This window comes from Alosa sapidissima, chromosome 5 (genome assembly GCF_018492685.1).
Source record: "Alosa sapidissima isolate fAloSap1 chromosome 5, fAloSap1.pri, whole genome shotgun sequence".
Classification (NCBI taxonomy): Eukaryota; Metazoa; Chordata; class Actinopteri; order Clupeiformes; family Clupeidae; genus Alosa; species Alosa sapidissima.
The window spans coordinates 30,140,844-30,261,254 of record NC_055961.1 but is presented as its reverse complement, the minus strand read 5'-3'; the positions used below and the strand labels follow the sequence as shown (position 1 = coordinate 30,261,254).

Genomic DNA, 120,411 nt, shown 5'->3' with positions numbered 1-120,411 from the left:
AATCAGACTCATTCACACATATGGGAGATTGAGAGAATGCATGTTTACTTAACTTCTGCTGCCCCCCTTTTATGTTGACAGTGAATACTCTGCTCAAGGAGTGTGGGGTTATCTCTAGAGATACCTCTTTTACTCTCAATGGCAGCTGTCCAGGTGGTATAGAAACTACTGAATGGCGAAGGCCTTTGAGATGGCATTTGTAATTGGTTCATCCTGGTATTTGAATGTACAATGCAATAGGAGAAAGCAACATTTGGATGGTGTAGTCTAATTAGAAATAAAGCAGAACTGAACAACATACCCCCCACAGGTTGTCATGAAAAAAATATACATTCCACATGGCATTTATGGTAATGATTTGATAAACAATTGGACAAGGCAAGGAGTTGTTTAGTGTGCTTGGTTTCACTTGTTTCAGAAGTACATACATTTGTGGCCTATGCAAGGTTCAAGGTCATCTTTATTGTCCTCCATGAGAGCAAATATTCTTAGAAATAAGACATCACACACAGGCAGGCATTCATTTGAACTAATACATATACATGTCTGAGACAGCTAATGAAATGTGAATAGGATGTGTCTGCGAGACTGAATTTCCTGCTTGCCTTCACCAACTATTTTACATGCAACAGAAACTAGTCTCAAAGGAAGTGGATTCGTCCCCCTCCTATCACTCTACCATTCAATCTTTTTTTTTGCCTTTTCCTTTTTGATTGTGAAATGTTAGTGTCCTGAGGACACTGCTGGGCGTTATTGTGTGTATGCTTCGTGAGGAGTGTGTGAGGGAGTAAGGTGAGATGAGAGTCATGTATATGAAAGGCCAGCAGTTGAGGAGCCAGGGGATGCAGAGGCCAGTTCTTCCTGTTGGATCCAACAACCCCCCCCACCCCACACACACACACACACATACACACACTCAAGTTCACACTCACTCTTGCAAACACACACACACATTAAACTTAAGGAAATTAAAAAAAAAAATGCAGGACAAATCAGGTAACTATAGGAAAACCAGTGTTAAGATGCACAGATAAACAAGCCATTTGGGGTTCAAAGACTGATCCATTTTAGGTGGTGCCCATTTTGTTAGGTGAAACACCCCCAACAACTCAATATACATTCAGACCACTGTGTATTGGATGTTTAGAGGCCAGACAGTCGAATACAGTCATCAAAGCTCTCGGCTTTGAGATGCGCAAGACTTGTACTGGCAAAGGTGATACTGCAGTCAATGGCCTTTCCTACTGATCCCACATTATCAAACAGGTTAAACTACTAAGCTAATGCCTTTTAACGTTTCAAATGTGTAAGAAATGTAGGGGACTGACTACAGTATCAGCGACTTCATGGGGATTTTTTCTGTTGGTTTAAGTTATTTTCTACCTGAAACTGAAAGCTTTGGTGAAGGCAATCATTACATTTTTCATATTCCAGTCTCATCCTCCTCTTTGATAGCTTGTTGACAAATAGTTTTGAAACCTCAGAGAAAGTGGGTAGACAGTGTTAGTTTTTGTGATGTACTCGCATACAAAATAAAAATGTAAATAATTTTAAAGAATGTACTTAAACTGTTACGTTAAATTCAATCTAAAATCATGGATTACACAATTGACCTTGTGCCAGCTATAGGTTCACCGTACTATATTTGACAGTGAAATCTTTCAACGTTCTAAAGGTTTGAAAGCAGGTGACATTACATTGTTGCTCTTCATTATGTCGAACTGGCAGACAGACGAATAGTCAAAAATCTGCATTCAGATTTAACAAACGCCACTAAAGGCATAGCTGCAGTTGTCCACTTAGAGGCGCTGTTGCTATTCACTTATGAATAACTACACGAAACAGTCAAAAAGCACACTCGATATAAAATCACTAACAAATGCAGATGGTCTCTAACTGCATGGTATTCTAACCTCAGAGATACAAAGGGAATTGTATAACACAACATTCTTCAACTACGTAGCAAAAGCTATGCATACACAACCGAGATTACAGAAACTTTGAGAGTGAGGAAGAAACTATTTAATATTATAAAAAATCAGATCCATTTACAAAACCAACCAAACAGAATTCTATTTATATACATATTTACACCCACAATACAGTTTACAAATGTACATTATTTTCAGCAAAACAGGATAACAAATATACCATATTTACCTACAATATCACTCAAACACATTCAAAATATTACTATGTAAGAAGATTCAATAGAAAAATAGCAGAGATTAAGAGGCCTACAAGGAAGTAGGCATTTAGACTGACGCCATACTGAATCAATGTTCATGTTCACATTCAAAGCTCCTAAACAATGCTTTCAAATTAATGTTCTGACCTTCCCTTAATTGAGGCAAAGGTTAATACAGCGTCAAGCAAATATACTTCTTACAATGACTCCTCATAGATTCTTCTTTCGCCAGAATCATCTGGGAGGTTTCTACATCTGATAACAGCTCCTCACAAAAGAAATGAAAAAAAAAGTCCATGTGAAATCATCAATAGGGTAATAGGCCAGAGAGACTGCAAGTGTTACCTGTGTCTTCCCCAAAACAGGGAACATGTCTCTTTATCAAACATCTCATATCGCTCCGTTAAACCACCCACTGTGATTCCATGTCGTCTGTGATTTCCCTTCCAGATGTGAACTGACATCAGTATACACAACTGGACCCTTTTTGGCATGTACAGCCTTGCGGAAGTTAGTGTGGATGTTGACTAGTAGTTAATCTGATTGATGTGGGACCTCTTTGCAATATTCATTCAAGAGTAGTTACAATGTTGGGTTATATGACTGTGTTGAGTTACATGACCACTTCTTTGAATATACAGCATTGTCTTCAGGTACATAGGTACATGGCTTAGTGGTTGGTTATATGGCAGAGTATGTGGCTATATGGTTGCATTTCGAGCTAAAATGTTGTAATATGAACTACAGGGCCATAGGCATGGTTACATGCTAACTTCACAGAGGCTTTATCAATTCTTGTTGACCAGTGTCCATGATCATCTTGTTTACTGGTGTCCATCATCATTCTCAGAGATAGCTTATGAGTCTACATGAGCAAACTATTTGTAGACAATTTGTAGACTTATAGAATCCTACATGTGTATCTCAATTTACACCATTTCCTTTTTTTTTATATCTTCTGGTGTCTCCAATGCAACTGTTACATGACATACTGTTGCCTTATCTGGCGAGCTATTGCATGCATGCGTCTCGATTACGTCAGTTGGCACCAGCACTTTATGATTACTGTCAAGGATTCCCAAAGAGTTCGTCATGGTGCCCTAGGAGTATGGAATCCCTCCTTGCTTCCAGGGCGTGGATTAGTCTGGGTGTGCGGCAGATGGGGTGAGGGGAGAGGAGGTGCTGGCCCAGGGTCTGAGGGTGGAGGTGAGAGAGGGGAAATGGCAGAAGGAGGTGGATGGGGGTGTCTTTTACTTTGTCTCGATACCGAGTAGTGATAAACTGACTTTTTCGGTTTCCTAGGATCATCCCCTACAGGCAGAGACGAAGGTTTGGGAGTCTGGATAAAGGGGTGCGGTTTTGCGGTCGGAAAAGGTGTGTGTGTGGGTGGAAATGGTGGGTGCCCTTCATTAAATTTAAGCGTGCCCGCCAGATGGAGCCTCCCCCAGGCGGATGCTGCCCAGGAAGGTGGTGTGGTTGGTCATGCTGATTGAGGTGTCCTCGTACACCATGCGGATGGAGATCTTCTGGCGGGCGCGGAGCAGGCACACCCCGGCCGTGTAGCACGTGTTGAACTTGCGCTGGCCCGTCTCGATGCTGCGAGTGCAGCGCAGGAACGGCGTCTTATCCACCATCACCTCGTAACTCGCGATGTCTGTGAAGTTCAGGTAATATACCTGGCAGGGCACGCATACACACACACACACACACAGACCAGAAATAAACATTGAAGAAAGAGTTCTGAAGACCTTAAACAACAATATTGCATTAGCTGATACTAAAGTGCATGCATATGGTATTGGGAACATAACAGCAACTATCATTAGTAATCTCTTAAAATTACTAACATTACTTATACTTCTAAAATATAAGCTTTTAGACTCCCCTTGACTTAAAAAGTGCAAAATAAATACTGAAATCCCCTGGCCGTGTATTAGTGCGCACACTGGTCCTAACGCAATGTCCCACACAGGAACCCAATTGAAACAGCCACAGACTTTAGGCTGCAGCTGTGAAAACTTCTCACCTTAGTCGAACTAATCCCACATATCAGAGACGACATACATTTGTGGTTTGCAGACACAGATGTGGCCATATTTTATGTTTGGAGGGAGATGAGTGGGGGGAGGGGGTGTCTTAAGATCAAAGCTATGTTCATATAGTCTGTCAAAATACTATGCCTTTTCCAGACACTTGTTTGGTTTCTTTAAGGTCACAACTTGTCAATGACTGCAATATAAGATTCTGAATCGAATGCATCAAACAGCTCTGATCCCACTATGACCAACTCCAAATGTTTGCTGTCTGTTGAGGTTGGGATGGAATGCTAAACTGATGTCCCTTTAGGAGAAGAAGGTGCATAATTCCACTGTACAACTGGAGATGGTTCTGGTATTGAAAAACACGGCTGGGTTCATTTGAACAAGTAATAAGCCCTCATCCTTTATTCTTATGTCAAATGAAGGGTTCACTGACAAATCTACAACCACTGTCTCTGTTTAGATATACAAGTATACAGCCTACTAATTTATTCCCGACGTGAAAAAAAATAAATAGTTGTGCTACATGCCAGTTGAGGGAACAGATCCACACTACCAATTTGTCACTGCATCATTTCTGTGTAAGCCAAGGGGGAGTCCAGTGACATGCAGGGCAGGCGGGAGTAGGAGTTAGGTCAAGGACCGTACTCACTTCTACCTGACTATAGATGAAGTAGGTGCCATCCACCAGCACCTCCAGTTCGCCCGAGTGAGAGTGCATCTTAAACACCTTGTGATGCATGGAGATCATTTTCCAGTTTCTGAGTACGCCTTCTGAAAGATCTCAGTGTGAGAAAAATGCAGTCACTCAACATCCGTAATAAGAATTAAGACACACAGACACACACATACATACACACAAACAAACATAAATTCACACGCACGCCCGCCTGCCCGTGTGTACATACACACACACACACACACACACACACACACACACACACACACACACACACACACTTCCGTGGTCTCTCCCATGATTTAAAACACTGTCTGGCTGTCATTGACATGTCATTAACTTGAAACTTAACCATACTACACAATCACAAAACACACAATAACTTGGCCAACTGGGAAACATTTTAAATAACGCTGTTGGGTAACACTGTCAGCAGGACCCAGCGGAGTGGAAAAAACACGAAAGCAGAGAAGGCCTTGCATTTGTACAGAACATCTAAAAAGCCTTTGATACTAAATCAACTCAAGTGTTCAGATAAAGGTTTTTGTTCTCCCAATGTTGCTCATCAGTGTTACCCAAAGAGTTCCCCTGTGTGTCATAAGCAAAAGAGAGAAGTTGCTGCGTAATTGAAGAGGTTTCTAAAAGTTAACTCTTACCTTCCTTCACCTGTATCGTGGTCTCTTGCCCCTGAAGATGAACCACGGCTGGCTGTGGGGCACAAAGCAAATAAAGATCTTTAAGAGACCACCACCTAGTGGCCACTGTTGGAACTTTGTGATACAAATGAACATAGGTAAAAGCATGCAAAGGTACTAGAACAGACAAAAAAAAACTTTCATTTGTTCACACTAACATTCTCTCACAGCTTATTGTAACATAACTTTTCGGCAAGTTCATGAATTTACCAAGTCAAATATACCTGAAAGTCTTTCTGCCGGCCCTTGTCATTTCCCCCTGGAGGCAAACAACATGAGGTACAATAAGATACGTGCAACAGTCAGTTATACATTTACCCTGTTCATTAGTACAGGAGATGGTAAGGAGTAATATTCACCACTTCTGTAAGAGGAGGATGTGGAGTTTGTGGAGTCAGTGGCGAGCTTGGAGCGTGATCGTTTCGTACCTGACGAACCTTGGGGCCCGGGCGGACCCTGTGGCCCTGGGGGGCCGGCCGGCCCTGGGGGACCCGGTGGTCCAGAGGGTCCCATGGCATTGGTGCCGGGGATGCCTGGTATGCCAGGGATACCCGGGGGCCCTTGAGGCCCAGGAGGGCCTGGTGGACCAGGGGCACCTGGAGGCCCTTTCTTGCCTATCGGGGGATGACAACGGAAACAGGTTACACGGTGGTAGAACCCAAGAAAAAAAACCAAGAAGTTTTGAGATAGCTGTAAATTCATTTCTTGTGATCTTAAACTCAAACAAAATAAACCGACAAAATGCTGCACAAATCTGGGTTAAATGTACAATGTATATGCCTTCCTAAACACACACAAACTGTCTGTACAAATGTGGTACAATGCTGTTTCTGAAGCTAAATATGGTGTCTTTTTATAAACCGACAAAATGCTGCACAAATCTGGGTTAAATGTATAATGTATGCCTTCCTAAACACACACAAACTGTCTGTACAAATGTGGTACAATGTTGTTTCTTAAGCTAAATATGGTGTCTTTTTATGGGCTGTGGGAGCTGTACCTTTTTTCTTTCTTTTTCCATTGCCACCATTTGGATCTGAGAAGAGAGAAGGAGAATATCAGTGTTTCAAAAGTTAGCTTCAATTTCATGACCTATAAAACCACCACACTGTTGTACGGACACCCCTGAGTGTCAGGATCTAGCCTTATGTGCTATGTGCATGTCTGTGCCTGGAAATAAATTTAGATAGGCTGAAGTTTGTGATGGCATCACTCCAACGCTTGAGGATGATTAACGATAACATCTTACAACACAAGGCCAGCGTGTTGTTTTTTTATGCCTTAGAGATAAATAAACAGATTTTCATCAGTGGGTCTGTTTAATGAGGAAAGCTGGCTGAAATCTGGTCCACGTTAGAGGAGGAACGACGCATACCCTTTCTCTTTCTCTCTCTCTGAAGAGAAAAGAGGAGGTAGTGGTGGGCCTGTAGTCTGGGAGTAATTAGCATTTAGAGACTGTGGAATTTTACTGAATTAAAATAAAAATGGTCTCACAAGGTAGGTTTCACTAATGCACAGACACACAGGAACTCGAGGAAAGCCACAGCCTCTGTGGCAGGAGGGAGAGAGAGAGAGCAAGAGCGAGGGGAAACCTGGAAAGATTTCACAGATATTAATTTGCCAGGTATTTTAATATTCTGTGCCAAGCACATGTTGAGCCCTTAAAAAGTTGAAGGGCCGTAGGGGGAGAGGAAGAAGAATTGTTCTGAAGGAGACTCAAATGAAACATTTCCCAGAATGCTCTGGGACTTTTTCTCTGAAATCAGGATCCAGAAATGTGGCACTTAGTGCGAGCAGTAAAGTCCGGTTCCTCTGGTGGTTTTGTGGCTCAGTCTTGAAGCATTTTAGCATCAAAAAAAGATGTTTGATCACTGTAACTCCATGGAGCCACCTTCCAGAAACATCCACTCCCATCCAATATTATCTGGCAGCACTAAAAACGTTTATTGTGTATGTCTTTAAAGTAAATCAATTGTTACCATGATTATGTCTTATTAGTTACTTAATTGTTAACTCTGAAACAACAAAACATGTCTACACCGCAATGCAATATGACAGATGCACAAGCACAAAGAAAATGGAGCCACCTTGGCAACAGGATGTCCTACAGGATTCCTACTGTGTATTGAATTTTGCTTTGTGTTTTACCACAAATAGTTTTTACTAGACGCACACACTCACTTTCAGTCAGCAAACAATATCAAGTTGAAACTTGTAAGAAATATTTTGAAATCTAAAAGTTTGCCTGTTCTCAAATCTTAGAGCCATTGAGACCTCCCTAATATAATTTTTTTCCTTACAGGTATACTGCTCATGACGATGTTAGTTGACATTAGTGTCAAACTAATTTAATGAGCTCATATTGACAGATCTGTGTGCCCTAAAATTAGTAGAATCAACAAGGAGAGGGAATGTGGTATGTCTGATTACAAAAATAATAATATAACACAGCCATAATAAATCACAGTACTTTTACTTGATTTTACTTGACTTACTAGATAATGAAGTACATTTGAAGGCAAGTCATTTTGTTCTTTAAAGGTACAGTTAGCGATCACACGCTTGTCATTGTCACATTAAGCAATCATCTCCTCACAATCTGCTAGCTGCCCATTCCGTGAGTACACTGTCAAAAAACCTGGTAGGCAGCCCAGGCTCCAAAAACTGGAAACAAACAAAGTGGGGGCAGCCTTTCCCCCAAACTAAAACAAAACCCTGTGTGGAGTTTCTCTGAGAATACTGGAGGGAGGGGTGAGCTACCTCTCTGGCATGTTTTGTTTGGTCATTGGTTAAAATATAATGTATGTTGTTTTGGACAAAAGCGTCTGCTACTCATTTTAAATATAAACGTAAACATAAATAAACACAACTTCCTGCGCAATTCCAGACTGCGCCTTTAACACAAGTGGAAATTTAGATGTTTTACAGGAGTAATATTTCCCCAAGAATGTCTCTGCTTTTACTCAAGGAGAGGATTTGTGTACTTTGCTCACCACTGCATGCACGCGTTTGCTGCACCACAACATGCACGCGTCTGCGTCAGCTCGACATGACTAATGATGAGTATTGGTTTTATTACTACGTTTGAAGATGACACACAATATAAATGACATATAAGCAGACCCTTCTCTGGGTACCAGAAAGGTAAACGATTTTAAAAGACTCTAAACAGTGGTGCTGAACCAAAAGAGGGCTGTTCCATGGAGGGTTTACCACAGACCTACAGTACGAGTCAATGAAACGAGCATCTTACCCACACCATGAGCTTGTTTAAACTGGATGGTGAGTTGTTCCCCCCCCCATAAGACATCATTTTGCTTTTCTTAATTCAAGTTGTTTCTGTGCGTCGCATATGCGCGCTTCTCACGCAATATCTCTTTTTCTCAAAACACCAGAGATCAAAAGTAAGACGAACAATTTGCTAAAGACGCTCCCTTCAAATTCTGTATTCGTTCCAGATGCCTTTAGTTTGCCGCACGTTCAGTACATTCTTTGATGTGAAAGTAAACACGGATTGCATGGCGTCCAGTCGATCGACACAGAGCAGGATGCACTGTGCACCAGTGGACAGGCAGGAGACAGGATGAGAGAGGCCAAGAGGAAAGGAAATAAAAGAACTGTGTCCAGCTATTGGCCTTCTTGCTTGCTGCCTCTCACATACTAATCATGTTGCTTTCGGTAGTCCCTCAGGTACCGTTCATTATCACCGAGGACCAAGAACACACACACACACACACACTTTCTGCTACAGTTAATGGTTTTAAAAGATCAACAAACCAAGATTGCTATTGAGGAAGCAAACCCGGAAAAATGTTTATCTGCTTGCATGACAGAACAAGTCAGGTAGCTAGCCATCTGCTTCCTCTGATGCCATCAGTTTGCGGTGCCAAGAACAATCAGACTGTAAGATTTAACCCTTTGAGGAGTGAGTTGTTCTGCAAGTCATTCGAAAATGATGTTGAACGGATCTAAAAAATGTGCTTCAAAAATTAGCTCATTATCACATCATCAAAAGGAACCTTCACTTCAATTTCAATTTTCAATTTATTGTGCTTATAGAGCGCCAAACCATTACACATGTATCATGGCGCTTTACAGAATGAGCGCCAAAACATTACACATGTATCATGGCGCTTTACAGAATGAGCGCCAAAACATTACACATGTATCATGGCGCTTTACAGAATGTAGGTAGAGAGAGAAAAAAGGAAAGAAAGGAAGAAAAGAAAAGAAAGAGAGAGGCCCATGGCTAACAGGGGCGAGGAAAAACTCCCTAGAATTGGAGATATATATAGGAAGAAACCTCGAGCAGATCCACGACTCAAGGGCCTGACCCATCTGCCTAGGGTCAGTACAGGACAGTAAGGTCTGTATACATGACAAATGCATATGATAGTCAGGTGTAGAGAATAAGACATGGTGTTAAAAGCACTTGAGCTGAAAGTTACAAGAGGTGGGATGATTACGTATCCGGTATGATAATTCATTAATCCTGATTTAGTGACAGAAAGTTCAAATAGTCCAGCGTTGGAATTGTCCAGGGGAAGGGAGTTGTCAAGGGGCATGTGGTGGGTCAGCAGACGGGCCAGGAATCCGGGCAGAGTTGTCATAGGCAGGTGATGGGTCGCTAGGCTGTACGGGCCAGGAATCCAGATAGGGGGACACTTGCCAACAGCATCATCATATATTTGTTATCATATTCCATAATCAACAGAGAATTCACAGAAGTTCCCTGCTTTGTTTGCGTGTAAAGGTACACGGTGTTTCTGGTTTCTATTGAAGTCTTGACTGATGGGGGTAAACACTTGTCCAACTCAGTTACCATGACATACACAATGTGTCTCACAGAGTGAGATTTATGTGTGGGAATGGCTTCAGCCCCAGCTTCCCTTTGGTTTGCTTACTGTCCACAAAATCAGGACCATATCTGCCCGGAGGGCAAAGACCCTGGCCCCGCAGGAATGCCACTCCTCAACCACGCTTAGTTCCTGCTCAATGTTGCAGAACCGCACGCTCAGTAACTCTGTACTTTGACTGTAGCAGCAAGTGTAAAGGGGTTGCTGAGGTTTGATAACATGGCACTATTCAGGAACATATGCGGTTGGTTGATGGAACTATGATTGGCTTGAGTTCCAGTTTCCAGGAACTAGAGCATATACAGCATGAGCCTCAAAGCCACATCAGTGCTGGCTATATGGACAATGGGACAATATAACCAATGGATACTATGGCCTGGCTTTAAACTAACCAGTTTGACAAGATAGTTCAGTGAGCAGAAGAGATTTTGTATCATATGCAAGGTAGTATTTACTACTACACTAATGTTTTGTTTTGTATGCAAGTCACTTTGGGCAAAAGCTTCAACTAAAGGATAGATAGATAGATAGTATCTATCTATCTATCTACATGCATCCGCGTGCGTACAAATATTCCCTGAATGGTATAGCTGCATGTATACGCACACTCACACATACGCTGCACTGACAGATTATTACTCATGCATGCAAACATTCCCTGAATGGCATAACTGTTTGTGCATACGCACAAAGAAACACACACACACACACACACACACACACACACTTAGTGCACTGACAGATTATTTACTCATGCGTGCAAACATTCCTTGAACGATATAGCTGTCCAATTCTTCATATGCACACACTCACACACAGACACAACAAACACACACTTAGTGCACTGGCAGCCCATTACTCAGCTGTTTGTGCTAGCAGGTGTCGCCACTTAAAACATGACCTCAGCTTAAGTCTCCCTTCACTTTAATGAGCAATAAATACTCATCAGCGAGGACATGGACACAAACAACAAAGTCTGTCCTGTCCCCTCTTCTTCTCCATCTCCCCCCAAACCTCACTCACTCACTCCATCTATGTGTGTTTGTGTGTGTGTGTGTGTGTATATGTATACACACACAAATAGGCCTATACACGTACACACTTACGAAGTCCTTAGTGCCTCAACCCCCTTGAGATTTCACTTCACAGAAGAGTCCCCCCCCCCCCATTGACTCTGTAAACAGATTGTGACTTGGGGGGAAAAAATAGAAGTGGTAAAACGCTTTAATGAATGGAACAAATTAGCATCAAAGAGGGCCAGCATTAGAACCACATTTTCACAACACGTACTGCAAAAACACATCTGCCATGGGACGCAGAGCCAAGCAAAAGGCATACTTAAGGCAAAGTGCAGCAACATAAAAGAGAGCTGATTATTTTAGAAAGGGGTGCTGTGCCAGCTCAGGGTGAGCCATAGGACGAGGGCATGTGGATGTTGGTGTGTGTGTGTGTGTGTGTGTGTGTGTGTGTGTGTGTGTGTGTGTGTATGTGTGTGTGTTTGGGGTTCTCTCTCTCTCTCTCTCTCTCTCTCTCTCTCTCTGTGTATGGTTGTCTGTGTGTGTGTGTGTGTGTGTCTACTGGGCCCCTCCTTCCCTCTTTCTCACTGCTGATGTTGGAGAGATAGCCATGAACAACACCAGTGAGCACTGTTATCTGTGTCACTATAGATGAAATCAGTGTGTCTGAAGAATTGGTTCGGAGAATATCCAAACCACTCTGAAGCTTCCAGCCACATCCTCGTACAAAACTTCATGATGCATGTGAAATCAAAACTGTTCTAACTAGCTCACTCAAACACTTATGTACTGATGTTATGCAAAAGTAAGCTAACAATTCCCCTTGGCCCAGTAATATTTATTGCCTTTGTGATTACCCTTGGCCCAGCAATATTTATTGTCTTTGTGATGCACTGTGAGTCATTTAACCCTTACGTCACTTTGTCTCAATCACATGCACACCCTAATTCACATCATCACAGAGTCATTATAGAATCATTTCTCAACAACTTGAAATACAATGGACCTCACAAGTATCTACGGCTTCAGTAAAACCATTATTTTACAGCCAGATAGCACACAGAAGTACATGTTTACTACCACACTCAGATTTAGACAAGAGGACAAGGGGCCTAAAATGCAAGAGGAAATACATTAACCCCCGAGGATTAAAATCATCGTAAATTTGACATAAATTGGGGGTGCTGAGGCACAACTGGTAACCGCGCGCGCCCATACCACATTCGGGTCCAAGTGTCCATGGGGACTGGGTTCGAGTCTCTCTCTCCCACTCACTTCCTGTCACTCTCTCCACTATCCTGTCAGATTAAAAGCATACAATATATACAGTATACTAAATTAGTAAATTATCAGATTGATGTTAAAGGAATGTGTGTGTGTGTGTGTGTGTGTGTTTACATTGTGTATGTGGGTTTGTGAGAGAACAAGAGGGAGAAACATTCTGTAAATCACATTTCACAAGGAGTATTCCTGTAGCCTGGAGATTCCAGACCCTGGTAATCTAGAAAGATTAAGGGTCTGGCCACGAATAATGTAATGGCCTAACTCGAGGGGCGGCACCAAGCATGCATTTGAAAATCTCACTGCACGCAATTGGATAAGACTATACGACCAATGTTTACTGACTGATTCCGGACTTCGACGCAATTGGATAACACTACGACTGTCATCTGTTTAGCTCGCCTTTGGCCCCCCAATATCAGATACACCGATGTGATTGGCTCCTGGCGATACAAGTGGCAAAAGTAACGTGCATCATTACTCATTGCCAGAGTGTCTCGCAAAGACAATTCAAATGGATTTTCCAGGGTAGTATTCCTGCACATCTACGGAACATTAATAAGAGCTCAACAACAGTGGGCAATTACCACAGCAGAATGCTAAACATGAGCTGGGGCTATCCATCAGTGCGTCTGAATGAGACAGGAGTGATGGGATCAAAGCTGGGCTTTATAATAAAAGAAGAGGCTGCAGACGCCTGGCCTGGCCTGATATATCTGTCCTGCTTTGATTTAAGAACTCCTCAATCTCTATTCTGTTACAATGAGCCTGTTAAATGTTAGGAGTCTGGGAAACACCTGTGTGTGTGTGTGTGTGTGTGTGTGTGTGTGTGTGTGTGTGTGTGCATGTGCGCACGCAATTTTCTGATCATTTGTGTGTGTATATATATCTGTTGTACAGTTGAACTAGACATCTTTTATGATCCCTGTTTACAATTATGGGTTTGAAACTTTTTTGGAATAGAAATGAACGCATGAGAAGCCGTAAATTCAGTTCAGATAAAACAGAATCTTAGCACTCAGCTGACTGACGGACACTTTCAACTGGAGGTTCTTGACGCAAGTCTCCAGTCTGCGCTCATTCTGCCCCTCCAGTCCTCTCCTCTCTCACATCTAGGCCTTGGGGGCTTTAAGACCGCCCTGTGATGACTTAACTGCATCTGTTTCAACAAACACGCTAATGACACAATTGTATACAAAAACACAGAGATGGAGTACGCATTAGCGCATAGGCTAACAGTAAACAGTAGAGCTTCGTACACACAGCCAACGGCTGGCTCGTCACCCATTGCCTCAGAAGTTGTAATTATTTTGACTTTGAAGTGTGATGTCTCACGTTGCCAATGGTTATTTCACCTGTAGTCAATGGTGGTTACTCATTGCTAATGCTTTCCTGTCTGGATACGGCTTAATCATGGGTGCCCTATCTGCACAGCCACTGACAGAGGACTGGGGTCAGCCACAGACAGCGCAGAGAGCATCGCTGCATATGCACCATCACTCAACCAACCAGTTTTGAGCAGACTTAGCTCTCAGACTTAGCCCTCTTTTTTAAGATTCCAATGGCCCAGGCATTCCAAATACCAATAACACGACTGATTTTCTTAGCCTGACTCATTCCAGCCCTACAAATACAGAACGGACCTTTGGAACACTTTGGAACAGGAACACTTTGGAACACTTGGCCTCCAGCAGAGTTGAAAGGCTATACCACTACCACCGCAAGACATTTTTGCCTTCATGTCTTTAAATTGTCCATGCAAGGCTCTTTCTAGAGGCCATCACAGGACATCTTGTCTTTATACAATAAAACACTTGCTATCTCCCCCATTGTGGAAATGCCCCATTCCATCAGTCCCACTGCGTCCCAAACAGAATGATGTAGATGCAGTCTTAAATGGTGCATAGATGAACTTCGGCTCATCCTGACCGGGGCAATTTGGGTGAAAAGGACGGTGAACCTACCCATTCAAAACACACTTGTTGTCCCTTTTCAACAACAGAGTTAAGGATGTTTGTAATGGTTCATTGGCCCATGGTAATGTTATAAAATTTTGTTTACGATGTCCTTTTCCAGTTGTAGGTTTATACAAAATGACATCCAAGATTCAAAGAGAAACAGACAACTTGGAACCATGAAAAGAATGAGGTCCTAAAAGGGACAACTTATCACAATTTTAACTTTATGCAGATGTCCAAAATATATATTAAAAATTATTCGTGCAAATGTACAACCCCAAATCAGAAAAAGTCGGGACGTTGTGTAAAGATAGATAGATAGATACTTTATTGATCCCCAGGGGAAATTCAAGAAATTAAAGTGCAAATAAACACAGAATGATATAATATACAAGTCTCGTAAACCCATATTTAGCAGCAAAAAGGACATAGACAACATATCAAATGTTGAAAATGAAAAAATTTGAAAGTGATGCCAGCCACATGTTCTTAAAAAAAGTTGGGACAGGAGTATGTTTACCACTGTGCTGCTTCACCTCTTCAAAATTCTGTAAATGTTTAGGAACTGAGGAGACCAGTAGCTAGAGTTTTGAGAATGACATTTTATCCCATTCCTGCCCGATACAGGATTTCATTTGCTCAACAGTATGGGGTATTCTTAATCATGTTTTTCATTCCATGATGCACCTAATTTGACAGGTCTGGACTGCAGACAGGCCATTTTAGCACCTGGACTCTTCCTCTATGGATAATGTAAAATATTTGCAGAATTCATGGCATTGTTTTCCTGAAATATTCAAGGTCTTTCCTTGAAAAGACATTGCCTGGATGGCAGTATATGTTGCTCCAAAACTGTGTACATCATTCAGAATTCCACAGTCATAGATGTTGGGTTTCGAACTGAGCACTAAAATAAGCTGCATGTTGAATACTTTGATAGGCCCTCTCCTCTTTAGTCCAGATGAGTCCATGATTTCCAAAAAGAATTGCAAATTTTGATTGGTCTACCACAGGACCTTTTTCCACTTTACCTCAGTCCGTTTTAAACAAGATCAGGCCCAGATAAGACTGTGGTATTTCTGTAGCATTACAGAACTAGCATTTCTGAATTGAGCATCAAACTGTGCTAATAGACAATGGTTCAGATCAGAAGTTTCCCTGAGCCCACAAAAACAGGTCTGGTTTTAATGCAGTGCCATCTGAGGTCCAAAACACCACAGCCCTCCAATATTGTTTTTCAGCTCTATCCCTTGTTTGCAAATATGTCTCTGGGTTCTCTAAATATGTTAGAGATAATATGTTAATAATATGTACTAAAGATACATATAGAACTCCCCAAATTCTCCATAATTTCATGTTAAGAAGTATTAAAATTGCATTGTTTCATCATTTGTCCACACAGGTTTACACAGAGTGATGAATACCCCTACATCTTTACTTCTAAGAGACTGCCTCTTTGGGATGCTCTTTTTCATACCCAATCATGTTGCCAGTTTCCTTAATTTGTTGTGAAATATTCCTCCTTTTGTTTTCTTTTCCAGCATTTTGTTGCCCCAGTCATAACTCTTTTTGAAACATGTTGCTATCAAATTCAAAATAAACATACATTTTCCATGAAATAGTCAAATTTGTCATTTTCAACATCTGATATGTTGCCTGTGTCCTTTTTGCAGCTAAATATGAGTTTATGAGATTTGAGGATTATTACATTTTGTTTTTATTCGCATTTTACACAATGTCCCAACTTTTTCTGATTTGTATAACATTCTTAACAAAGTTATACAACAATATCATTAAATTATATTTCCGGCAGTTATTATATAATCAGCTTGGTATCAAAGTTTATAATGGCACAATGACACAAATGCCCCACACCCCATCATCAGAGAGGAACCTAGGTTTAAGAGATCTAGAATAATTATAACTTTTTGTTTCAGGGGGTGAAACAAAAATAGCTTAATAAAACACCTTCAAATATAACAACTAATGCAACAAAGTAATATTCAGCAACTGTTTCAATATTACTTAAATTCCAAGGTATGATCTCATAGTTCTAATCTCCATTCTGTATAAGGACCCAGCTCCAAGGGCCCATTTTAGTGTTGTGTTGTAGAATTGTATTGTTCCTAAGTCAGGCACATCAAAGATCCTTGATTACTAGCAAGATAGAGCAACGTAATTCGTTACTATGGGAGCAAAACGGGACAGTTCCGGTCTGCATAAGTGGGAGTGTCACCTTATGTCACTATAATAAAATAATATAATAATAACATTTATTTATATAGCACTTTTCAAGCACAAAGCACAAAGTGCTCTACAGACAAACAAACAAACAAAACAAAGCAAAAAACAAAACAATAGTAATGATAACAACAATAATAATAATAATAGTAATAATAATAATAATAAAAATGATAAAATAGTAAACTACCAAACTACAAACACAAACTTAACTAAATATATATAAAAAAGAAAATAGAAAAGGTATACAGTATAGTACCCAAGACAAAATAAACAAACAGAAATGATAATAATGATAATAAATTAGCAGAGACATGAGTGGAATCATTCACTATTTAAGGAAAGCAATTTTATATAAGTGGGTCTTTAGACTAGATTTGAAAACAGCCACAGATGCTGCAGATTTGATATTATAAGGGAGGCTATTACAAAGCTTGGGTGCTCTAACTGCAAATGATCGGTTACCCCTAGTTGACAGTTTACTTTCTGGAACAACTAAAAGTCCCAGGCTGGAGGATCTGAGGGGCCGAGCTGGACAGTAGGGGGTTAATAAATCTGTTAAATAGTCAGGTGCCAAACCATGTAATGCTTTATAGGTAATAAGGAGGATTTTAAAATCAAATTCAAATCCTAAATTTAGACTTTGTCAAAAGTCTGGCTGCTGAATTCTGAACAGTTTGTAAACGAGAGATGGAATGACGATTTAAACAGGTGAATAAGGCGTTGCAGTAATCAAGTCTAGATGAGACAAATGCATGTATAATTCTCTCTGTGTCCTTTAAAGAAAGCATTGATCTGATTTTGGAAATGTTTCTCAGTTGATAATGACAGGACTGCACAAGGAGTTTTACATGTTGGTCAAATTTTAAATCTGTATCAAATAAAACCCCTAAGTTTCTAGAAGTACTGTAGTCTTGTTATTTGAGGCTAAATTTCCAAGAAAAGTCTTAGCATGATTATAGACTTTGTCAGGGCCAATGAAAAGGACTTCTGTTTTGTCAGAGTTAAGCTGTAGGAAATTCTGAGACATCCAGTCTTTTACATCAGCTATGCAATCCTGCAGTACAGTTAGCTTGTTAAGCATGCTTGGTTTGACTGAGAGGTACAGCTGTGTGTCATCAGCATAGCAGTGAAATGATATGTTATGGTGGCGAATTATGTGGCCTAGAGGTAACATATACAGGGAAAACAATATTGGTCCTAAAATTGAACCTTGGGGAACACCACAAGTAATAGCTGAGGTAGAGGAAGTAAAATTACCTATTGAAACAAAAAATGTCCTGTTGGATAAATAGGATATGAACCAGTCCAAAGCAAGACCCGTTATGCCAACCCATTCTCTTAGTCTTCTAATTAAAATAGCATGATCAATGGTATCAAAAGCAGCGGTGAGATCCAGCAACACCAAAACAGAGTGCTCACCAGAATCAGCTGCCATTAGTAGATCATTGGTTACCCTGATAAGAGCAGTTTCAGTGCTATGCATAGGACGAAAACCAGACTGAAATTTCTCCAGGATGCTATTGCCCTTTAACACTTCAGAAAGTTGCATCAAGACCACCTTTTCCAGAATTTTGGAGATAAAGGGCAATTTAGAGATTGGACAAAAGTTTTTTAGAATGGAAGGATCAAGGCCAGGTTTTTTTAGGAGGGGCTGGACACTGGCTGTCTTGAAAAGGTCAAGGACACACCCTGAGGAAAGATAATTATTTAAGATTGATAGCCTAGGGCCTATAGCACTAAACACTTTTTTGAGAAGAGTGGCTGGTAAAATGTCTAAAGGACTAGATGAAGGATTCATTGCTGCAACAATGTCAGTGAGAGTCTGTATAGAGATAGGTCTAAAATAGCTCAGGTTATTAGGGCAAGAAGGGGGGCATGGAACATTAGCAAGAGACATCGGAGATGGGATATTTGATCTAATATTAGCAATCTTATCAATAAAAAATTATAAAAACTTTTCACACTCATCAGCAGAGGATGCCAATACAGTGGCGGGAGTAGGATTCAGGAGGCGATCAATAGTATTGAACAGGAATCTAGAATTGTTTCGATTGTTAGCAATAAGGTTTGAAAAATACACTAAATAAACTTTCTCTCTTAACAAGCAATAAGAGCAGATAAACATAATTGTGTTCACAGTATTATTGTCTATAATTATGTATGATACCAATTAATCGTTTTTAGGACATGGAATGAATAATTTAATTAGTCTGTGAACCGAGCTAGCTAGCTAGCTAACGCTAGCTTTAAACGCTATACAAGTGAATGGGAGTAGCTATGGCAATACAGCTATGCGCTAACAAGTGACTAGTAGTTGAAGGACTTTGCTTAAACTTAATATACTGACTAATGTCAGTAATGTTATTCAGCTAGTTGTCATTTCAAAAAAATTACACTTCTCCGTTTAAAATGTTACCTTAGCTAAGAGGCTAGCTAGCATGCTAACAACCAGACAGTAACTGGCAGCAGCATGGTCTGATATTAAGTTATTTTATTACAAATCCGAACACTAAAAAAATACACTATTAGGCTTGAAATGATTACAAACACTTACAGAGTATGACACAATTTTCCAAATAACCCTCAACAAATCCAGAAAGACATAATGACCAATTTATTGGTAAAATTCCACAAGTCTCCATTGACATTAGTGCAGCAAGGGCTTACTCTGGTCTGCATAAAGGGGGATTTCCCCCCCCTCCCCCTTGCAATAATCGAACGCGGAAGTTGTCGAACGTTTGCGGCTCTCGCTCCACTTTAACCCTCTCTGGGCACATGTCCAGTGGTGTAATTATGTAGGCCCCTATGCTTTTCCCTTTCATGTTGCTAGGGAAACAGGCATTGCAGCCAAAGTAGGCTAACTGCTACAAAATTATGTCTGCAAGATTGGCTGTCAAGCTGAGCTAATGTTAAGTTGAAATATGAGGACATGAAACTCCATCAAAAACTAAAATACAGGCCTACCTCTCTCAAACACACACATGCACAGATGATGCATACGAGCAATAGAGAGAGAGAGAGAGAGAAAGAAAGAAAGAAAGAAAGAGAAAGGCACAAAGAGTTGCACAATTAGACATACAAACTGAGCTTTTTTGAAATGCTCAGAGCGATTATAATGTAAGTTCTGTAAATCAGTGGAACCAAATTCTTAGTTATTAGTAATGGTTCCAATTATCCTTCGCTTTTAAGGCTTGTTTGTTGTGGGTTCATCTTTTCATGCCAATCACATATTTTCTCTTTCCCTCTTTTTTGCGCAAATGTCCGGATATATGCTTCACAATGGTTTTGGGCATGTTAAGGATGCGGAGGCCAAACAGCCATCTTGTTGGCAGCCACACGCTTGGCATCTTTCTCTGCCAAGTCTGCCAAGATTTCCTGGCATTCATCAACCTCTGACAAATACACTGGCACACCTCGGTTCCCTCCTCTACGGTGGGTGTACAGAGAGACAGAGAGAAGGGGGGGGTAGAGAGAGGGGAAGAGAGAGAAAGAGAGGGGGGGAGAGAGAGACAGAGGGAGAGGGAGAAAGAGGGAGAGAGAGAACACAACAAAGAGGAGTAGAACATAAGCATGTGTAAACACTGTAAACAGATTTCTTCTTTTAAAGGAGGGGTTCACATTGTCATTCAATTAAGCCGCTGCAACATGCCCTCAGCTGTCATATGTACATAAATTCTTCTTCTACCCATTTCTATCCATCAAAAACAAAAAAAGCGATGAGCTGACTAAATGATTAGTCAACTCTGCCGTTTGTCTGTGGCTTACCCTCACCTAGCCAGGCATGAATCTGGGCACATCATCCCAAGCGTCTCCCTGAATCACTGTTTTGATTGGCAAGCCAACAAGCATCTGCTGCCTCCCACCCACAGCACCAGAGAGGAAAGGGGATCCTGCACAAATCAAATCACCGGCAGCGAAACGGGACACTCACGAGAGCCTCGCGCCACCTGCTCGTCACCACTCATCTGACTGCTTCTTGGACCGCGCCAGTGGGCAGGAATGCCTCTTGTGTAACACGAGAGCAAGCGGGACGAAGAGGTGTGCTAAGACTATGGGACATATGAGCATATAAAATATGTATACACACCTGGGGGGGGGGGGGGGCACTGGGGGTTCTTGACATTCCCTGACACTCAGTATAATGACAGAAGCCAAACATCTGACTGCTGCAGTTCTCATATACCCACATCTCAGCCTGTTCACAGGGGCCGGCATTCTCCATCTCCACAACAAACGGGCCCGCATTCTCCACCACCACCACTACCACCACCACTGACGGCAGATACCACTGGATTCTGCTTTGTGTATGTCACAGCCGCAGACATATGCACACGAGAGATATGGGCTCAAGAGGCCATCAACATTCTACTCCACCCCCACCCCATCGCTCTGTCTTCTGAAAAATATGCAATGTTGACCACATGCGACAAATTCATGCAATTCTTCTCTGTGTTGTCAGACTTTGTTAACACCTTTAAATCCTGCCACATCCTCCAACCCCCACCGCTCCCCCGTACACACACACACACACACACAGACACACACACACACACAAAGTCGGACCCAGTAGAGGAAAAACAAATGACAGTTTAAGCAACATCTGACGACACACATTCAACATTTCTCCCTTACGGCGCTGTTTACAGTCATGTTCCGTGGGAGGCCTGAGCGCTACATTAAACATTTCATTTTGACTGATGATGTGGGAAGAGGCTTAGAGTCTCCGAGGCTGTGGGATACCTTGGTCTTTTTTGCCGTTCTGGCTTCTCTTGATGCGATGGACGACACTCTCGGCGGTGAGATGAGAATCCCTCAGGCTGCTCCGCCGATGGACACTCCCGCTCTGGAGGGACAATGACATATGAGAGGGGGGGGGGGGGCGGGGTTTGGACAGACAGTTAGCCTCCAATTCACATTTATTTAGGCAATATACAGACAATGACTTAGGCTGATCTGACGGCGATTTTTTTTTTCGCCCTGCAGCTTAGGCTGGAGACCAGTGCATCTATTTCTGCTGCTTCCGTTACATTTTTGCCGGGACCAATCACAAGCTGGCTTATCCACCTGGCGCGCTATTGGCAGGTTTAAAACAATAAACAGGCTAAAGCGCCCGTACCATGAACGGGTCCAAGTGCCTACAGGGACCCAGGTTCGAATCTGACCTGCGGTCATGTCTCGATCCCCCCCCCCCCCCATCTCTCTCTCCCACTTACTTCCTGTCTATCTTCACTATCCTGTCGGAATAAAGGCAAAGAGCCCAAAAAATATACTTAAAAAAAAAACGATGACGATAGCGGGAGAGCCTCGCTCTGCAAGCCTCACCCGGTTCGTTGGTCAGATTGGTGAATGATTATCCAATTGCGTACAGAGTCATTTGAACTATGCCCGTTGATCATGCCTCTTGTGCAGTAGAAAATACATACCGGACTCCCCAGACCAATGTTCAGTCTTAAAAGATTGAGCTTGGTCTGGTGAAAGCCAGACTAGACAATAACGACAAACACGGACAAAAAAAGGTAAAGTTAAAGGTCGCCGATATTTAGCAGAAGCTTTTAACCGAAGCAACACAGACATGGACAAGGTTGGGGAATGAAACCCTGACCCATCGATGGTCAGCTGCCGGCGAGGCTGCCACTGGTCCACCACTAATCCCACGTACTGGTTGTTTCTGGACACAAAGAGCGGGTATGGCCAGTGTTGGCAAAGCCACTCCAAAGTAATACATTAGAAATTACTTCTTGCGTCATAGAGATATCAGTTGGATTACTTCACCCACTCCAAGAAGGCTGTGTTCCTAGCTAAGCCATTACAATTAGGAAGTGAAAAGCAAATGGACCTGGCATCTCTTTACTGCCACATGTTGCTGTGTCCTTTTTTGTCTTTTCAAGAGTGTTTTGATTTCTGTGATGTGTTACACAATCAGCTCAAGGTTCCTGAGCAATAAGGACAAACAGACAATGATCACATCACATCACAATGACTTGAAATGTTAAGTAACTCTTTACATACACAGAGGAAAGTGCAGTTACTTCAGCCAGCATGTTCAAAAATGTGTGTGTGAATAAGAGATGGACTGTTTCTATGAGCAACAGGAAATTAGGTCTGGGAGTGGGAGTGTGTGTGTGTGTGTGTGTGTGTGTGTGTGTGTGTGTGTGTGTGTGTGTGTGTGTGTGTGTGTGTGTGCTAATACATGCCCGTGTGTGTGTATGAGCGTATCTGTGTGAGTTCCAGGGAGCCCCACTGATTTACAGCACCTAAGCATTCCTATGGGATGATCTTCCACTTCCACTACACATTACTTTCTCTGTCTATTCCTTCATCCCTCTCTCTCTCTCTCTCTCTCTCTCTTTCTCTCTCTCTCACACACACACATCAAATTATCATGGGACAAGAGCGTTTTTAGGATAAACACAGTGTGACCGTGTGAATGAGTAATTCCCAAGGCCACTTCACAGCACAAACACAGGTGGCCAGCAGGATAGAGAGCCGTGGGATTGTCCAACTCCATGGACCCTGACCCTCTCTCTCTCTCTCTCTCTCTCTTGATCAAATTGACCTAATGGCTTCTCCCCCGTCCAGAGCCAAACCCCCCCTCTGTTATCATGCATGGGCTGGGCTGACGGAGGGACGCACTGCCCTGCCAGTAACAGTGCTGAACTCCCTGATCCAGTTCAGCGCTTTATTCTCGTGCCTGCTGCTAATGTTAGCCAGGTGCTGAAGAATGCTCTGAGCCAGGTTTGCGTGCGCTCACACACACACACACACACACACACACACACACACACACACACACACACACACACACACACACACACACACACAAAATATACTCAGGCTGGTTAACTTCCAGCTGAGCCGACAGACTTGTACATGTTCCACCTTTATGATGAGTAAGCATGTCTGCAACATTAACCTTTTAACACAGTCTACTGAGACAGGGATTGGGGGGGCTGCATCAGAGAGTGAGCATGTGTGTGAGAGAGAAAGCATGTCCAAGCTTATAACAATTAAGGGAGCACTGCTAGCCAGAACAAACTGTCCACTCATTTTCATTCCGAAACTCCCTCACTCATTCTTAGAACGATGGGGCCCATGATGCTTGTGGACTTGTGACCTCAGCCATTCAACCCCTTAAACTCACGAGACGGCTTCCCATAACCCCTCTTCCCTTCTCCGCCCCCCCCCCCCTCTGATAACCTCAGTCTTGTCCAGCAGCGTCCGCCTGTGGCCCCGGGTACAGTGAACCACTGGCCCTCGGCCCTGCTGCCAGACCCCCCTTATGCCCCCCACCCCAACCCGGCAGCAGCCCAGGCAAGGAAGCTTGACTCAGACCGCCCCCCCCCCCCCCCCCCCACCACTACCACCACCACCTCCATCACACATCCCACAAGAGGTGTACACTCACAGCCCCCCTCTAGGAGCGGAATGATCCTTAATGACTTCAATGCTCGTGGAATGAAGCCACTCATGATCTTCTTAAAACAAAACCACACAAAAAAACACAAAAAAAACGACCGAAAAGAAACGATCCAACGTGGTAATGGCTTCGTTTTTCGCTCCCCCCAGCTTTCAGCCACTTGTAAAGAACACCTCAGACACCCGCTTTCAGAGGACTTGGCCTGGACCACTGTACATCATGTTCAACACGATTCATTAAAAAAAGGAGGAAAAAGAGAGAGAGAGAGAGAGAGAGGGAGGGAGAGCGAAAGGAATTCATCCCATATCTTAAGTCCTTAGCCTACATCGGCTTGTCAAGGTGTAGGGTGTCACACTTAGTGGATTAGGGGATGAAATTGGGAGAGTTTGACAGGAGCTTGTGTTCGCTGCACAGGTGTAGTTTTTCAGAGGGGGAAAAGCTAAACTAACAAATCTTTCCCCCTTAGATAAACTGTCTAAGGAGCGCCGTGATTTATGACAAGTGTCAAGGGATTGGCTTTCATATCCCTGTTGAGAGGGAACAAAGCTCAGGAGCACGCGCCCCTGTGTATGTGTGTGTGTGTGTGTGTGTGTGTTTGGCGAGCTTGTAAATGTCTTGAGAATGGAACGCTCTTTTAAGTCGGCCCATCAGTCAGAGTGGCCCACAGGGCAAACACGAGTGTTGTACATCAACAACAAGCCGTTTATAATTCAGTCCCATGGAAGAGACTCAACCCCCTCACAGCCCCTGTCCAAAAAACACATGCACACATTTACAAACATTCAGAGGAATGCTGAAAGTGGCCACAAAGCACGGATTAGGTTGCTGAGGTTTCGGGTTTAGACAGGTACGGGCGCAAAACCTGATCCAGCGGGCAAGAGCGGATGGCAAGGCCAGGTGGGAACGTGATCAGAGGTGAGGAAGGTGTCAGGGTAGGAACAGTGTCAACCAATTGAACACTTCCATAAGTTATTTCCACAAACAAATAAGATTAATGCAGCTTCTGATGAATGTTAGTGAAGAAGCAGAGAAAAAAAGTGTTTGATTTTTCAGTGGATGTGTGTGCATGAAGACTCTCACTTTCCAAAAATATGCACACAACACTCAGGTCATGTGTAAAGTTCTACACATGTCAAATATGCACATACAAGCATGCTTGAATTCCCAATTGACATTTAGCATTGTACAGTATATTGTGTATTAATATGAGAATGTGAGTACTTAAAAACAGCCTTTATGAGACTTCAGTGAAAACTCTGAAAAGCAGAGGATGAAAGGACAAAGAGACCTGGTGGATGATGGAGAAGGTAGAAGTAGGGGTGGAAGAGGAGGTGGTGGAGGAGGAGACTAAGATGGGAGTTGGTTTGACTGGGGTACTGACCTGCCAAATGCTAACCTAATGCCACACTGTCCTGAAAAGGCTCAGAGACGAGCTGTCTAGACTCTGCAACATGACCCTAGCGTGGGACTCACTGGGCGTGAAGGCCCGCTGTACTGTGAGGTTCACATTCCACCCTTTATCCCCACCGAGTGACTATACCTGCTGGAGAAGATGAGATTGGAGCTATACACACACACACACACACACAAACACAATCACCTTACACAAACACCTTACATAAACAAACACAAAGATTTACCACACACATAGACACAACGCACAAAGATGGAATCAACTGTAATTAAAGACTATAAAAGCGGTAATGTGCTGTTAAAAAGATACAAAAGATTTATGTAACTTAGGTCACAACCACTATAGCGTGGTATGTGCTGGTATTGGCAATTGCAAGCCTGACTTTGCAATTGCCAATACCAGCACCTTTGTGTGTACTTGTGTGTCTGCTTGGCGTGGGTGAGTCACTTGCTCCGACTTGTGTATCTGATAGGATGCCTGTGTTGAGTGACAAAGCACACGCATAGGCCTCCACTTCAAACCAATTTGATATGACCCATGAGAAGCCCCCCCTCCCACACACACACACCCCCCCAAAAAAACTACAGAACTACATGGACCAGCCAAAGAAATGCCGGCATTTCCGAAGTCCCCGACCAGATGCATTACACAGAAATAGTGCTTTTCTAGGAACCAGATTCCTTTCAAACCCGAAGCTTCACTGACCTCCTCACAATTCTAAGGCTTTCTTCAGCCATTCTGAGGACAAATACATCTATAATAATATAATAATAATACGTTTATTTTATACAGCGCCTTTCTCAGCAAAGACAAGCTATGTGTATAGAGCTGTGTGTTAGGTGTGTGGAGGAGAAGTGATCATTAAACAAAAAGGTCTTGAGATGTGCTTTGAAGAAAGGAAGAGAAGGACAGGCACGAAGAGGTTGGGGGAGGGAGTTCCAGTTTGGGGGCCAAGGCACTGAAGGACCTGCCACCCAGGGTGGAGAGTCTGGAGCGGGGGATAACTAAGAGGTTTTGGTCAGAGGATCTGAGTGAGACTAAGAGATCTTACTATAGACTTATCCATATGGAAAGCCGAAGTAGGCTACAACATCTAGCACACTGAAAGTGAAACACACACACACATGTATGCACGCTTGCCCACACCTATTCTCCTGAGCTGCATTATCGCTGCTGGCATTGTTAAATATTGTAATGCCACTCATGCAGCGACTTGTTGTGCATTTTTGGCAGGGCCCTGGAGTGCTATCACTTTTGGGAATGCTTTTGGGAAAGCAGATCTGTCGCTCCAGGCTACCGTTTTATTGATTTATTTTCAATGGGATCTGCGAGTGCGTGCCACGCCAGCAACGGGCCTCACCGTTGGCAGCTATCAGGTTCAGCTCATCTGGTGCCCGCTCGCTCGCTCGCCCACCTGCCGCGTGTCACCTTCGCTGCCGCCGCCGTTCATCTATTAAACATGGAAACCAAAGCCAGTAGGGGGTGGCTCGCCAACTCCTGGCAGCGACCGAAGCAGGACCCCCACCACCTCAAGGCTCTAAACTTACTGCAGTTGGATGCACATCACAAACATGCCAGCCCTGACGCAGGTGTGCTGTGAAAAGCGCTGAAACTCTGCACGGCAGACTACTGGGCACGGCCAGCCGCTCCTGAAGAGCCCGCCCGCCCGCCCGCCCACCCCCTGAAAGCACGCGGCACAAAGGGATTCCGTGCCACACCTGACTCGCGTTGCGATAACATCTACAAGCTGTAAATTCATTTAAGAGCACAAAACCTGAGGTGTATTCTGTCTGAGGAAGAAGAACAGAACAGATCTTTCTCTAATAATGACTGTTGAAAGCACAGAAGTTAAAGATGAAGGAGGAGGGATGAAGTGCAAACGACTGAGAGAGTGCAGGAGACAAATGGAGAGAGGACAGAGAGAGAGTGCGGAAGACACAGAACAGAAGTGTGTGTATGCAGTTGAGAGTCCGCAGTAGTCTCTATAGCCACAGTATTTATTTGAACATGTCTCTCAAACGTAAGCGCATGTGTTGGACATGTTTGCCTACAGAGAAAGCAATCGGCAGGAACTAACTGCAGGAAGTAATCATCTTCTGTCCAACACTAAAGCACCCACATTGTTTCAGAAGATTTCAAACAGGGAGTAACTCAACAAATAAACAGCCACACTACTGTTTACAGATTCCATTGCTCTGTGTAGACTATAGATACTGTTTATATGAAACTATGGAAACGCTCTTCCAGGAAGGAGGGGTAGATGGGGAGAAGACCTCCAAAAGAGGCCCACTACACTCCTTTGAGTTGCCCTTACAAGAAAACCAACCTCTACAAGGTGTAATGTGCAGTGCTGATTTCTAAAGATAAAAGTGTTTTCTAGGCCTGCCAGAGTGGTTTGATTCTGAAAGAACACAGAAACAGTAGTGGCTGCCCAGTGTCTCTGTGTGTTGAGAGTTTTGGTTTCAGATGATTTTCATGCATTCTTTTACATTTTTTATTGTCAGGAACAACTAAAATGGAATGATGTCTGAAATGGAATGCACAAATGTTGAATATTTTTCACTTTGTATTCAGAATTAAATAACTGTTGCAAGTCTAGCATTGTTTCAAGCCCTCACACCATGGTCCAACTGGCAACATCAAGAGCTCAAACCAGAATCCCACAGACTAGCCATTGCATTGCAGGACCAGCCATAACATCTGACGGGACCTCACCTCAAGCTGTTTGGATTTCATTAGAGTGAGTGAGCATCCCTCTGATTGAACCGCCTGATGACAGAGCAGTCAAGACAGAGCTGGAGAGCATCCACATCACATAAATAAAAGGTCCATTCAGCAGACTTGGCTCCTAATCCGTCAACATCTTGACCATCTGAGCTGCGCAAATCATAATAATGAAGCTTTTTTTTTGCTTTGGTCGAGCCCTTATTGTCAGTGACACGCTTGTCTGATCGCCTCCCAGAAGAGCTTCTCGGAGCCGGACGGGGGGATGGACCAGGCGACGGGTGCCATTGGCTCCGAGGAGATGCTTAGCACAGGGACAGTGGAACAGGCCACACGAGAGACAGACGTCTTAAAAAGGGCCAACGAGAGCCAATAAGTGCCTCATCTTCCTTCAACACCTCAGTGGGCAGACGATAAATCGGCAATAGCGTCTCCATTTTTTGAAAGACAAGGGCACAGACAGCGTGAGTGAAAGAAAAGCAGGCAACTGCTGGTACAGTTGAGCTGGTCCCAACACAAGCACAGAGTCCACTCCACTCCACATCCACTTCCAATGACAAGGCAAATGACAGTATAATATTCTCCTCATTTATAATAACTGACTGAAGCTTTCTGGGACACCTTTCAAACTTCACTTCCATTGATGAGATTTAAAACAAATTAAAAATTACTACAGGCCTGGAATTGTTTTGCTAAACACAAGCCTTAAAAAAATTGTTTATGTAGCAAAGGGTGTGTCCAGCTCCTCTGATGCTGGTTCCCCAGCACGCTTAGGCACGGGCAAAGAGTCCATCAGCACTCGAGCTGACACGGATCGCCAATTTTACAGTAAGTGAGTCCAGAGAAGAAACGATAGGCGGAGACTCCCTTCAGGGAGGTTAAGAATACTCACATGAAAAAAATGTGCTGCAAACAACTTGACAGAAGCATGGTCCAGAGCATTTTGAAGGCCTGTAGCCTTGAACCATTATCGGGTGCCATGTATAATGAGTCAACCAAAGAGACTTTAACGATTTTAGTCATGGGAGCTGTGATGCTAGTGGCAGGATCCCCAGCACATAGAGCCCACAGGGACCTGGGTGAGATTGACCTCCACTGATTCCCTGATTCTACTCCCATCCATCTCTCCCACTCATTTCCTGTCAATATATACTGTCCTATCTGAATAATAGGCAAAAAGCCCATTATTCATAGAAATATTTACAGCAGAGGTGGAAAAGTCTGGCTTTAGAAAGTAAAAGTGCTACCATGTATGTATTCCATCTATCCACTCCAATCAGCTGATTCTAATTAGCACAACTCTTCAGCCAGGTAGATCAGCTAATAAATACATGGGCAGAGCCGAATATATGATACTCTCTGAAGCTGGGCTTTTCCACTTCTGGTTTACAGCCATGAAGAGATTAGACTGACCATTAGTGGGAAAGAAATTATGCTGCAAAAAGGGAGTTTGTAACTAACTCAATTTGAAGTAAATTGAGTAAATATTTTAGGATAAACCAGCTCTGGCTTTAGCATTCCTGATGGGCCTGAAGTCACCTCTCAGATTCACATACATGGCCCAGAGGAGGCTTTTAAACCTGGAGTCTTACTCTAAGTGTTCCGAGAACATGTCACACCATCTGTGTGCTTGTAAACCTATCTCAGGTCAGGGCCACGGAGATCCATTAGAGATATGAAAAACTGAGGACAACAACGAGGGAATTACGAGACAAAACTCCAGTCAAGGCCAGTGATGTCAGCGCCTCGGAGGAGCTCTCTGGTTTCCGTGGAAATCTGATTATTTTGCTGCTTGTTTTGGCTAAAGAGCAAAAAACGGGACCGAAATTAAATGTTCCCTGGCAAGTGGAATATTTTAATAACACAGAGAATGGGGACATACTCCCTCATCTTTGAAAAATCTAATTTTGTATCATTTCCACACCGACCCTGAACCACAGACATTTCACAAGCACTTCTTTTGCCATCTCACCAATGCCTGAATTTAGAAGTATTCAGAATTGAGCTGCTCCACGTTAATTACTCATAGGCGTACATCCATTAAATTATCGGTCATTTACCTTCTTAACTAACTAACCATCGAGACAGTCCCCTGGAGCAACTTCCGCTGTTCCATCTGAAAGCCCAGATCTCTAACCACTAGACCACCACCACCTCATCTCCATTTGTTAATACTAGGTTTAAATCTCCTCTGAGGTTTGAGGTCACACAAGCACTGCACATGTGAGCGCACATGAATTCACATACAACTGACAGGAAGAGCCACCAATGACATTCACCAAGATCTTGTGCGGGAGGCCATTTTAACATTCAACACCGGTTCAGTGTTGAAGTGATCAATGGCTTGGGGAATCCGCAGCATCAGGTGCACTGCTCTTTAGTTGATGTGGTTGGAAGAGAATGACCACTCTATAAAAGGACAGCATTGTGGTTGGAGAGAATCCAGTAGGTGGTCTGATACTGGCACATCCCCTCATTCTAGGCGTCACCTAGCAACTGGATGTTCCAGCAAGAAGAAACCAAAGTGCCATTCAGCTGTAATAAGAGTGGCCTAATGGAAAGAAGGCCAAGGGATGCCATGACCACAACAATCATCAGATTGTAATCCCATTAAAGAAAGTCCACTGGGAGATCAGTGAGGGCAGGAATCCCCATGTTATAGGTTGCATGCTCTCTTGAGTTGGTGTATCAGTATTGATGGTGAATGTATTGATTGATGATTCTGTTGAAATTAGGCCATGTCAAGTGAGCAGGAGAACATCTACACATTACAAGAGGACTAAAAATACAAACAATGCACCAAGCAACAGCTAGATGTGTGTTTTCTGTCGTTACATCTCCTGCTTTTATGCATCAGTGCTCATTAAAAACACAGAACTGTGACACACTCCTCGACCACCAATCAACAGTCCAGTGGGGATAGACACAACAGAAACCCAGACACTATACAGTGTGTCAGAGGCTAAACAGAGGCTGAAAGAGCAAAGATGAAGACGTATACTGTGGGTGAGAAATCAGACGAGCACAGGGATGCGCAGCCCACCAAAAGCCAGCGGCCACAGGCCTCGTTTGGGACCAGACGCTGCCTGTTCTCACCTCATAAGCCTGAGAGTTTCCCCTCACAGCGGCCGGTACGACACAACGCCTCCATCGGCCACTGAAGCCCAGATGCGGCTGCGGTCTGCTGCTCCGAAACAGCTGGGGCACAGCTGGTGCGCCGAGCACCGGACCGCCAGACACGCACACACACACACATGCACGCACAGACACATAGACACACACACATGCATAGACACTCACACATGCACACACACACACACACACACACTGGCCTTCTAACTCACACACTGCCGATTGTGTGATAAACCTTGGCCAACCCACACTGATGTTAAGCGGGGATTTTTAGCAGCTGTGGGTCCTCATCCAGACTTCAGCTTAATTAAGGGTTTCCCACAAAATGTTTCAATCCCTGGCCTAACCACAGGCTTACCAGTGAGTGCAAGACTATATTTGACCCCTGCAACGACACTGAATTTCGAGCAGAAACACGTCATCTGTGGGATTTTCAAGCTGAACATAAGTGGCTTCAAAAAAACGATCAAACCTGGCCAAAGAAAAACTGCCCACATATAGCCTTTCTGTTATGTATACATGCACGTTAGTGCCCTTAATTTTTACACTTGCATGAATCTAGACATAGACCCCATTGAGTGGGCAGATCCACCTAAAGATCCTAATCAGTGTTGTTTAACATAACCAACTGTGCCCAATCACAGGCCACAGCTAAACAAATACAGCTGCTTTCAAGCCTGCATTAACACTATTACCATCTGGGCTATGTACCATCTCCACCCTCAAACCCACATAGCGCATGCACACACACACACACAAACAAACAAACAAACAAACAAACAGAAAAGCAACTATAAGACACATACATACAAAGAAAAGCAATCATAAGGGTGTATGGGTGTGGGTGTGTGTCTATGTGCTTGTGTGTGCATGCGCATGTGCATGTGCGTGCAAGTGTATAGATGTCATTTCCATCTAGTAAGAGCTTTAGGTTCTACACGAGCAGAGAGAGGACCATAATCATTTTATGATGCTTTGAGGGCCCAGCATAATAAGAGTTTGTTTTCAGGGAAGCCCCACATGTCTGATGTCCCGAGAAGCAACATGGAAGAGTAAAAAAAAAACACTTGACGATTGATTGAGGGGAAAAATTGATGACAAAAGTGAACGGAATGGGCTTCAGATCAGTCAGGTTCCTCCCCATCCTACCCGGTCCAAAATAATGGCCAATAAACACATCTCTGTCTTCGAGACAGAGCATGTGTTTGATCAAAGACACTTCGTTCTAATCAGCGGAGACTGGAACAACGTCAGATCCAGGAGTGCCGTAATCAGTTCTGAGTGGGAGATGTCAGGGAGAAGCTGGCAGTGAACGCAGATAAACAGCCTGGCGTCCGCCTCAGCAGAGCACTGTAACTCTGGACGGCAAATGTGGGTACAGCATGGTCTTTCAGTCAGACAGACAGATGGTGGATGAAGATGTTGGACTTGACAGGTAAAAACTATGGCCCACTCAAGTGACCCACTTTAAACTTACTGCCCATACCCAGGGCAGAAGTAGGAAAACCCATGACACCCATCAGCAGATATGAAGGAGACCAGGGTCTCATGCACACACATGTTGTAAGGAGTCAAACATGTGTCCGTTCCCTTACAAATCCCGAAGCAGGATGGGCATCCGGGAGGAACTGGTCAATCAGTCATAATGAGATCATCCTTATCAGCCAGCGGTATGAAGTTAAGATATGATGTAGTTGAACTATTCACACCATTTGGCAGCAAGTCGTTTTATCCAATGTCATGCAAATGACTGTAATTATATAAGCACATCGTTGAAGGTAGAATTGGTAGAATTTGTCAGAGGGCGTTCTCAACCCTACTTACACCTCACACTTGCTGACATTAATTTTGGAGAGGAGTGGAGTGTGGTCCCTGCACATATGCGCTCAATTTCTCATTGACCAGAATATACAGGGAAAAGGTGCTCTATGAGTTCTAAGCAAAGCTTTGTACATGTGGCCACAGGTATATAGATGTATTGAAACATTGTTTCCTCAGATAATATGGAGAGTTTTATGTGTAATTCAGCATTTGAAAGCATGTGAACATATAAAGTACTTGGCAAAAATTATTGATAAGGTCACATTCTGAATTCTGGCCAGTTAAAACTTGGCTTTAGGAGTCAACTTTTATTATCATTGCTAGTTGCATAGCTGAAAAGCAACAACCTGTAAACAAGTGGTCAAAAACTATCAGCTACGAAAACAGAAAACACCCCAGTCTCATTGCTGTGGTAAACATCATCTGTGAGCATGTGAGCGTGTAGCTTGTTGGCCTTGAGTTTTTCTCTGTTTACATTCAACGGGACAGTTACATTTCATAAACACAATTTTGTGTTCTGCCCTGGTGGTGCCACATCGAAGGGTGAAAAACGAGATGTTTTCTTTTCGGGATTGAGAAATTACACAGGACCTGATGAGAAGCATGTGGGCCACGCTGAGGCAGAACAGCTGTGTAAACGCTAAAACCAACATCATTAGTTTTATAGAAGAGTATAAAAGAGGCACTGCTTCAGCCATACATACTGTAGGCAGATCGATAACAACAAGACGGTTAGCATTCGCAATTAGTGGAAAAACTTGTGAGCACAATCCAGCAGTCTGTCAATGCGGCATCATCCTCACGCAACAACTGTGCAAGACTACACTAGGAATGATAACAAGTCTGGGTAACAATTAGTAGAAGAGGTGCCCCCCCACCCCTCACAACCAAACCTGTTTGGCAGTCGAAACAGATCTAGACGCATTAAAAGCCTCTTTCGTAATTTCTATTTGGAGAGCTCTGGCTTGATGAGGTTTTCACAGTCAATTGGAACTATTCAGCAGATGATTTGAATTGTCGTCCGTCAGGGCTGCGTGTTGATGACAGGGCTATCTTCACTGTTATGCTTTCTGCTGAGGGAGAGAGGGAGGCGGTGAATGTGAGAGTTCCTGACAGGCGGCGAACGTGTGAGGCGGTGGCTTGACATCCCTCTCAGAAAACAATCCAGACATCTCCAAATATGCATCCAAAATATTTGCTCGCACAACTCGCGGCTGTAAAAATTGAGATGAATGGAAAGACAGAGGTGAGGGTGTGTGTGTGTGTGTGTGTGTGTGTGTGTGTGTGTGTGTGTGTGTGTGTGTGCCTGTGCTTGTGTGTGTGCCTATGCGTGTGGTGTGAGTAGGCCCTACTTGCCAGGTGTACACGACAGCACAACATCAAACACAAAAACAGCTTTTTTTTTTAAAGATGATGAAGATGAAATGATCTGGATGATTAAGTCCTCTCATGTCTCGCCATTTGTTCTCTCTCACCATCCCTTCCTCTGTCTATCCTCCTCTTTCCTCCTCCATCCTCCTCTCCTCGGCTCAGCGCACAACAAACAGCATACCCGATTGCTTTCAACAAAAGCCAAGGCATGCCTGTCATATGACTCATGGAGCTCTCTTTTCAAACTATGGAAATTAATATTGAAAAAATATTATTAGAGCGGATCCCAAAAGCAGTGACACACGTAGGCCACGGCCCATAATTCCCTGTCTGTCTGCGGAGGCCAGCGATCCCCGGTCTGATGGAGATAGCGGCCTTGATAAGAGACCATCTGCTGGTCTTCATGGGAGACTCAAGAGCACCATCATCTCACTCCTTTTCTTTTACGGGCTATTCCCCACTCCCACCCCCCCCCCTCTCTCTCTTTCACACCCACACACACACACACACACACACACACACACACACACACTCACACAGGGGAGCACTCTGGTCAAATATTAGACCTTAATCTGGATCTATAGCTAATCTAATCAGATTGACACGCAACACTCCAGTGATGTACTGTATTTACAGGGAACATGTGAAATCAAATAAAAATTAGCACAGAAAGCCAGTAATAACAATGGGGGATTTGGAGTGACTCGGGGTGTTTATATATTGGGGGGGGGGGGGACTCACACACACACACACACATGCATATGCTTGCTCTCTCATTTACAAACACACACACACCCTGTCTCTCGCTGACACACACACACACACACACACATACTCTCGCTCATACATACACGCAGACACACACACACACACACACACACACATACACTTTCTCGGTGCTAAATCAAAGTCTGTCTTAATGTCACAAAAAAGATGTAGAAAGAGAAACAATATGAGAAGGGGACACAGAGTGACAGACACAGACAGACATACAAGAGACAGAGTTTTTATTGCACTATGAAATTGGCCCAAAATGACAAAAAAGAATTGGGGGGGGGGGGGGGGTATAAAGAGGATGCGGTGTCTGAGACATCTGTCATCCAATGAGATTTGCACTTATTCATGAGTCAGACAAACATCAAATGCTTCAGAAATCCCAAACTACCCGCACGCAAATGCAACAAAACACACACTCACACACAAATCAACCACTGAGCTAACTGCCACTCACACACCCACCCACACCCACACACCAGAAACGCCATGATAGACTTGGAGACACCCATAATCACAACCACGCTAAGCATCAGAGGGAAGTCATCAGAACACACAGTGTGTACACACGAGGGCAAACACTCAATACATTAAAGGCCTACATCCTTTGGGTTGGGGGTTCCTTTGTTTCTTCCCTTAATGGGTCTGCCAAGAACCTCCCAGGGCGAGAAGAACAGTTCTGAGTAGAACATTTAATGGTTCTTCTGAGAGGTCAAACAAAGACGAACACAGAGGAACAGCCAGTAACTGGAACAACCACTCATGTGGTCCCCAGCTCAGCCTATCTTTTCTCCCTGGACGCCGAGCAAGTTCCCCTGGACAGCATGATGATGACAGTATCTCTGTGTGCCGGGGTAAACAGCACAAACCCCCCTCTGGAGAGTGTGAGGACACCAAGAACTTCACACTACCTCAGAGATACGCAGATGCATTGCCATGGAGACACACACTGCTATGTTGTTCCACAGATACGGACCGGGTAGAGAATCAGGTTTATTTATGAGGCCTGACTTCAATGAGGACCCAGGGGTGCCATGCCTAGTCAGAAAGCCCTAACCCTTGCAATATGGCAGGAGCTGTGCGCTGTATTGTGAAATGTGCTGATGAGGTCTCCAATTAATTCAACCCCCGCTCCTCCACCTCCCCCAGATAGTGGGGTGACCCAACATGCTGTTAATCATTCTGAGGGTTGGGACTGAACCCCCCCACCCCCACCACGGCTCTGTGCCAACTGGTTCTTTCAAAGCAGACGCAGGGGAATGATCTCAACATCTTTAGTCCAGAAATCATGGCTCTCTCTTTCTGCTGCTCCACCTTACTCTCTTAGATTTTACTTTTAACGCAAGATTTAAAGGGTTCATTAAAAATGCTTTTGTTCCCCACAGCCGAGCCCATTACCTTAGTGAAGGAAAAAAAAAGGAAAGAAATCCCTCTTTTGAAGGAACAGCCTTTCGGCAGACGGGGGTTGGTGTGAAGGAGCCTGGAGGACATTACCTTCATAAACTTTAAAAGTATGTATTAAAATATTTTTTCATTACATCACCCTTTAAACTGCATATAGGGATGCCTGTAAGGTAGAGACGCATGCTTCACTTTTACAGGACAGGACTCTCGCTGCCATCAGGAAGCACCAACCTGCTTCAGACCACAGGGGCTAAGGTGCCCCTTGCCCCTAATGATTGGATGTCATTGCCGTTGGCTCCACAGGAGGTTGAAACGAAAGAAAAGCTGCCCCCTAAAAAAACTCACACACACTCACACACGTTCCTGTGTCAGTGAGCAAGTAGCCATCGCGGCCACATCTTGCTTGCGGTGGGCACCCTGCCAACGCCAGGCTGGCTGGCCCGATCCCCACACGGAGCTTTTCATTTGAACCTTCAGACTGGGGCTGGGCGGCACCTGTCAGCAATTTGGCAAATATGTTTTTCCACCTGCTACCTCCTTCGCTCTCTAACAACCCCCCCCCCACCCCCCATGCCCCCTCTTCCCACCCCACTACCACACCACGCCCTCCTTCCCTCGCTCGCTCCCTTTGTTCCTCTCTCGAGTGCTCGCCCGTCCCCTCTCCCTTGGCTGGTTGCTGGGTCTGTGTGTTGTGGCTTCAGAACAATTCCAATTTGGGACGCGCTGGAAACCACATGAAACGCGTTGTGTGAAGGCGGCCGCACATCTGCTGCGCAGCGAGAGTGACAACCCGCTTTCGCTGCTCGCGATCAATCACCATGGCCAGAGTGCTACCCACAGACCGACAGACAGACAGAGCGAGGGTGAGAGAGGAGGGAGAGAGAGAGAGAGAGAGAGAGCGACAGAACGTGTCAGTGGATATATGTAAATCTAGTTTGCAAGAGAGACAAAGTGAGAAAACAGTGAAAGAACAGGACGTTTCAGTCCAAAATGATGTGTTTGTAGAGCCAAACCACTGATTATTAGCCACTAATCCTTTCCACAGAATCACATTGGTGCGGGAGGTTGACTAACTGACTGAGTGAGAGAGGTGGTTGAGAAGTCATTCACTGAGTGGGTCATTCAGTCGGTCATTCAGTCACACTCAGCTTCATTTCTCATGACTCTCTAAACGCCAAATGCCACATCACTCAGTGGCTTTCACTGAAATGAATAAATCTTTGTTTAAAAGATATCGGTGCCAAAAAGAACGGCCCATGGCATATGCCATCCATATGTTGCATATAGGCAGATCAACATAACTTCTTTAGTTACTGCAAATCTGTTTTAATTTCCGCCGTCTAGTCAAGAATATGACATGGAACTGTACCGAGTCCAGAAAAGAATGGGAAAAGAGGCCCAAGGTTCAATCAATAAGGGGAAAATGCTATTAATTTTGCTTTATGATGTTCCATACATCAGGATGGAGTACACAAAAGATGAAAAACAGATCAAAGATGTAAGAAAAAGAAAACTAATAACGAACCAGTGTGTTTCAACAGCTACAAAACAAGCTCACTGTCTAAGATCTCATCTTATAGGAATATACGGAACAGCTGGAGGCCTGACAACAACAGCTGGAAGCCTGACAATGAACGACAACAACCACGGAATGAACAGACAACACCTCCCCTAATGCCAGGGTATGGCTATCCATATGCCATATTATTTATCATATCAGACAATTTGGCTCAGTTCAACTGCATTTCAATAGTAACCATCAATGAAGGATCAACGAATGCGGAGAAAGTTGTCAATGTCAATTTCCATTAAACTCTCACGGGTCAACCCAGACGTCTTAGCCACGGCACGCTCTAACCGGGAGACGTGGGCTGACCCCGTATTGTGGCGCGGCACGGCTCGTCCCCTCAGTTCTTGGCGAGACACTGAGACAGTCTTCACAAGGCCTCCAGACACATGTGAGTTCAACTCTGTGACTGTGCAAACAACGGACAAAAAAAATGCGTCACACTGTCAACAAAAGTAGGATGAAAGGGACCCCAGCATAGCTGCACATCTGAAGGAGGAAGAATCATATAATAGTGAGTGGAGCTGATGATTTCTTTTTCTCTTTTATGAGAGGATAATGAGTCCAACTTTGCGATCACAATCGGGTAGGAAAGGCAAAAGGTAGATTACTCAAAACCAGCTGAGGACATACTGGCAGTGTGGTCAAACCTCAGTGTGGGGCTGCCTGGACAGAAGCGGTACCTCGGCACAACTGGGGCTGAAAAGAACCGCACGCATCATAAAAGGAGATAACAGCAGGAAATATGCTGACGTGGGATCCTGAAATTAATCACATATTCTTGATGGTCTTCTGAGAATGATATCAAATTTGTTTTGTGCATAATTGGCTCCATATGCCTGCAAAGCGATGCGCATGATTGTTTGCCTGCTCACATCCGCGAGCAAGCGAGCGGTGCAGACAGAGTCGGCTCAAGTGTACGGCTTCCAGTGATCAAATGTGAGCTCATGGCAAAGCCTCTAATTGGTACAAAAAGACCAATCACATGTGTGTGTACACACAAACACACACATAAACACACACCAAGATTGCGGCCACAATTGCGAAAGACGATCCTCTAAGGACACTAATTTCCTTAGAAGAAAAAGTAAAAAAAAACCAACGACAACTAGAGGAACTCATGCCATCCTTTTGAAGGGTACCACTTAGAATGTCAGCAATCATGATGTAGGTGAAGACTCTGCCTGGGTCCAACTCAAACACGAGGCATGACATTATAAATGGGAGGGTAATCAGCGGCTGTGGTGGATTCTCCACTGCCACTGATTTATGGCATGCACAACTCGGATCCTGCCACGGTGCCGAAGATGGATCGCGAGGAGTCATCCCCGGGCCCGAGCCAGCCAGCCAGCCGGCTGATTTAGCCTCGGAGAGCTGTTAAAACTCGGGCTGGCAGCTCAGCCCAGTGGAGAGCATCTAATTCCTCCCTGCCTGCCTGCTTGCTTGCCTGCCGAACCCAACAGTCATAAAGCATTGTGGTCAGGCCTTAGGAGGACACAAAAGACAACAGTTTCACGAGAATTCCTTTCCCAAGTAATTGCACTAAACAGATCTAGGGTGAGTGGGAGGGATGGAAGATTATAGGAGGGTGGTGGTGGAGGGGTGTTGGCAGTGGTTGAGGGTGTGGGGTTGAACGTCTGGGGCTTACCCATGCAAATTGAACTTCAGAGGGGCAATATTATGAAAACAGCCGTGCACAGGCTGAAAGTGCAAGTGTGAAAAATATAAGGGTGTGCTGTGGCTTCCAGCAAAAAGCCACTAAAATAACAATACATCTTTTCAATTACTCGCACGGAATAAACACTAAAGCCATTGATACAGGAAAACACTTGTGTGAAGTGGTTACGTAAAAACTGGCGGTATACAATAGGAAACACAGGCAAGGCTCAGTCCAATGTAAATCCCTTCAAAGTGCATTAGAGCACACAACCGGACACGATTTCTACAGAGCACAGCCAAGGATAGGACTACACACACACAGATACGCACGCACACACACATATACATACGCACGCACGCACGCACGCACGCACGCACACATACGCAGGCACACACACATACATAGAAATGCACACACACATGCACATACACATACGCACACACACACACACACACATACATAGAAATGCACACACACATGCACATACACATACGCACACACACACACACACACACACACATACAAATGCACACACACATGCACATATACATACGCACGCACACACGCACATACAATGCACACACACATGCACATACGCACGCACACACACACACACACACACACACACACACACACACACACACACACACACACACTTCATCTTGTCTACAATCCTCACATAAACCAATTCCCAGAAACGGATTGGTCAATTTTCTTTCCCTAATCTAAAACGGCTTTCGGTGTTGACACGTTGCACCTGAGGAATTCTAAAGTTTGTGTTCGATGACCGTGTGGTCAAACACTGGACTGGATGAAAAAGCAGCGCTCCCACATCGGATCCTGCTGTTGCCGTGGTGTTAGCCCTTCTGACGGAGCTTGTGTGGCCAGGCTGTCCATCCTCTGTGTAAACTTGTGACCCGGGAGACTAAATGTTGACAGATTGTCATCTAGTTACAGATGTCGACCCCATGGATTCCAGGCTCCTTTTGAAAAAAAAAAAAAAACGTCTGTCTCTGAACCTCAAACCAAACATGTTTTGGCTTTTGGACAAAGAAGGGAAACTTCATTTACCAATAACAGTGGTGGAGAAACATAAAACACAATAGTCTGTGATTTCTGAGCTCGTCTTTGAAATGAAACCACCCCTAAGTGCTTAGGGTCAACAACTGAAGGGAGTGGCATTCTTTTCAAAGGACAACTAAAGACAGGATAATGGGTGGCATTATACACACATACATGAGAGATGACTGGACGAATTATAAAAGATCACATTTTATACACGTAAATATAGGCTACAAGATGGAGCAAGGTTGCCTCAGGACAGTGGTTTGGCAAAACACAGCCAACTGGCCAAATCAGTCCAGAATAGAAATCATACGACAGAAATGTTTTTTGGGCAGAGACTTTAGATTTGGTTGTAACAAAACAAACCAAAGGAAAAATGAATAAATAAATAAATATCACAGCTTGCTGTGTCGGGGGGTTAAGGTCAGGTTTGTGCCCCCACAGTTCAGGCCGTCTGGGGGAAAGAAAGGACAGGAGTGCAAGTTCACACCAAAAGCAGGTCAGCTACACAGACAAGAAACGCTGAGGGAAGAAAAAACACATTCAAGAGCTTATTATTTCCAAAAACTTCCTGAAAGACTTTCCACAGAGGAGAGAGGTCTTGAGGCCTTCGGAGACTGTCATCTACAGGAGGATCACAAGTAAACTGAAAGGATTTAACAGTGGAGAGGTTTCCATAAGACAAATTATGGAGTTTTTGACTGTAATGCCGATTTCTTATTCAAATATATCTCTTAGCCCTCTGCCCCTCTACCAATTACCCTGAAATGGAACAAACAATTGCCTAAGCAAAACAGGGCAAGAAAAAAAAGAACATGTCACTTTATTCCACTGCTTGGTTGACTTCCCCATTGTCCTGCGTAATTTAGAACACATAGAACTATATTAACCGTATGTTTTTTGCACACCTATGAAGTAGAGCCAATTTGTTGGCCGTATCACACTTGTATATTAATTCGCCGAATTCGTTGTTAAATTTAAATGAACTGTCACGTTGCATCCAAGTTGTAAAATACAGATGGTCAGAACATAGTAACATTGTATCATATGACGGACGTGGACATGTAGGCTAAGTAAAATAGTGATGTTTCAAAGCTAAGGTTCATCAGTATCCTGCGATGTGCCTGCTTGACAATGGGAGAGATGGAACTAACGACTGGCCTTTGGCCATAGCAACCATCCATTTAGAACTAGTAACGGCAGTTTGTGCGACATTGTTGATTGTTGACTGATGGTTGAGTGAGACACCTTTAGAAAATATTGTCAATTTCACCTGTACACACACATGCATTCAGAGCAGTACAGTTTTCTGGAGGTCAACTGTGAACTCTTTGTGAACCTTTTGCACAGGCACATTCAGCCTAATGGTGCACAGCTTTTTGCCCCCCTTTTTTTGCCCCAACTATTTGCACCCCTCCCCCCCTTTTAATGCCTATTAGTTTCTATAAATAAGCATATGCATCTCATAAGCTCTGTCTTTAAGACATGTACACATTCGTTCTTGATTCAAAACAAATCCAATAATAGCTCAGACACCTGTCCTTTGTAGAATAGCCACAGGTTTACTCCAAGGTAAGACTCATCTGTGTACTACAGATTCTAAAGTCAACAAGGTTGAGCTAAATAAAAATTACAGAATAACTAATGGAAAAGATGCCCTGGCTTAAATAAGGCGTTGCCTTGACATCTTCTGTGTGACCCAGCAGAGAGGCATTTCTATTACATTTCTCACATAATAAAAGTGCTTATGAATCAACAGGCTAGTGTGTTCGGGGATGAATGTCTATCATTTCTTCATTTGTGAGATTATTCAGGAAGGGTTATTGGATTTCAAAAGCAACATGTCAGGGGTTGCCAAGTATCCGGTTTCTTTTTGTTGGGTTCTTGGCACTGCATTTCAGTCAAATGTAGCCAGCCAACAGCTGAACCCCTCTATATTCACATTTTTCCACACAGGTGAGTGTTTTTACTGTTGATGCCATTCCTGTTACCCTATTTGCAGAGTCCATCATTATTTAATCAGTTCCAATCACACGTCTTACAGAGTCCTGATCCGTTTAGGACGAGGTAAGCAGATAATAAAGTAAGAAAATCTGTTGAAATTTTAACGCACAATTTGTAAACGACTGTAAGACCATTTGTATACAATTTGTACTAACAGCAGGAATAGATATTACAGGTAGTAGACTTGAGAACTGCAGTGCAGCAAACAGATACCCATGCCATAGTTATGAAGACAAATCATAAGCCAGGTCCATGCAGCAGTGTTGCAGTAATTGGAAAGGACTAATTAGTAAAAATGGCCTTAAGGTTAATATGCTGTTGATGAGGGAGCCCTCCCTGCAGTAGGGCAAGTTGTGGTCTTTAATCAAAGGGGTAGGTACCAGATGGGTGAACAAGTTTGTGTGTGTGTGTGTGTGTGTGTGTGTGTAAGAATTTCACACAGAGCTCTGGCCACACGCCCACAATGCCTAAGGAGGCTCCGAGACAGAGAGAGAGAGAGTCAAAGAAGAAAAGAACAAGAGAGAAAGGAAGAGAAGAATAGCAAGCCAGCAGGAGGCCAACCTGCAGCAATTCATTCATGTAGACTTTTCCCAAGGTTCACTTTGAAGACACAAAGCCCCATGAAACAACCCTGTTAGAGGAGCAAACACTGTTTGTTTGGCCACTGTGTCAACAAGTCTATATTTCCAACACTAAAGACACACAAAATCCTCATCCTGACAAGCGTGTCTTCAAAGAGAAGAATTACATGCATGTCCTTTTACATTTTGTTTGATCAAAGTTTTTGGACGCAGCCTGACAGGATTTAGAGGTTTTAAAGTGGAAAGCAATTGTTTCTTCTCTACCATTTTATATGTTGCGATTGCTTCAGTTACCAGTTGCGAGGGACAGAACTGCTTTTGCCAGACCACCAACGACTGACACTGATTTAGTAATTAGATGATTCTCTTCATATAAAAACTGAACTTCTAAAGCACTTCCACACAAAAAATAATTATTGCTGTTGTCAATTTTGTTATTTGTCAAGTTATTCTTCACAGGGTTTATAGTCACATAAAAGTCACAGAGAAAGGATTTCATTAGTGAACAATGTGATATCATGCCACTGACTGCTATTGGAAGAGATTTCTATTTGTCTGTGCTTATGCATATTTGTATAAAAATTGAGGGACTCAAAGACAAACAAAAAACTCCATGCGTAGGAGTGGAGAGGCCTTTACAGTGTGCCAAGAAAGTAAAAGATACAAGTGGCATATTAACAGCCTACATGGCAAGATGGGAAGCCTGTTTGTGCCACATGCAAATGGCTTGCAGCACTGTCGACATGTCAGGCCCGTTCTGACACGTAGCGTGAGGTCACTCACACCCCTCACAGTGAACAGCGTTCCTGCAAAGATGCACGCACGCGCGCCTGTGTGTGTGTGTGTGTACACACAACCTCTCTCTCTCACACACACACACTGTACCAGCACGTGCCTATGTTGCCTATACCGCACGTATAGTATATGTATATATATACTTTTTTGATCCCGTGAGGGAAATTTGGTCTCTGCATTTAACCCACCAACTGAATTAGTGAAACACAAACAGCACACAGTGAGGTGAAGCACACACTAATCCCGGCGCAGTGAGCTGCCTGCTTCAACGGCAGCGCTCTGGGAGCAGTGAGGGGTTAGGTGCCTTGGTCAAGGGCACTTCAGCCTGATAGGGGCTCGAACCGGCAACCCTCCGGTTACAAGTCCAGAGTGCTAACCAGTGGGCCACGGCTGCCCTAAAACGTACGCACAGGTACACATGCACAGGTACACATGCACACACGCACAGACAGAGAGAGGGGGAGACAGCGAGAAGTGAGAGAGAGGATGGAATTAATTTTCATATGATGCAGCAATGTCTGCATGTTATATGCCCTAACAAGTCTGCTCTTTGAAACCGATCGATTGGTCATACCACGTGAGCCGAGCGCTCAACATCAGTCGTGACCACAGGAAACCTGCCTGCTCAGAACAGGGATTTGCTTCACATGCACAAGAGAAGAAGCCCAAGGGCTTTAGTGGGATGAAGCAGCGTATTAAGAGATGACTATTCTTCTTCAGACACGGACACATTTCGACATACAGACGGCTCATGCTTTACGTGTGTGTGCTCTGTCAGAGTTAAGCCGGCGCTGTCAAGCATGCAGATGCCTCCCTGAAGCCAAGTGTGTGTGTGGGGGGGTCATTCAATTCATCTTAAAATGTCATTCATTATTTCAAATAGCCTAAGGTTTTCTGTGAAAATTAAAAATGTTTGGTTATGCTGCTGCTGCATTGCTGCACCATGGTCATATGGAAAGTGCATTACTTTTTATAGCCTCATGCATACTGAAAAGCACATCGACTTGAAACATCCACTGATATCAGGCTGACTCTAAGTGCGTCCAAGTAGAAGAGGTATACGCTACTCATGCTTTTTTCCCCAATAACTAGAGTGCGTGAGAAAATAAATTAATTTCTAAAATGACTACTTTCCTAGGGCAATTGTCCTTGCGCATATTGATAGGTCAAGCAACAAACACATCAGGCGGGACGTCACATTTCAGTATTCATCTCACTGCATAGGCAACTACAAATTTGACCTAGTTCACGTTAAAGATGAAGATGTCATGACAACGCAACATCACTGGACATCCATGATCGTTTGTCAGCAATGGTAGTGTCTGTACGTTTGTAGCCTATTCGTAGAGGAATCTAGGAACATGATTATTTTTCAAAACAATGTTTATGAGATACAAGCCTGGATGAGAGTGCCTTGAACAAGCGGCAGCGCAGCTGATGTACAAAGCCACGGACGAACAATGGGGACAAAACACACATCCCATGCCTTCCAAACAGGCATTTTACCTTTAAGTGTAATGACATTTATATACTGTGATACAGCTATACCGTAAATTCACCCATTAGTGACTGAAGCAGCAGTCTGTGAATAGAGCAGGTTAAAAAAAAACTTAAGCGGTGTTACAAATGTCATGTTATCTTTACCTGCATGTCTATTGTTGAGTAGCTCATGTCCAAGAGCTGCAGTTCAGGGGGGAGTAGTACATGAGGCTCGGCAGATCCCACGGGAATAACATCATCTCTGTTCTTCTGAAGAATCTCCCGTTGCACCTCAGACCTCAAGTCCAAATAACAAAACAGCGTGACGAGGTGCAACGACAGAGAGAGGACGAAGAAACCGAGGAAAATCTTGCAGTTGTTGCATTGTCTTCTGCAAACACATGTGGAGTGTTTAACATCTCTGTCCTCTAAGTTTGAAAACTTTTCTGAAAAAGACTTAGGTGCCATGGTTGGTTGCGGGCGAAACTGACGCTACTTAGACATAATCGAATATTGTCTTATCTGGTCAGCTCCAGATATGATCGTCTCGATGAGGGCGAATTACTAGTTTAACCCGGCTTCATCTGTTCAGAAGCCGCAAAGGACAAGCTGATTTGATAACCTACTGGCGCCCCTGTAGTAAGACCCGCCTCTGGTTGCCGATAGGTTGTAACCTACCAGACGTCATTTCATTGAAAACCCTCCCGCGGAAAGATTGAGCACCGAGGATGATTGAATGGAACGTAAAAACCCATGTTTTTGAATCTTCCCTGAGTCGAAGAAATGCGTGTTTGAACAAAACAGGCCTGCCTATTCAGATATTACCATAACTTAAATTATCCTACAACAATTTATCTAAAAGACACATTTTGAAGCTCCAGTCATAACTGGCGTATAAGGTGATAAGTGTTGATAGGATTACCAAGGCATCCCTAATCAGATAATGTAGCCAAGGCTATGGATCCAGCTTTCCAAAACATTTGGCTTGCAAATAATATGGGTTGTTTTGGTAGTGCCACAAATATGGTAATTGCTTACTGGTCTGAGCCAAAAGAAAAGAGAATCATTTAAAATGCTTCACGATATTTGTCATTGCCTTTGAGAAAACTGATATGACACAGGCACCTGAAAACATCACAGGAATGTAATTGCAGTGGAAGATGCACACTACTTACATATGTGGTTAAGGAGCTGTGGGCCGACTACTCTTTGGGTAGATACCCCCTCCCCCACCCACCTACACACACGCATACACACACACACACACCCTTCACCACCACAAGCCATCTGGTGCCAAGCTTCACATCTTTAAAGTGTTAATATAAAGGCATTATAGCGTAATACTAACACATGTTGAGTCCTATATTCTCATCACCGTAGATTCTCTGCCTTGACACTTAAAAGCAGCTCACTGGTGCGAGTCATATGTCGGCTAACCCGCAGTAACATACACAGAATCCCGTTGCATTTAGCGTGTCATAATTTTCAGCTCTGACCTCGGCGTGACTGATGGTCATCACACACACATTCACAGCTGGGGTGTGTGTGTTTGTGTGTGCGCACGTGTGTGTGTGTGTGTGTCATCATGAGAACAGCTTCATGTTTTATGACTGGGAACATGCACATAATCACAATTATTTGAGGCCAGTCCAGAAACACACATGTGCACACAAGACACAGAACCAGAGAGCATGAGCGAAGAAGTAAGGGCATGTAAGTCAAACAAAAGAGAGAGAGAGGGAGGGTGGAAGGGAGTAAGGGAAAGATCCTTGAAATCCTTTGGGTTTCCATTACAAACACCACTGAATCACTTTGAGATATTTCCAACTATGGCATTATGATTTGTATTAAATCATATTGTGTACCTTTTACATTGGCAGTAGAAGCCTTTAAAGGCCAATAGAAATATCATTAAGTCTGCGGTCTTGTGCTGGAGTTAATGGTAATTCTTGAGGGCCTGTCCTACTGGTTATGTGGGCAATTTAATAGTCTTAATGGTTCCTCTAGACAAAGAGTGATGTCGGAAATAAGCTTGCCAGTCCTTGGCAAGCACTAAGTGACAAAACACACACGACTCTTTGTTCATTCTTTTTATGCAGATGATGTTTTATCGTGATTGCTCTGTGATTACACTATTTGTGTATAGAGGCTGTCATTTCAAATAAGGCTCAGCTACGAGGAAGGACGTGTTTCATCAATACAGTACTACACTCATGCTCTTGACCATGATGGCTGCTCTCGTGTTCCATGCAGTGGCACACTTACATTCATGTGTGGGTTGAGTGGAGTGATTTTCACGTGTGCAGTATTCATGGAGTTTTAATTCGGTTTTGTGTTCGTTGAACTGTGACCTACGAACTTGCATAGCGCAAATACACATGGGCAGACAAAGGATTTCAGTGTCACTTGATCACTATATGAAGAAATAATATAATGGCGCTTTTAGTTTGCTTTCTTGTTCTTCCATAGAGCTTTACATGCGTGACTTCATTTGATCTGCTGTGTATGAGGTCATGGCAAACTCATCTATAGATGAGACTCAGAGTTAAGACATGAGCGTTTCTAATAGAACAGGGATGGGCAAAAAAACATCAAAATGTATTTTAAAATTATCCTCTGCCTACGACACATACCATAAATCTGCAAACAGCCAAAAGATCAGCTGTGCTGACCTGCCAGTTACATCTCATAGCCTCATGAATCAGAGATGTACTCAAAAAGTCACAACTAAACTTGTCAAGTGGTACAAATTAACCACTGAACCCATTGAGCCACAGAATGTGGGCTTAAAGCAACCCAATGCAGTTCTATTACCTTAAAATAACGCCTTCAAAAACATGGGATACTGACATATAGTATGGAGAATGAAGTCTCTGACATTGTCAGTGCATGCCCAGAATGCTAGATATTGCACTGTGTAAAACAACTGATGATCACTAACTGGGTAGCGTGTATAAGCGCTAAATGGGGTCATATTTACACCAAGCCATATTGACTTGAGCAATGTTGCAGGGGAATCTCATAACCTGTTCCATGTGTTCCGATGATTAAAGTTCTCAAGAAAAAATTCATTATTAAATTTCTCAACAACTTGAAGTTGGTCAGAGAGAGGGGGTGTATTGTGTGTGTGAGCAACCAACACGTTATTCATCTCAAGATCATCTTCCTCTTAATATTCTGATCACGTCTGGGCAAATGACATAGTCAGCACCAGTCAGAGGCAGTATATTTGGCAGTATTTTTAAACTACAAACACACCTATAAAGTATTTTTATACAAAATAAGAAGCCATTTTCTTCAACTCAATAAAATACAAATTACAAAATACTATTTAGTATTTGAAATACATATTTTAAATACATGTATCATAAGTACTGCCCATCCCTGGTTTCTAAGGTCTGTATGGCCCTAATCACCCCTCCTTCACAGGGCAAATAAATAAAAATGTCCCTTTGGTTGTTCTAATGCAGACTATGTAGCATTCATATAAAAAAAAGTTCACTTAACATTCTTGATCATCTGTGCATTTTATGATTCCCATGACAATAGTTGTAATGGATCACACACACATATGGCAAAGGGAAATATATGATGAGTCATGAAAGATGTTTGTCACATAAATATATCATATGAAATTACTCTGAAACCTTAGCCCAAAAATGTGTGCTTGCTGCATGAATAGATGAGCAGACTTGTCCTGTCCCCCTCTCTCTGGGAGCAGCACACGCATCCTAAAGGCATTCCTGTGTACAGCCACATTAGGCGCTGCAGTCAAGCCGCCATTCCAAAGCCAATGAAACCCTGGGTAGCACAAGTATGCTTTTAATCCTTCTCCAGCTGAGGGCTCTGGATCTGACTCCGCTATTATATGATTCCGATATTAATGACAATGGGAATCAAAAGATACAAGCCAACTTCCCCAAGTGGGGAAGCGTCTTTATAGCCTCAAATGAAATATGCTTTCTGCCTCATTATGTTTGATAGCTGGGAAGAGACTGAGCATTTTGTCATTCATTGTTGAGTATACAAAGATATCAAAATGAGAGAGATCTTTAAAAACAACATTAACACATGTCACATTATCTACAAACACTCTATAATTTTAAACATGTTTTGATGCAGATATTAATGACTACTTCAAAGAAAAACTATTATTTCTGGTCTTGGGGAAGCAGATAAGGTTTCCTTTTCACTGGCATTCCATAAGGTAATAAAATTGAGATAAACAGAATAATAAATTCAGATTTAAACGAAAATACAAACATAATAGCACTCTCTACTGGTGAAACACTGACATAGTGGTGACATTGATACTGGTGAGTCACTTTGATGTGCTTACCTTCCTGGTCAGTGTTCATATGGAGCTCTCAATAGAAGTCTCTACCCAGGAACAGATACTCCCTGTTGTCCAAGGGTCCAAGAGCCCAAGGGCTTCATTGGAGGTTTATACAATAAACTAGGACAGTAAAGTGGTGATTGCTGTACCTAATGCTGTTCAACCTCTTCCCTGGATAATCTTTCATTTTAATTTAAAGTAAGGATATACGGAACATAGTGATTTGGCATCTGTGTGCTAAAGCTAACAGATATCACATATATAAATGTTTATATCAGAAAAATGTAAAACAAATGTTCTCAGAGTCAGGTACCATTAGAAACATATGCTATGCCTATGTTGAAGTACAGTATAAGTATATACTCTTTTGATCCCGTGAGGGAAATTTGGTCTCTGCATTTATCCCAATCTGTGAATTAGTGAAACACACACAGCACACAGTGTACACACAGTGAGGTGAAGCACACACTAATCCCGGCGCAGTGAGCTGCCTGCTACAGCAGCGAGGGGTTAGGTGCCTTGCTCAAGGGCACTTCAGTCGTGGATGTGGGCATGGGAGAGCAGTGCTTCCTACCGGGTCGGGGATCGAACCGGCAGCCTTTCGGTTACAAGCCCGAATCCCTAACCAGTAGGCCACGGCTGCCCTACTTGAATTTACTTGAGAAAGATCCAGAACATGCATCAGGTTCTACATAGTCATACAGTCATTTCTGTGGAATTAAAATGAGCAACAATGAATGCATACTCCATGCTGGCAATCCATGTCCAGATTTGGATTCCTTTATTAGTTTTATCAGTTGGCAGATTCAGCCTCTGCCCAAAATACAAGAGGAACAGATACAGGTGGACTAGAAACACTGATATGGGATAATATTCCTTCAGCACAGTTTCTCAAAAGAAATAAAAATAACGACATGTCGTAGAACTAGTGCAAAAAAGTCCTATCCATAGAAGCACAGTGTATAAAATGCCATAAGAAGTGTTCCCCTCATGGCGAGAGGAAGGAGCAGGAGAGGCTTCCCCTCTGAGACTCTTAGAAAACAAGGTGCTATCTAGAACCTTTCAAAGGGCTCTTTGACTTGTCCTTACAGAAGAAGCAATGGTTCCAAAGTTCTACAAAAGAAAATGGTTCAAGGTTCTACTTAGACCTTATGCATGCTATTTGCAACGAAGGCTTAAAAGTTCCATAGAGCAATGTTTTTGGTTCTATGTGGAACCTTTACATGTTCTTTGTAGGATCTCTTGAGGGTTCTCCTGTGAGGACAAACTAAAGAACCCTTTTTCTAAGAATGTCATGGTGTGTCTACATGTCACCAGTCACAACACACACAAGCTACAAAAGAGTACAAGTGGCCTTATGGAGATGGTCTGTGGGGCAGACAGAGTGATGTGTACTTAAATGAAAGAACATTTTTATACATTTTGAAAGCACATGAAACATTCAAAGATCACAAGGCCTATAACTGACAAAACAGCAAAGAAACTTAAGACATCATCTTCAGAGACATAATAATGTGATAAAAAACATTATACGGTATCAAATAAAGCGAGTAAAACCTGTGAAATGTTTTAAAAGGGGTTTGTGACAAAACATTCCTCATTCTTGGAAATATGATATGTCACAACCGCCTTTTATCTTCTGCATGTCAAAAAGAGAGAAAATATTTCTTTATTTCATTAAAATCTGTCTCCCAAGTCATTAACGTATTGTTTAGAAAGGCCCCATGGCAGGTAGTCACTGATTGAACTCTGTGCAATAGTATTTTTGTGGATTTGTTGGTGATGGTTCCTACTGAAGACCCTGAAAACAAGCAAAGCTTTTATGTTCACCAAATGTCTTACTTAATCAAAAGTACATTTTCATATGTGGTGAAACATACTCCCAAATAATGCCATAAAAGGATGATAAACTGTGCTATGACCATGGATAATATTGTGCAGTGTCATTTCAAATGTTCCAAGTTAATCATGCAGAGCTGTAAAATGACCATGGGAATGATTTTGTTCACTGCACTATCTTTTGGTTTTACAGAGAACTTAGCAGCCCTAATGTTTCACGTGATATGATCGATCTGGCACTTCATAACATGAACATGAATACTATAGTTTCACTGTGAAAGATGATGCCCAATAACTACAGAATGGATGTGTCATTAGTCATTATATATTATATATTATACTCTCTATATATATATATATATATATAATATTATGTATATATAGTAGTAATAGATAATAGCTGAAAACAAAATGAAAAGCAAATGTTTGAGGCTGAGACAGCAGCAGTAACATGGACACAGAAGTTCCGAAAACGAGCCTGTAAAACAGAATCAGTGTAAATAGGCCACTTGTACTCATACCCTGCACTGTGACATCACACCGCTATCGGGCAGGGGAACCAATCACCATCTGATTTTGGAGGGGGAAGAGGTGGGACTTTCTCAGGTCAAGTGGGCTGTCCGTCCCATGTCTCAGAATCTCTCAGCAAGAGGCTGGGGGGGGGGCAATGCGATGGCAGATCTCTACCACGCCTACGGAGAGAGGAGTCAGTTGGATTTGTCCATGAAGGAGAGGCAGGAAAAGAAAGGATGTGGCTGGCAGATGAGATTGGAGCACGCAGAGGATTGGCGTGGTGCTGCTTGTTAAGGTCACTCCTCCCTGACCGGACTCTCCTCCAGGGTCACCATGGCGTCCAGGCCTGCGTTGCCGCCGCCAACAGTTGTGATGGAGACAACAGTGTGCAGTAGGATGAGGACGAGCATGCACAGCTTCAGTCTGCCACTGCAGAGGCGCGAGGCACATGACACTGCCTGCCACGACCTCGGCTGCCATGGCGACGACCCCTGGAGCTGGGTCAAAGCGCACGCTGCCCCCATGGATGGGTCGCATCCGCTCCATCTGACGTCACAACACTCTGGTCCCCCACTGCTGTCCAGATCTTCCAACAGCCCTGCAGTACACAGAGAGGAGAGCCTCACACAAAGAGCCAAGGAGCAATGTTATGTCCGTGTCACAAAAATCAGATTTGTTTTTTTTTCTGGGGTAGTCTATTTGGCTTTCCTTTCATTTCATTGTCTTGGGATAAATAACATATAAAGAATATGCAGTGTCTTTCAAAGAACAAGAACAGAAACATATAATTTCACAATGGATTGTCTTGGTGAACAACGCCCCCTGCAGGAGTACCTGAAAACATCATCATATTTTTGGTCACTACCGCAAACAAGCCACAGATAAAGACAGGTGCAGTAATTGGATAGCAGTGTATTCTGTGTGGTGCAGTGGGTAGTATTATCTATAAACAACTCTGTTGAATAATTCTACAGGGTGCTGTTTTTGTGTGATACACCAAGACAATTCACAGACGAACAATATGGCAGGAAGAAACATTCTGCAGAGACATCACCAAATTAAACACACTCTTACCTATCATCCTATCCTACCAGCGTCTCAAACCAAAGGAGCTAGATGGTAGATTGTCATGTTTAGTTATTAGATTGTACTGTGATGGTATAGCTAGTTAATAGATTGCATTGTGATCTGTTATCTCACATTAGTCTCTTTCGCATCGGAGGGATTTTTGCAGTTCCAAGAACATAACATTCCTAGAACCCTTTTTTCTCGTGTTCGGACAGGACAGATTTGGGTTCCTATAACTCTTTCAGCTCCTACCTCAGGGCAGGGTCTTTTCCCTTTGCATAGGAACCCTTAGTGACAGTCTACGTGATTGGTCCAACTCTAAAATAATTAGTGAACAGTTTTGTTCAGAGCTGAAAATGCAACTGTATTTGCATATGTAAGGACAGATGTAGGTTGTTAGTGACAAAATATTAGCTTTCAGTATGGTACGATCTCTTTGTAAATTATGTTTGATAAAAAAAAGTCTTTGAACTGTCCCGGCTCTCCCCTACTTGGTGGCCCCTCCACCACTGCTCAGGAAAATTAGAGACCTGGCCCTGGTTGTGGATGGCTGCTCCATTTCCCCATCTCCTGAGGTGCGCAACCTGGGTGTTATCCTGGACTCCACTCTCTCCTTCCGGTCCCACATCAACAATGTCACCAAGCCCACCTTTTACCACCTCAGAAACATCTCACGACTCCGGCCTTCACTCACACATTCAGTAACTGAGACACTCATCCATGCCTTCATCACCTCCCGTCTGGACTACTGCAATGGTGTCCTTTCTGGACTGCCCACCAAGGCCCTTAGCAGACTCCAGTATGTCCAGAACTCAGCTGCCAGGGTTCTAACCCACACAAAGCCCTGGCAGCATATCACTCCCATCCTCCAACAGCGCCATTGGTTGCCAGTCAAGACAAGATCCTCCTGCTCACCTACAAATCTCTCCATGGACTCTCACCACAATACCTCACAGATCTCATCCACCCCTACACTCAGTCGCGTTCCCTGCGGTTCTCTGAAAAGGACCTGCTGGCCACCCCCCCCACCAGGTTGTGGACTTTTGGGGACAGGGCTTTCTCTGTCAATGCTCCCACACTCTGTAACAGTCTACCACTCCATGTCCGCTCTGCCCCGTCCCTGTCTATGTTCAAAAAGCACCTTAAAACATTCCTTTTCACTAAGTCCTTTGACCCCTAACCCCCCCCCCCCCCACACACACACAATTTGTGAAGCGACCTTGGGTACCATGAAAGGCGGTATAGTCCAAGTTATTATTATTATTATTATTATTATTATTATTATTACTTTAAGTTAATCCCTTGTTTCTTACGTTAAGTAGTTTCTTCCTCAACTCTGCTTATTGTCGACTGCAGTAGCCTAATACAAATCATAACATCCGAAAAATGCGTAACCAATATAGCCTACGCGAAGAATCCCCCAAAATATCAGATGTAATTGCACACACTTTAGGACAACTGGACAGGACAGTTTAGCCACTCATTTCTCCAATTTAGTGCTAGTCAGAATGCTTAGATGACACCATATTCTTAACCTGTAACTTAACCTAGTATGACACGGCAACAATTCCAATGATTTTGTCAGTGTGAACGCAAATGAAAAACGGGTCTCGGGGAGAGTAGTTAGTAGAACTGATTTAGAACTGGACTGTTCCTAACTACCGTATTTTCCGGACAATAAGTCGCACCGGAGTATAAGTCGCACCAGTCAAAAAATGTGTCATGAAGAGGAAAAAAACATATATATAAATAAAATAAAAAAATTAAAATATTAATAAAAATAAAAAATAAATTAATAAAAAATAAATAAAAAAAGTGTGACTTATAGTCCGGAAAATACGATAAGTTCCTATAACTACTTGGTCCGAAAGAGACTATTATGTCTATATCTCATATACCACAAGTGTGCACCCCCCCCCCCCCCCCCCCCAATCCGGTGCTGGGTGATGCTGACCTACCTGTGCAGATGAAACTGGACAGGCCTCCGTAGACGAGGTCGTCGTTGTCTGGCAGCACAAAGGGGCAGCTGGTCTCCACCTCCAGGCAGTATTGCTTGCACGGGATGCGGCGGAGGCACTGCTGCTGCGAGGTGGGGAAGTACTCAGAACACAGCCAGGCTTTGTACACAGACTAGAGGTGGGATAAACACACACACACACACATACACACACACACACACACACACACACACACACACACACACAGAAAAAAGCTGTGTCAATCCCCCAATATGGTCCAAACACACAGTCTATTACATCAGTGCTTGCAGTGAAACGCTTTAGATTATTGTAAGAAAACAGAAAGAAGATGTATATGTATGTCAACATGTTGGTCGTGATGTGGAGGTCTCATTATGGACTGTTCTTTCTAGGCTTTGTCTTTAACAACCCAGGTATAGTGGAGTCACTAGTAAGCCCATGACCAGACCAAAGATGGTGTTTTGAGGAGACCAGAGGGCTCAATAATGATGATGAAGGACTCTGTAGATTACACATGGCACAAACACAAGCCAATGCCACTGAATCGTTTCCCAAGGAGCGCAAATACCGGTACCTTAGTTTTACAGCGAGCCTGGGGCGAAGAATCTCTGATAAAAGATGAAATGTAAACACAATGTAGAACACAAATAATGAAAGAGAGAGAGAGAGAAAAAAAACAGAATAACTGCAAGAGGAGGAGAGGAGGACATGGTTCAGCATATCAATGTGTCTTTTGTCCACAAAAATATTTTTGAAGGTGTAGCCTACAATTCTAATCCAGTACACTTTTAGTAAAATTAATCAAATTGATCTTCATTGAGTCTTTCCTAGCCCTATAAATGGAAACAAAGTGGTTAAGACATATTCATAAACTATTCTAGCCCAACATGTACCTTCAGGAGCATGGAAATAAGGGTGTAACCTAAACAGTTGTTCATCTCAAATATCAAAACCTTTCTGCGCAAACTGCAGTCAAATTCTCATCTCTGTCCAGAGATTTTGGGCGTTTTTGTCCTGCTAACCTCTCCTGCTCATTAGCCAGGAAAGGGAGGGCATGAAGACCTCTCCCCCCGATGCACAGCTTGTGATCTCTGACTTCCACTCAATTCCTGCAGTCTACCCTACACACGCCAGCTCAGTCTGCTCTAATCCCAAATTAAGACCGTGCTCCTTATTGCCCTGTGTTACCCATCTGTTTCATCACAGACACACTCCTGAGCATGAAGGTGCGGCTTCAAGAATAGGTCCCAACACCCACTCTGGACAGTCAAACTCATTTTATTCAAATCTCCCAAACAAACCTATGGTTCTACCTAATCAAAATTACATCTGCTAACTTTGGTATTATGACTATCACACAACACTAAGATAATTATGTTATTACAGCCAATGACATACCAAAACCTTAAATATTTGTCTCAGCACCAGCGTTCTGCCCAATACCCTTTTAATCCTGATCAGGACCGCATCTGTTCCTGTTGGATGCTGAAGACGTCAGCTGTAAGTGTGACATTAAGGGGGAAGTCAAAGTCTAAATAGGGTTTTCAGAAATAGTAATTACAGTACTGGGGGCTATGGTAGCCTGGCCTCTGCTCTGCCAAACCCACAATCACATTCAGTGTGCTTTGGAACGATTCCATTGGATTGCTACTGGGCCTGGAGGGGCGTAGCTAATGAGCATCAATCCAAATGATATGCAAAGTGATTGGATCTGATGCTAGCTCTCATCACGAGTAATCAGATAACTGAGAGAGATAGTCACTAAATCAGACTCACTCAAGCCCAGCTGGCAGACAAGCCAGAACGCTGTCTACCTCAACAAAAGGCCCGGCCGACTCTCCTTATTCTCTCCACTCAATCGATCTGTCATCTTTTCCCACAATAGCCATTTTTTGTCAGAGTTGCATTTCAGAGGCAAATGTCCTTTTTTCCGGCTTTTCCTAAACCACTCCCCGCTGGTCGCTGATTGGAAGTCCACCAAAAATTGGATTGGCTGATTCTCATAAATTGCTATTTTCCAGACTATAATCCCAGCAGTAAGTGAGCTGGGGACACACAGTCTAGCCAGGCTAGGGTTTCATAAAAAATACTGACTGAAAACATAACCACAGAATAGTATGCAATCATGTGGTTGTGTGTTTGTGTGTGTGTGTGTGTGTGTGTGTGTGTGTGAGAGAGAGAGAGAGAGATAGATAGATAGATAGATAGATAGATAGAGAGAGAGAGAAAGAGAGAGAGATACTGTATACTCTCACACATATTTAGTACACACACACACACAAAACACACGCACATATATATACACACAAACACAAAAAATCACAGGCAGAAATTTGCAATAATTGCCATGCTGAGTGACAGCCATTTTTTCTTCCTGCCACGAACAATTCAGCTGTGATAAATCAGAGGCCTTCTCAAACACTCATCCCCTTCCCTAAACACAGACACACATACACGGACACACACACGGACACACACACACACACACACACACACACACACACACACACACACACACACACACACACACAAAGTCCTGAAGTGAGTCCATAAGCAAACACTACTGCAACACCAGGGTACTTTCTGTCAAAATAATCTGCCCATGTCTCCACTACTAAATGACACTAAAGGTAGCATAACTTTAGCTTAATATAGCAAGCAACATGGTGGGCTCTTGTGAGGGAACTAAAGAACATAGAGTCTGAATACATTTCTTTCTGCAACTCTAATTAGTATGTTAACTTTAGGGGACACCTTTTATCTGTAATTAACTACCACTAATGGGCTCCACTGCTTTGTGCTTTGCTGGTGTCTTTGCATATGAGGAGGGAGTGTGTTTGGTAGAATACTAATCTCGCGGATAACTCTCACTGCTAATTTTAGGAATCTGACAGGAGCACAGGCTAATTACGAGGGGAAGCACGTTCTAGTTCAACTTCTCTGAGCCAACAGAGAGGCAGAGAGCAAGAGAGAAATAGTGAGAAAGACAGACAGTGTGTGTGTGTGAGAGAGAGAAAGAGCATGAGAGAAAAAGTGTGCATGTGTTCTTATATTCAAGTCATTCTGTTTACATTGAGCAATCACATCTAAGTAAAGAGCACTGAACAGTTCTTAGTAACTGCATTCAAGCGGAGTTACCCTGAGCTGTAGCTAAGGCAACAAGATATTTCAGTTCTGATCAACGCTAATTATCATAAACATTGTTTCATATCTCATGTTTGCATTGGCCTATTCACAGATCTAGCATACTGAATAATATTACTTCACATTCATATTTTCATCCATATTCTCTTAATGATCTTATTTGCTTAATATTTGGAATTTACTCCGCCTGCATTGATAAAATGAGGATTCCCTGCGATTAAGTCCTTTGATAATTGCTGATAACCTCCGGAGGGTAACATGTTGATGGAAACCCCTTCTGTAGCTGCTCCAAATGAAAAGAAATCCTCTTTTAATTCTTGTTATCCTCTAAGACTTGCAGAAAAAGGTTGCTAGGCACAGACTAGTATCTATGGAGACTGTAGACCCCTCCCAGCTACTGTCCAAGAGGGAGGGATGGAGGGGTACTGACCCACCGCCTCTCCTAACTGTCTTCATTAACATCAGATATGGCCGACTCACTGTATAATACTCATGTTAAATAACTCCCTTGACAGTACATTTGAATATCAGAACAAAAAAGAGGAGAGTTACAGTGCAGTCATACCCAATCTGTCAAAATGGCATTTTCCACTTAAACTGTATAAATTTGTAACAGATGCTTATGTCAGTTAATACAATTCATTCATACACTACTTATTGTAAACAGACCACTTCATGCACGATGGAAGTTACGGTGAGGGAAGCAATTTTTGATGATTAGATAGATCAATAAAATAAGGGCTTTTCCCCATGCTGGGCCAAAATGCTCTGAGCCTGGCGAGCAATCCTCACACTGGCATTTACATACAGACAGCCACAGCATGATTCCTTTACTTGGTTTAGCCTGACAACCATGCACATGAAGCAACAACAGGGCTGGAGCAAGGTTAACAACATAGCTATAGCATGGGCATCTTATGCATTGTCTTGTTCCAGCTTTGTTTAGGCCTAACAATGTAAGCAATATACTGACATAAGGAAACAATAATGCAACAGAATGCATAAACACTGTACATAAGTACATAAACACTGTAGCCTATATCCATATGTGGATCCATGCATGACCATGAGAAGGCATACTACACAGTGATCTGCACTGAGTGTCAGCCATTTTCCCCCTGTCATTTGGAGTTGAGCTGTGATAAATCAGAGGTCTTCTCACCTCCCACGGAGACACACTCCCTAGTCACTCACCAGAGCCTGGAGTGGCTCCAGAATCAAATACTCCAGCTCCTTCAGTCACTCTCCTCAACCACCACTGTAATTAAGTAACACTACAGTTAACCTAACACTATAGGCAAGTGTTTCAGGTAGTGAAAGAAAAACAAATCATTTAATCTCATGCAAATTAATCTAATCTTTTTTGTGATAAACTTTTAATTGATTTTCAAAAACATGGCGGCGGGGGAGGCAAGTCGGTTACAAACAGAGTATTTATATGACTAATGAATCACATTTTTAAGCATTCATTTAGAACATTCCTTGGTAAAACTATAGTATAATCCACAAATGCTGCTTACTTATTGCAGTACCCACACTGATTATAAAGGCAAGGAAAAAATCTAAGGAACAAGCAGATTTTGTGGGATATTTTATGTACTGAAAACTGTCACACAGTACAAAAACAGAAACGTCCCCACCGCGTTTTGACCCCGCACCCAAAACAAATGCTGGTTTCACCCCCGGGCACCTGCTTTTATAGCCACGGCAACGATGATGAAGCAGCTGGACAAGGACTCCGATTGGAGTGTGACACAAGAGAGAGGATTAATAGCTTCACATTATCTCTGGTCTCTCTGGCGTGGTGCTGCTGCTGCAGCAGCACTGTGAGGGACTATGGAGCGTGCCGTGTAGCGCCTGCCTCTGGTGCACACACGCCGCGTCCCTCCTATAGGCCCCCGGGGCTGACGGGGAAATCCCAAAGATCTTATTATCGCCTGGGCCCTCTGATGTGAAGTGTTGGCTCCTCCGCCGCTCCGCAGAGAATCATCACACAGTGGCATCAATCAGAGCCAGGCCGGAGACAGTAAAGGGACTCATACGCATCAGCTTCAACGCGTCATGATGCAGCTAGGCACAATGGCAGGAGGAAATGAAAGTTTGCCGTCACCGATGAAGGAGTAGGTGCCTGTCTGTGAATGCTGGTGGTATCGGGGTGAGCGGGTTCCTTTGGGTGAGCCGCCCCTTCCTCAGCACTTTGGATGGTAATGCCGGTCCTTATGACAGACGACTGGGGAGAAGAGGTCTGCTCCACAGTGTATTAGAGTATAGGAGTGTGTGTATATGTGTGGTCCTGTTAACTCAAAGTCTTTCAGCAGAGGAAAGCCCATTATCTCTCTCTCTCTCACACACACACACACACACACACACACACACACAAACACAGTCTTCAGGCTTGATGCTATTTTATGCTCAAGTGCTAGCAGACATTTGACATACTAGGTCATAGCATATTCCTAGCCTGGAAAAATCAGAACTCAGTCACAAAGTGAATAGAGTCTGGTGACTCGATTGGGAAACGTTTGCAACACTTGCATCACGACGGGCACTATGAAATCATTGGTCCAGCCTTACCAATCACATTGATCAGAGATTCCTAATGTTTTTTACATTTTACAACTTTACAAACTGACAACAAACAGCACCAACAGTCAGGAAACAATGTATGTGGTTCTACCTTTGCTGTAAATACATTTCAGCATTTTTCCAACTGCATTTTTTGATGTTTGCAGGTGTTGCTGGTTCTGTTTATCACAGTAAGTTTCGGTTTCGTCTTCCCCTCTTGTCGCTGATTGGCCTGACATTTTCTTGTTTGAGGGAAACGGTTATGAACTATGGTGTTCCAGACTAGATCTCCTTGAAAGAAGATCTAGGTGGGGGCGGGGCCAGGCTAATAGCGTTCAAAATGGATCATAGAGGACTCTGAAAATAAAATGGACTGTCCCACATGTATCTTTCAGGAAATCCCAGATACAGCCTTGTTCATCACATGAGGATTTGTTTTTTAACCAATAATAAAAGTTCCACTTGAAACGTCTGACTGACATCATGTCTGAAGGCATGACAGAGAGACCCAATCACAAAGGACTGTTGGAGAGTTGGAGCTCTATGATCAAATACAAGGTGCCCTCTATCTGAGGAAAACTGTATGAGGTACGCCAGGTTTAATCCACATCATAGCACTGCTGTATTCTTATTTATGGGGCATGTTAGGGATGTCCCCCAAACATACTCATACATAAGTTCAGGCCATTGTTATTGCTTACCACTGATCATTTCCTAAAAATAAGCTCATGCTCCTCATTTATCGGTAAAAAGGCTTATTGATGACAACCAATGACATCACTCAAAAGTGGAAGATATCGAGAAGATTAACTACTTCTTTAAAGGCACAATGTACTTTAGTCCTACTGACAGTAAAGTTAACAGTCAAAACACATTTTCTCTGGAGATGACCCGAACAAAGCAGGTCTTTATATAGTTTGACTACTTGTGAAAGTATGTGCCCATTTTAGACACTGCTGTTGTGCTTGAAAAAGGAGTTTGTTGATGTTTCTAGCCATGGTTAACCAACATGCTTCATTAGTGCAATGTTACATCTGCCAAAGTTGTTCTCACATATAGGCCTACTCATTAATCAGCTCTGAAGAAAGATTCTGCCTGTGACTATCCTGGGCTCTGTGGGTAGGCTTTGTTGAGAAAAAGAAACACACACAATTAACTCCCAAATCTAAAACTACACATCCTAAAATCCAACCAATAAAGTTAATGATTCATCTGTCAATCATGGGTCCAAGCAAGGACAACATGCCAGCAGGTGCAGGGACCCTGACAAATTGAAGAATACTGCTTGGTTGTTTAAGAATAGCTTAAAGGTTAATTATGCAGGTTTTTTTAGTTTAATATGCAAGTTTTTTCGCTTAATTTACCTTCATTTAACAGCTTCAGAGTCATTGGAATGGTTATATGACTTTTTTCGGGTTGAATGGTGGTCGTCTCGCTTCCCCCTAGCGCCTGTGAGCGGAAAAAAACACCCTTGCAACTGTGGGCCGGCGGGCCGACAGCCTCAGTGTCAGGAAGTATAACGAGTGTGACGAATTGCTTTACTGCATTCAAATACACATACACGCCAGGCACCGGCTAGAAAAAGGTAGCGATGGAGTTTCTCAGACATTCGTCATGACAGAGCCAGCGAAAAAGAAGCAAAAAACGAGAAAACAGTAAGGCCAATACTGCATAGTTTACCTTTAAGTCTAAACATAAATTCACCTTTAAAACACTACCTGATCAATTTTATTTAATGACATTAATTCAGGCAGACTGCAACATTAACCATTCAAACTAATATCAGTCTTGTCCAGGTACAGGTTGCAGTATTCCAGGGCAACACAGAGAAAAGGGTATCACCAGGGTGAATCCAGACCTAGAAATCCTTGGTTCATCTCCAATTTCCAAAATGTGTAACCATCGTAAAATTAAAAAATATAGCCTACATCAAACTCTTAACGACTCCTTCCCAAAGTAGACTACAGGAAACATCTTTCTTGCAAAAAATATTTTACATGCAGTTGTTCACTCCATTTTAAAGAAAATAACTGTCCTTGTCGTTTAAAACTGGTGACATCATCAGCACAGCACAGCCATTGGCAGTGCCAACCATCCTCCTCTGTCTGTCATTATAGAAAGCCTGCTCCATACCAGATAAGTGGCTGTGATCAGAATTTAATGGTGACACATGGCACTTCATAATTCTTAGACACTCAGTGATTTTGCCATTTAATGTGATACAAAAACACCTTTTTTGCTATAAAGAACAGTTTTGAAATGTTTCATCCACATATGAAATATCAATAATCCCAAAATAAAAAAGGAATTCTTTAAACCTTGGCCAAACATAATAATAAACTAATTCCCCTCATTCTCTTAACTAATATAGTGTATCACCCAGAAGAGTTCAGTAGCACAACATCAACAAAACAGTTCACCACATTCTAATACAAGGTAAGGTCCTGTTCGACTCTTAAAAATCAGACTCCTTCTCTGCATTTGCACTTAAGGGAATATTCACTGACATCTTTTTTGGTGCATTCTGACAGGCACTTGAATCCTCCATTTGACTCAAGGGGACACATCACAACCACACAACACATCTCCACTAACCTAGCAGCCGCCAGCATGCATTTCTGTCCACATGCATGTGAGCACTCCAGTAAGGTATGCATATTTCACTTTAAAGGTTTGAGAAATAGAAAGCGAGTCTGTGAGAAAAGACAACTGGTATGCAGACCAACTTAAAAGTACAGACCAATGGCCTAGGTTCTCCTTTCATACTGTTCTTCTTATCCTTGAAACAATAAAATGTTTTTTTTTCTTCTCTTCTCTGGCTTGAAGTTAAATGGGTAAATAACAGCCTTGCCTCTATCATTTGCTTTCTCTCACTGTCTCTCTCTTTGTCTTGCAGGTCTCCTTGTCTGAGTAACCACCTCCCGTCGACGAAATGGCCTCTGCCCAGGCCTGTGCGAGAGACCTGTTATCATTTACCAGGAGCCAACACACGGAGAGTGGACAGGCGACGCATTGGGGATCACACACACAAAACAGCTCCTTTAGGAGGGTCAAGAGAGACATATTATCCACTCCAAAGACCACAAATCGGTGGTGGCACCTGATCCTAAAATGCCACCAGTCGTACCTATTCAGAGCCGCCACGAGGAGCCTCCATACTCATTATTCTAGTCCACTGCCTTCAAGCCTCACAGAGGGGAGTGCTGTAACTCTGAATGTCCTACCAGGGTGGTAAAAGCATTCATCCCCCAAGCAAGGGGGCCTCTCCTATGGCAACCAGACTGGACATAAGGCATTTCTGCATTATGCAATAAGGTTCATGGCTGAACAACCGCACATTTACCTGAGTAGCTCTGCTGACAATAAACGCTTTCTCTCAAAGCAGCTTGGCTAGGGGAACTGGGACAGGCTTTTGTCCAGGACGTGTCTTGATCTGCATCAGACAACTTGATAAGAAACTGACAAAAAATGCTACAATGTCCCTCGTCTTCAGGTTGTGACATGGCTTTCACCAATGACAAAGACCTGTGGGGAAGTCGAGAGAAGCAACAGTTGCCATCAAGGACATAGCCAGAGAATGGACTACACTGGGGATAGCTGCTTTACTACTGCAGCAGTATGGTCACCTGCTTGGTCCAGTAAACAAAGCGTCTATACCCATGGGTGGAGAAAAGGTCAGTCAGAAGGCAATCCCAGGTTCCCTACTGTCCTCAGGCTCTGGTAAAGGCCATCTGTACACAATGGCTAGAGGAGCTCTAGATCCCTGCAGTGCTGTAGAAAGCAGGGGAGTCCCTCTTAGGGCTACAGAGCTGGGTTCTTACCATAGTGCTGTAGAACGCAGGGGAGTCCCTCTAGTCTAGGGCTACAAAGCTGGGTTCTCACCACACGCAGGGGGAGAGACTGTTCAGGTGCTGCTCAGAGGGCAGCTCTCTGGATCAGGGATGGTTCACGGTGACATTCTGAGGGGCAAGGACTCCAGCAAAGCAAAGAGACACTCACACAGAGGGGACCCCCCCCCCCCCCCCCCCCTCCCCATCAAAAAGTCATGAAGTGCACTTCTGCAGAAAAGTACAAGTGCAAGTACCAAAACATTCAGTGACTCGAAAACGCCACCCACCCCACCACACATACACACAAACTTTGATGTGACAGGAATGCCCTGTGGTTGTATGTTCCCGACCAATGGGGAAAAAAAGAGTCTGCACCAGCCCAAGCCTTGGAGGATGTAAAATGTATCTAATTTAGAGTGGAGCATCACCTGAAGCTTGCTTATTGTCCCTCAAGTGTAAATAGCTCTGGATATAATATTTTGCCAAATGAATACATGTAAATGTCCTGTCTCAGGTTATTGTTAGGTCCGCGGTGTGGCTGTAACAGACAGGCAGCACTGACAAATAATGGCTGTCTGGCTGTCTGTGTTTCTGAAAGCCTCTCTGCTCAGTGATGTTTGCCCTACTGGAGAAGTGGGATGTTTTAAAGTTCTTCTTTAGTGTGAATCCTGTGAGAGGGACTGACAGAAAACTGTGCCTTCCAGATAAGATGGGCCAAAACCATTATTACTTCTGTGGAGTGGGACAGTCACTTCAGCAACTTAAAAGACAGCTTGAAGTGCCCACCTTTGACATTAAGGAAATGGCTTGGAATTTCTAAATCTGAAGACAATGGCAGCATAAAACACAAAAGGAAGTGATGTATATAGTGACTCAGATAAGTTTGGTGTATTATAAAATGTACAGTAAACAGACAAACATTATGTCATCATATGTGCATACATATTGTGTCATAGGCAATAGGCTGCAACACAGTACAGTACCATACAGTAGCAAAGACTATGGAACATCTTTATGTAAAACATAACCCTTGAAATAATGGCAACTCTTTGTCATGCATAAGCCAGAATGTGTGTCTCGTCTTATGCCAAATGTATTCCCTATGTGGTCTTTGTATTTTCACAATCTAACACGATAGTTTTATCTGTAGCACCATAGCCTGTCACAAGGCTAAGGACCATGGGAAAATACATGACAATTACATTGCAATTAGCAATATCTGTCAGTGAGAGATGAGCTGCGATGAGTGGCATGTTATTTCATTTGAGAGTGCTTCAGCCATTATGGCACAGCCGCAAGAATCTATAGTCTGAAAGGCCCTCTTTTCTGTGAATGTGAACACAGTAAGACATTTGTCCTTGAACAAGTATTGTGTGCGTAAACATGTGGGGCTTAATGCATATTGCCTTCAATGTATGTGTGTGGTTCCCTCAGATCAGCTATGCGTACCTTATATGCAGACCCTGCAGAGCTGTCACTCTGACACACTCCGATGCACTAGGAACACTACTGTATCAATCTGCATGTACAAAGAGGGATGTTTAGAACCTCATTAACTTTACTAACAAGCTCGCTCAAATCAAAGATCTCACTGAGAAATCACCCAGGGCCATCTTTAATTGACATCTAAGAAACTTACAATTTCAAAACTTTATCAGTTGTGTTTATGTTTGTGTTCTGTGCTTTCGCTCTGTGATATGGAAGATTTTTGGAACACATGTATCCAGCAAAGAGGCTAGTACACACGTAATGTTACTGTTAGAGAAAACACATTATGAAAGTAAGTGTTATGCTGGTGCTGGTAATTACTGATGTAAAATTACTCAAACAGACAGCAGTATGAGGAATGGCATAATAGCAGCAATCACAGTGGCGACGCTACTAGGACAGCAATATCAATATTATTACTGGGGTCTGCAGAGGCAGCATCTGAACCAATCACTGGGCACACTATAATTAGGCTTGTTTGGATGCCAGTCAAGTAGTTCTTAGTCGATTCTCAAAAAGTCATCATCACTGGAGAATCCATTTTAAAAAGTCTCTCCCCACGAGCCTGGCTTATTAGGGGGGAGTACAGTAATGCAAAAATTAACCAGGACAGGGCAAAAAGGACAACGCGGAAACGGCACGTTTCAAGCATTCATTTCACAAAACATATCCAAAGTCTTGAAACAGAAAGCAGCTGGAGGGAACTGTCATTGAAATGTAGGCGACTGATGTGTTTCCATGGTGTTGTTGTCGTTGTGAGAGGCTGGGGTGTGATGGATTGGATGGGCACCATCATCAAGCCACCACATGATGCTGGCTTTTTCATTCCTCTCACTGTACACCTGAAGGCATCTCTGGCACTGTCTTGTTGCTGGCTGATCTGATTACCAAAGAGCTACAGTGGTGAGTAAGGTTTACAAAACTCTAGACCTCACCTCAAACAAACCATCATGCTATATCCTGCTTTGCTTGGACCACTGTGTGTCTGCAGGTGCACTTAAAACATGCGGGAAGAATCGCTATCAGGTTTGTGTGAGGGTGGAGTAGATAAAAGCCTTACACTCACATTAAAATGGTGGAACATGTGGAGCAGTCTTTGCCTGTTGTTCGAGGGCATACTGATACTGTCTGCCTTTTGTTTCGTTGTGCATGGCTGGCTGTCATACACAGAGGAGCTGAGATAGCTTGCAGAATAGTGGCTTACATGATTTGACGCTGAACTTTCAATCGTAGAACGTCAAACTTGACAATATACCCACTACTGATTATGTAAAGTGATAAAGCATCTGTTTTGAATAGCGTTTCGATTCCAGCATAAGGGAGAAGGAAATCTGGACCAACCACAAACGCTGGACCCACCATACATTTCAACATAATGCAGACCACACAGAACATAATTGTGCGTGACTACTGATACTTCTTCTGTTAAGTAATTAAGAGATTCATGTTTTCTTTCAGCAGTGCAGGGAGGTGAGTAAGAGAAATGGGGAGAGACAGTGACAAAGAGACCAATATGCTTCAACATGACAGAGTGGTGCACCTGGAGAGGAAAAGAACTAGGACAGACAGTCCACTCACAAACAAAGACACATTCCCTCCTTCTTCCCCTGACACCTTGATCCTGCACCCTGCACACACACACACACACACACACACACACACACGCACACACACGGCCAAGGCCAAAGCCAATATCTTATTTAGTTTTGATCAGCAAAGGCGCTTGGGTCTCCATGGTCAGGCAGTCTAGGTTCACCACAGGTTGTGCAACCTGTATACCTACCTACTCTAAAATGAGTAGGGCAGGCCTATGTAGTGTAGGCTTTCAGAACATGAGTTCAGTGCCTCAACTGCGTCAGCACATTAAACCACAAAGGCCTCGCCTCACCTCTGTCCCCCCGCTGTCACTCATCACACACCACCTCTGACGCAAGCCCGTGAGCTTACACACACTCACACGCGCGCTATGGTGGGGGAAACAAACCCTTACCTTACAGTACTCTGTGTGCGATCTGACGGAATAGTCCTCTGATAGGTACTTGAGAAAGAGGAGGTCGAACTCCTCATATTTTTCCTGAGCATGTTGATCCAGCCTAGCGTACGCCTGGACGCACGCGCTGCACAGATCCCCGTCTTCCTCTCCGCCGCCGAACAGTTCCCGGATGACGTTCGCGAGGCTGCAGTTCAACCCGTCCGGGCTCGCCATGCCCTGCAGCAGGTCTGCCACGGAGTAAGTGTCACAAAAAGAGAGGCTGAAATTCCGAAAGTATTCCAAGAACATATGGGGGGACATGACCGCGGAAGCTGAGAATGATCCCATGAGGCCGATTTTTTGCCGATACAGAGCCATGCATGAGGACTCCAGAGGCGTCCGGCTCTGGGGGTCAGTGCACTGAGGAGTGGGGGGCGCGGATTTGGTCTGATTGCTAAGAAAAACACATTTATCTCCCCCGAGGACCGGCTGGGCCCCGTCGGTGGCGTTGCCCCAGGCTCTACGCTGGCTCCTGTCTTTGGACTTGAGCTTAACTCCCGCGCACAGCCAGAGGTGGTCAGAGAGAAGGACGGTGAAAAATAAGAGAGATGCCAAAGACATTCGCCATTTCTGTACCCTCTCTGAGTCGGTACATGGTTTGTCGCTTTGTTTGGGTGCACAGCAAATTTTTACCACAGCGTCATCTTCCCTTCGACACATCCAAGCACCCCTGATCATATTTTAGGGGGGGAGACAAAAGCGAGCTCAGATGGGCTTGTCACCTCCGCAATATATCCCCCAAAACAATGTCACCTACCTCGTTTGCAACATGATGATAGATGTATTTGTCCACGCTGTTGAATCGAGGGAATCAAACAACTGTCGAACCACTGGCCTTTAATTTTCACAATTCATAACAGAATGAATACGACCGGCGTAATATTCCCTAAACAGTCTCAATTTAGACATGCCGCGAAAGCCGACCGACATGTCCATCGCCAGTTGAGCATCATCCAGGAAACGCATAGCAACGTCCAGTAAAGAAATCTTATTTGAGAATGGTCCTCTTCAAATGGTCAGGCATTGCACTTATTTTTTCTTCCGAGTGTGGTGTAGAGAGCTGTACCTCCTCATCATCTTTAACCCTGTTCCGCTGGCTGTTTCAGTCTGTCGCCATCTTCGCTTTTGCACAGAAAAACCTTGAGATTTTTTAATTGAAGGCAGGGGTGGGGCGCCTGCGCTCTCGCTTTCCTCCGGAACGCCTCACGTCCTTTCCCGTGTCCATTAAAGAGGGCAGAGCTCCATTCATCCCCAACTTTTCATTCATCCCCTTTTCTGCCACCCTTTCTCTCAGGAAGGCGACACCGAGGGAAAACGCAAACACGGGCTGTGCGCCTCCGTCTGCGGCCCCTTGATCAGAGATGTGCGCAATTTCAGATACCAGGGCAAGTAGTGGAGGGCAAAATAGGCTCCGTCTTCGCGTGCAGATTAATAGGCTACTGAATGGCGTGTGATCACAGAGCTGGGTTCACCTCGATTGTGCGAGATTACATCGATTTCAGTCGTAAATATAGATGTCAGCCAATTTAAAACCTGTACAGCGCACGGTCAAGTCCAACCACTTATTCGTTGTTCACTGTCGCCCAGCTTTGAAAAAAGCCTAGATTCAGATATTAAGTGTGTGTATAGAATATAAAATTTAAACACGGGTTTAAGTATTGTTTCCCTCTGCAAATATAACATGGCGATGACAGGTACGACATCTATGATGAAGCCTAATTAAATTTATTGAAATATAGGTCCTGGTAGAACTGCATAAGGCTGTCTGACACAGAAAGTAAAAAGGCCAGTGAGAAATTGTGTGAGCAAAATCTAAAATGCAAAAATGTCCAGGAAAACTTTTAGTATGATTTGAATTTGTATGGCATAATTAAACAATTTGTTTTTTATCTTATTTAAAGTATTTGACAATTGAAAATGGATAAACAATACCTTTCTTATTATTATATTATATGAAGCAAAACAGATCTGTTTGGATTTTCATAAAGCATGGCATTTTACTTTTACTGATGAATCTTTCTTTTTGCACATGTGAAAAGATGTGCCCAGTTATTCAGCTATGAAGTTGTCCTCAGCTCTGCTCTCCATATGAGAGAGCCTTTCTTCCCTCTTCTCATCACTACTACTGAGTCACTGCAATCCCAACACATTAAACTGTAGGCAAGAGTAATGGCCTGCAATGATTCATTGCTAGACTGATGGTCTATAGCACATCACTGTGATTTAGCTAACTCATTTGTGCACCTCCACTGGAGGCACCTGATGAATATAGATCCTCACAGACACCATGTTGAAATATATAGCTCCTAAAGACTGTGAAAAAACTGTGAGTTACATTCACAGCCAATTCAGAGTCGAGACAGACGTACCAGGTCATATTTATAATTGGTTCTCAATTTTTACCATTTAGCACCACAATTGATTGTCAGACAAATGCAAATTGCATTTTAGATTGTTTGATCACTCAATTTTAAGCAGTGGAAGGCCACACATATCCCACGGCCAAAATTGTATAGGTGCAGGATCCAGCACATCAGTATCCAAAAGAATAAGACACCATCCACACACCAGATAGCTCTCATTCACAGAATCTTGCGTGTGGATCATCTCGTATTATTTTGGATCTCTGAATTTGACTAGGCCATGCACTGAAATGAGAGCTACATTACAGCATAATTGTCTTTCTCCACCCAAAGAGTTCATTTGACATCTGCAAGCAACTTCAGTTCCAGGAGAATTCTTACTGTTACAGTAAAGAGGTTACATCATGCTGTTTGTACCCTTAATGACATATTCATTAACAGAATGTTAATGGATCCTAATGATATTTCTTATACAAATTTGAGAGAATAATCTATTGCCACCCATGTATTAAAAGAAAAGCTAAATATGTTTTTAAATAAACCATAACACAATATTGTATTTTAATTTATTTTAAATTAATTTAATTTAATTTATTATGTATTTTAATATTGTAAACATTGTAACTACATTCCAAAGGTATTGTCAGGAAAGATAAGTCAAGGCATGATTTCCAGTAGTCTTTAACAAGACCCATAGTTTGAGTCAAAACCCCCATAACACACTGATGAGAGATCATTATAATTTCCCTAAATGGATAACTGGTGGATGAGCTGCATTTGCTAGTGCTGTGGTTTTTTAATCATAATACTTGTGATACACACTTTCAGGTTGTCAAAGCCAGTGAGCTGGACTATTATACCGCCCCTCTGTTTGTGATTGAGTGTGACTGCATGAAGAATGGCAGGACCACAGACGGAGCTGAAGACTCAGATAAAGCTGGAGTCTAATTGAATAAGCCACATGATCCACATGCCAACTAAATTACCAACAGTGTACACAACCTTGACAAAGGCCATTTTGATTTTCTGGAGTGATATGATTCCTTTAGGCCAAATTAATCTTTTAGTTCAGAAGTATTGAGTATGAATGGTGCTCTGCTCTCTGTGAGAAGCCACACACTACAGTTTAAAGGTGCAGTCAGCGATTGCGCATGACGTTGCGTTTGTTTATGTTTATATTTACATTTCTTAGCTGACACTTTTGTCCAAAACAATGTACATTATACCAGACAAAACACACCAGAGAGGTAGCTCACCCCTCCCTTCAGTATTTCCAGAGAAACTCCACACAGTGTTTCATTTTTGTTGGGGGACAGGCTGCCCCCACTTTCCAGTTTTCAGAGCCAAGGCTGCAGAGACCAAGTTGTTTGACAGTGCAAGATGGGCGTCTGGCTGATCGTGAGGAGATGTTTGCTGAATGTGACAAAAAATGTAATTGGCATAAAACTGTGTATCGTTGACTGTGCCTTTAATGTATGAAGAAGTTATTCTAATGCAGACACATTTAATAAGGACCAAGTTTAATTTGCCCTAGTTTCAGTTTCTCCTCCAGTAAACTGATTGTTCTCTTAGGTGAACAATCAATGGCACATACTCAATATAGTGGGATGACAGGCCTAATTAAAGTACTTTCTCAAATGGCCAGATGTCTACACCTGTGCTGTGGCAGCTGAATCACAGTCTGAGAATAGAATAGAATAGAATAGAAACTTTAATTGCCACACAACAATGTTGGTGGTATTTTTTGTAGCTCAGTCCTTTTGGGGGGGGGGGGGGGGTGTGTTTAATAGCGGGAGGGGATAAAAAAATAAATATAAATAAATAAGTAGAGTTGCAAATCTTCAGGAGTTCAGGAGTCTAATTGCTGAAGGGTAGAAGCTGTTGTTGAAGCGCGTTGTTCCTGTCTTCAGAGATCTATAGCGTCTTCCAGAGGGCAGAAGTTGGAAGAGATCATGGCTCGGATGTGAGGCGTCCCTGATGATCTTGAATGCTCGGTTCAAGCTGCGTTCAGCATACAGAGAGTGGACTGATGGAAGGTCACAACCAGTGATGTTGGAGGCTTTGGTGACAACTCTCTCTAATTTCCTCTTGGTGCGACTGTCAGAGCTCCCATACCAGACAGTGATTGAAGATGTGATGATGCTTTCAATGATGGCTTTGTCGAAGAGCAGCAAAAGGGTTTTGTTGATATGAAACTTTTTCAGTTGTCTTAGGAAATAAAGTCTCTGATTTGCCTTTTTGATAAGGTGGGTGGTTAATGTCCCATTTCAAATTTGGCTGATATGTGAGCCAAGAAATTTAAAGGAGTCAGTCAAGGTTATAGGCTGTTCACCTATAATAGACGGGGCTTTGGTGTTGGCCACCTTCTAATGTCCACAACCCATATGTCAATCCCACATGAAGCACAATTTAGAGACAAGAAGCTATCGTTTATGCAGCAGTGCAGTATGTTAAAATAATACTTAGCCATTTGTGGTAATGCTTAATACATGCCTCTCACTTTTGAGCACATGTCCATCACTTTACTTATGTCCAAGTTTTCTAAACTTAATCATAATGGAATGGAATGCTGCATACAAACTAACAACACTTGCAAAGACTAAGACCCTCACACAACAAAAGACCCTGTCAAAGCATCAGTAATGAAAACCTTCATGGGAATCAGACAGACAGACTTATTTATCCTAGTATAAAACTTTAAGGATGAGACAGACACAACTCATTATTGTATGCCAGTACTGTATGAGAGGGCAGTCACAACAGACACAGAAACAGACCCACACAATATTGACAAATGAGATAACAACATACATTTAGAATTTAGAATCTTTGCATTGTTCCATATTTCTTGAATTTCCCCTTGGGGATCAATAAAGTATCTATCTATCTATCTATCTATCTATATATCTATTGATAACTGGCTGTGTACTGTGTTGTGTAGGCTAGTTACAGTGTAACAAGCACTGTATTGTATTTGTTGTATAGGTTTACATATTATGGTTTGCTTCATCGTCACCGTAAACTAACCATTATCCTATAACTGTGTCCATATCTGCACATTACTCCAACTCACGTCTTATGTGAACCTTATTAAGTTAGCCTACCATTAATCATGTTGTTGGTCCTTATTTCATATGTGTGTGCACACTGAAACACATTTGAGGGGACTACTTGAATATCTGGAGTGGAGTCCTTGTCTTATGTCACCTGTGGTTAGGGTTCAGGAGTCAACAGAAGTATGAAGAAATACAGGCTTGAGGGAAAAGCCCTTATGGAGATTTGACAGATGCTGCACTTGACTATTTCCCTGAGGAATTAAAACCACAATATACTATGAAGACAAACATTACAAGAATTGAGCGCATTGTTTTCAGTACTATGGACAAGTCCCCTTCAGTATTTGTTTAAAAAATGCACCATACAAGCTTCCAGGCTATTATTTTAACAGTGAAGGTGAATGCTCTCTGCTCCAGGGCTGTATTTATAGCTGTCTCTGCCCTCAAGTAAAGCAGGCCATTTCCTGAGGGTCCTCAACAAGAAGTGAGGCAAAATGAAAGTGTAGAATGAAGATATTCAATTTAGAAAGTTACCTTCAGGACACTCCCCAGGCTGGCAGCAAATTTTGTCACTTCATTCTGAAGTCAGTGGTCTTGCATCCACTGACAGCTGGTTGTAGAAGTGAATGTTAATTTTGAAGTCAATGGTTTTGCATATTGACCTTCGTTCTGGTGATCTGAAGATTTTGGGTAACCTATTGTTCACAAATCTGCCAGTCGGTGCTTTCTTGGTGGAAAGCTCTTTTGGAAAAGTGATTTCTAGTGAACTGAAGTATAGGTAGTGTAGGTAGTCTAGATAGATAGATAGATAGATAGATAGATAGATACTTTATTGATCCCTAAGTTTTGCTACCCATGAGTCTTAAGTGTTGTCATGGTAGTTGCTATAACCTGACTAAATAGGAAAGCAGAAATATTATTTCTTGTTTAAATAATCTAATCTATAAGCCAAAAAATGGGAATACTGATGATAAAGAAGCCTACCACTACCAGTAACATGCCGAGCAGTAGTCTACATTTTTATTTATTTTCTATAATGAAAACCAATGAATCCCCAATCCCACCTCAATACACTGCTAGTGTAACGGAGGCGAACTGAGCTAGCGTGCTAGTTGCCCGTGTAAATCCTCACAGCCCTAACCTTAAGAACGCTTCTAACCGCTGAGTTGGAAGCCTGGGCTTTTAGCTCAGTGGTTAGAGCGTTCGACTCCCATGCCGGTGAGTGTTGAGATGGCGGGCTCGAGGGCTGCGAGCGGCGGACGAATTACGACCTGTGTTACACTCGCAGGGTCGGACTGGCCATCTGTTTTTTTTTGCCGGTGGGCTGACGCACCTTTAGGCCGATAGAATATAAAATTTAAAGGTTCTTTAAGTCTTGTACGCAGTTTCTGAGCTAGAACATTTTTTGTCACATACAGCAAACATTTCCTCATGATACACTAGCTGCCTGTCCCCTGAATACACTATATTAAAAAAAAAATGCAGTCCCTGTGGACAGCCCAGGCTCCAAAAACTGCAACAAAAACAGCCTGGTCCAGCCTGGACCATGAAACAAAACTGGATGTTTGAACTGTGTTCAAAAAGGACAAAAAGGATGGGTTGAGATCAAGCAGAGCTGGAAATGACTAAATGGGCATTGAAAAAACAACTTAGGGCTAATCACAACCACTCAAGCAGCCAGTAGCCTAACAATAAAAGCTAATGATCTTGATAATGCTGCCTGGAAATACTTAATGTATTTTGGCACCGGGAAAACGCCCAGTATGCCAGATTGCCAGTTCGCCCCTAAACTAAGCTAGCCTAGGCTACATAGATAGCCTACTAAAAGACATCAAAGTGAAATGAGTTCATCTAGCTATACTGTACTACAATTTACCAGCAATGAAGGTTTTATAGGGGGGGACATATTTACAGGGTTCCCACGGGTCATGGCATTTCTGAAATATCATTGAATTTTAATCAAGTCTATTTTTGACACTTCACAAATCTAATTAAAAATACATTAATACAAATATATTTCCAGGCAGCATTGGTGTTTATCAGGATAATCATTATCTTTTATCGTTACTGGCTGCTTGAGTGGTTGTGCCCTACCTTGTTTTTTAAATGGCCATTTATTCTTGACAGCTCTAAAACAAGTAATCGATTCTAGAACACTATGTGGCTGATCTGAAAGCTTTGGTCGGTGAAGTACCGGTATTTTCAATGTACCATTCATTATACAGTAGGTCATGGAAATTAAGAGTTTTTCGTCAGGTAAAAGTCATAGAATTTTACATTTGACTTAGAGTGGTGTATTTACAGCAACAGGCAACAATTTGAATAATTTGAAATGAGGCCTAGACTTTGAATTCTAGCAGAGCCCTTTTCACAGTTTGTATTTGTATGCTACAGGAGATTATGTGCTCCCTGGCCACCTCTGATCACCAGTGAGTCAGATAGCTAGTGAGTAGGCCTACTTGTCCACTTTCAGTGCTCCACTGCACTTAGGCTAGTTCAAAAGATACGCATATTTATGTGTAGGCTACTGTCAGGATTGTGTATTAGTGGGTGGCTGACTGATTGGAGGGCCGCTTGGGCCAAATGCCAGTGCCGATTTTTTTGTCCCAGTCCGGCCCCGACTGTTCGAGAAATAAAGATGGAATCATGCACCTGTCGGTTCTCGACTACCTGCAGATCTAAGATATATCCACTAGTCGGCGAAGGTTCAAACTTTTTACCCTTGTTGTCTGTTGTTGCCGTCACCCACCTTTAGATGGACCATTCTTCTGACCAATCAGACATCAGACTCAGAAATGACTCAACGTCCTGTGCTAGCTTACTGTTCTTGTAACTTCAACGTCATGCGGATTAAATAAACTCAAGATCGGAACATTTTCAGGGATGGCAAGGGGAATGTACGTTTGCGTCGTGAATTACATTTACAGTTGTTGGTAGCCTAGTAGCAGATTCCTAGCTTCGTCGTGTTTTTTTGTTCTATGGAAACATATTTCAACGAAAACACAATGCTTTGCCATAACCAGCAGATGAACAATAACGCAAATGACAGTCAAGAGCACGCGGCTAAACAAGTACAGTTCAGCAGTAGCGTCTTCCAATCGGAAGCGTTCACCGACGGAGATAACGGACAACATAACGACACCTTGACATTAAGTAGCGAAGCGCAGTGTCTGATCGGACCACAGTTGAAGCTCCTTCCACTGAATGACCAAATACGAGAACTACAGACCATCATACGAGATAAGTAGGTTCAACCAAGCCCTCAACCATACCATGCATTTCCTTCTAACCTATTGGCCTTGGAACGTATGCAGCTGATGAATTGCCTAACTGTTACTGTTTTTTTAGGGCTAGTGTAGGCCTATCAATAGAAATTTATCTGATCAAGATTAGATTCAAGATGCTCAAAATAGCATCAACGCCAATTAATTGTTTCTAAAGACTAGCTAATGATAACGAAATGTCTTTGGGTAATCGTGTAAACTAGGTCCGCTTCTGTTTTGTTGTGTGAAGAGACCAGTATACCGGTAATTCTTTCACAGTTACGCCACAGACCACCTGGTGGTGCAAACATCGGATTTTGGGTTGATTTGACCATCAGTTAACTTCGAAATAGGCGCTTTGCTTTGGATAGGCAATAGTAATACATCATAGGAGTGATTAACCCAAAAAAAAAAACAGTACAACAAATAAGGAAGGCCTATAGATAGAAATTGTGAAAATAAAATATGTAGATTTTGGTAGTTTGGTCTTTTCATGTAGCCTTGGCAACTAGCCATCTAGTAGTAGGCTATAGGCCTGAATAATATGCACATGAATTGACACTTGTTAAACTCACCTCAACATGTCTTTTGCAATCATTTAACCCGCTATGGGCAATGCTAAAGTCACTGTTTACAAACAGTGCAGCGTGCAAGACTAGGTCCATCATTATGTTTTACTCCTATGAGACAAGGGTAGCCTACACTTTGAAATGGGTCTTACATTTTCCTTTTTTTGAGGCACTGACTCTACCATGACGCTCCTGTTTCTACTGAGCTGATTAATTAAGTTCGGGAGAAAAGACATAAAACCCCTCCTACACTGAAAACTGATTGGTTGATTTAGCGAAACAGGCCAATCAGGATGCTCTCTGTCTTGGATGCGCTCAGACACACACGCACACCACCCCTCTCTCTCTCTCCCCTCGTGTGCGCGCTCTTGATCGCTCACTTTAGATTCCGGGAGATTTTATCTAATTTGCGGGCGTCAGGGAGCCGCTATCAATATGCGGGAGACTCCCGGAACTTCCGGGAGACTTGGGATGTCTGACATTTAGCTTTCCAAAGACGGGAGATTTTTTTTCGGGGGGGGGGGTCAGTGTTTGTACCGGATCTGTGTTTGCATATTTAATACGTTTCATACACGTGTTTTAACTTAATTTCGGTCGTTGCTTTTACCTTACCATTACCTTACGCATGCCAGTATCCACCAGCTGCCTGCCTGCAGCCTACTTCCAAAACTCCAAAGCTGCTTGCTATCAGATTTGGTTCCGAGGGAACAAGTTCAGTGTATAAGTTCACTCAATAACAGTTTATGTGATGTGTTAATCAATTAAATTCCCAACAATTTCACAACAGCTCTGGAGTAGGCCATTCATCTAACTCGCTTGCTTACGACTGCGCAGTTGGCACCCGCTTCCTTATGGGTTTTGAGTTGCCAGGTTTTAGCCCATGACAAAACGGTTGAAATTGAAACTAAGTGATCGTGTATGTGTAGGCTGTATTTCATACACAATCTGGCAACCTCAATGCATCAATGATTTTAAAATGAAGTTTGATGGCCATGCAAATTACGGGAGTTTTCCGGGAGAAATAACAAAACGGGAGGGTGCTGGGAGATGACCTTGAAATACGGGAGAAACCCGGGAAAAACGGGAGTGTTGACAGGTATGATATAGACTGGAGTAATGGTGCATTCATGGCACTTCGGAATGACAAGGACCGGCCCTGTGGCTACTTTGTTTTTCCCACAGCAAGTGTTCATGTGCTTTGCCGTCGGAATGTGTGACAAACACGGATGCCACAACAAAGGTTAAAACATACACTCACTAATCCTAAATAAACAACTGTATTTGCTTAAAATATAGTGTAAGACGCTTGTGAAAGAAAGATATGCAGCTTTCAAGTGACAAAAACGCCAAGGGCCCGTCCACACGGAGACGCTTTTTGGGTAGCCTAAACGCACTGACCGAAACCGCACTTTTTTTAAACCTGAGGGGTATTTCACAAAGGCAAAATTAAGACATCCAAGATAAGTGATAAAACGAGGTTTGACATAATGTTGTCTGGTCATCCTAGCTCAACTCGTTTAATGCCAATCCAGGATGAGTAGGAGCGACTATGTCAAGCCAGGTGTAAGTAAATCAGAATGTGTGCACATTCTCGTTTCTGCTCCAAAGTGCCCGCGGTTGGAATAAAAAAGACGCGAAAATTGCGTCATTCACACAAAGTGAACAACCGCTTTTTGATATAGACTAACAATGAAGTAAAGTTGTCCTTTTTGGAATGGGGAATCATGGCTATTCCTGTAAAACAGCAGGAGTAGGCGTGGTAGACCAACTGAATGCAAATTTATGTATGCACCCAGTGTGAGTGCTTCCTTGTCTCGGCACACAACGTCATTATGAAAGCGCTTGCCACTGCAAATATGCACATAGTATGATATAGCCTACCTTAATATTATAGTTGAAAATACCTTCGAAAACTTTCCCCTCCACTTCCAATCAACTACAGTAGGCTATTCATCAAACGTCTATCAATAAAATAAGCAAACAATGAGTACCTAGGCCTATGTTAATTATAAGGCTACTAAAATAATAACCATATGGTAGTAGGCAGACTATCTGTTTTGTTTTGCGTGCAAATACATTTAGCAAATAGTTTATAAATGGAATAAAGCTCCTTAAAAATTAGCACGGAGGTCTGATGTGAATGACAGCTAGCTGAATCAATAAGACGACATAATTACCATTAGAATTAACTTAGCTTGGCTGTTAGCCTGGTCGGGACCAGGCTAGGTGCAGAGAATAAATCCCCATGGTAATTTATGTGCCATCTCTTTTGTGAAACCAAGTCAAGGCTAAATTCATCCAGGATAACCTAAAAATCCCAGCTTAATCCCTTATCTAGGTTTTGTGAAATACCCCTCAGGTCCCAGAGTGGAAAAATCTGAAACCGTAGCCCTTTTGTAAACCGCACATCCTACTTGCGTATCGATGATGTCATCGCCACACCTCAGCTGCCCTGGACTTGACACTTATAGTATTGCCTAACAATACTAGTTTTCATACATGACATTACCTACGATTTCACTCCGTAGGATAAATATCCCAACTGGTGCTGCTCAGCGCCGATAGCTTATGACTTGGTGGACTGAACACTGTTTTTCCCTGTGGTTTTTTATGCATTCTAGCTACTGTCAGTGATGCGAGAGAACTTAAGTTATTAGGGAAGTGCGGTGTAAGTTTACATTAATTTGTGCGTAGTGCCGGTGTCATTCATTTATTTTACATGTCTTACAACATAAATAAATGCATTCATAGTGAAGTCAGATATGAGCATACAAAGACGCTTAGAACTCATGTTAAGCCTATAAATGCGCACTAAATGCGAATGCACGATTTGATGCAAGCAACAGTATTATCGAGTGTTACTAACAAAGGTATTATAGCAATATTATAAACAGTGTTGCCACAGTTACCTTGAAAAAGTAAACTGATTACTCATTACTCCTTTAAAAAGTAACTTAGTTACTTTACTGATTACTTGATTTTAAAAGTAACTAAGTTAGATTACAAGTTACTTTATTAGTTACTTTCAGCAGCTGCCGACAACACCCCCACCGCCTCAACATGAAAATGATAACCGGTTTTGCCAATACTCACTATACTGGAAGTGCATTTTAACAGTAATGTCAACAATGTATATTATAGCAGACATCCCAACCTAACCTACTTAGATACTGAAATTCAGATGTTTGTTCAGTAATGTCTAGTCAGTACACCAAATAAGGAAGGCCTATTGATAGAAATGGTGATAGTAGTTTGTAGTAGTAGTTTGGCCTTTTCATGTAGCCTTGGCAACTAGCCATCTACTGTAGTATAGGCCTGAGTAATATGCAAATGAAATTAGACTTGTTAAACTCACCTCAACAAGTCTTTTGCAATCATTTAACCCGCCGTGAGCAATGCTAAAGTCACTGTTACAAACAGTGCATTGCAAGACTATCATTATGTTTTACTCTTATGAGAATTGGGTACACTTTTGTGTAGTCCGATGTGAAATGGGTCTTAAATGTTCCTTTTTGAGGGGCACTGACTTCGCCATGACGCTCCTGTTCCTAGATACACTGACTGAACTGATTAATTAAGTTTGGGAGAAAAGAGATATAAGCCCACCTACACTGAAAACTGATTGGTTGATTTAGCAAAACAGACCAGGATGCTCTCTCTCTTGGATGCGCTTCAGGGACACACGCACCAGTCCTCTCTCTCTCCCTCTCCGTTGTGTGCGCGTTAAACTCAGATGCACACGCGATTGGAAGTCCGGTCTGGCTTGCGTGCTCTTGTTCGCTCTAGGTTCCGGGAGATTTTATGTAATTTGCGGGCATCAGAAAGCCACTATCAATATGTGGGAGACTCCAAAACGTCGGGAGACTTGGAATGTCTAGCTAGACAGCACTTTGTCGCCAGCACAGATTGTACAATGTACCTTAATGTTGTCATGTTTAGCTGAAACTCTAATAATCACTGTATAGATAAAATGTGCATCTCTCCCTCCATTGTTGTTTACGTTTGTGTCGTGAATGTTTCAGAAATACTACCCATCCCTGGGAACAGGCAGATTACATCTTTAGTTGGCCATATGATGACATACTTAGGTTAATACTGTATTTCACCAGTTAGGGCACCAAAATGGCCAGTAGCTGCACTGTGTAGCCTATCTTGACATGTCTTTAAGTTTTGGGTTACCATATACAGGTAGTGGGCTCTCTGCTGATTTTAATGAGTAGGCCTAAGCCTAAAGTTAGAGCATTTCTGTCACAATTGACCAGACTTTGACCTTTTGTCTTCTTTAAACAAAATTCTGGCTATGATTGTTCCTTGTATTGCATCATGAGCCATCACTGCACCTATTGCATTCTACTGTAGCCTTAAGCCTAGCTCATTAAGTTGTACCACATCACCCTCCATTAGAAGTGCAATGAGCTGCATTGAGCATAATAAACTTCATTTAGAAGTCCAAATCCATATTTCTAGATATTTTGGTAAAAGTAACTTAAAAGTAATACAGTAGTGTAATGCCTTACAATTCAGAGACAGTAATATTATAATGTAATGAATTACTTTGAAATGACAGTAATAAGTAATACATAATATATTACGATTTTGAAGTAACTTGCCCAACGCTGATTAAACCACATGTCACTGCTTGACTAAAGGAAAAATATAGGCTACTGAACATGCATGGAGATCGTCACAGTTGACAGAAATTACGATTTGTGCCAACATGTTGTAGAAACACAACCACAGCCTTTAGGCCTATTTGGTGCAAATCTTCTACATTGGTTATAGTCAGCGATTCACACAACTCTAGGCTATCAACACAAGTGTATACTAAACGTGTTTGCACAAGTTTGTGTGCCGTCATCACATTTTGCAAAATTAGGCTACCTTCGTTACTAACCTACCAGTTGATACTTTTTAAGTGCATCGACTCGCGATTGATTGTGCATCTAATGTAACACTCGGTGGAGAGACTTCCACTTTCCAAGTTGCACTTTCACTGTCGTTGTGAGCTAAAAGGCTACTATATGGGAAATACTTTGAAGTTCCTTTTGAGTCCAAACATGAATAGGTTTTCTTTAACCTGTGCTACACTTTTCCACCAAGTTGTGCGAAAATTGTAGGTACCCGGAGTTTTTTTTATGTTGACAGACAAACCGCACTACAGTAGCCTACATGGTGCAGTAAATGGAAGCTCTTCGTAGCGCGTGCAACTTACGTCTATAAAAACAATATATTTATGGAATAAAATTGGACACCTCTGATTGCTGTTTACGGTTAAACTGCGATGATGTGAACACCAGTCAGCGGTAAAGGTGTTTGAGTCGTGACTCACTCGGATCTTTCACCCGTGTCTTTAAATTAACCCATGAGTCGCGAGTCTCTAGTATCATTAACTCGGATCAGTTGAGTCCTACTACAATTCAATCTAAAACGATAAACAGCGCCACACACAAACCTCTTGCAATATTAGCTAGCCTCCTAGCCCTAGCCATCGTAGCTGCCAAAAATGTAACAATTTCGTAGACAACCACAACTCCACAAATCAACTCAAGCGACTGAGTGAGCAGGCAGTCCGAGATAACTGAACTTCCCGCAGAGCCGGAAACATTGCAGACTCGCAGACCATGGGACTCAGATTCAGGGGCGTGCAGAGACCTTTGAAGGGGCAGGGGCTCAAATTTAAAAAAAGGGCACATGGAACAAAATTTTCAGAAAACGTGTTAACTTTATTTAAAACTTAATTTTGATTACAACCCAAGAGAGAATACATAGGCTACATGCAAATTATTTCAAAATAAAACGTATTGATTAAATTCAAAGCTAATTTTAATAGCCTAGAAATCTAGACGCACCCTAGCGGCAGCAAATATGTTATTGCCTAGTCTGGCTTGTCAGGCTATAATTTTAATGTTTATCACAGTGAACTACCACCATTAGCAAGCTGGTGTCTTGCAGATTCTGTGCGTGTGGCCACTGAGTGAAATGACGCGTAATGTAGCCTACTGTAAACAGAGAACGACGTGTGGAGTTGGGTTAAACAACAGTAGCCTATGTCGTCGGCTTATAACGATTTAGAAAAGGTTTGCCTACTCTGTTTTATGAACTAGGTCTACTAACCTAAGCTACTATAACATAGTAACCTAAACAGAATATGTTATGAACGTTCAGCCTTAGATTTTCGAAGCTGCCAGGTTATTGAAATGGATGGACGATGACATGGTTAAAACGGGTTTGAGCATGTTCAGATAGGCTAACTGCCAAGTGACCTTACCGTGCTCCCAAACGTCTCCTGCAGCACTGTGCCTGCGTGCACCTTCTGAGAGTTCACTGAATGTATGACGTCACGGATTAATTTTTATTTTTGTAAATTTCCAATTTCACAAACTATTAATGAGACATTTTAGCGAATATTCACGTTGCAACTAGCGGAAGTATTACACATTTTAAAAAGTAAAAAACGGGTCTTGTCAAAAGGGCACTTAGACATCAAAGGGGCAAAAGGGCAGGTGCTAGAGCCCCTGTAGCCCCCCTTCTCTGCACGTGCCTGCTCAGATTGGAGCGGCTGAGTAGCAATCCGGGTTAGTCGGATCAGCCGGCCGGTTAGGCTACGTTGAGTACGAGTCAGTCGAATCAGCCGGCTACGTTGTCATGAGTGGATCTGCGAGAGCGAGTAGCTCCTCCTCGCGGTGAAAAGCAATTCCACAACAAAAGCCATTATTTCACTTCTGAAATAACATATGTTCTGCATGTAGCCTAGACATAATTAGATTTGGTGTATAGATGTAGCATATTAAAATGCAATTAGGTCGTGCAGACAGTCCGAACTGCACGCTCATGGAGCTGCTTGAGTATCTACCCGTACCGGGTCAGTTGAATCAGCCGGGCAGGCCAGTTATGTTGTTATGAGTGAGAGTCAGCCAAATCAGCCGGATACGTTGTCATGAGTGGATCTTTAGAGCAGCGAGTAACTCCTCGTCAAGGTGAAAACCAAATCCACAACAAAAGCCATGCTTTCACTTTTAAAATAACATATGTTCTGCACGCATAGCCTACTATAACATGCAATTAGGTCGCAAAGACAGTCCGAAACATTGCAAGCTCTGTATGGAGTTGCTTGAGTAGGCTACTGGGTCATTTGGATCAGCCGGGCGGACCAGTTACGTTATGTTGTTATGAGTACGAGTCGGTGCGAGTCAGTCTAATCAGCCGGCTACATTGTCATGAGTGGATCTGTAGACGAGCGAGTATAGACTCGTGTCAAGGTGATAATAATAATAGGCCTTATGACAATAGTAGTAGTAGTAATAATAACAATATTAATAATTTATTCACTGCAGGGCATTTCTACGTTCCTGTTTCTATGTCTACATTGAAAGTCAATTGCTTAGGCTAGGTTAAGACAATAAATAAACAGTCTGGCTCAAACTGCTTTCTTTCCCGTGAGTGGGAGTGATGCTATTATATTAGGCTATTTTATATTATATTATATTATATTATATTATATTATATTATATTATATTATATTAGGGTACCTAACAGTATAACTATGATTAATAATAATATTAGTTGCCTAGTATTAGCAGCCTATAATACTTATTAGAATAGATTCCTAGTAGCCTACTATTAGTATATAGTAGTGGTAATAAACATTGTAGCAGAGTAGCATTAGACCTAGGCAAACTTTTCTATTGTTAACAAAACAACAACAAATAATTATTATAATATAGGCTACCCTCTCTGTCAATAAGATCAAAGTTTCTGAACATGAGCACCAAAAAGATGAACAATGTGTGGATGCACTTTGACCAGGAGAGCAAAACTCTAAAGGCTAAATGCAAGTACTGCAAACACCTGGTTTCAAATCATGGAGGATCCACATCCAACATGAGAAGGCACTTAACGAAATGAAGCACCCCACTGCATTGCTTGAACGTAGGACTGAATATCTTTGCGATTTAGCAATACTGACTCAAGTGACTCGTTCAACCCGGATCAGTTTAGTGAGTGACTCAGAATAACCCGGATCCTTAAAAGGAATCGAGTTTGACAGGCCTAGTCAGCGGAGGGCACTTATATAGCCTAGGCTACCATGCATGGACTCGTAGGCTATATTTCCCCACAAACCAAGCGGCTGCTTGGACAAATCCACTTGAGGGGTGGGGCAGGGGTGGGCGATCGTAACACACACTGAACCTGTCATGAAGAGGCCAAAATGATTGACCTGTCCCCCCCCCCCATCCAAATGGATGCAACAGTATTTATAGGCTAAGCCTAGGTCTACATGACAGGCCGCAAATAGGCTAAATAACTAAAAAAAAAAATTCCCGGAGGTCACCGGCCCACATGCCCGGTTGTACAGATTACCAGTCCGAGCCTGCTACCTTCTAACGTTAACGTTATCTCCAGACTGCCAGTGAATTCACCGGGTTGGTCAGTTGCTAAAGAACTTTGTTGGCATTGCATCGGTTGTGAAGACACGTCTCTGTGCGCAGTTTTCACGTGTTTTCACATCATTGCCCTTGGACATTTTTAGCTGGTTTGGAAATTGGACTAATTTTAACATCACTTTTTCCCCTTTTAAAATATATTTTCTTTTTTTTATTTGTTTATTTGTTTTGTTGTCTTTCTTGTGTGTCTTGGTGTCACGGGTACGCTGGCGACTACGCCGCTCCGCCCGGCATTTTTTGTATTTGTTATTTTTTAAATGTATTTGTCTTGTCTTGGTGTCATGGGTACGCTGGCGACTACGCCGCTCCATCTGAGGGGTATTCCAGAAAGGAGGTTTAACAAACACTGAGATAAAACTTAACCTCTGGGTTGTCTGAACCTGTGGCGACTAAACCCGAGCTGTCGGTTCCAAAACACCGGTTACCAGTTAGTTCAATCAACCCTGTGTTAGATAACCTAGAGTTGTGCGCGTTCACGGCGAACTTATAAAGGCATCATCTATTGAGAGTTGAAATCATGAGTGAAACCGGCGAAAGGAATTGAGCACCGTATTTTTTACAGGCGGAGTAGTCGAGGCTTACGAGGAGGAGAGAACTGTAATAACAAAAAAAGAGCAATACTTAAGCGCCTGCGTCCGAGACCTTGCTTGGCAGAGAATAGCCTAACTGACCGTGTAAATGCGTATGTTTAAGATAGCCTATTTAATGTCAAAAGAACAATTAAATAATTCACTGGACATCACGTATTGTATTGACTGCTTTGAATGATGCTTAGCCTAGTGCTAGTTGTCACAGATTGAGTGGGCCATAGAATTCTTTGAGAATCCCAAATGTAATTTTCTATTTTAACGCGGGTCCTGCAGCTGTGGGCCAAGTTAAACTTTTGCGCTCCATCATCGGAAGGGTGAATGTCGGAAGGCATGGGTAGCCTATTGGACACATTTCGGTGCACATTTGGAAAATTTAATAAGTGATGCTGACCTGTCAGTTGGTGAAGCTACACTTTAATGATCCTCGTGGGTTTGTGTCCAGGAAAACGAATGAAGTTGCGCAGGAACTGCTTTAGCGCAAGCCAAACTTTACGCACCGACCGACAGCTTGCCGATAGGCTCTGCGTCTCCAACACTACAAAAACTCCCAGTCGGAGAGCGTGTGTAGCCTATTAAAAAATATTTTATCCCAAATGCCATCAGCATTCTTAACCAAACTTAGTGACAACATGCATACCCGGCTGAGCTGTACAGCTATATTTAAACATACCCAGTTAAGCCAGTAAACCTGCTTTCTGGAATACCCCCCAGGCATCTTTTGTCTTATGTGTCTTGTTTGTGGAGCGCTTTGGATTGCACTGTGTGCATGTTAAATGCGCTTTAAAAATAAATCTGACTTGACTTGACTTTACTTGACAAAATACTTTCAATAACCCTTGAGCCAGCTCCTTACACTTACATGAGTGTTTATCAATGGCGATGCAGTTTGTTTGCACCTCCAGCATGGCATACCTGGTTACCGCCCAAAAACGCCCACAAATGCATGTTTGTGTGAAAGAATATGAAGGATGACAGCTGGAGGTGTTCCATAGGCCCAACACTGGTTACCTCTTCCTCTCTTACTTTCTCCCTCTCAGGTCGACCAGTAGAGGTGATTTCGTGTTTTGTGCAGATAGACTGGTAAGTGAAATACAACATTTTTTAGTGCTTCAGATGTAGTAACTGACGTGTTGAAAGTGGAATTTATAAAAGAAATTCAATTAGGTCTTTTAAGAATGTGGTAGTTTACAGTGGTAATGGTGCGTTCATGCACCTGGGAAGTGGGAGAATTCTATAGTGGGAATTTCGGGCTTTGAAGTGGGAGCTTTGTGAGTTCCCAGGAGAATGTTTTGACGTCATAGTGAAAGATAAAAAATGGACTGACCAAATGCCCAAATAAGTCACTTCATTGTTTGTTTATGTTATACTCATAAGCACAGGCGATTGTGATATTGAACAGTACTTCCCAGAGTACCTTTGAGGAACTAGATGTTAGCCTTCTGGCTAGCTAGCTTATGAACAATAGCAACGTAGCCCGTTTGTTGTTGCCAAGTGAACGCTCTCAGTTCGGAAGTATGGAGTATGTGGGGACCTTCCCACTTCCCAGCCACATGAACGCACTATAAATAAATGGTAGAATGGTACTCAAATGATTGTGTATGGAGATGATAGGCCTACCTTTGTGATTTAATGGAACATCTGCCTTTAGATCAGGTTAGTGGTTGAAGAAGGACTCAATCAGCTTCCATACAGTGAGTGCACCGTCACCACTCCAACAGGTGAGTTTTAAGCACATGTGGAGAGTTCTAACACTAGTCGGCAGTACAGGAGAAGAATGTGTAGTCTACATGCCTCACTTTAGTGTGCTCTTTATCAATGTACACGCCCTCACATATATATGAATGTCCCACATCTGTTGGTTTCCAGGGCACAAATATGATGGCGTCAAGTTTGAGAAGGGTAACTGTGGAGTCAGCATCATGAGGAGTGGTAAGGACACTCGTGGGTGGTCTTTGTGGATGGGAACTGATGATGGATGAGCAGGTGATGCAGTACGGGCTCTTTTCTGCAGGGGAGGCCATGGAACAGGGTCTGAGGGATTGCTGCCGGTCCATCCGCATTGGGAAGATCCTCATCCAGAGCGACGAGGAGACCCAGAAAGCCAAAGTTTACTACTCCAAATTCCCCCCTGACATCAGTCGCCGCAAGGTTTTGCTCATGTACCCTATCCTCAGTACGTATGCCAATCAGATCTCCTGTCTTGAATATATCAGTCAATTAGTCTGTATCCTATGTGTGTGCCCATGAGATGTGCAATCAGCATTTTACAGCTCTGTGTCTGTGTGTGTGTGTGGCGCATATGTGTATTCATGGGTGCATTTTCAGGCACAGGAAACACTGTAATCGAAGCGGTCCGAGTTCTGCGAGAGCACAGACTGCAAGCCAAACACATCATTCTCCTCAGCCTTTTTTCTACACCACATGGTACGTCCTGTCCTGACCCTGTCCAGTGGTTCCCCGGGATAGCACTGCATGTTTTAGGTGTCTCTCTTGATTGAAAAAGCTTGTTTGAGGTGATTGGGGTTCCTAGGAGCAGGATCAAGACTGCTGTGAGACAGAAGCACCAGACAGTAAATAAATATGCCTTATCCTACCAATGAGGCATGTTCGGCACATGTTAACAGTCAGGGGCGCGTTTCCCAAAACCATAGTTGCTAACTAAGTTAGCAACTTTGTTGGTTGCAATGCAATTTCCCTTTGCAAACAAACTACATTGCTAACAGGTTAGCAACTATGGTTTTGGGAAACATACCTCAGTATGTTTACATGCACAGTTAAGCCGAGTTACGGTTATAGTTCGACTAGGCCATTTAATTGGACATGAGCAGTGTACAAGCACGGTAGGGGAATAGATTTATTGAAGTATGTCTGACTCCACTCTGATATGCCTCCGTACAGCTTGGTAGTATTGGGCTTTTAACGGTTGGCTTATCACATCATAGACCAAAACAATTGACAAACAATTTAGCTTGTGGCAAATTGGTATCATGTCGAGTGGTGAATGAGTAGACAACTTCACAGCTCTATATTTTGTACATGCTGCACACTTTACTTGTTTAACAAATGAGATGCATGCTATGTGCTATGTGAGATGCATGCTATGCACCCTTGTGGTCATGGTGTTATCCAAAGATAGACGACTACACTTCTTCTGTTACTTCAGGGTCAAAGCCCTGGGAGAGAATTGTGGAGCGTGTGCAAAGTGCTCAGGCCAGTTTGGTTGGTGCCTGTAGATAGTGCTAGTCTACCGCCTGGTTTCTAAGAGATGGAATGTTTTTAAGCATGTGTGTCTGTGTCTACAGGTGCAAAATCAATCATTCAGGAGTTTCCTGACATCACCATACTGACAACGGAAGTTCACACAGTGGCTCCAACACACTTTGGCCAGAGATACTTTGGTACCGACTGACCACGTTCCACATCAATATGTTACACACTGACTGCTATCAGTGTCTGTGCTGCTGTGACAGGTCAGCCAGAAAAGTGTCTATGCGTATTCCTTTGTTGTTCCTCTTTTGAGATTTGCTGCCTTAATTAGATCTAGTTCCTGCACAAGTCAATACAACACAGAACTACATATACATTAACAGATGTGTGTTGGAAATCCATGGCAAAAGAAAGAAAAGTGCGAAGAACCACATTCCAGTCTGGTGGCCTGGCATACTTGTTGCATGTGCTACTGCACTACATTCATCTGTCCACTTGCTCATTTGGTGGTGACTGGGAGAGAATAAATAATAACAAATGAATATTTGCATTATTATTTTTTATTAATCAGACTTATATTCACATAAGAAATGGTTTGAAACATATTGCTGACTTCCACGTGAAATCAGCATCTACTAAGCTACAGCCTAAAAGCCTATTGATATCAGTCTGTCAGATGTTTATTTTACTACAGCATCGTATTACAGTATATATATATATATATATATATATATATATATATATATATATATATATATATATATATATATATATATATATATATATATATCCTAAATGCGTAATAAAACAATATTGTATTTTAAAATGATATGTCTGCCTAAAATTGTAACTGCTTTGGCTGCTAGATCATTCATGGGTCTAATGTTTTGAGGGAACATGTTTCAATATACTAACGAGGTTGAGGTTGTACAGGTTGAGGTTGTACTGCCATACAATTCAGCTTCCACATGGAGATCTGGTCTGACCTCTGACTGATGCACGTCCCAAATCCACTCGGAGGAATCGTTAGATGAATGTTTCCCTGAGAAAACAAACAAAAAAAGTACAACACACAAACCCATAGGTCAGGTAACTGGAAAGGAAAAGCTGTTGTGTTGACTGCATGTACTGTGATTAAAATGGATAACTACTTGGTTTTAGATAACTACAAATGTTTTAATGTCATTCTGGAAGAGCACCAACATCTCTGGCTTAAGACACTAAATTAAAATACATTTTCCTTTGGCTAATATGAAATGGTTAATGTTATACAGTGTTGCTTGAAAGTGTGAACCCCTTGAACAGTTTGGAGTTTTCTATTGTTTTATCATTATTTTCTTATTTTTTCATCACCAGTTTTTAACTATGAATTGTCAGGTGTGTAAGGAAACATGGAATTAATGTATGTACAAAAGTAAGTGAAGCCCCAGCTGCATTGGTAAAGTCATGTAGATAATTGATTAATGTAAAACATATGTGGGTGTTGAAATAATCAATTATAGCATATATTATATTAATAAAAAACAGTCTTCCTTTGGAAAGGGTTTGAGCAACTATGATTAAAATAGAGAGGAAATCTACCAAACCACTGTAGTGCCAAGGCATACCCACAGGAATCAACAATACCAAGAGGAAAGGAGATATCCAAGAACATAAGGACGAGGGTAGGGAAAGACCCTCTTTAAAAGATTCCAGCTCCATTTATCCACTGCAAATGGAGGGCATTCAACATCACAGCAACATTTCCTAGAGGTGGATGCCCATCAAAAGTATGACAAGATGCTCCAGAAAGAAAATAAATTGGGTAAAAGCCAGCCCACAGATCACCTCGAGTTACTGACCTCGATGGCAGCATCTGGAAGATAAAGAGAATTCAAACTCTTGATTGGCCTAGTCAAAGTAAAAATAAAAATGTTTTGGCTAGATCTGAAGTGGGCAGTACATGCCAGTTGACCCTCTAACCTCTCAACTGGCTGAGTTCTGCAAGTAGGAGTAGGCAAAAATCCGCAGAACCAGATGTGAGACACTGGTTAATGGGTACAGAAGATGTTTGGTTGAAGTAGTGGTTGCAAAAGGAGGCGCTACAAGAAATTAACTACATGGGTTCACATACTTTCGCAAATGTCATTTTGAGTTTTTGTGAACTAAACCAGATTTTGTTGAATATATAATGAAACTATATAACTTTCTTTTGTTTCTGTCTATTATTTGGAAGGTCAACTTTACAAATTGGGCTTTGGAGGTGCATTAAATAAGGTTATTTAATTTGTTTTGTAAAAAAACAACTGACCATGTCTGAGGGTTCACAAACATTTAAGCAGCACTCACTTTATACACATTTGTAGTTGTCTGCTTGTGTGTTCTTTTTACAGGAGGAATGAGTGTTTGTGTGTGAGAGAGAGGGAAGAAAATGAGATGTGTCTGTAACTCTACTCTTAGCCCTCACACACTCAAGTTAATGACGGGTCTTGGTTGGAGATCACATTAAGACAGCTTGAGAACTTTTGAGTAAATTTAGTCCATCTTTTAAAATAAAAGACCGGTCAAGACTGGCAATGGGTTATTGAAAACATTCTATTTAGATGGTTAAGGTTGTTGAAAATCTGCCATTATATAATATTACTGTTTAACTTTGATTCTGCCTTTTATAAATATACTATTCATTAAAACTCGTTACCTATACGTGTCTCTGCCTCCTCCCAGTATCCATTTAATTGTACGCCATGAGTGTAAGGGAGCAAAAGCTTCCTCCTCAGAGGGAAGACCTGCCCATCGCCATGACTGCATGGAAAAACAACAACAACAAAAATAAATCTTAATTGTTCGGCCATGATATCACATAGTAACAGTCACAGCCAACACAAACTGACCTGCTAAAAACAGGTAACAGCCAAAATCTTCTTTGTGATCCAAACACCTGCAATACATTGGGCTTCAGGCCTACATCAAAAGCTCTTCGGTCAGGTCCATAGGAAAAGAAAGGAGCTGACAACCACTCTGACATAAGAGAGAGAGTTGGAAACATTTTTTCAACATAATTGAAATCACCATAAAATTGGAAATTAATGCTAACAAGTGTGACTGCAAACTAATCAATTTTACGCAGCAGCACTGGCATTTGTCATTTATTTGCATCAGACATGACAAGCTAAACTCCATTAAATTAACAAGGTCCTCTCCTGGTGCTCCTGCTTCTGTCTATGCATCCATTTTGCTTGGTCAAAGGTGCTGTGTTATTACCAACAGTGGTCTTGTTCTTGATGACCAGCCAGCAGTGAAAGCCAAGTAAAAAGGACAGTGTGATGGCAAACATCAGCGACACCACCATGAGGAAGAGCACGTGCACTTTCACTGTCGAGTGGTTCAAAAACGGACCCTACAAGAGACCAACATAGAACACAAGCGGAGAAAGTCAAAAGAAAAAAGGCCTTGGCATATTCAAACAAGTGGCAATAGGGTGTTTGAATTTAACCGAATGGATTTGTTAACTTTATTAAGGATTTACCAATAGCCCCTGTCAACCTAAAAGGCTGCATCCAAAAAGATGCTTGGTTTGTGTACTCTTACAAACACTGCTCCTTCCCGCAACCCACACACAAAGCCCAAACACGCCATGCTCACCAGCCAGAACTTGACGAAGTAGGGCGCGACTGTGGCAACAATAAAAAGGCAGTAGAGCAGAGAGAAAGCCAGAAAGAGGAGGAAGAACTTGTAGTTGGAGAATCCTACACAGTTGTTCAGCCTGAAAAACAGACAGACAGACTTTGATAGGACTATAGTCTGCAGAGCTGCATACAAACTGAAGGACTTAAGTGTTGAACACAGCACACAGACTTATAAACTCACCTACCATGGACAGTGGTGATCCATTTTAAGTACACACCTGAGATGGACAGCAAACAGTGACCACTGTCATTAGTCTAGTATTACACTTTTGGTAATTAACATGTACCACAGAACTTTTCTGAGTACTACACAATGCCATCACGTGGGCATACACATAAGAGGTTGAAAAAACATATGGATATACTGTTCAAGTGAACATGCCAGTTACAGGGTCCATGAAGAGCACCTCCTGCTGCAGTAAATAAAATCTCATTAATGAATAACAATCAGAGCAGTGGCCACAAGGTGTAATCAGACACAACCAAACATGCACATCCACAGCACGCTACGCAACCTGTTAACCACAGGACACTTGACACCTCTGTAGCTGAAATTCAGCAGAGGCATTCCAGCTGACCACTCAAATAAATGTGACCAAACACTTCCTTGGCTAATTATCCTGCACCCAGTAACTCTCCACACACCCCTCCCCCACACACACACAGACAGACAGAGACAGACACACACACACCAACAAACACAGACAAAGTATTTGGTTACTCACTTCTTAATGTGAGCAAAGTAGGAGTTGAGAAGATAGGAAGACATGCATTCTAATTCACACTCCCCTAATCTCACACACGTATACACACAAATAGGCCTAGACACACCACATGCATGTGGAGGTGCACCGCACACTGACACTAACACAGCAGGGCTCTTACATTTGGCAAGCTGAACAGTGGTGGCAGCGGTCTGGTTTAATCAACTGGCAATGACGACAGAACCTGATAGCTGAACACACACACACACACACACAATTCTAGCAAGTCACTGGACAACAAGTAACAGCAAGATCTCACCTCACACACGCAAAAAGACAATTACAAGCATCAATATATTCCCAACTAAGGTCTTCATCTTTAAGGCATAGGGCCCTTAAACCAAAATTTTAATTAGCAAAATGGAAAGAATAGCATCCTGAGTGCTTTATTCATCTCAGAGGGCCACACACACACGCACACAGATGCACACAAACACACAGGCACACACACACGCACACAGTATCTAGACAACCTAGAATATCTTCAGAGTTGAGAACTGACCATTTCAGTTTTGTAAAGCCTAAAGACAGGCAACACAGAGTTTATGATAGTCCCCTTTCAAAGCCCCTTCTTGACTGAACCTCTATTATCGAACCGCTTCAGTGTGGAATTAATGATATTATCAAGGGATGTGACCCTTTTCTAGTGCGCTTAAAAGACTTCAGTGTTAGTGATCACCTCCGGAGGCTGAGCGCGAATGCACCGGCAGCTTCTGTGAGATCTCCAGGAGAACCCGTCTCTGAGCCTCTGGAGTCTCCTGCTCTGCGTAGCGCTGCCTGTCCGACAGAGAGAGCTGGAACTGGACAAACACAATGTTTTTTTGTTTTTTTTTATCTTTGGACAGAAAGGAGTGTAATAGAGTGGGGTCTTAAACTATTTGTCTGTCTCTCCATCACAAGCACATACCACACCACAGAGTGGTACACATTTAAACCCTAGTGTTAGACATTTAGTTTCACTTTCAAATGCAGCATTGGCTATGAGGTATGAAGTGTATGTATGAAGCATTAACTTTGCTGTATGAGTTATCTAACCACTGCCTCATCTACACTCACTGTGCACTCACTGTGATATTATGTACAATAGGTCTTACAGGACAATGTGAGAGGATGGATATCCCCCCAATATTGAAACCACAGTAACACCCTTGATATGAGGTATGAGCTAAATTAACCTTCTAGCAGGCCACGATCAAAGCGGTCCTCAAAACATTCAGGTTCTTATGTACTGTTGTTATAGGTGTATTTTCAATTATGAGTAACACACAAGAGCATTGAACAAACAGCTTGCTGGTTTTACCCCTCGTGACGGTGAGGATGGGGTGGTGAATACAGACCTCCAAAATGCCCAGGAGAACATCCCAAAACAAACATGGAACATCAAGAGATGTATCACTGGTGAACATATTCCCAAGGTGGAAAGAAAAGGAGGAAGTGACAGAATTTAAAACACATGAATGCCTTTAAATTAGTGTTATAATAACAAAACAAAAAATGGGAATGCAAAAGTCAGTCACACAAAACGTTGACAGAAGTCACCCTGTACCCTTTCTTGCTGTGCCTGTCAGGGTGACTGCAAGAGAGAGAATAAACAGTGGTTTAGTAAGTTTGCTTGTCCTCTGAATTCTCTGGGTCTACTCTAAATAACCAATTTCCCCTCACAAATAGGCCTACACAAAATAAGCCTGTAAAAAAATAAAACAAAAATAGCTATTCTTAAACGAGAAAATAAGAATACGTTTTGACAAAATTAGCTAGACTACTTACTGAGGCAGAGCTGAACCACATACGCGTAATATGACCACACGACCACCATTGTGAGGATTATAACAGGGATCCACGACAGCACCGAAACACATCGTCTAAATGTTGCACGTAAGGCCATAACCAGACACGGTTTGGTATAGTATCTGCGACAACACCTGAACGTTTGACACCTGCATCTTTCGGCGTTCTGTTTTATCCACACAGGCAAACAGGTGTTGCTGCATCCGGTGCGACAACCGCCTCCTACCGGCAGATTGAATCGGAGTAGTTGGATGTCACCTGAGAGGTTTCCAGAACCCTTCATCCACAATATGGGCTACATTTAGAAGGACTTTCCTAATATTGGAAACGTTTTAAACATTCAAAAAACACGACAATGTTCATGGTTAAGTACTAAATTAGGCTAATGTGAAAGTCGACCTCGAAGGAATTAAACATTCAATGAAAGCGAAAAACATTAGCATAGGCTCCTATTTTTTTATTAAATCAGTTGGCAATGGTGGGCTATCAGGTGCTATCCCATAGCCATGGGCGCAGTTTGTCGCTTCTGAAATAATCTATATGAAAATCATATCATTAAAAAACCGGTCACTGTTAATAGAAATGTTATGGTCACACTCAACAACCATACAAAGTGTTAGCCACAATTAACACCACACTGCACACAATACCAACTAAGTTGTTTATTGAACTTTCAAAACAGATACTTTGTATGTTTGGTAAATCTGGAAAAAATGCCACCATACCACTCAGGCTTGTGGAAATGTCTATCACTTTATCAAAATCCATCTCAAATCTCAAATCAAGAGTCATACAGCCATTGAGTGTGCATCTTGTCCTCTTTGTTAAGGCAAGCTAATCCCAGTATGCATGAGCTGTGGGCCTCCCTTCTTGATTTCTTTTTTGCACACACAAAAACGTCAACTATAAGAGCTCTGTGGTGAATCATGATCAATCTCATGATTATTCTCAAATTGATCTACTGGCAAGGTGAAACAAAGTAAGGAGAAACTTTCAAGGTTCACACAGATGGTTCCACAACAAAAGCCACAATGGGAAAGAAACATTTCAGAGGACATAACAAAACATTTTATGGCCACCCGCAGGTTCACTGATATTAGCCAAATCTGCAGCAGAGACCTGGAGTTCCATGATTACATGAAATTTACATTAAATATGAATATTTAGGGTATTCATTCCAAAATAAGTTAGAATTAATTTAACACATTGAGAGACAACAAAAACAAGTTTAGGACAAAGTGACCGCAAGCATTGTGAGGGATAATAAACAACAATTCACCCCGAACTCTGAACACAGTCCTAAGCGTCAACCAGGAGTTAGTACTCAAATGAATACTTGTACCTCAAACACTTTGGGGCTCTAGTTTGGCAACAGAAACATGGAACAAAGGGCTTGAAACTGCCCAGTAAGCTTGACTTAATAAATATGAAAAAATGGCACAGTAATGTTCATCCAAGGGACTGAATTAAACCATTCATAATACATTGCAATGCTGTGCTTTTATGACCTGTATGTGACTTACGGTGCAACAGTAAAGGTTGAGAATAAAGGATGGTGAAGATTTTTTTCTTCTGTACATGTAACCCTTAATCCCTGGCAACCTTATACTGTTTATTCTATAGAGGTCCCATTTCCTCACAGAGCTCTCAAGTATATCATTATGTTGCTATAGCCACCATTCATTTTGATCAGAGATTTTTTTAGAATGCATTTTAGACTGTTCGAATTGTGATATACAAGTGATTTCTGAGTGAAAATGTTATTAGGATTTGGCGTCGGCCACTTTTTATGGAGCTGCATAGCTGGCTTTGGTCATTTAAGTTTTTCAATGCTACAACTATATTGACTGTGTCTGCCATTTTCACTTGCCGTTTCCATACACAAACTAGAGGCAACGGAGTTATAATAGGACTATCCCATAATATTTCAACAGACTATGAGAGGCTATCTTTTTTCAGGGTCAATGGAATGAAATGGAAAAGGTCATCCAAAAAAGAAGCTCTCAGTTCTAGCTCTCCACAAATTGGTCAGCCTATACTTATAACAGATACATGTTCAATTCCATTTGTTTCACGTCAGTTGAATTTGTTCCATCCTATTCTTTTTGGGCATAGTAAGTGTGGTTTATGGGCCTTTAAGCGGGCATCTCTGGATTTCTGCTTCCACAGTGCTCTTTAAGGCATCATGGGCCTTCTTAAGGTCTACGAGAATATGAAAGTATGCTTTGAGTTTCATTGTCCTCTCCTCCTCGTCATCAAAGTTGACCTCTTGGAAGCTCTGCATGAATTGCATATAGGACTCATTAAGTGCCGTGGTCATCTCAACGAGACGCTGGTTCCTCTCAGAGAGGTGAACGGAGACAAAGAAATCCTGAGTATGGCCAAATGGACCCTTCTGGACAAAAATGTCGGTTCTTTGAGGGTCCAGACGAGCCCTTTTAGTGCCATAGTTATGAAGGCTCTCTAAGGTAGCGTCACAAGCCAGGACCGGGCCCACTAATGCCTCCGGGTTGCAGACGTAGCAATGCCATTTTTTGCCTGCATACAAGATGGCTGACAGCGCTTTACGTCCAAAGTTGCGTAAAATACACTTTTTACAGAAGGCATTTGTGCAGTAGTCGCAGCAAATAAGGTTCCCCCCTTCAGCACACCACCTAGACATAAGCACAGAAAAGGAGATTGTGTTTAAGTAAACCAAACACTTATTCGAAAATATAAGCTTACAATCTTATGGTTAGCTTACAGGTAAGGATTTGCACTCAACATTGGTCAAGCTTCAAGGATTTGTAGCGGAGCATCTCCAGACTACTATCTATAGAGAGCTAGCAGTGGCACTGCTGGACATAGCTGTTAAAATATATAGCTCTATAGCCAGGTTTCAACTAAAACTATTTCTAATATCTTGAGATCATCATGTAGTTTGCACAACATAAGTGACGTATAGTGACATAAATATATGAATATATGTGAAATATCAACAGTGCATTATAACAGTTTTAAGTCTTAAGCGTTTTACCATACCTGCACTGTTCATCTGTCCCATCCACATCCTTGCTGATGTCATCGCTCATGTAGTAACTGTAACAAGACTAAAATAAAAGACACCCATTCATCATTACCGTTTTTTTTTTTTTGCTAAAAGGTATTGAGCCAGTTCATGTTTTGCCTAGATCTTTCGTTGTTTTCCTGTTTTACACACCCAAACAACTTACCTTGCAGATAAGCACTCCGAGCGCTGGGTGTCTGTACATGGCATCCCACTGAAAGTGATTCATTTGCTGTCCACAAGCTGTGCAGTTGACAGTCTGCAGATAAAAGTCTATGGGCAACAACAAAAAATGTCTCGTCACACTCAATTTTATGTCAGCAGACCATGTAGAGATATGCATACAGTATATACACATTCCTGATAGTCACTATACCTAACTGCTTTTTTTTTTTTTTTTCATGATAGGAATATCGGAGTTGAATTACTTTTCACTAAACCTGAAGACACAGTTAGGAACAGCAGTATCACAACACTGCTTTACTGGTTCATTGTGACAAAGGCTGAAAATCTTAAGTGCAATCGGAACTCACTAGTCAGTGAGGAAACCCCTTTGGTTGTGGTCTGCTGGTCTTTGAAATCACTGTCGCAGCCGCTCTCGGAGGCACACCCCCCTGTCTCACTCGAAGAGCTGTGAGATGAGGGCTCCACTGGTCTCTGTAATTTGGGGGGGTGTTTACGGGGGCGTCCCCTTCCCCTCGGCCTTGGCTTCACTCGCGGGGTCAGTGTGGAAGAGGAGGAGGATGAGGAGTAAGAAGGAGAGGAGGACTGGCCTTGAGGCATGCTCTTCTTCATGCTGGTCATTTCAAGGTCAGGGGATGAGCTCTTGTCCGACTCAAACATGCCACTTCCCTCCATGCTAGCGTCAGTAGATGATGACTGGGGAGGCGTCTGCTGTACCCATAGCGAGCACCTGCTCTCCTCGTCCATTGGTTGAATGTCTCTTTCATTCTCTTGGTCATCTCCCATAGCAGACGTTTGACCATCCTTGACCTTGGATGCAGGCTGCTCTTGCTCGTTGGAAGGGTACAGCGTCCTCAGGTCGTCCTGTCCACTTCTACGAAGCTCCATTTCTACCGCCTGTTGCAAGGCATCATAGGCGTTCTGTAGGTCTATGGGAACATTGGAGTAGTCCCTCAGTTTAAGGGTTCTGTCTTCCTCTTCGTCACTGCTGTCCTCCTCGCAGCCTTCCATAAACTGCACAAATGACTGGTTGAGTGCCATGGTCATCTCAATCAGGCGCTGAGTCCTTTGCAAAAGGCCAGAGGAGAGAGAGAAGGACTGACCATCTTGAGTCTGGTGATGCTGACCCTTTTGATCCAAAATTTTCCCTCTCTGCGGGTCCAGGCGCCCCCTTCTTGTACCACAATTGTGCAGATTCTGAAGGGTAGCGTCACAAGCCATGACCAGCTTCACAAGAGGCTCAGGGCAACACACATAACAGTGCCATTTCTTATCAGCGTCCATGATGACGGACAGCTCTTTACGTCCAAAGTTGCGCAACACACACTTTTTACAGAAGGCGTTGGTGCAGTAGTCACAACAAATCAGATTACCTCCCTCTGCGCACCATCTAAACAAACAGGGGCATATGTGTTACATGCAAAGTTTTAGGAAACATAAGCAATCGTGTTCACCAGCACATTAAGTGACCTTATGTACCTGCATTGGGCATCAGTCCCATCGGCATCCTTGCTGATGTCGTCGCTCATGTAGTATCTGAAACAAGACTGGAACGAGACAACCATACATCATTCTTGCTAACTTCACAATTATTCACTTTTTCTCTGCACATCTCTTGTATGTCACTACGCAAATTACCTTGCAGATGAGCACTTTGAGGGCTGGATGTCTGTAGACAGAGTCCTTCTGGAAGTGATTGACCTGCTGTCCACAAGCCGTACAGCTTACTACCTGGTAATCAAAGTCTAAACAAATGCATACGTTAAGGCCCTTGTTTATTTTTTGCCTGTTTATTTGCTTGTGGTTATGTTTTAGACAAAAACTCACTTTGTTTGATCAATCTATTCTGTTTACTTCGTGTTTTGCTGCCGAATTCTGGACCTCTGAACTCATCCCCATCGTCCTCCACAGGCTGCGGTCTCACCACAACCGTCCCTAAGAAGATTTGCAAGGTTGAACTGAAATGCATGACACTGCCATAGAACATTATTTGCTATAGGTGATCAAACTTCCAACAAGCAGTGTAAGAGAAGTGCCAAACCTTTTGGGAGAAAGTCGAGGTTTAGATCACTGGAGTCGTTGGATGCGATGCTTCTATTGTCCGAGGAACAGTCCGACTCGTCCTGACCAGTGTGTCTGACCACTATCAAGGGCTTCCTATATTCAGATGTCAATTTCCATTAGAACTTAGCAGTAGCAGTGATAGCCTTAGTAGTGCTAGGCAGCATAGGGCTGCTTGCTCACCAAAGTCGATTCATGTTTGAATCTGTGCAGAGAAATACAACAGCATGTAAGGACACCTTCACAGAGTAACCATATATTATATCTTACGTCCTGAAACTATCCAAAGCTGACAATTTTAACTCAGCAAGTTAGCAAAGAAGAGGACATTTTTCCTGTTAACATAAGATATGTCTTAACATGTCCCAAGATGTTCTAGCTTTTGGTGTTGAAGATGACTGAGAATTTTTATGTACTGTGACGACTAAAAATTCTAAATAACATGCTAGACATGCAATCAAATTATGAGCTCTGACGATTTGAAAGCGTGTTTTGTAGTGAAATATCTTCCACTGTCGCTGTAAGAACTGCCCGATCAACTGGGCTTACAACTCCACCAATGGAGTATTTCAAAGGTGTGGCATTCTTTAACTACAACAGAGGTAGCAATATAGCTCAATTAGTTGCTTGAGGATGTGATAGTGAGTGAAAGAGTTGAGAAGTCTGTGCTAGTAGTAGCTAACCAAAACCTAAACCAGAGAGAAAAAAAAGGTTGAAGGAATTTCAGCGCCACTGAGTACAGATCACAAGAATGTAACAATTCTGGTTGCTAGATATGCTTGACTTTATCATTAACAGTATTGTAATTCTCATTAAAGATTTTTCTCCCCAATGTTCCTATACAGTCTATGAATCTTGATTTTATGTTTGCTGCTTTTGAGGCTTTTGTCTACATTCCAGGGACTGGAAGTACAATAACATGTAAAATATAAACAATATGCACAGAATTCATAGGAATGTTTTCTTGCACATGCTGGTGAATTATGCAATTTGTAATTTGTAAAAATGCCCCTGTTCTGACAGCCTGTTAGAGACCCACAATAAATGACCATAGATCAGTAATTACTTAACTCTTGCATACAATGCATAAACATTATTCATATTCAAGTATATGTCTTCTAGTTCATCTATCAAAAGAGTAGCTCACCTCCTGGAACGAGCATTGGGAGGCTGTCTGGTCTCATGAAGTTGCTTCGTCTCATTAGAGCAACTGGGCTGTAGAATACAACAAATAATCTATCTAAAAGATCTTCTGGAGTAAAGATATTCAATTGCACTTAATTTGTTTTTTATTTGAGAAGCCACGGCTCTAATGTTTAATCAATTATTTAAAAAAAAAAAAAAAAAAAAAAGAGTAAATCCAACAGCATAATGCTCTGAAATAAAAGTTCAAAACAATATCTGGACTGTAACACTTATCAGTAGCGATATGAAAGAACTAAATACACATGCTTTCATCTGGTATTCCATAACACATACATTACAATAGAGCTTTGAATATTAATGCTTATAAATGTGCTTATATTATTTGTAAATCCCTAAGAAAAGCAGGTTAAATGGTACATACCAGCGTCTCCTCCTTTAAAGTTTGGTCAGTTTCCTGGGACACTATGGAATTGGCAGCCACCAAACCTTAAATATGGGTGAAAGAAAGATCATTGATATCTTGTCTTTCTCTAAACTGTCTTTTAAACCCCCTAGTCCATACTGAAACTTTTTCGTCCTGATTTTCCATGTGTTATTTTTGTAAATTCAAGGCTGAGACACTGAATTAGTTGGAGCAGGTCACATGGTAGGGGAAGCACTGATTAAGCCACTACCTGTGGCTAATGGGTAAAACCACACCTGTCCTGCAGCCTTGGCTCATAATTAGGTCAATTTAGGCCATATCTGTAGCCTCACTGGAGTAGAGGCCTGCTGTCTCTCTTATTTGTATTTCTGTATGAGTTGGGCAAACATGGATTGCCATCTTTTGCCTGTGTTTTCTGTTTGGATTTTCACCACTACCAACAACAACAAAAAAAGACCTAACAAAAAATTACAATGCTTGATTGAGCGTCTCAAGAGAGAATCACAGAGCATTGGGAGCGAAAGGTAAGTGATCTCTTAAAGGATAATTCCGGTATTTAGCACTTTGAGGGCCAGATGTACTAACGCTTTTGCGCCCATTTCAGGCGTATTTGTTTCGCAATGTGCGTGTAAAATCATTGCGAGGTATGTACAAACAGGCCGCAATGATGTAAAAGCGCAAACTGCCTGTCGCGGGAGCTGAAAGTGGCAGATTGCGATTGTCATGTCATGCATATGCATTCATGGGAGGATCCAGGGGAAAGTGGGAGTTTAGCGTAAAAAGATGGGAGGGGAAGAGTAAAGAGCGTCTAGTTATGTATTCCGCGGTATGTACAAAGACTGCTCCTGAAAGCGCACGTCTATTCTGCGCCTAAATACTTCCGCCTTGTAAAAGCAGGTGTTAATCCACATTGCAGTTCAATGCGTCAATAAGAGAACTTTTCAAAGACAACAGAATCGCTATTTAGAACACCAGTTTTTGTGGTGAAAGTATTTGTACTACCAAAAGCAACCTTAACTTTCGTTGGCCTTTCGCATGTCTTACTTTCACTGACAGCGCTCGCAATCTGCGGTGTGTCCATGGCGCTGATAACGCTACGTTCACAAATGTACGTACATCTGGCCCAGAGTCTCTTTTCTGGTTTGTTTGGGATGAACTAGAGTGGTGGACACCGAAATGTTGACTATTGGTCCTGTCTCAACTTTTCTGACTCGTTTTGAATCACCTTTACTGCTTCAGAGTGGCTGCCTATGGGCATGCACAAACATGTCCTTAAAACAACCCTCATTTTCAAAACTGTGCAACTCTCTAAGTGGTTAGTGGTGTTTGTTGATTATTAAAAATGTATTGTATGATTTATGATTTCCAGCTGTGTTATTTGCTATTGTGGAACTATTTTTTCAGATACCTCACAACCGCGTATAAACTTCCGCTCAATATTTGAGCCTGAAGCATAGACAGTAAAAGAAGGTCTCGCGGAAAGACTACAACTAAATGTAAACAGCCCCTGTTTCCGTTTCCGGTGGCGCAGTAATATCAACATGCAATGAGTCTTCTAACATAAATCAATAAGATTTTACAAAATGCCAAATAAAACACGACAGAAACTGTATTTCGCTATGCTACTTGTTTTGGAACATCAACGAACACCACTAACCACTCGGTGAGTTGCACAGTTTTGAAAACGAACGTTAAGGGTTGTTTTAAGGACATGTTTGTGCATGCCCATAGGCAGCCACTCTGAAGTAGTCAAAGGCGATTCAAAACGAGTCAGAAAAGTCGAGACAGGACCCATCGTCAAAAGTTCGGTGTCAATCACTCTAGTTCACCTAAAAACAAACCAGAAAAGGGACTCCAAGTGCTAAATACCAGAATTGGCCTTTAATGAGCACCCAACCCGTCAGGCTTTAGCTTCAAGCTTTATTTCATGTCATCTTCAGAGAAAGAGATCTCAGTTTCTGCATCAAGGCAGAGACGCAGCCTTTTTTTTACAAAAGGCACTTCAGAGCGTGGTGGTGTTTGTAAGGTTTATGCGTGTTTTTTTGATAGATTTTTTGCTGCTGCTTTTACAATCATCATTTTGAAAGGTCAGTGCCATACATGAGGTGTAAGTGTTCTCATAGCATAACAGGGTGAACCTTACCATTCAGATGTTGTGGTAATGGCACATCTTCATCTTGTTCATCAGCCACATGAGACAGAAACTCCTGAAGTTTTGTGACCAGCACGTTCAATTTTCCATATCTAGGCTCTGGGCTGTAAAACACAGTCGTTTTCATGTCACATCAAAATCACATCTATTTCATGGTCTTTGAAGGTCATTAAAAGGAGCTATTGTGTAACACCCAGGCTACACCGGGTACGCAACTGAAGCATTCTGTTCACAGAACATAGACAGTGTTTCCCAGAGAATTGAATTCCATTCGTGGTGAATGGTTTGCAGAATTAACTTGAATGCAACAGTTTTTAACAAATTAGCACAGCGTGGTTATGATGCTACCCAGATTTTAGCACAATTTAGTACAACCTGGAAAATCACTGTTTGGTGGTCAATGTTGATATTGTGGTGGGCCACCACAAATAAGTCAATGTATGGGAAACACTGATAAAAATAGTTTTAGAAGACTGGTGTAATGGGGGGCGCTGTGGTGCAGCAGGCTACAGTGCCCGTACCATGTATGGGTCCAAATGCCAACGGGGACCCAGGTTGGAATCCGACCTGCGGTCATTTCCCGATTCCCACCCCATCTCTCTCTCCCACTTACTTCCTGTCACTCTTCACTGTCCTGTCCCAATAAAGACAAAAAAAAATATACTAAAAAAAAAAAAGAAGACTGGTGTAATTTTTCTTGATGTATGCATGATTATAGTGGAAGCTAATTGATGTAGCAGACGCTTGCGCGAACAGACCGCTTCAGTTACGCGCCCGGTGTAGCCTTCCTGTAATTCTGTAGGAATCGAGTCACACTCCACTATTATATTGACTAGCATTGTACCATTGCACTGAATACAAAGTGGTAATACAAGAGTGCCGGCCCTGTGCTAGCTGATTTGCATGCTAACTTAGTGGATATCTGTAGGGGGAAAAAACTACATATGGCACCTTGCAATGGATTTTATATTATTCTCCAACACATACCGTATTTTCCGGACTATAAGTCGCATCAGTCAAAAAATGCATCATGAAGAGGAAAAAAAACATATAAGTCGCACCAGACTATAAGTCACATTTATTTAGAAATTTATTTTACAAAAACCAAGAACAGACAGACTATGTAACTGGACACAGAGGCCAAAAAGATTGAGAATTCTACCGGGAATGTTAATGAAGACGAAGGAGTGAATGGCAAGCTGAGGCGAGCTGGGCAATAACGAAGGCGGCCGAGTAGGGCCCGACAGTAATTGTAAAGCAATTTACAAAAGATTAACTGAACAAAAATGCTGATGTGGTACATGCTAGAAATGTGGTTAGCTAGAAATGTGGAGAATGCAATCAAGCACTTTGGACGATGTCGAGGCACAAGCCGGCAGCAGAGCAAATGCTCGGGAGGCTACCTGCAAGAGAACTAGAGAGAAAAAGATGCGCGTTTTAAAATAATGTGACGAAGGACTGAATGGCCGTAAGCTGAGGCGAGACGAAGGCATTCAACGAGGCCTGACGGTAATTGTAAAGCAATTTACAAAAGATTCCCTAAACAAAAATACTGATGTTGTACAGGAAAATTTAGCTAGAAATGTGGAGAATGCAATGCAATCAAGCATTTTGGGCGATGTTGAGGCACACATGCGCACATGTGTCAGTCAATCGTACCAGTCTGCATAATCTTTGCAGCCAATAGTGTTGCACGGGTTAAGGTTTTTTAACATCTGCACCCACCCGACCCGTCAGGAGAGTCGACCCGAACCCGACACGACAAAAAAAACAACAATGTGCCTATAGACCCTTTCAAGAGTTCCATTATCAGCATCATAGTTGGCCCCATAAGACTTCCTTTTTAACATTCCATATGTTATCTTAATGCAGAGGAAGTAGATTGGGACCCAAATAGAACGTTCAAGCATTGTTTTTGTTTTTATTGTTGAAAGGGTCTATAGCCTAGGCTATTCTTTGTAGTTCATATTGAGGTAGAGACAATGCTTTCTTATTAACTAAACACTGAAACAAGAAGAATTTGCACTGTAGGCTATATGCTTCAACAAAGAGTTGTTGCTCTAGGCTTGGCTCGCTAGCATGTTGGATTAATTGAATCTGAATCTAGCAACGGCAGGTTGCAGCGCACCCTCTGTCACGCGCCTGTGTGAGAGGGAGAGGGGAAGAGAAGATGGAAGGTCTTGTAGACTAATCATCATATCGTAACCTGTTTTATGCAGTTAAGCGAGATTGCAAGAAGGTTTGTTGCACTTTATGTTCTGTAGCCTACATTATTAATAACTAAGTGAGAACCAAAGTGAAAAGAAGTGCTTTGTCAATTTTTGACCCGCCGCCCGCACCCGCGATATTTTCCAATCAAGCTTACCCGCACCCGCTCGACCTGGGTGTCAGCGGGTAACGGGTTGACCCACGCAACACTAGCAGCCGACCTTATAGTGTCCCTGTAAACACTGTTGCAATGCCTCGCCTTATCTGCCTCGTTTTAACGGTTATGATAATGCTGAAGAGAAAGTAATCATTCTCAAAATAACCTATGGGTGAGTTTTGTTTTCAAATTATTTCATGCATGTCTGGATAACGGGTGAGAAATGTTTAGGACATAGACCATCATACATCCTAAAATTATGGCCAGGGTCTTTTATTTACTTAGGCTGTGCAAAGCACAGGCCTTGATTTGGGGCAGGCTTGTATTTGAGGCAGGCCTTTATTTCTTACGTGTGTTTTATTGTGAGACATGCGTTTCGTTTGGAGAAGCATACTGGTAGGCTATCAAAAACAGAAGATGTTCCGTTTGGGATTTAATTTACTTTTTGACTGTTTGATTATATTGCTAAACGTTGGGACTGATGGGAACTGAAATCATCTGGGAGGTATTTGATGGTTCACTATTAAGTGATTGACACTCACTATTATTGATTGACAATCAAAAATCCAGTAGAAACTAGATGGCAGAAGTGTGTAGGCCAATCGGCCCACCATTTTTTTTCTACTTCACTACCTACAGATGTTTGACAGTATGATATTTCGAAACGGCATGTTATTTCCCATAGACATTCGATGCCTGGAAGTTGGGTGGACACGGCTGTTTCGGAGGCGGGGACGGAGGACGGAGAGGTCTATGGAGAGGGTCTCCGCAGAAAAACTTAAGTAGCCTACTTGTAATGTCAGCAAAGATTGTTAAGGCGGAGCTCCGCCTTAACAATCTTTTATGTCAGTGCACCTTGCTCTTCTTCCGGTTGCCACCATTTTGTGTAGAGAAAGTCGATTACTGAATGCGGCACAAGCTATATGATGTGCTGCGCACGGGCAACTCTATCTACGTTTGACTCGCATCACATCAGGCAGCGACTATAGGAGAGTTCAGTAATCAACCTCAAAAAAAGAAGAGCTCAGTAATTGACTTTCTACACTTACAAAGGTAAAAATACTTTCGTTTGACTGCAGAGAACCTTTAGTAGAGGTGTAAAGTTTTTTTTAGCCTAGTTAAAGGTACACTGTGCAATATTTCCACCTTTACGAAGGCAATTTGATGGTAGACAAACTTTTAATAGGCAAATCGTTAATCTAGCACAGCATAGATGTAGCAAGTAATAAGCTTTGTTATGTCCTTATGAGTTTTTGTATGTTGAATTTTGATCAATAAAAAGCAAGTCTCTACCTAGAAAACCAGCCACGTTACTTCAAGAACGGTGGCCCGACAAATCTCGTGAGAATCGTAAAAAATTAAACATTACCTTGTCAGTAGATATAGCTCTTTGGAGATAGTTTTTGCCTGTTATTAATCCTTCACCTCCACAACAAAAGCATTTTCATTGCACAAATTTACACTAGTTATCATCCAAAAATAATTCCATGATTTATAGACCTGGACTTTCCCTTTAAGGCATAGAGGGGAAACATGCACACTATAAATGGCTGTAGCCTACACGTTGGCATGCTTGGCCTACTATCCACAAAATCCTGTGGGTGAAACTGAAGACTCTTCACATACCAGAACAAATAGTAGTACTGTTGAAAAGGTCAGAATCTACTCAAATCTATGGAATTTATACTAGGTTATCTGATAGGATATTGAGCGAGCTATATGAAATGGCAGCAAACCGACAAAATGTCCACCTAACAAGAGCCTAGACCAGATTGTGGGAGAATTATTTCGTTACAGCATCATCAGAATCGAACAGCTGTGACCTGATTTGAGATAGCAAATAACCTTTCATTCAATGTTGTTTCAGTACAAAGGCACACAAAACTATTTTAAAGCACCACGTAGTTTGTCGTGATGCTATTCGGAATAATGCTTGGTCCTAATATCATGTTTAATTATCTGTGTAACAGGACCACTGAACTTCATCTTGGCATTAAATAGGATGATGCTGTAATGAATCGATCAGGCGAAATGTAGGCCTACGTCCAAAGAATACAGAATGCTTTACTCGTGAAGTGTCCTACTGCGATCGTGCTGTTCAATATCCCCCCATTAATTTCGTTATTTCCTAACAATTCCATATGGAAAATACCAGAACACCAAGGGATCAAGTTGATCTCTAGCAACAATTTTAAATTGACCATGATGTTGGAATAGTCTGGTTTGAAGTTACGATAGTAAGCTTACTGTAGTTGTCTAACTGAAATAGCATGGCTCAAATTACCCATGACTGAGCTGATGACAGTCGCAATATAACAATACCCAAATCTCTAATGCTAATGTGGTCTCTGTATGTCTCCAAATGAGCACTACCAGGTAACTTATCTTATTAAAATATGAAAACCTATACGTTCCAGTAATGTAGTAACGGTTAACTTGCCTCTTTATTTAGCTACCTAGGAGAGCTACCGTTAGCATCGATAAGTAGCAAGACGGCTATTGATAGTCTTCAGATTCTCAATAGAGCCAGAGCTGGCTACCACACTCCAAAAATCTTAACCAAGTGTCTGACATTGCACAAATAAACCAAATCGTTAGAGGCTGAACTTAATTTAACGAAGACCTGAAAAAGCTTGACATCATAAACTATCCAGACAGAGAGGTAGCTAGGTTTAGCAAGTTAGCTAGCTGGCTAACATTAGGTAAAATATTGTCCATACCTGAGAATATCTGTTGACATTTTCAGCTACTTTCAAACACGTCTCTTAGATGATGTTCATCTGTTTAGGTTGTTTAGGTGCAAATACTTTCATTAGGTGATACGGTGCAGAAAATCCCACCGTTATCAAGCTAGCTAATGCTAACTGCCTTCTTTCAACTCCTGGGCAATTTGGATGAGTGTGGGTACTTGTGTGTCCATTATTTGCCATTCCTCCCCCCCTCCCTTCCTTCGCTACGTCTTAGCCCCTCCCACAAAAACAGGAAGGACTCAAGGAAGGATGCTAGATGCTATGAAGGTGAAGACATGGATGAGAAATAATGGCCTTTTACTAATCACTTACCAGTATTACCTCATATTGATGCTACACTTACATTCAGTGCAAGAGCAGCAAAATGACACTTGGCTCAGTGCAGCGGCAAACCGTTCTTGTGCCATGCAAGCCATTGAAAGTATGGGTTCAGAGTGCTGTGCCAGTGCCGTTGTCGCTTCTATGTGTATAGGGGCCTTAACTGTGTGTTCACACCATATAGTTGGGGGTCTTAAGCACATAGATAGGTAATTTCGCGCAAATTCATTTAAAAGCGCCAAATTTGGCACAAATGTAGCTCGGGTCATAAGGCCTATGGGGCCTTACACCCCATTGTTTGTGCAAATTCATCTTCAAGCACCAAATTTGACACGGATGCAGCTGAGGGCATACTGAAATGATTTAGCCAGGGCGCCCGAGCCAGTGATCCCTGAGACCAAGATGGCTGCCAAATCTAATATGGCCGCCACCTGAAAAGGGATTAAGCTGCATATATTGAACCAGATGAGATACAAATGTAAAGTTGATAAATATTTCACCTTTTCTGGCTATGGGAAACACAAAAAAATATTTATATTTATGATTGGGTATATGTGGACCCTCAAAGTCCCCAAATCCAATCTTGCTACTGTCCGAAAAAGGGTTTTGACTATAACTTTTGAACCAAATAACCTACAGATGAAAACTTACTGTCAATTTTTTTTTACCATGACAAACACACTGGAATGCTTACATTTGTGATTGCCTACGTTTAGACCCCCAGTTAGAAAGCAACAACCTGATAATTCTAAATATTCGCACCAATTTTCTAATTGAGAATGTAGGGAAGGCATATATGAGGGAGAGTCAGAATTCCAGCATAGATTTGGGCAATATTGAGCAAATATTGAGAATACTAGTTGACTTGAACTGTGGTGGAGCAGCTGTTTAGTGCTACTCCATGTGTGTGAGCATTGAGCAAGATGAACAGCAATGGTGAAAGATGAAGATGGATAGATAGACTTTATTCATCCCTAAAGGGAAATTACAGTGTTCCAGCAGCACAGACAAACACAGCATTCACATACATAGGCCTACATACATACATAAATTATTAAAAAAATATTATTTCTCTCTCTCTGCTCAGGGGGAAGTCATTATAAAGTGCTATTGCAGTGGGTAAAAAAACATTATTCTGTATCTGTCCTTCTTACAGCTTAGTTGGCATAGCCTCCAACTGAAAACACTTTTTTTTGTTTGAACAGTAATTTGTATAGTGGATGTGAGGTATTGTCTAATATATTTGACAGTTTGTTCAGCAGTCTTCTCTCCACCACCAACTCCAGGGGCTCTAGAGCTGTCCCCAACACAAAGCCAACCTTCCTTAAAGTTTTTATTCAGTTGCTTAGTGTCCCTGGCTGTAATGCTATACTGCCCCAACAGATGGGGAAAAAAATAAAATTGCACTTGCAACAACACTGATAAATCTGCAACATTTTGCTGCACACATTAAATGACCTAAGCTTTCTCAAGAAATAGTCTGCTCTGACCTTATATACAGCCTCAGTGTTGTATCTCCAATCCAGTTTATTGTCTATAAGAACCCCCAAATATTTGTAGTTCTCAACAACTACTTCCTCACCTAGTATTCAAATGGTATTAGGTCTGGTCCTCCTAAAGTCCACCACTATTTCCCTTGTCTTCATTCAAGACAAGGTGGTTTCTGCACCATGTCACAAAGTGGTCCACCAGTTGCCTGTACTCCGTCTCCTCACCCATCACTGACACACCCCACAACTGCAGAATCGTCTGTGAACTTCTGCTGACATGACTCTGAGTTTTACTGGAAGTCTGAGGTGTACAAAGAAAAGAAAAGAAACGGACACAGCACAGTCCCTTGTGGTGCTCCTATGTTACTGACTACCTGCTCAGACACACACACCCTTTCATTCTCACAACTTGTGGTCTGTCAGTCAGGTAATCAGTAATCCATGAAATTGTGGAGGTGTCTACCTGCATCCTTTGCAGCTTCTCGCGTAGCAGCATAGGCTGTATGGTGTTAAAAGCACTTGAGAAATCATAGAACATGAGCCCTGTCCAGGTGAGAGTGTGTTCTATGAAGCAGGTAGATTAAGGCATCCTCCACACCCACCTCTGGACGGTATGTGAATTGTAATGGGTCGTAGGTGGTCATCTGTGGTCTCATAAGATGACCAACAACAGTGTTTAGCCAACTACTTCCTTTCCTACCAACTTTCTTCCTGACCAGGTGTACTTCTTTTCTACAAGTGTTTTGTTCTTATGACCACAATTATGAGACAGACCATGAGAATGAGAATTCATGAGAGAGACCAAGAGAATTCACTGTTGCTTTTTTATGTTATCGCTGTTTTTTTGTTATGCTAAGAAAACCTTTAAGAGTTTTGGACAAATTGACTATATTATTCTTTTAACAATTTGGCATAATATAAATATTGCTGTGCAATAATAATTGTGCCTTATTCTTTTTTATATGATTACACTTTGAAATGTATTCACTTAAGGAAATTAATCAACATTGAGAATAACCTTCAAAGTTGTGGTAAAAAAAAAGAAAACAGGTTTCAGACTTACACTATACATATAAATATACCAATGGACTTCATGTGGTCAATAAACATAAAATAAACATAACATTCGCATTTGGTTCAAAATTTGTAGCCAAAACCCTTTTTCGGGCAGCAGCCATATTGAATTTAGGGAATTTGGGGGGGTCCTAATAAACCCAATCATAAATGTAAGTATTTCTATGGGTTTCATGGTCAAAAAAGATTAAATAGACATCGAGTTTGTATCTCATCTGGCTCAAAAACTATAGCTCTATACCAAGTTTGGACCTCAGCCTTGCTGAGATATGAGGTCACTTCCTGTTTGGCTGCTTTGCCACCAAATTTGATTGGCTGTATTGAGCTGATTGTCTTTTGAATATTGAAACGCCAATAGGTATATTTTGTGAGGCTTGGTCTGAAGATAATCTGTGCCAAGTTTCGTGAAAATCGGACCACATTTGTGACCTGTGAAATCTTTTTAGTGTTTTTGATCAAATCCAATATAGCGGCCAGATCAATTATGTTGACGTCACAAATTGGCATGTGCTGGCCTTAGGACCTCCCCCAGTATTAACAGACACCACTACTTACCTGCTAGCAACAATATTAAAAACTTATCATGAAATATAATTTGGTAGAGTATTTCTAGGTTGTGGGAAAGTCAGTACTTACATATCCAGATCCGTAGTTTTCTTTTAGAAAAGGGAAGCTGAACAGGACATATTTTTTAAGAGCTCCACATATTGTACGTGAGATGGATAGGCCTACCTGTAAGATGTAAAGGAACAAAGTAAGGCATCATAAAATGTGTCACTGTCTTATTTATAATTCAATGCAATTTCCCATCAAAAGCGCACACTTTAAGGCATGTGACATGAACACACTGATTTGCATCAGAGTTATATCAGATAGGAATCCACTACTGGCTCCAGCTTTGTTTCCTCTTAACAGTTTAACTTAAAATGTATTAATTTATTTAAGCTTTTTTATGCTATGCAAAAAATAATTAATTAAGTATGTGACTGGGTTCCCTGACAGAGCAAGCAACTCTATATCTTGTCAGAATCCAAGCGTTTCAGTAAAATTTTCCTTTCAAAAAACTGACCATGTATTAACCAAAGACAAATCTCTACCTTGTCTACATACATTGTGTTGTCACTCAAGTAATCAAACAGTGCTTGAATAAGCATGTTTTTTAGTCTGTTCCTTGAATGCGACTTCAGAGCCGGGTCCTCGTTATTTAGTGCTGTTAAGACTGCTGGAGGAAATTGGACTTCAGCTGAAGAGTCTGTCTGCTTCTCAGGGGTTTCAGTTCCACTGCAAATGGGTAAGAAATATTAAACAAAAGTCCTACTTATGCACATTGTCAAGGCATCCATTTAAAATCATGAATTTACTGCATAATACTCACGCTTTCAACTGTATACAGCCGAATCCCTTTCTGGCGACGACCATATTGGATTTGGCCGCCATCTTGGTCTCAGGGACCATTGGCTAGGGTGCCCTGGCTAAATCATTTCAGTATGCCCTCAGCTGCATCTGTGCCAAATTTGGTGCTTGTAGATGAATTTGCACAAACAATGGGGTGTAAGGCCCCCAACTAATACAGTATCTGCTTTTGTCTAAATTCGTCATGATGAATAGAAGTCAGTCATTTTAGTAATTTACTATGAGAGCCAGCCTGCAAGATTGTTAGCGTTGCACTTTGGCGGCCGAGAGTGTCAAGAGTCTGATCAACTTTATATATAGCCACAGCCCTTTTAGGCAAGTCCCCCACTTGCCGGCCATCTTGCAACGCACTTTGGTCAGTTATTGGGCAGCTATTTTGGGCACACTGTGTGTGTGCAAGGCTTCACGACACCAAGCTGCGAGATCACATGATTGGCATGGTGTAATCACATGACAACTTTTGGCAGGGGAAGGGGCGGGATCATACCTGTCAACACTCCCGTTTTTCCCCGGGTTCTCCCGTATTTCAAGGTCATCTCCCAGCACCCTCCCGTTTTGTTATTTCCTATGGTTATTTCTCCCAGAATACTCCCGTAATTTGCATGGCCATTAAACTTCATTTTAAAATCATTGATCCATTCATTTTTTCTATTGTCTGACATCTCCCAGGTTGCCAGATTGTGTATGAAATACACCCTACACATACACGATCACTTAGTTTCAATTTCAACCGTTTTGTCATAGGCTAAAACCAGGTAATCCAAAACCCAAATAAGGAAGCGGGTGCCGAGTCTCGTCGTGCAAGCGGGCTGCGAATGTTTTTTTTTTTTGTAGGGTGGTAGCGGAAGACTGTCTGTGATTGGCCAATACCACCCTACTCTGTCTGTGATTGGCTGGGATATGTATGAGAATACGCCCTACTCTGTCTGTGATTGGCTGGGGTTATGCATGAACGACAGTTGCTGCCTCTCTTGCTATTCCTGCTATCTAGCACTACAGGTTGCTATGCTAGTTGTCAGTTTGGTTCTGGCTCACGAAGGATCCACTAGCTAGTAGCTAGCACTACCTATCAGTAGGGAAACCCCCCAAATCCCCTTAAATACCGTAAAATCAAAAATGCTTGCATATGATTGAATAAGCCACTTGTCCGTCATCTATTGACGTGCTACTTCAACCACTCACATCGAAGCCAACCCGTGACGCTGATAGCGTAGAAGCGACTGTGAGACTGCTGTCACATCTATGAAACTCCTGCCCTGCGTCCTGATTGGCTGTATCATAAAATCTGGTGCAGAAATCACTCTCAATGGAAGAGGTCCCAGATGGATGTGAGTTAAGCTAGGCGGAGCTAAACAGGACGAAATTCATCTGGCGAGAGTCAGGTTAGCAGACAGGCAGCTGGTGGATACATAACTGGCATGCGTAAGGTAATAGACCTCTCCAGAATAAGTCCCGCCTCCGTAACTTCCGTATCCTTCCAACTTCCGGTCGTCAAATGTCTATGAGAAATAACATGGCGTTTTGAAAGATCGTACCTGTCAAACTCTGTAGGTGACAAAGTAGAAAAAGCTGGTGGGCCGATTGGCCTACACACTTCTGCCATCTAGTTTCCACTGGATTTTTTGATTGTCGGTGCCGTTTAAGTAGTAAACGATTATTAATGCTAACCAGGAGCTAGTTCCGATGTACGCGGGCGGAGGAGGGCGTTAGATCTTGCCAGAGGATGTCTAATAAGGGGAGAACTGCCACTCTCGGAAAACTTCCGGTTTCTGAACTGGTTGCAGTTCCTTCTGTGGTTCCACATGAGGGCGCTCGTCCACGAGTGCAGAATGCATGGAGGTCTATGGAGCTGTACCCCTCAAAATCCACTTTTCTCGGGATATAATTTTTTTTCAAGTCATTTGAATATTGTATTCGAAAGGGGAGGCAAAGAAAATACACTTGGTTGAGTATTATATTTTTTAAAGTCACTTAATTGTTCTAAAAAGCCTTTCAAACGTATCAATAAAGTCATTTATTAGCACAATGCTAGCGTGTTATGGGCAACAACGACCCAACCTATAAGACATCCAAAGGACATAAATACTCGTTCATTTAACTTTTGACCTATAACAGATGTTGAAGTTTTATACAAACTACAATCAAATCTGAGATTTGTCAACGACAATCAGGTGAAAGAGACAAATTTAGCCGTCTAGCTTCATTGACTCCCATTCATTCTGCACTCATGGCGATTGCCCCCAGTGGAAATCTGGAACTGCAACCAAAATTCGGTACAATGGGACCTAATACGGAGTGGCCAGGCTCTCCGTAGACGGGCTCTGATCTTGCTCACAACCAACCAGTCACAACCTAACGTGATGGTCATTTTCATGTGTGATAATTAATGCGTGGTTTCAGTGGTCTACAAATGTAAATCGTTTGCAAGGTTCAGCCTCTTTTCAACATGACTTAACTTTGGTTTGACTGTGCGAGTTTGTTGGCTGTTATTGAGATGTTTGAAAAAGAAAGAAATTGCCGACGAAGACACTAAAGACATGACGAGATGAGAGTTTTTTTTCACGAATAACAGATAATGATAAGCAGACAATGATAATCAGAGGCTGAATCGTATTGAGTCGATAGCTTTATTTTGCATGAGCTTGATCAGAACAGTAACGTTTTCAGAATGTATTAACCAGGCGCACGTCCGTACGCACTGTGCGTACCATCAGGCTACTCAACAGCGAGAGAAAATTTCCCGTGTGTGTGTGTGTGTGTGTGTGTGTGTGTGTGTATTCACACCAAATTGGCCTACCATACCTTCCCAACTATGCACAGTATCCCATTAGCTGCATGCCATCAGGCTATTTACCATTTTCTATTACGTAAAGTTAGTGAACACGTTATCAAAATTAACCTGCACACATTTTGTTTGAGCAGGAGGGAGAATAGGCACGCAATAGGCTACTTGTTTTCTTTTACTCGGCTATCAGCACACAATGTTGAGCTAATTCACTAACTCAATACTCATCATGGATATCACAAGTTTTAGACAACGAAAACAGAAAGGATGGAGGCAGCAAAGCTAGGAGTTATTCCAGATGGACAAGAACAAGGTAGGCAATTGGTGTGCTTGTCAGAACGAGACTGCACTAAAGCCAGACGTCACGTTACGCTAGAACAAAACTAAAGGTAACTTTAGCCTGTATAGGGCTGTATCAAGTTGTCCAAATGAACAGGTCATTGTAGACGTTGTCGTTGTATTATTGCATGTGGATGTTGTTATGCTATGTAGGCTACTTTTTTGCTGACTGACCAATGCACGGACCTAAAACGGACAAATAAAACGGACAAATATTGTTTTTTTTTTTGCGGGGGGGGGGGGGGGTGATGGGTGTGCGTACCATAGCATTAATTCCTGCAGGCGCCCCTGGTATTAACAACCTATCAAACATGATGATTTCACGCAGGGTTAGTGCCACCTCCGTAGACAGGCTCTGGTGTCACAAACTCCATTTCGGTGAAGACAAACTATGAAACATTGCCGTTGCTATGCAACCTTGACTGGGGGAGTCGCGGCGTCTGAAGCGTGCGTTAGCTTAGTGCTTCTTACTGATATATTTCTACTTTAACGGCACCGACAATCAAAAAACCCAGTGGAAACTAGATGGCAGAAGTGTGTAGGCCAATCGGCCCACCATTTTTTTCTACTTCGCTACCTACAGATGTTTTACCGGTATGATATTTCGAAACGCCATGTTATTTCCCATAGACAATCGACGCCCGGAAGTTGGATGGATACGGAAGTTACGGAGGCGGGACTTATTCTGGAGAGGTCTATGGTAAGGCAGAGCCCGTTTACGGAGAGCCGGATCACCCTATTAACTCTATTGTACCTGCAATCTGTTGCAGTTCCACTAGGGGCGATCACGAATAAGTGCAGAAACAATGGGGGTCTATGGAGCTAGACAGCTAAATTTGTCTGTTTCACCTGGTTGTTGTTGTAAAATCGAAGATTTGATTGTGGTTTCTGCAAGCTCACTATGGATTATAGGTCAAAAGTTGATTGAACGAGTATACGTCCTTTCGATTTCTTACAGGTTGGGTCGTTGTTGCCCACAACACACTAGCTTTCTGCTAATGAATGACGCCATTGACACATTTGAAAGGCTTTTTAGAACAAATAAGTGACTCAAAAAATATAGTATAGTACTCAGCGGTGTGTATTTTCTCTGTCCCCTCTTTCGCATGCAACATTCACATCTCTGGGCAAAAAAATTATATCCCGAGAAAAGTGGATTTTAGGGGTACAGCTCTGATTGCAGTTCCTTTTCTGGTTCCACATGAGGGCGCTCACGAATAAGTGCAGAATGAATGGAGGCCTATGGAGCTGTACCCCTCAAATCCACTTTTCTCGGGATATCATTTTTTGCCCAGAAATTTGAATGTTGCAGTCAAAAGAGGGGGCATAGAAAATACAAACCGCTGAGTATTATATTTTTTGAGTCACTTTTTTGTTCTAAAAAGCCTTTCAAATGTGTCAATGACATCATTCATTAGCAGAAAGCTAGTGTGTTGTGGGCAACAATGACCCAACCTGTAAAAAATCGAAAGGACGTGACTACTCGTTCATTCAACTTTTGACCTATAATCCATATTGAGCTTGCAGAAACCACAATCAAATCTTCAATTTCTCAACGACAACCAGGTGAAAGAGACAAATTTAGCCGTCTAGCTCCATAGACCCCCATTGTTTTTGCACTTATTCGTGATCGCCCCTAGCGGAACTGCAACATATTGCAGGTACAATGGAGTTAATAGGGAGTGATCCGGCTCTCCGTAAACGGGCTCTGGTAAGGTAAAAGCAACGACCGAAATGCAGTGTTGAAACACGTGTATGAAACGTATTAAATATGCAAACACAGATCTGGTATAAACACTGACCCCCCCCCCCCCCCCCCCCCCAAAAAAAAAATTGTCCGTTACAAACTAACCTCTTCTATGGAGGATTCTTTGAGCCCTATTTTGGCGATCTAAAATGCATGGTCACTGGCGAATAGCTTAAATACATTTAGGGGTTTGTCCTGTCCACATTCAGGGTGGTTTTATTATCAAATGTCGTGTGCATGGCGCAAAAAGGTGGTTCTTATTTTTCTTAATCAGTCATGGGTGTGTTTTGGGAGCAATATCCTTTAAACCATTGAAAATGACATTTGTCATTCCCTTTAACAGCAAGCAGCACAACTTCAAACAGCGCATCGGTATATTGATAGTCAGCGGTGAATTTGAAGGAATCTGCTTGCATGCGAGACCATATGGAACAGGTATTCCACTAAACCA

At 42.4% G+C, this 120,411-nt stretch overlaps 5 protein-coding genes across 13 annotated transcripts; 1 reads left to right on the top strand and 4 right to left on the bottom strand.

Moving 5' to 3' along the window:
- Positions 1-2,052: 2,052 nt before the first annotated feature.
- eda (ectodysplasin A) lies at positions 2,053-46,748 on the bottom strand. 4 transcript variants are annotated; one of them, XM_042093922.1, is made up of 8 exons: positions 46,330-46,748; positions 21,697-21,799; positions 6,602-6,637; positions 5,961-6,215; positions 5,826-5,860; positions 5,563-5,614; positions 4,880-5,010; positions 2,053-3,864 (listed from the first exon to the last, which is right to left on the bottom strand). In XM_042093922.1, the coding sequence occupies exons 1-8, from the start codon at positions 46,630-46,632 to the stop codon at positions 3,604-3,606; spliced, it is 1,176 nt and encodes a 391-aa protein (XP_041949856.1). In that variant the 5' UTR covers positions 46,633-46,748; the 3' UTR covers positions 2,053-3,603. The 4 variants fall into 4 exon arrangements, with proteins under 4 accessions (XP_041949856.1, XP_041949857.1, XP_041949858.1 ...); XM_042093923.1 differs by having other exon boundaries at positions 4,880-5,001; XM_042093924.1 differs by having other exon boundaries at positions 6,030-6,215.
- A 5,987-nt stretch (positions 46,749-52,735) lies between these two features.
- nalf2 (NALCN channel auxiliary factor 2) lies at positions 52,736-70,408 on the bottom strand. Its single transcript, XM_042093920.1, has 3 exons — positions 68,917-70,408; positions 55,879-56,050; positions 52,736-53,450 (listed from the first exon to the last, which is right to left on the bottom strand). Exons 1-3 carry the CDS (start codon positions 69,634-69,636, stop codon positions 53,149-53,151), a joined length of 1,194 nt encoding a protein of 397 aa, XP_041949854.1. The 5' UTR covers positions 69,637-70,408; the 3' UTR covers positions 52,736-53,148.
- Positions 70,409-77,182: 6,774 nt separating this feature from the next.
- LOC121710065 (uracil phosphoribosyltransferase homolog) lies at positions 77,183-90,992 on the top strand. The gene is made up of 7 exons (XM_042093940.1): positions 77,183-77,621; positions 88,281-88,323; positions 88,892-88,961; positions 89,110-89,172; positions 89,255-89,416; positions 89,569-89,667; positions 90,546-90,992. Exons 1-7 carry the CDS (start codon positions 77,356-77,358, stop codon positions 90,650-90,652), a joined length of 810 nt encoding a protein of 269 aa, XP_041949874.1. The 5' UTR covers positions 77,183-77,355; the 3' UTR covers positions 90,653-90,992.
- Positions 90,993-91,235: 243 nt separating this feature from the next.
- LOC121710062 (palmitoyltransferase ZDHHC15A-like) lies at positions 91,236-96,990 on the bottom strand. Of its 4 annotated transcripts, none has more exons than XM_042093932.1 (11): positions 96,647-96,981; positions 96,426-96,452; positions 96,180-96,274; positions 95,559-95,679; positions 94,301-94,333; positions 94,072-94,192; positions 93,691-93,826; positions 93,321-93,447; positions 93,128-93,231; positions 92,292-92,305; positions 91,236-91,492 (listed from the first exon to the last, which is right to left on the bottom strand). In XM_042093932.1, the coding sequence occupies exons 1-11, from the start codon at positions 96,736-96,738 to the stop codon at positions 91,361-91,363; spliced, it is 1,002 nt and encodes a 333-aa protein (XP_041949866.1). In that variant the 5' UTR covers positions 96,739-96,981; the 3' UTR covers positions 91,236-91,360. The 4 variants fall into 4 exon arrangements, 3 of the variants coding, with proteins under 3 accessions (XP_041949866.1, XP_041949868.1, XP_041949867.1); XM_042093934.1 differs by having other exon boundaries at positions 94,297-94,333; positions 96,217-96,274; XR_006032089.1 differs by having other exon boundaries at positions 91,378-91,492; positions 92,062-92,305; positions 96,647-96,990.
- A 324-nt stretch (positions 96,991-97,314) lies between these two features.
- On the bottom strand, positions 97,315-110,981 carry LOC121710048 (transcriptional regulator ATRX-like). Of its 3 annotated transcripts, none has more exons than XM_042093911.1 (12): positions 110,765-110,981; positions 105,671-105,783; positions 103,525-103,589; positions 103,105-103,172; positions 101,938-102,053; positions 101,724-101,831; positions 101,535-101,641; positions 101,376-101,443; positions 100,247-101,286; positions 99,880-99,986; positions 99,689-99,756; positions 97,315-99,321 (listed from the first exon to the last, which is right to left on the bottom strand). In XM_042093911.1, the coding sequence occupies exons 1-12, from the start codon at positions 110,782-110,784 to the stop codon at positions 98,793-98,795; spliced, it is 2,409 nt and encodes an 802-aa protein (XP_041949845.1). In that variant the 5' UTR covers positions 110,785-110,981; the 3' UTR covers positions 97,315-98,792. The 3 variants fall into 3 exon arrangements, with proteins under 3 accessions (XP_041949845.1, XP_041949843.1, XP_041949844.1); XM_042093909.1 differs by lacking the exon at positions 110,765-110,981 and adding an exon at positions 106,201-106,323; XM_042093910.1 differs by lacking the exon at positions 110,765-110,981 and adding an exon at positions 106,201-106,323 and having other exon boundaries at positions 101,751-101,831.
- Between the last annotated feature and the right edge of the window lie 9,430 nt (positions 110,982-120,411).

Coding starts and splice junctions, on each gene's coding strand:
- eda (XM_042093922.1), bottom strand. CDS start 46,632: ATGGCACCTAAGTCTTTTTCAGAAAAGTTTTCAAACTTAGAGGACAGA. Junction 5,861..5,960: donor ATCCTCCTCTTACAGAAGTG/GTGAATATTACT, acceptor GTTTGCCTCCAG/GGGGAAATGACAAGGGCCGG. Junction 5,011..5,562: donor CACGATACAGGTGAAGGAAG/GTAAGAGTTAAC, acceptor TCTCACACTGAG/ATCTTTCAGAAGGCGTACTC.
- nalf2 (XM_042093920.1), bottom strand. CDS start 69,636: ATGATCAGGGGTGCTTGGATGTGTCGAAGGGAAGATGACGCTGTGGTA. Junction 56,051..68,916: donor CGCACACAGAGTACTGTAAG/GTAAGGGTTTGT, acceptor TCCCACCTCTAG/TCTGTGTACAAAGCCTGGCT. Junction 53,451..55,878: donor GTCCAGTTTCATCTGCACAG/GTAGGTCAGCAT, acceptor TGTGTACTGCAG/GGCTGTTGGAAGATCTGGAC.
- LOC121710065 (XM_042093940.1), top strand. CDS start 77,356: ATGGAAACATATTTCAACGAAAACACAATGCTTTGCCATAACCAGCAG. Junction 88,324..88,891: donor TGTTTTGTGCAGATAGACTG/GTAAGTGAAATA, acceptor ATCTGCCTTTAG/ATCAGGTTAGTGGTTGAAGA. Junction 88,962..89,109: donor CACCGTCACCACTCCAACAG/GTGAGTTTTAAG, acceptor GTTGGTTTCCAG/GGCACAAATATGATGGCGTC.
- LOC121710062 (XM_042093932.1), bottom strand. CDS start 96,738: ATGTGTTTCGGTGCTGTCGTGGATCCCTGTTATAATCCTCACAATGGT. Junction 94,334..95,558: donor TTCGCGCTCAGCCTCCGGAG/GTGATCACTAAC, acceptor TGTCCATCTCAG/GTGTGTACTTAAAATGGATC. Junction 93,232..93,320: donor CTGTTACCTGTTTTTAGCAG/GTCAGTTTGTGT, acceptor TTTTCCATGCAG/TCATGGCGATGGGCAGGTCT.
- LOC121710048 (XM_042093909.1), bottom strand. CDS start 106,256: ATGACCGCAGGTCGGATTCCAACCTGGGTCCCCGTTGGCATTTGGACC. Junction 101,832..101,937: donor CCTCGACTTTCTCCCAAAAG/GTTTGGCACTTC, acceptor AAATCTTCTTAG/GGACGGTTGTGGTGAGACCG. Junction 99,987..100,246: donor AGGGGTTTCCTCACTGACTA/GTGAGTTCCGAT, acceptor TGTTGCCCATAG/ACTTTTATCTGCAGACTGTC.